The sequence below is a fragment of the Mytilus edulis genome, chromosome 2 (genome assembly GCF_963676685.1).
Source record: "Mytilus edulis chromosome 2, xbMytEdul2.2, whole genome shotgun sequence".
NCBI classification, from domain to species: Eukaryota; Metazoa; Mollusca; class Bivalvia; order Mytilida; family Mytilidae; genus Mytilus; species Mytilus edulis.
This window is the reverse complement of record NC_092345.1, coordinates 92,540,668-92,653,506: the sequence shown is the minus strand read 5'-3', so window position 1 is coordinate 92,653,506 and position 112,839 is coordinate 92,540,668. Positions and strand designations below refer to the sequence as shown.

Sequence of the window (112,839 nt, the reverse complement as noted above, 5' to 3'; positions counted from 1 at the left end):
CCTTGGTCTATGTGCATATTAAACAAAGGACACAAATGGATTCATGACAAAATCGTATTTTGGTGATGGTGATGTGTTTGAAGTTCTTACTTTACTGAACGATTTTGCTTCTTACAATATTATCTATAATGAACTTTGCCCATTAGTAACAGAGAACTATATTTGGTAAAAATTTACATAAATTTACCAAATTAATGAAAATTGTTAAAAATTGACTATAAAGGGCAATAACTCCTTAAGGGGTCAATTGACCATTTAGGTCATGTTGACTTATTTCTAGATCTTACTTTGCTGAACATTATTGCTGTTTACAGTTTATCGCTATCTATAATAGTATTCAAGATAACCAAAAATGGCAAAATTTCTTTAAAAATTACCATTTGGAGGGCAGCAACCCAACAACCAGTTGTCCAATTCATCTGAAAACTTCAGGGCAGGTAGATATTGACTTGATTAACAATTTAACTTCTTGTCAGATTTGCTCTAAATGCTTTGGTTTCATAGTTATAAGCCAAAAACTGCATTTTACCCCTATGTTCTATTTTTAGCCGTGGCGGCCATCTTAGTTGGTTGACCAAGTCATGCTACACATTTTTTAAACTAGATACCCCAAAGATGATTGTGGCCAAGTTTGGATTAGTTTGGCCCAGTAGTTTCAGAGGAGAAGATTTTTGTAAAAGATTACTTTAATTTACGAAAAATGGTTAAAAATTGACTATAAAGGGCAATAACTCCTAAACGGGTCAACTGACCATTTTGGTCATGTTGACTTATTGTAGATCTTACTTTGCTGAACATTATTGCTGTTTACAGTTTATCTCTATCTATAATAATATTCAAGATAATAACCAAAAACAGCAAAATTTCCTCAAAATTACCAATTCAGGGGCAGCAACCCAACAACGGGTTGACTGATTCAACTGAAAATTTCAGGGCAGATAGATCTTGACCTGATAAACATTTTTACCCATGTCATATTTCCTCAAAATGCTTTGGTTTTTGAGTTATAAGCCAAAAACTGCATTTTACCCCTATGTTCTATTTTTAGCCGTGGCGGCCATCTTAGTTGGTTGACCAGGTCACGCCACACATTTTTTAAACTAAATACCCCAAAGATGATTGTGGCCAAGTTTGGATTAATTATGCCCAGTAGTTTCAGAGGAGAAGATTTTTGTAAAAGATTACTTTAATTTACAAAAAATGGTTAAAAATTGACTATAAAGGGCAATAACTCCTACACGGGTCAACTGACCATTTTGGTCATGTTGACTTATTTGTAGATCTTACTGTGATGAACATTATTGCTGTCACAGTTTATCTCTATCTATAATAATATTCAAGATAATAACCAAAAACAGCAAAATTTCCTCAAAATTACCAATTCAGGGGCAGCAACCAAACAACCGATTGACTGATTCATCTGAAAATTTCAGGGCAGATAGATTTTGACCTAATAAACATTTTTATCCCGTCAGATTTCCTCAAAATGCTTTGGTTTTTGAGTTATAAGCCAAAAACTGCATTTTACCCCCATGTTCTATTTTTAGCCGTGGCGGCCATCTTGGTTGGTTGACCAGGTCATCCCACACATTTTTTAAACTAGATACCCCAAAGATGATTGTGGCCAAGTTTGGATTATTTTGGCCCAGTAGTTTCAGAGGAGAAGATTTTTGTAAAAGATTACTTTAATTTACGAAAAATGGTTAAAAATTGACTATAAAGGGCAATAACTCCTAAACGGGTCAACTGACCATTTTGGTCATGTTGACTTATTTGTAGATCTTACTTTGCTGAACATTATTGCTGTTTACAGTTTATCTCTATCTATAATAATATTCAAGATAATAACCAAAAACAGCAAAATTTCCTCAAAATTACCAATTCAGGGGCAGCAACCAAACAACCGATTGACTGATTCATCTGAAAATTTCAGGGCAGATAGATCTTGACCTAACAAACATTTTTACCCCATGTCAGATTTCCTCAAAATGCTTTGGTTTTTGAGTTATAAGCCAAAAAATGCATTTTACCCCTATGTTCTATTTTTAGCCGTGGTGGCCATCTTGGTTGGTTGACCAGGTCACGCCACACATTTTTTAAACTAGATACCCCAAAGAAGATTGTGGCCAAGTTTGGATTAATTTGGCCCAGTAGTTTCAGAGGAGAAGATTTTTGTAAAAGATTACTTTAATCTACGAAAAATGGTTAAAAATTGACTATAAAGGGCAATAACTCCTAAACGGGTCAAATGACCATTTTGGTCATGTTGACTTATTTGTAGATCTTACTTTGCTGAACATTATTGCTGTTTACAGTTTATCTCTATCTATAATAATATTCAAGATAATAACCAAAAACAGCAAAATTTCCTCAAAATTACCAATTCAGGGGCAGCAACCCAACAACCAATTGACCGATTCATCTGAAAATTTCAGGGCAGATAGATCTTGACCTGATTAACATTTTTACCCCATGTCAGATTTCCTCAAAATGCTTTGGTTTTTGAGTTATAAGCCAAAAACTGCATTTTACCCCTATGTTCTATTTTTAGCCGTGGCGGCCATCTTGGTTGGTTGACCAGGTCACGCCACACATTTTTTAAACTAGATACCCCAAAGGTGATTGTGGCCAAGTTTGGATTGATTTGGCCCAGTAGTTTCAGAGGGGAAGATTTTTGTAAAAGATTACTTTAATTTACGAAAAATGGTTAAAAATTGACTATAAAGGGCAATAACTCCTAAACGGGTCAACTGACCATTTTGGTCATGTTGACTTATTTGTAGATCTTACTTTGCTGAACATTATTGCTGTTTACAGTTTATCTCTATCTATAATAATATTCAAGATAATAACCAAAAACAGCAAAATTTCCTCAAAATTACCAATTCAGGGGCAGCAACCCAACAACCGATTGACCGATTCATCTGAAAATTTCAGGGCAGATAGGGCCATCTTGGTTGATTGACCGGGTCACGCCACACATTTTTTAAACTAGATACCCCAATGATGATTGTGGCCAAGTTTGGTTTGATTTGGCCCAGTTGTTTCAGAGGAGAAGATTTTTGTAAAAGCTAACGCTGGACGACGACGGACGACGGACGACGGACGACGGACGACGGACGCCGGACGTAAAGTGATGAGAAAAGCTCACTTGGCCCTTTGGGCCAGGTGAGCTAAAAATAGAACATAGGAATAAAATGTAGATTTTGGCTTATAACTCTGAAACCAAAGCATTTAGAGCAAATCTGACAGGGGTAAAATTGTCTATTAGGATAAGATCTATCTGCCCTGAAATTTTCAGACAAATTGTTCAACCCTTTGTTGGGTTGCTGCCCCCAAATTAGTAATTTTAAGGAAATTTTTCAGTTTTTGGTTATTATCTTGAATATTATTATAGATAGAGATAAACTGTAAACAACAATAATGTTCAGCAAAGTTATTGCTCTTTATAGTCAATTTTTAACCATTTTTCTAAAATTTTAGTATTCTTTTAAAAAATCTTCTCCTCTGAAACTACCAGGCCAAATTTAACCAAACTTGGCCACAATCATCATTGGGGTATCTAGTTTAAAAAATTTGTGGCGTGACCCTGCCAACCAACCAAGATGGAAGCCATGGCTAAAAATAGAACATAGGGGTCAAATGTAGATTTTGGCTTATAACTCTAAAACCAAAGCATTTAGAGAAAATCTGACGGGGTTAAATTGTTTATCAGGTCAAGATCTATCTGCCCTGAAATTTTCAGACAAAACAGACAACCCGATGTTGGGTTGCTGGCCCTAAATTGGTAATTTTAAGGAAATTTTGCAGTTTTTGGTTATTATCTTGAATATTATTATAGATAGAGATAAACTGTAAACAGCAATCATGTTTAGCAAAGTAAGATCTACAAATAAGTCGAAATGACCAAAATTGTCAGTTTACCCCTTAAGGAGTTATTGCCCTTTATAGTAAATTTTTAACCATTTTTCTAAAATTTTAGTAATCTTTTAAAAAAATCTTATCCTCTGAAACTACTGGGCCAAATTTAACCAAACTTGGCCTCAATCATCATTGGGGTATCTAGTTTAAAAAATGTGTCTGATGACCCGGTCTACCAACCAAGATGGCCGCCATGGCTAAAAATAGTACATAGGGGTAAAATGTAGATTTCGGCTTATATCTCTAAAACTAAAGTATTTAGAGCAAATCTTACAAAGGGGTAAAATTGTTTATCGGGTCAAGATCTATCTGCCCTGAAATTTTCAGACAAATCTGACAACCTGTTGTTGGGTTGTTGCCCCGAATTAATAATTTTAAGGAAATTTTGCAGATTTGGTTATTATCTTGAATATTATTATAGATAGAGATAAACTGTAAACAGCAATAATGTTCAGCAAAATAAGATCTACAAACAAGTCAACATGACAAAAATTGTCAATAGACCCCTTAAGGAGTTATTGCCCTTCATAGTCATTTTTTAACAATTTTCATAAATTTTTGTAAATTTTTGTAATTTTTTAGAAAGTATTTTCCACTGTAATTACTGGGCCAAGTTCATTATAGATAGAGATAATTGTAGCAACAAGAATGTTCAGTAAAGTAAAATCTATAAACACATCACGATCACCAAAACACAATTTTGTCATGAATTAAATATCTGTGTCCATTGTTTAATATGCACATAGACCAAGGTGAGCGACACAGGCTCTTGAGAGCCCCTAGTTTTTCTTGTAATGGTCAGTTTATAAAGGGTGTCCAAGATTTTAATTCATGAACTACCATAACCTTTGCTAAAATTGTACAAAGGTAAATCTGCAGTTTTTGGCTTATATCCGAAATATAAGCAGAATCTGAAATGTTGTGGCATACTTTACTGGTCATTATTGAATTTCATTTTGAATGTTTTTCATATTTAAGTTTTATAACTGCAGGCATGATATATACTTTACAATGATGAGTTTATTTATTTACTTTATTAATGATCTAAAAACATAAGGACTAAATCAGATGAACCCTACGCTATGACCATGTAAACCAGAAGTCAATCTATACACTAAATATTATTAACCTGTTGCTTATAGTGTTTGAAAAACTGCTCTAATATCGAAACTTCCAATTTGTTTTTAACCTTTTTCTGCATTTTAGGCAATATTCTTGAATGAAATGACCACCAATACAAGATACACCAGTCAACTCCTTTTTTGACTTCTTGCTCTTTCATAGTGACTGATTTTCATATTTTGTGTTTTGGCTATTGGTTCATCATTATTTGTAATCAATTTTTATAGATTTCATGGGTAGTTAAAGCACGAAATTAAATGTTCAACAATAACAAATGATCTTAAGGCTTGCATGCAGATTGCAGCAAAACCATGAAATAAAATATCCCAGAAAATGTAAGTTTTTCCCCATCCACGAAAATTTGAACCCACATAAATAAAACAATCCACGGTATTTGGAAGACAGAAATATTAAAATGAAACTCTGTTTCTAAGATAACATCAGGAACAGATCAGCTGTATTTGGTGTAGGTTATGATTGCAAGGTATCTAAGTCTGTCTGGCAGGTTTCATGTGACCTTGACCCCAATTTCATGGTTTATTGGATTTGGTAAATTTTGCAGATACCATAAGCATTAGTGATACTATATTTGGTGTATGAAATGATTGAAAGGTGTGCATGTGTGTCTTGCATTGTTCATCTGACCTTGAACTTGTGTTTATGGTTCATTGATGTTCAGTTTTCATAATTACTATCCATTTCTCAGATGCTACAAGAAATAGGCTTAGGCTAACTAAATTTGGTGTATGCTATAATTGAAAGGTGTACACGTCAATCTGATGGGATTTCTTTACATTTACATGGATCAAGTTTATTGGGTACTTATAGTAAAAACTTTGTGCTACAGACTTTCAACATAATTTCAATAATGATAATGATAAGTAAAGCAGGTGAGACATTTCTGTGTATACATTCTTATGTACTATGTTTAATACTGATATAAAAATTGATTATGAAGCCGATCCATAATTCAATATATTAACAACCATAATATATATGACCTTAGCTCAATTCGTCTTGTTGGCACCTTTAATATCTTGCTATGCAGTATGAATTTTGCTCATTGTTGAAGGCTGTATGGTTGCCTATGATCATGATGGTTGCAAACATCTACATATGTTGGTCTCTTGTGGATAGCGGTCTCATTGAAAATCATACTACTACTCCTTAAATATATGAAAATACATATTGGCTGTTTTGCATTTTTGTTTCTAGGTTACCTTAACCAAATGATTTATAGTTATAGTAATCAACATTACTGCTAGAGGATAATGATAGAATCCATCAAAGAGGTCCAACTACAAGTATCACAATTAGAAAATTATGATGCAATTAATCAGGGGTATTCCATTTAAACAAAGCATATATGTTTACCCATGAACAACATAAAAATAGAGACTGCTAATGGAAGTGACATTAGTTTTTTTTTATAGAAATTGTGTTTCAATGTTGGCATTTAAATATCAATAGGTAGACCATGTATTTTTTTCCACCATGTCTGTCAATGTGTCCTCTTTGTACATGTATAATTCATCGGGTGTCAAAGTTCATCCATTGTTTATACATGTATCATGTTGATTCATACATGTTATATAAATGGATCATCAATGTAGGAATTTCTTGTATGTGCACTTGACACCACTGAGTGTTGAAATAAAATGCCAAGTTAATCCATGAAATGGTTTTTTCGTATTCTGGAAATAGGGGTATTATGTACTGGACAAGTTTAAAACAAAGAAGATTTTTGTACATATGCCCAGGGGATGGCTAAATTTTTTACCATGACTTTCAATATATAGTTTCCTCCTTGTACATGCAAATGCTTCTAGGTTAGTGGCGAATTATCATGCCAATTTTTTTTAAATAAGAGAGCAAAAACAAATTGTGACAAGACAGATGAGCTGATTGCTACAAATCTCCACAAATTAATCAAGAGGCTTATAAATCTAATATCTGTATTGATGGTTTTTTTCTGCAATCCTAGAGCCAACTCAACCAAAGCTTTTTAAATTGATCCTTTTTGTAAGCCATTTTGCAATTGGGCATGAGCAAACTTCTGACAATTAAGGTGGTGTAAACATGTTACTTTGGATAAAAGAGCAAGATCATTACGAAACAGTTTCGGCATTTATGTTACTATAATGGGTCTATTTTAAAATCTACCTAAAAATCTGTGACTTAAAACATAATTTAACCAATAGGTCAAACTAAACAAACCTGGCAGGAATAACATAAAGAAGATCTTTTTTCAGGACTTAGGTTAATGCCATGTTTTTGTGGTTTTGTCAGGTTATCAAATACTTAAAGCAGTCTGACCACTATATATTTTGTGTATGGCATGATTGTAATGTGTGAGTCTTGAATGATTTAACTCATTTTCATGAATCATTGATAATGTTAAGTTTATGTGATACTTGTAGTAAAACCTTCATATTAAACATTCAACATAATTTTAATCATAAGTAAAGCAGGTGAGACATTTCAGTGTGTGCACTTTTTTTTTTACTTAGTGCACATTTTCCAGTTGATTTAATACATGTATATTTGACTGCCATCTCTATTAAATGCCAATCTAAGTGAACTTATATTACACCACCAAATAGCCAAAAAGTAGCGCTTTAAAGTGGTGTTAAAACACAAAAGATCAATCAATCAATCATAGGCACAACATTTTTTTCCTATTGCTTTCTTTCTAGAAATGTAATTAAAAAAAACAACAACAACATAAATGCTTTCAACAATTTCATATTCTGCAAGTACATAATTATAATTAGATCTGACATCATCATACAATTTCAATATCAATAACATGATCTCCTTAAAATGCAGAGATATTTAGTTTCATAATTTAATTTTTTAATAATATTTTTTTTAAATTTCCATTCTTTTGTATTTTCACCAGAAGCACTATGTAAGACATTCATAGTAATTCGCTTCAAGCATGGCATGTGAACCTGACATTGTATTATCTCATAAAATATTATAACACTTTAAAGAAGAATTTGTTTGAGATGGCATAATATGTAAATTTTCAAAACATAAAAGCTTAAATCAGACAATTTAAAGCCATTTCAACTTCTTGATTTAAATATATCTAAATAACTTGCAATTGGAACATATCCTTATCAAATAAAAAATAAATAAAAAAAGAATGACACAGAATTAAAAGAAGAAAGAGCAAGGACCATACTTCTCAAAAGAAGAACAAATGCAGTATTACACAACATACAAAAAAATAGCTCAACATTTTAAGATACAGTAAAAAGACATCAAGGAATCATTCCACAAGTAGTAAAATTCCATGATTTTTGTAAGTCTAAGGGCCATAGTTTCATCACAAGTTTCACCAGAACAAATTACTATTTTAGTTTTCAACCTCATGTAAAAAGACTGAAAAAAGAAGGTACCATTTCTGACCTTATTTGACCTTAAATCATTTGTCTTCTTAAATTGTATCAGTAGTATAATAAAATAATTCTATTTCTGTTTATTATATTTCCCTATTATTAACATACATGCTAACAATAATTATTACATTGGTTGCAATGAATTACATTGATTTCCCAGTTAGATAAAAACCGATAATTTCACATGTGAAATAAACGGGGTTATTTCACTCTCTGACGTCATACAACAATAGGCGTTGTCAAGACGTCGATAACGTCGGATCAAAACAAATTGTCAATGCGTAGGAAAAAGATATAGTTCCTTACATTTTCCACATTAATTTCATAAAAAAAAAGCCATTTGCCAATGTAATAAAAAGAATAACTAATCGCCGTATTTGAATATCAAAAATAAGACAACTTGTGACTGAACGCCGCTATGGATTAAACTCGTGCTGCGCACTCGTTTAATCCATGCGTCGTTCGGTCACGCGTTGTCTTATTTTTGATATTCAAATACGGCGATTAGTTATACTATAAATAATTAGCAATCCATGTAATTTAAGCCATAACAAAAATTATTTTTTCAGTTAAAATTAAGCAAATATAGTCAAACAGTCTTAAAAAAAAGCATTTAAAACAAAGACAAACAGCCAGAGAATGGTTTCCTACAAATATTTCATAAAGTAAAATTACAGTACCAAAGAATTCCTTAAAAGTGCCTTTTTTTTGTTAATGTATTCCTATAGCATAACAGTAAAGAAACAAAAAAAAACTGAGTAAATTAGCATGACTGTTCAAATAAGAGTAAATTCTCTCAATCTTCTGTAAGTTATAACGTAATAAATGTTGGTTTAAATCTAAAGATTACTGCGGATTCAGTATTCTTTGTTGGATACCAATGTTTTTAGGGTGCAGAGTAGCCACGAATTTAAATATTCAACGAATTGCAAATTTGCTATGAGATTAAATGCAGACTTTTGGAAAACCACGAAATCAAATATCCACAAAAAATAAAGTTTTCATCAATCCACGGAAATTGGTACCCACAGATATTAATGAATTCATAGTACTACTGCTTTATAGCAATCATAATTGTTCCTATCAGTCACATACATTTTATACAAAAAACAATAAAATTGAACAAATTAAGTGATTTTTCACCTACAACAGTGTATGTCTTCCTTTTTTTCAATAACGTACATTTAACATTATGTATAGGACAAGGGGAAACAACCCAATAGTCAATATTGCACTAACTTTTGTGTATAAATAAATAGTTCACAACCCTTCTGGTTCATAACAAGAAAAAATAGAAATATATAACATGCCAGTTACACAAAATAAGCACCTTTAATAAACATAACATGTATCAAAAGTAAAAACATTAATACCTTTCCTTGAAGTGTCAAATGTTAAAATATGAAGTAAATGCACAGCATATGAACATTAAATATATCAACATGATCAATGCATGATATCTTTTTGTTCTGTTACAAGTCTATGAAAATGATAGATGTTCATAAATAGCTATTCCTAAGGCAGTATGATAAATAGGAATGCCCTTGCATATTTTCATCTTCAAAACAGCTAATGGTACTAAATTTTCTATTTTGGCTGTCCAAAAAAACATCGAACAATAATTAATAATAACAAAGATTTAGGAATTTGGACATTAGCTCAGAATACTGCTATTGCTGACTGACCTTTAACTTCATCCATTGTCCAAATCCATGCAAAATGTAGATACAGATTTTATTTGCCAGGAAATTAAAACTTAAACAACAACTACTGTATATCCAAGTCATTATTTTGATAAAATAGATAACTTTTTTTATCTGTTCAGTATTGACCTACTTAATCAAAGATGTTGACAGACAGACAGACAATGTAAGAGATACCATACTAAAACAACCATTAAATCTGAAAGTTAATTCTTCACTAATATCTACACACATTTTTCAGCAAACTTAAAATTAAAATAGCAACGACAAATAATTGATAAATTAAAGCTACTCTATTTTAAGCTTTTGAATGTGTTCTATATTTGAATCAATTTAGTCACATTTAAAATAAGGGGAAAATCTGGATTCTGAACCACTTTTAAGAAAAAGCTTATGTGAAAGCAATACATGGCAAATTATACAGAAAATTCTGCAAGAGTATTAAAAGAAAATAATATGACAATATATGCCGACACTCTGTTTTAAGCCTTTGTATATGAACAAATATTTTCAACAAAGCCCTGAATTTAACGTAATACTAATTACAATCATTAACTTTTATTAACATCATCAGTTTTACCACTGTTTGATTTTTCTTCAAAACTATCAGCTAGACTAGATTTCCTAACGGGTGGTGGGGGTTTAGGTTTCCTGGTTGAGGGTCCCCCATTTGGTGTTGTGGCTGTAGATCTGTCTTTTTCTACAACACTTTGTTGTGATTCACTACTACTACTAGAACTAGCACTGCTATCTATGCTGCCTTCACGATCTTCATGTCCTAACTCATCTGAATCTTTTTTCACATCAACAGATGATTTAGGTTTAATGGCTGCACCATTTAAATTTGTATTTTTTTCTACTGTCTGTTTAGACTGATCAGATAAGATTCGATCGCGAGTAATTCTAGAAGGTTTTTGAGGAATAGCAGGTTTTGGTGTAGAAGTACAAGTAGTTGCAGATTTCACGGTTCCATCATTATTTCCCGCTACGATGATTGAATCATGAATGTCAGATTTACTTTCATCCTGACCCACAGGAGACATTAGTCCAGGGCCACTCCTAACAAGTTTACTACTCCGTCTAGGAGGAGGTGGAGGAGGGATTTTCTTTGGTCGAACATCAGGTTTATTTGATGGACTTGATACTGTTTCTGACTGAGATCTTGGCACTGTTTGTACATTTGAGGGAGAAATTTCCTTAGATTTTTCTTGATCACTGATTTTAAGAATTGATTCACTTGACCTTGAATTTTCTCCTTGTTTATCTTCAAAAGAAATGTTTTTATCACTTCCTGTCAATGTCACCTCCTTTGATTTGTTTTGGTCACTTCTTGAACCAGAACTTTTCAAAATAGAAGGTTTTTGCACAGTTGCCTCTTTTTGATATGTAAATTTTTCTCGAGATTCAGTTTCTGGCCTAGCAGAAAACCTAGGAATATTTGAAGCTCTAGCACTTACTAAAATAGGAGAGTTTGGTGAAGGACTAGAATCACTCGATGATGATGATGACGATGGTGATGAAAATGACACTTTTGCTGTAGGACGTGTTGCTGATGAACTACTTTTGATGTTAGTACTATCCTTCACAATATACTTAGTTGCTCCTGACACAGTTGAACGACATGGCGAAATACGAACAGTGTAGTCCATTGTCGTTCGAGTTGGTGAATCTCTTGAATCAGGAGATACCCCCTTTTTTTCCTCTGATGGGGAAGTAGGGGGTGTTGTAAGAGAACTAAAGAAGGCTGCTCGTGCTGCATTTTTCTGAATGGACAATTTAGCAGCTGACCTTTTAATATTTTCTTCTTCTGTAGAAGACAGTGAAGAAGGTGGTACCTTTGTATCACTTGTAGTTCTTACTATTTTTTCATCAATTTGTTTTCGCTGAGTAGCTCCATCACTTCCTTTAGTTGAACTAGACAGAACAATTTTTTCTGTTGTAGAACTAGTCAGTGGAACAGAGAATTTCGTTGTTAATGGAGTTTCTGAGGTAGATTGAGGTTTGATGACACATGATGGGTCTGGCTTAGAGTCCTGACCTTCACAATGTCCTTTACTAGCACAACCTGTATCAACTTTAGATTTTGGCTTAGTAGCATATTCTTTCTCAGCAGCAGATTTTAATGCCTTTGTAGCTTTCTCTAATGATTTTCCAAATTTCAATGCTTCCTGTTGGGTAATAATCTTCTTTTTTCTTTCTCTTGAAGCATCTGCAGCCTGAAATTGATCAAATATCAAGTATCAGTTTTTAAATTGATAGAAATCGAAAGATTGCTAAAATAATTCATTATATACAAACTACAATTATTAGTTTGGTGAGGATATTGCTATGCAACTTTATCCCTTAACAAGCTCCTTCATGAGCAAAATTATAAGTTATCTTGTTAAATGTTTGGTTTTTATGTGAGTATCATGTATCAGTGTTAATCCAAAATTTGCATGAATATCCAAGTGAGACAGACTATATTTCAAATTAGTTTTTGTTTGACACACATTCTCCTACCAAATACATTGTATGAAGACACTATTAATTGGTTGTACTTTGTGGTATTCAACCCTCTAATAACAAGATTTACCCTAAAATATATCAAGTCTAAGTAAGGAGCCTCGAAAGTGGTTCTCTTTTTATAATTCTTAGAGAGCTTTTTCAACTTTAAAATATTTGGCATTGATTCCACACTTTTGGTACAGGTAGTCTTTATAATATTCAACCCTTGTTTAGACTGTTACAGTTAGTTGACCTCTGTTACATAAATATAATGTCTCTTCTTGGCTTTTTTTTATGTTATTGGGTTGCTGTTTGCAAGAGTAAATAAATGTCATTGTCATTTCAAACATTTGGAAGTGAGAAAAGTGCCAATTCTAATATCCTTCAACCGTGGGTTACTATTCTAATGTAAGGAAAAGATTGCAATATACATTCCATCATTTTGTTAATTCAATATTGGAGCATACATTTATCATAAACAAATCTAGACAGGCATGGAAAGTATCTTAAAGAATTTTCACTTCACTTTGTTGTGTGCTAACATGCTGAAAAAATCAGGATTGGTAGGTAAGGAAATAATTTTATTTTTCGATAATTTTTTACAGGTTTGAATCAGAAAAGCAGTTCGACTTTAATGTTGTTTATTCAAAAATGATCAAAAAAAAATAACAATAGGGTTGGTCAGCTAAGCAAAAACACATGGATCCTTTTCTTTTAGTCAGAAATACAGTTCATCTTCGACAAATTTCAATAAGCAAATCACAAAAAACTGTCACTTAATTTATTTAACTCATTAAGACCAAGCTTAACATAAATAAATTTGCATTTATCTAATTCTTCAAAGCTGTGATGGCTACTTAAATTTAAAACATCTTTTAAATTCTATTTTTTTCATCTCCTGAAGTTGTGAACTATCTTCCATTAGTAATTTTGTTCCACTGATATTTTGTCCTATACTTTCATGCCAAGCTAATAATCTCCAGAGTACAGAGCTATTGTTAGTATTGGATAAACAAGCAAATTTAGTGTTCATTTTGCATCAACCCCTGAGAAGTTCATAAGCTTAATAATATATAGATAGCGACAGGATTTCATGTAGGATACTCACAGCTTGATTCTGAAAAATCATCAAACATTCATCAATGGAAAGCAATATTTTTTATTCTGTTATCTCAGAACAGAACGAAATGAGCTATTTTCAGTTACCCATTGCATCAAACCAACAAGAGTAGAAGACAAACAGAACTGACAATAATGCCTACAATCACTAACGGCTGATGGACCTCAAACCTCTAGAGTAGTTACTTTGAATAATGTACAGAGAATATATTCTAAACAAAAACATATATATCTCTAAAATCAAGCATGCTGGGAAACTGATTGACAGTTTTCAAGTCTGATTCATATCAATGGCTATGAATCCCTATGATACTATTTTTTTTTTTTTACTTTTTTTTTTAATTGTTGGGTATCCAAATTATATATTCTCAAATCTGATGGATCAATATCCCGAAAGGAAAAATATTAGAAAATTTTGTACAAAATCTAGAACATTTTATTTCCAGGATTGATATGAAAATTGAATACAATTATTAATAAGAAAATGTTTGCACTACAGAACTTTTTAATCCATTTTTTTTAATTACATACAATCTCCCTGTGTGGGGAAGTAAAATATTTCCTGTTACCTTTATACTTTGAAGTCTTGATTGATGATCAGGAACAACAGCCTGTATATTGTCTAACAATTCCTTTCTATCTACATGTGTAGCTATCCTTCCTCCTACCCTGTCACCACTTGGCACATGTAAAGGACGTTGTTCCTGAGCTGATGCCAACCTGAAATGGATGTTGTGAAACATTTTATGTTTGCCTTCAGTAAAAAAAAAAAAAATGCTAAAAGAAAATAAAGAAAAACGCTTTTACTTTGAAACAAGGGTTTTACTTTTTATCTGAGGAGTATAAAGAAAAGTCAGATATTATCTATGGCAAACTTTAAGCAATACAATTTTTTGTTTGTAAACTGTATAGTCTGAAGACAGCGTGTTACTAAGTTCCTCATTAATTTACAGCCTGTCTGAAATTAAAACTGATCTACTGATAATATTTAGAATAAAGAACTGTCACAACAGGAATTTCTCTTCCTCTTATGGCAAAATAACAAACTTACTTGCAATACTGCTGTTTGAATAAGTCAGAGGTATAACTTCATTAAAGATATAAGTTTTCTGCATACATACATACTTTTCCACTTTTTGATTTCAAATTTTCAGGTATATTGAAATCTTTTGGGATAAAATGAAGGTGTCCCATTATGGTTCAATTCTTGGCAATAAGGGTGTTTAAACAGAGGTATCTGAATAAAACATTTCAATCTACACACTATCAAAAACTCTTGAAATTATTTTCAGATAAACCATTATTACAACCAACTCTTCTCATGTCAGATCCAAATAAAGATGTTACCTTTTCAATGTAAAAAGTGTGCCAGTTAACCTTTTACATCTCTTTAAAGCTTCTTCAATTCTATCAGGTTCATCTTTCAAAAATCTAAAACATACCAATAGAATATCATTTTCAAAACATACTAAAATTGGAGAGGATATTTTCAGAGTCCAAAGCCCATAATTTCGGCAAAAATAGCAGTCAACAAAATTCAGCTCAATCTGCAAAGGCGTTTAGAAAAAGTCTTCGTAACTGTTTGTTGTGGAATGACAGAATGACAGATTGATGAACAATGGTAACTAAGTTAGTGGGCCACAAAAATTCTATAAGTTGCTATATACTAGTATTTGTGCAAACATGTCAACCACTGAAAGTGAAAATACAGGTTATGACCTATATTGAGAAAATCATATCAGGTTTTAACTAGTACAATTTTTTTCAAGCAAAATTTCAGCATTTATGGTTAGAGTTATCTCCCTTAATATCAACATAGTTATACGTCATGATTTATTGCCCTTTTAAAGCGAATAAACAAAAACATTTAAGGTCAAACCAAGGCTTCCAAAACGGTCACATATTCCGGTAAAAGTCCAGCTGGGCAAAGCATGAAACGGTCATCTACTTTTTAGTGTTCAAGGCTTTCTTAAGAGATGGTCATTTTAACATAATTCACGATCTTTTTGACCCAACTTTTGCCTTTAACAACCACATTTCCGGTCATAAAAGTGAAAGGATTATTAATTACTTTCAAAACAACCCCTTCTTCAATACTTTCTAATTTTAATCAAAGCTTATTAGTTGATGGGACAGCTGAAATCTACCTGTTCAGGTGATAGGTAAACTGTTTTCAGTAGACAGTACCGGACATCGTATAAATTGATAGGTCTTTTCACACTGAGTTATTTTCTTACATTTCAGCAGTTTGTATCTAATTGATTAAGTCTAAAAGATTAAAATTATAAGAAATACGTTTATAAACATGATTTAATGAAAAAATTAAAAAGGTTTCAAATGAAAAGTTGTCAGAACTACGTTGAATGAACTAGAACACGTGTACCCATGTGCGCAGGTGGGAAATTTAATTATGCATCCTACATTTCTTCTAAAATGCAAAAATAATTGTTGATACCTGTATCTAACGTTCATTTCACGTATTTTGTTGAAGAAATAAAGTGGAAAGAGCTTCTTCACTAGGTCGTTCTTTGTAAATGTACACAGATTTTACGTATCTGTTTCTGGTCCATGTTTTACCATTGTCAAGTCAACATCCGGTTTTAGGAATATGTGATTTTAAAAACTAAAGTTAGGCTTCTGACAATGTTATTTTGCACAATTAAAGAGTCTAAGGCAGATATAAGCACGCTGATGTGCACACTTTGAATGATGCACTGCCAATTTAACAACTTACGTCAGAACATCAAATTCATATCAAAGTAAAGCTTAAGGGGGTTCGCGGGTCTAAATCATTTATATAGGATTTCTCTATATTTTTCTATAAATGAACTTTATCTTATAGTTAATAGAAAAATAAAAATAAAAAAGTGGGGTCACTGTTCATTTGCGCTCACAATCTGCCTTCGAAAGAAGCATACATTTTTATAAAGGTGTTTTTTTTCTGTTGAAGTAATAGGAGAAATAAAGGTAATATCGAAAAGAAAAAAGAAAGAAATTTATTACAGAAATCGCTCAAATTTTACAATAATTAGTTTAAGTACAGCTTATGTGGAAATTATATTAAAAAATATAGGTCACCGATGAGTTAAAAAAGATATTTCAATTTTAAAGCCAAAAAATGGCATTTTCCCACCAAAGGGAGATATTTTTGAACTTTTTCAATGATGTATACATTTTAAAAGTCATCTGGGGCCAACAAGAATTGTTTGTTTTGAATGATTTTTGTACCATATAATAAGTAACAACTACAAAAGGTAACAAATTAAATTTGAAATGAAAAACAAATGTTTATTTTTTTTCTGAAATTTTTATACGCTCGAGCCTTAATATGTTTTTTTTTTTTTATCTTATGTCAATCATTGGGATGGCCATCTGATTACCATAATTGCCTTTTGTGACTTTTAAGGGATTAAAATTGGGATCAGATATAAAAAATGTCCGGCTGGCTAAAATATTTTTTGGAAGCCCTGGGTCAAACACAATTTTTTTGCAAACAACTGTAGAACAAGCTTATCCAATTTCCTTAGCAATTCAACACTCTTTAATCTTTAATCAAAAAGATAATTATTTTGGTAAATTCCCCCTTTAAACTTGAAATATCAAGTCAGTTTGTTAACAGGTAAGGCTTTTCTGTTTACCCTATCTTAATAATGGAGATTTTGGATTTGAGATTATCTTGGATTTTAAAACATCAATTTCTTATTCTTAGCAACATTTTGATCATCATCTTTTTACTACACAGAAAGAGTTATGAGGGCTTTTTTTTTTTTTTATCTATTTCTTAGCCTAATACAGACCTGTAAACATTGTAATATAAGATGTTCAATTTATAACCTACTTTTCTTCTTTGATGACTACTTCCATTTCACCACTCATTACTTTCTTCATATGATCCTGTAATCCGGGGAAACGACCTGAAAATAATTTCAATAATTAGTATTAAAACTGAGCTACTATGGAGAATAATCTATTGGTAAATAAGTTATAAGAAAATGCTGTTGTGTAAATTCTTGTAGAATTCTATAGTTTATGAGAAGGTACTTTGCATTTTGAAAGCATTCATTTCAAGAGTTCCGGTAGTTAGTTAGAGTTTCTTTTAAAATACAGAGCACACCTAGCAAAAAAAGCCTAAATTTTGTGATACACAAACATATTTATTTAAGTAGAATAAAAATGTTTATATGCTTTATGTTTGTAACTAAGAACATACATCTAAGTTCTCCAAGATGTTTGGTCACATGACTAAGAACAAGAGCCATTCCTTCGACATCGGCCAGATTTACTCGACATTGCCTAGATATCACATCCTCTCTCATTTCTTCTACTGACGATTCTAAATCTCTGCAAAAAAAATCTATTAATTTATCTAATTAATTTACATCTTGTTTCACGTAACTTCCATCTTAGATGTTGTCTTAATATCCATTACTTAATCAAAATCAACCAGCACAGAGTCTGACACCAAAGACAAGCCAGTGTTCTAAGTTTCCCTACACCATGTACACACAGCACACAGAAAAATCTGTCAAGGAAAAGTTTTAATTTATGAGATAATTTTCAAATGAAAATTTGAAATTAAGATAACATATCTCTTAATTAATCTCAAAAAATAAGATGTTATTGTATTTTCTCATTTACAGTATGCATTAAGTAGAACACTGTAGATAGACATGGATAATATACTTGGTTTTGTATTGGTTATTATCTTAATTTTGTCTGCCCCATTTATCTCATAACACGTTGTTGTTTATAACTTTAAATTTTTTTGTAGCTCTTCAATAAATGTTAGAGATCAACTGTTCTATTACTGCACACAAACAGTGTTAGTTTAGTTGTTAACAAATCCAACTAGTTATTTAATATGGAAATGCACAGTATATTACATTTGATTTCCTTATCTTTGTTTAAATAGGCTGCAAGCTGTCCCAAGAAATTACTAAAAACTAACTTTTATCATAAAGGTTGGGTAGTAACTGTAGTATTTATGATGTGGGGTATAATTACTAGCATATCATCTCAGTAGTAGGAATTTACTTTAGTTAGTGTATCATATTTTTTTTTCTTTAACTCGTGATCAATTCATACATGTGATTCTTCCGGCAGGGGTTAAAATCTTCCACATTTTGACTCCCACCGGACCCGTTTTTCAGACCCTCTTCTGTCCCCCCCGTTAAAATTTGAAATCTGCTTTTGAAAATGTCAACCTCAAAAAAATTTCAGTAGACAAATTTGTTTACAAAATCGATATGGACAAAGAAAGTCAGAGAAACTCAAAATTGATATGGGAACAATCAGAGAAAAACGGAAGTTTCCTGTCATTGATTTTGTGTCAAATGGTAAAATAGGTAAAATTTGCGTGATGTGTTTAGGATTAGACTGCATACATGGCATATACAACAATAAATTAGAGATAATAGGCAATTACCTGGTGCTCAACTAGCTAGTTTAAGACACAAGCCTGGTTGATTTAAAGTGAAATACTGACAAAGGATTAAATTGTACAAGTTGTATAAAAAACAATTTAATATGATGCTAAAAACATGGAATATTTACTGAACCTCAAAGATAAATTGAAATCAACTCAAATATTAAATTTATGGCTTGTCTAGCAATACCTATATAAGTATAGTTGTCTTGGACAATTCTAAAATTTTAGAACTTAACAAAATGCAAACTGTATTTTACCACCAAATAGCCCAGCAGCAAATAAAAGAAGTCCAAGTATCTAGCCAAATTCAACTCTTGCCTGGATATCTGATTTCAAATGGTGCAGATCCTGTACCAAGGGTCAGGACCATGCTTACCACATTCATGCAAAGCTGACTTTAGTGGCACTAATGACTTGACCAAACTTATGGAGACAGCTACCCACCAGCAAGCCTACAACTCTATCAATTTAACACCTTCTGTTACAATCATGTGCAGTAGTGGTACCAAAGTTGACAATGTAGCTTAATCACAGGTACTTTTTGCCAACTATGTATGATGGCTGATCACTTTATCTTGAATTATACATAACAAATAAATATCTGAAAACCCCTTATCTTCTATTTTTATCAAGTAAAATGGCCTTATTGTTCTTTTAACAAACTAGAGGCTCTAAAGAGCCTGTGTCGCTCACCTGTATTTACTGATGCTTTGGAAATCATGTAAAATAAGGTTAAAATCATAATTTATAGTACAAGATATTATTAGATACTATAATAATATCTAAGATAATAGCAAAAAACTGCAAAATTTCCATAAAATTACTAACTTAGGGGCAGCAACCCAACAACTGGTTGTCGGATTTGTCTGAAAATTTCAGGGGAGATATATCTAAATCTGATGAACATTTTTTCCACCGGTCAGATTTGCTCTTAATGCTTCAGAGATATAAACCAAAAACTGCATTTTACCCTATGTACTATTTTTAGCCATGTAAGCCATTTTGGTTCGTGGGCAGGGTCATCAGACATATTTTTTAAACTAGATACTCTTATGATGATTGTGGACAAATTTGGTTACATTTTGTCTTAGTTGTTTCAGAGGAGAAGATTTTTGTAAAAGATTACAAAAATTTACAAAAACTGTTAAAAATTGACTATAAAGGGCAATAACTCCTTAAGGGGTCAATGGACCATTTTCATCATGACCTGATTAACAATTTTTCCCCATGTTAGATTTGCTCTAAATGCTTTGGTTTCAGAGATATAAGCCAAAATCTACATTTTACCCTTATGTTCTATTTTTAGCCATGGCTGCCATCCTGATTGGTTGGCTGGGTCACTGGACACATTTTTTTAAACAAGATACCCCAATGATGATTGTGGCCAAGTTTGGTTTAATTTGGCCCAGTAGTTTCAGAGGAAAAGATTTCTGTAAAAGTTAACAATGCCGACGCCCAACGCAAAGTGATGAGAAAAGATCACTTGGCCCTTCGGGCCAGTTGAGCTAAAAAGGAAGATATGCAGTTTAAACACACAACAAAATCATTGCGTATGTTGATAAAAAATCTCCAGTTATGAGGCCAAAAACTCCAGCTGAAAATTTACAAATCTCCAGTTGTGGCTTGACAACTCTGTCACATGTCTGTCAAATCAAATAGATGACCCTAATCAACACCTTACAACTACCATACTAACATACCCCAATTCTCTTAGCACTTTACTGCTATCATCTTTGTAATGTTTACATTGTGTGTCTATATCTGATCATACTAACATACCCTAATTCTCTTAACACTTTACTGCCATCATCTTTGTAATGTTTACATTGTGTGTCTATATCTGATCATACTAACATACCCTAATTCTCTTAGCACTTTACTGCCATCATCTTTGTAATGTTTACATTGTGTGTCTATATCTGATCATACTAACATACCCTAATTCTCTTAACACTTTACTGCCATCATCTTTGTAATGTTTACATTGTGTGTCTATATCTGATCATACTAACATACCCTAATTCTCTTAGCACTTTACTGCCATCATCTTTGTAATGTTTACATTGTGTGTCTATATCTGATCGTTGTTGACGAAGAACCTGGTGTTCAGCTCCAGGAACTGTTGTTAGCACCTTCTACAAATAATAAACACACTCTTGTTTAGTATAACGTAGTATAACAAGAGCATTCATAAAAACATTGAAGTATTCATACTACAATAGCTTTTTCAAAAATTCATTAGCATTAATTTTATTTTCACATTGAAAACTATCTCTAAATGAAGATACATATATCAAGATTCAATAAAATGCTTTATGGAGTGCAACCTGATACAACCACAGAGGTCAAACCCTGGACAGATGGGGCAAGTTTGGACACAGTATTTCAATATTACTCACCGAAATCTTTTTGATAGTTTCTTGTATAGAATCAGTCATTGATTCATTATTAAGCTGCTGAATTCTCCGCAAATGTTTTAAATCTACTTTTAAATCTGATGTTTGTCTAGCAACATTAAGGATGCCATCTTTAATACTCTGTGTAACAATAGTATGATGAGATGACTGGGAGGATATGTCTGATATACCTGAAATGGAAGTACACAATTTTTGGTTAGATTATGGCTTTTTATACACATTTGTATTATTTTGTTTGGTCTTACCTCTTGTAGATATGGTTCAAGAAACATATTTAATCAACTTTACATTATCATTATGGTTTCACTTATTTCTTATTCAAAAATAAAATAGTTTTTATTTTCAAATATCGAAAAGTCAACCAAATTTAAGAGGATTCAAAACTTTAAAATATTTTAGTTCATACTGACAATACCAGTAGTTAATAAAACATGCCGTGCTCATAGTGGCATGTAGTTGTTAACTTTTACATCATTTGGTCTCTGGTGGTGAGTTGTCTCATAGCGTTCATACCACATCTTCTTATTTTTATATATATGTGCTAACCATGTTTGTTGGCTATTCATTACAAGAATTGTAGAACAGATTATCAAGCCTTTAACCTATAAAATATGTTTCAAGCCATAAATGATAGTTTTAGTATGTTTTTTACTGTCAAAAGTTTGTCACTTTTTGTTGGTTTTTTATTCGAGATATACATAGTCAACGAAGTAATAAAAATTATCTGTTCTATAAATCTGCATATATGTGCGTTACACAATAAGCTTCTGCTTAGCAATGAATACATAGATACTGCCCAATCATATAAAACTCAACTTATTGTTAAAATCAGTTTTCTATGATATTTAAGTTGTACATCTACTTTCAATTTCACTACTTTAAACATATTTTATTTCAAAAAATCATGTACATGGCATACACATATAAATACAGTGATAACATATTACAAAAGGATTCGGAAACAAGGTTTCCCTTATATTAATCCGTCTCCCTTTTCACTACTTTATGAAGTTTACAATCAGCTGTGTATATCTTATAAGTTCTTATGTTGAAAATGTATACATTTAGCTGTGTATGTTATTTACATTGTACATCTACTTTGTCTATTTAGCTGAATGATGTACAATCAGTTATGTTACTTATTTTTGTACATCTATTTTCTCAACTTTGGCTAAATGTTGTACAATCAACTATCATTATCAGAGGCAGATTTAGAGGGTTTTCCAGGGGGCCAAAGCCCAACTCTTCTTTGGAAAAAATTTGGTTAATTATTTGGGGATCACTGAAGCATGACTGGAGTGGCCCCCCTCTTATGAACATTTCTGGACCAACCACTGATTATCTAAGTTGTAAATCTACTTTCTCATCTTTTTATGAATAGTGTACAATCAGCTGTGTAATGTTGCTTCGAATACAGAAATTATTGAGAGGTTTTTATCACATGTAATGCTAATAATGCAACTACTTGATTATAAGAACCTTGCATTCTGATATCTAATACATGAATCTGTATTTAGCTTTTTTCTAAAATCACAAATATCAAACTCACATGTTTGTTCATTTTTTTTAAAAACGCATCAATAAATGCACACAATAGTTTGTTAATTTACAATATTTAAGTGGTATCTATCTACTTTACAACTTTTGCTAAATCGTGTACAATTTATATATAATAGCTGTGCTTGTTATTTTAGTTGTACATTTAACTTTTGAAAGTTGCAAAAAGAAATTTTAAAGCAATATTGACAACATGCATGCATAACTTTCAAACCATCATACGAAGATATTATTTTAAAATAACAGAGTACTAGTTAGAGAGGGCCCTCATGGGGTTTTTGATTATGTGATTACTTGGCCGTTTTTTTAATGATTATTTGATTATTAAGCCAAATATTTCATGATTATTTGATTACCTAGGACTGTATTTTTAGTTTATGATTATTTGATTACTAAAGATAAGCAATTATTTAATGATTATTGTGATTATATTGGCAAAAAAATGGTGATTATGTGATTACTAGGACCCCCCCATGAGGGGCCTCGTTAGAGCCATGTTTATAATTAAACTGAAACAATGAAACAGATAATTTGATAATGAACAAACTCAATTAAATTTCTTTTCATAAATTGAAGACCAATGTGTGGTGGCAATACTGTTTTATTACAGAGAGAATGTATGAATAAATGTGGAAACAAATGAATATCAAAATTTTATATATGAAACAAACATTAATATTTCTATCCATAAAGAAAAAAAAAAATTATCACTCCAAATCATATTAAATCATCTAAATATATAAATATAATGTTGCCAATTAATCTTTTTTCTGTTAACCCATTTCCTTAGGAATGCAAATAGGTTAGTGTTCGACTGAGGAGCTATGTTTTATATTATCTTTAGCGAAAAATTATCAACTTTAATTTTCCAATGGAAGAAAATTCAATCTGCAATAATCAAGCATTAACAGTTGATTTTATCTACTGATTTAGTTTAAATGAAAGTTTCCTGTCTGACATGCATAGCTGTGGAGTTCATTTAATTAAAACATCCATCAAAATGTATTAATTAAGTTTAAAAATGCATCTGTTACAAAGAGGCTATTCATGAAATACAATAAAACAGTTACCAAACGGTTACCCGAACAGTTTTAAAACAAAGAGATTTGTATATTATGTTCCTGAAACAGTTCAGTTCTAAATACATCAAAATCAAAGATAAGTACTTGGAAGTATAGTCTGTTGGAACATTCTCTCTGATCAAAACTGAAATTTTTACCAATAATAGATTTGAGAAATAATCTGATATTTTTTTATCTCCTTTTCTCCAGACCCTATGTGCAGCATGAGACACAAGCAGTGATTATAAACATGCAGAATATGTCAAACACCAAAAACAAGCAATGCAGGTCATAAATATACCTTTATCACCATTGACGTTGTCTGTGTCATCTTCTGCAAGAAAGGTGCATTCTGGGTAAAAGCTATCTCAAATAATGCAACCATGCTGTTAGTAATTTTATTTGAAAATATTGATATCATATTCATTGGAAAATTATTTTCAAACAGACATATGTAATGGAAAAAGACCCAATGCAACTGGCATAAAAAAGACTGAAAACCCCTAAGCTAAAACTGGATGCCAAATAACTTAGACCTAAGGCAATAATGCAAAATAAAAACAATCTATACTTACAGAACCTAACCTTTGCCTCTATCATACATATAACAATAATAATGTATAATTGTTTATAAAATTTAAGAATATCATTGAACTAGGCACATGATATAAGTAGTACACCACAAGAAAAGAGCTATACTGTCTGTAAGAATCTTTTCCAAAAATGGACCTATGTATATATTAAGATGGGTTACATTATTTCAAGTAAAACAATATTCTAATAAATGTGAGGGTAAGTTTTTAGTTTTCTCATGTAATAATGTTAGAAACTCATGAATCATATATTATTTACTAATCATATAGACGGAAATGATTTTTGTGTAAACTGTTCCAACACACAATTTTATGGGACAGCTGTTCAGTGACTGAAAAAGTATTATGTACTGCAGGATAGGACAACACACACAGTTGTATTTTAAGAAATAATATTTCAAATACAGATTTGCCTGTCTTTAACCTTCTCAACATAAACTTGATTTGACTGTTTGTTAGTAATAAGGTGCTACAGCCCAAAACTATATAAAGCTTTCTATTACTTAAAATCAACTCATTAAAGATATCAGTAATCAGTAATCTTATATCTAGTATAAACCATTCCTAATATAAAACCCAATACCGTCATTCATAACTTACTTCCTACAACACTTGGTGGCTTAGAGTCTCCTAAATCTGATGGTGTTGTACTAGCCCCACTTCTTATACTACTTTCCCTACTTGATCCTGTTACAACTGCCGTCTGCACCCAGGCTGTTAAATTGGCAAGTTGCACTTCCATTTTCTCCATGCGTACTCTGAAATATAAAAAAGAAACAAAAGATGAGTTCATTCTTCTTTCACTAACTTTATATATTCTGCTTTAAAATTATCTCATTGATTTGGTACAAGATTGTCATTATTTTTATAATTTTCACATACATGTAACAGACTGGATGTAAAAAAAACGGTAGTATGCTTTAGATTTGGTTAAGTCCATAATAGCCCTTTGTAATTATTCATTTTAACCTCAAGATAATTCTAATCAGGTAAATTGACTTAATAAAGTCTGCTTTGCATGTTTTTTACATTTATCAGAAGCTCTCTACAAAAGTTTTAGTATAGAACTTTTCGTATCCTACAATGAAACACGAAGTTTTGTTTATGGCTGTTGGTATCCTTTAATGATAACAGAGTTATGTTGTACCTGGTTTCTGGATCAGTTGTAGGTGAGGGTGTAATACTGCGAGGTGGAGGAGGGACCATAGGTACTTGTTCTCTCTCTGGAGTTATCCTATAGCTCTGAGATCTCTGGACGGGTTGATCAGCTGATCTTGGTGACATTGGTGTGAATGCCAAAGAGTGACGATTTGGCTGATGTCCTGAAATAAAAGAATTCTGAATTAAAACTACATGAAAATATTGACTTTAACTTCTTTATGATGAACAAAAATTGTTTTTAATATATTGTACGAAATTTCTATATGTCTGCATTATTAAGATCTTTAAATAAAATGGAACTTACTTGTATCAGGAGGTGGACCTGAAGCTCTTAAAGGGGAGACCATTGTATTAGCCCTGACGCCTTTGGCAATGTAAGTCTGGGGTGGAGCACCAGGGGCACCTGCCCCACCAGGTCCATGGAGGTAGTCATAGATCTGCATACCAGATCCTGGTGTAGGAGACATGGTTCTCCTCAAAGGATCACCAGGAGGTAGCTGGCTTCTTTGTACTGGTGGAGACACTGACCTATAATGCTGTTCTGGACCTCTTTGTGGACCCTGCTGTCGATATGTTGGTCTGCCTCGACCATCATGGTCTTGGTAAGTTTGAGGTACTGGTACATAACCATTCTGCATCTGTATATTTTCAGGGATTGGTCCAAGGTTGTGTCTATCAGGGGTGCTTCGGTCACCTCGGATACGGTCTGGTGAATCATACAATGCGTTGTGTGCATAATTGACAGGTGGATGATGTGATGGGGCACTTCTGGTCAAGTCTGGAGTAGGAGATCTATAGATATCATAATCACTGGCATATATAGGATCCCTGTACACAGGGTAGGAATGTGACATGGAGGCAGGCAAGGTCTGGGCTTTTCTTACCTAAAAATAAATCAACACATGTATGTTACATTGATATCAGCATTTTCCCCAAAAAGATTATTACCGTACATAAAGAAAACTTTTTTTTTACAAATAATTACATTTCAACTGTAAACAAAAAATCGTAGGTTGGGCATAAAATAAAATTTTCAATACATACAATATTTTCCATTGGATTATCATTTCAAAGGAGTAGGTCCAGTAAGACCCCTTTTTGGCCCCAAAATATAGCAGTTTTACCAAATTGTTAAAATGTAAACTTTTAGTTGTTTATTGGAAAGTAGAATGCTTCTGCTACATAAATATGGGCTGGTTTTGACAATACAATGCACATATATCAGGTACTAGCATCATTAATTCATGCTAAATTACTGAAATCTTCACAATTTTAGCATTTTAGTTAAAATTTAGACGGATTCTGTCTGAAACATGTGAAATGAAAGTGGCCGCATTCATGTTCATTCTTAATATTCAAATGTAAGTTGTATTTGATGATAATACATAACATATATAAAGGTTGAGGATAAACACAGATGCGGCCAATTTCATTTTTGACAAAAACCATTTGAAAAGTGACATTTTTGGGCATATTTGATAGATTTTTCATATTTAAGCTTGAATAAGATTGTTTTTAGTAACTAAATCAGTTAAAATCTTTCACATTAACTAATTGAATCAACTGAAATATGTTTTTAAAAAGTGTCCAATATCTTTCGTTAGATGAACCTGAAATTTGAGGTCAAAATCGGCCTTTACTGGACCTACTCTTTTTTCCGAATTAAATCTTTGAGGCCAATATTCTTTACACATGATTCATAAAAACATTTGTCCTTCAACTAATTAAAGTCTGAAGGTCTCACTGTGACTTTGTGATGAAGAACAGCAATAAAAGAGCTGTTCTTTTGTTTGTTGTGGGTTTTTTTTTGTTACTGTGCTTGTACTGATTTGTGTCATGTATGGATATCCCTTATCCTTTGCTTTTCTATTCTGTTACACTATCAATGCAATGGGAAACAAGATAACAGATAACAGCAGAGAGAGTGCAGGATATATCACTTCCTTAGCCAGGATCTGGGCTCTCAGTCATAAAACTTTACTCAGAACTCTCTGAGTACAAAACTTGTGCACAAACACAACATCAAATCGAGAATTTTGATTATTTTTTTTCTTTATGTTCACAAGGCCTAATGCCTCTCCTCCACTGATAATTGTCTGAACAACAGAATACTGATACTCAGAAAATACCTTCCACTTACTTATTGAGAATTCCATTCCTAATTTGTTTTTAATTTCATCTTTAACTTATTGATTACTTGTCTTTTTATCATTATGACATAAAAATGTGTCAAAGTATAGTTATGTGTCAAATCAAAGTTACATGACAGTTTTCCCTATATATTTATACCCCCACACAATAAGTATACTGTGATGACCTTGTCTGTCTATCAGACCATTCAAATGTCTGTCATATTACTCAGCTACTGAGTACTGTATATAGGATTGATTTGATAATTGTACTGTAACTTTAAATTTTGAGAACATTCAAATTGGACCATATGTATAAATCTCACAGAAAAAAATATGCATGTGTCATATATTATAACTTCTCAAAATCTGAATAAAACAATCCATGGCAAGTATAGAAAGTTGTTCTTTTTATAAAAAGTTCAATCTGATTAAAATAGTTCCTATGGTCTGGTCTCATTTTGCTAACAAGGATCTGAAAACTTTTCTGTCCTTATTTTGATCTGAAAAAGCTACATATTTTCTGTTACATCAGCCAATGAAAATTAATATAAAACTTTTTGATGGGGTATGTTATTACCATAAAACTTGAGGAACCAGAAAGGAGTTTTAAACAGAACAAGAATGTGTCCATAGTACACAGATGCCCCACTCGCACTATCATTTTCTATGTTTAGTGGACCCTGAAATAGGGGTAAAAACTATAATTTGACATTTAAATTAGAAAGATCATATCATAGGAACCATGCATGTATACTAAGTTTCAAGTTGATTGGACTTCAACTTCATCAAAAACTACCTTGACCAAAAACTTTAATCTGAAATTTGGACAATCATTTTTCTATGTTCAGTGAACAGTGAAATTGGGGTTAAAACTCTAATTTGGCATTAAAATTAGAAAGATCATATCATAGGGAACATGTATACTAAGTTTCAAGTTGATTGGATTTCATCTTCATCAAAAACTACCTTGACCAAAAACTTTAACCTGAAGGAATGATGAACGGACGGAAGGACGGAAGGACGGACGGATGGACGCACAGACCAGAAAACATAATGCCCCTCTACTATCGTAGGTGGGGCATAAAATAGAATGGACTTTTGCCATAGCTTTAACCAACACATAATCTGAATATTTTGCATGTAATTTAAATTAATCCTAAGCTTACTTGATCTGTAATGGCTGTTGCTGGTGTTTCATATATCCCCTGATCAGATCTTTTTCCTCGTTTCTCTGGAGGTACTTCTCTGACTTTCTGAGGATTGTCACTATCACTCTCCAATAACTTTAACACTGTTCTGTCCTTAATATCTCTGAAATAATAAAACACATTTCCAAAATAAGTTCATGAAACAAAACTTATTTACTTTTAAAATATCATTCCTATACATTATTACTGAATATATATCATTTAACATGATTCTATTTTTTTTTACTATTTTGAACAATGGCACAGATTAATCCTAAAACTGGTACTATATAGTTGTGTAACTGTTAGTCAGAAGACTATTCAGTGCTTGTCTTTATGTTTTTCTTGTTGTTGACTACTTTAAAACATATTCAGGGTTAATTCTTCAACATTATGTTAAATGTTGGGATGCTATGAGAGGTCCTTCTCATTACTTAAAAAAATAAGGTGATTTCTAGATGTAGAATATGGTTTACTATATATGTCAGTCAGTTTTGGTTATTATATGCCAATGAGGGGGCTGTTATACTGATATTTACCCCACATTATCAATCTTTGTTATTAATAGCATGTTGATTTTATATGCATTTTCACTAGTTTTTTCCCACTTTTTGATTGGTATAGTTGTCATAAATCACACTTTGAGAAAAATTTACTAAAATCAAGTTCGTCTTCACTAGAAAATCAAACTTGTGATAGACCTACCTCAAATCTTCCAGTTGATAGTAAATACTGGTCCTTGGGTCTAAGATATATATTTTTCTCCTTGGAGATGACAAGTACTCCATATTGAGTTTCTCTTGGAAGGATCTTACAAACAAGGCTCTGACAGTATCTAAGTGTGTGATTTCATTAGGAAGATCAGATTTCTTTGTTTCATCTTGATATACCAAGAAAACCATACCTATAACAGAGATGAAATATGGTTTGGTTATTCATTGTTATGACAATACCATCTTTTTAAATTTTTTGAAGCAACAGTATATAACAGTAAATATAATTGACAATAGTAAAAGACATGACCTACTATTTTATAATTCACAATAGTAAAAGACATGACCTACTATTTTATATTGACCTACTATTTTATATTTTATATAAGTTGACTGCAAATGAAGTTTTAGCAACAATCTGTTGCATTTATCTTATCTTACTTTTAACAATAGTATTTATAATACATCTTTGTCATTTGATCTCAATCTGAAAACTAGGGAAATAAATGTATGGTTTGCCAACATCAATCAAGAATTTGATGATTTTAAATTAAGTTTATTGATAACATGTTTGCAAAACTGATAAATACTTATACTTATAATTGCAATTATCCAATCAAAGACTGATGCTTTGAAATACCCAAATATGTTATATACATTGTTGTAATCAAAAGTCTCTATTAAAGTAATAAAGAAACCTTTTTTCTTCATTACAAGAGTGCACACACTGAAATGTCTTGCCTTCTATACTAATCAATGATATTATGTTGATAGTCCTAAGTATAAAGTTAAGCTTTAATACAACTGTCACATAAACTTAACATTAACCAAGATAACTAAACAAAGACCAATGAACCTTGAAAATGAGGTCAAGGTCATATGAACCATGCCAGGCAGACATGTACAGCTAACAATGCTTCTATACAACATATATAGTTGACCTATTACTTATAGTTTAAGAAAACTAGACCAAAACACAAAAACTTAACACTGTGCAATGAACCGTGAAAATGAGGTCATCGTCAAATAAAACCTGCGCGACTGACATAAAGATCATAAAATATTTCCATACACCAAATATAGTTGACCTATGGCATACAGTATTAGATAAAAAGACCAAAACTCAAAAACCTAACTTTGACCACTGAACCATGAAAATGAGGTCGAGGTCAAGTGAAAACTATCTGACAGACATGAGGACCTTGCAAGGTACGCACATACCAAATATAGTTATCCTATTACTTAAAATAAGAGAGAATTCAACATTACAAAAAATTTGAACTTTTTTTTCAAGTGGTCACTGAACCATGAAAATGAGGTCAAGGACATTGGACATGTGACTGACGGAAACTTCATATCATGAAGCATCTATATACAAAGTATGAAGCATCCAGGTCTTCCACCTTCTGAAATATAAAGCTTTTAAGAAGTGAGCTAACACCGACGCCGCCGTAGCCGCCGCCGGATCACTATCCCTATGTCGAGCTTTCTGCAACAAAAGTTGCAGGCTCGACAATAAAATGAAACCATGAAATTTTCATTTTCAATTGGATAAGTCAATAGTTGTAACTAGAGTATCTTCAACAATGGCTTCTTCTTTCGTAAAAATCTTCACGAAAGGGCAATAACTCTATGAAGAGTTAGCTGAGAGTTTAAGTCATGTTGATTGTTATGCAGATCTATTCCTGTTAATCATTTTTGTTTTTTAAAGATTTAATCTGTTATAATTTTCAAGATAATAGGTAAAAACTTAAAAAAAATGGTAAAAATCATCATAAAAGATCAAAAAACCCATTAAAGAGTCCTCTGACCATTTCAGCAGTTGCCTTTCTTGTAGATATTGTCTTTGCTATTCATATTTGTGATTAAAATTTCTCTCTTTCCATTTTAGATTTCAAAATAAAAGGCAAAATGAAAAATAAATTAGTGAAAGTTGACAAAAATTTAGGGCAATAACTCCTATCAGAAAAAAAATCTTGTTAGTTTTGACTTTCAAATTGGACAGGAGGTAGATCCCAACATTCTAAACATTTCTGCCCCCATACACATTTTTTAAACTAATTGCCCAAATAATGATTAATACCATGCTTGACAAAAAAAAGCCCAGTAGTTACAGAGGATAAGATTTTTTGTAAACTTTAATGGACTACAGATACCAAGTGATGAAAAAAACCTCATTTAGCCAGGTGAACTAAAAACACAATTCAAGGGATTATATCATCTCCTTGATTTATAGATGGTCAGCTTAACCTACCCATAGCTCTATCATAAGTATTGGGTGGAGAACGGACAATAGATAAAAAAACTAAACTATTCCTTTAATTACAGACAATCAGCTTCACCTACCCATAGCTCTATCATAAGTGTTGGGCGGAGAACGGACAATAGGTAAACTATTCCTTTAACTACAGACAATCAGCTTCACCTACCCATAGCTCTATCATAAGTATTGGGTGGAGAACGGACAATAGGTAAACTATTCCTTTAATTACAGACAATCAGCTTCACCTACCCATAGCTCTATCATAAGTGTTGGGTGGAGAACGGACAATAGGTAAACTATTCCTTTAATTACAGACAATCAGCTTCACCTACCCATAACTCTATCATAAGTGTTGGGTGGAGAACGGACAATAGGTAAACTATTCCTTTAATTACAGACAATCAGCTTCACCTACCCATAGCTGTATCATAAGTGTTGGGTGGAGAACGGACAATAGGTAAACTATTCCTTTAACTACAGACAATCAGCTTCACCTACCCATAGCTCTATCATAAGTGTTGGGTGGAGAACGGACAATAGGTAAACTATTCCTCATGAAACTTCCTCTCTGAAAGCTGACAGGTCCTTCCACGTTAGACATAGTCTCGAAATCTTCATAATCTCTCACATTGGCTGGGTTGTAGGTCACTACCGTAGCCCTTCTATGGGGATCTCTGGGTCTACGAGCCTGTAAATATAGCAGCATTTTATTAATAAAAGTAATATCTTTTTATTCACAAGAATTGTGCTCTGAAAAAAGAGGAAAAAATCATTTCTTTTTTCTTTCTTTTGGATATGTCCACGGAGAAATTAGAGCAGCTGCTGTTATCACGTTTAGCTTACACCATAACTATGTTATGATCAACTAGAGTCACAAGGAGAATGTAGTAACTCATTTATTGTACTCAAGGAAAATATTCAAACTTAGCAAAAACTGTGTTCCTGTGATTAAAAATTTATAAAAGTAAACCATTATAGGTCATTGTACGGCCTTCAACACGGAGCCTTGTCTCACACCAAACAACAAGCTATAAAGGGCCCCAAAATTACTAGTGTAAATCCATTCAAACGGGAAAACCAACGGTCTAATCTATATAAAAAATGAGAAACGAAAAACATGTATAAATTATATAAACAAACAACAACTACTGTACATCAGATTCCTGGCATGGGTACAACACTGCAATGACTGCCATTGAAAACTATTTTGGGAACCTTCAGGAAATAAACTAAACTATTATAATATCTATTTACACTTTTTCTTTTTAAAATTTTCAGTCCATAAAAAAAATATTTATTTTTGAATCCTTATATTTTTTCATTTTTTAGTGTGTTCAAGTGAAATCCAGACCCAATATTATTTTTTTTCTACAGTTCATTGGATTACATTATTAATTAAGATAAACATCATGATAAAATAATACATCGTAAAAAAATCTTGTCGTCTTTTAAAATTCTTAACTTAAAATTTTTCAAAAATACATGAACAGTGGAACTAGAAAACAAAATGGAAATCAATTAACTTACTTCTTTACTTGTGCAAACGACTGGATTAAAACTTAGAGGAAATTGCATTTTCTTCATTAATTATGGAGGAATTTGTATTGAAAATTATCTGATTACAATAAAATTTATCAGTGTACATAAATTGTGACATATTACACATGTTTTAATTCATGATTTATTACCCTTTCAATCAATCCAAAATGAATTTCAATCAAAACAAAAACAAAAGTTTTTTATCCTGATCAAACTTAGTTGAACGACAACTTAATCTGTGGACAAGAATATCATCAATATGAATATGAATTTCCAATATACCTCTAAAAATTGTTAGTTCCATGTTGTATAACTTATATACACCATGGTATTATGGTTAATGCAAAATTATAGCTTTCAAGAACATGACCTTTTTCATTGACAAAGAAGTTAATCCAATTGCATTGAATGATGTTGTGGGAGGCGAAAAGCTCTATAAGCTTTCAGGCACTATGTCTGAACCCCGAGGCACAACTACATGTCTCAAAAGTCATAGATCTAATTACCTCCATCAGTCTGTCAGGAATTTTGTAAACTCTATGCATGTCACATGTTCTGTAAAATTTCAGACACCTGATTTGGCATTTAGATTTTTAAAATTTAAAATTATTGTTCTCATGCTAAATATAAAGTTTTGATATTTTTAGAAATTTTCAAATAATTGTTTTCATGCTAAATACAAAGTTTTGATATTTTTAGATAATTAAGCAAAGAAATTATAACATAAATAAAAGAATCAATAAGTTGTCTTTGAAATTTTGCATTACACCTGATCAAAGAGTTTACAATATTCATGATAGATACACAGACATATCAATTTATGGCTTTTGTGACATGTATGTCATGTACCTAAGTTTTAGTGCCCTTCGCTCCAATATTATGGACCTTCATATATGGTTAATGCATATACCATATACATGTCCCCACTCAAAAAGTTGACTAATTTAGAGGCATCTTCTTTCTAAATCTCATCAGAACTGTAAAACACTTTCTTTGTGATTTCATATACAAAAATAAGAACAGAAACTAGTACTTTAATATGGACTTTATAAGCTTTTTTCTGACTTGTAGTATGGGACAAAAATTAGGCCATTATCATCTAGTCCATTCTATCTATTTCTATACAAATACTGAGTGTGTTAGATTAACTCTGATAGAGTTGTGTACATTAAATCAATAACCTTATAGATCCTATTAACCCATAAAGTTTCCTAATACTATTGAATATTTCTACAAACTGAATTAGTAACACAGTAATTTATCTTCTCTCAGGAGACCATTTGGTAGAAAGAAGAATATACCATATGTATAATTCCAATAGTCTACCCAGCAAAGGTTTCAATCCCAATAGGAAGACTGTGTCATTCAAAGATTTCAGTATTCATTTGAGTGAAAAAAATTAGAAAGGAGATGTTACGAAGTAAGATTCTGTGAAAAATCTAAAAATTTTGTCAACCAGTTCAGGAGAAGTTTCAGAAATGCATGACTATAAAAGACAGAGAAATAATCAATGAGAATTAAATTTGGCAAAAATTTGTAATGAATCGCTGCCTTTGAGCACAACTCTTTATTTATTCATGATAGAAATTCACCTTACAACTTTGGATAAAGTTTTTATGCATCTTGACATTAAGACCTTTCAAATTTGCCCTGGTCAGTTCCCCCTTATTATTACCATCCTTAATATGTAGTTTGCAATTCTATTGAAGTACATGTATGTATGTCCAACATTTTAATTATAAACACTATTAATCATTTTGTTTTACAACTTTAGAATGCATGTATTCACAAAGCCATTACTAATTGTGTAAAGAAGTTTTTAAATTTATTTAACACTTAATATCAGACAAGCATGTACCTCGAATTTAATTGATTTCCACAGATATGACTCATATCCATATATCTAATGTGTACTTTGTTATCTACAGGTATTGTTATGTAACAAGTCTATAAAGGGTTAAAAAACATGTTTGCATTTCTCCAGAACACATATTTTCAAATATTACTAAATAAAGTTGGTAAAACTAACTTTGATGAGGTTACTGTTTTTGGTTTTAAAGAATTCCTTTCAGTTTCCTAAAAAGCTAAAATATTAGAATGATTTTGTGTCTTTTCATGGGCAATCTGACTTGCATTCTTTCTATCTCTTATTTAAGAACAAAAGTGAACAATCAAATGCATGCTTTACTAATTGAGCATTAATCTTATCTTAATATTAGTAAAGTATTCCATGGAACCCTGTGTCTGGCCCTCTTGCTGCTTTCAGTGTAAAAGTGTAACGTGAATCCATAATTCAATAAAATAATGAAAAACAGAGAGGGAAAAAAAAGGGGGGAATGTCTCTGTGGGACACAGATGATGACCCTGCTTACCGTACACATAACAATTTAAAAGGGACATAACTTAAGGATTAAAGTGTAGCTACCTAAATTCATACGTGATCTGGGTTATGTGGAAATAAGCATTGGGAACAAGTTTCATAAAATTTTTGTAAGGCAAAAATGAATTAGAGAAAAAATCATCAATTTTTCCATTTGCAAAGGGACATAACTCTAGAAAAGTAGGAAAGACACCATCAAAATTCTCACTTGATCTGTGTTCTGTGATAATAAGCATTGTGTATAAGTTTGATAAAATTTGGTAGAGGCACTCTAAAGTAAGAGAACAAACACTAATTTTGGGACACAGGATCAGACAGCTAAAAAAACTATTCAAATTTCATAAAGTTCCATAAAGGTTTGACATATTTATTGATGTCTAAATAAACTTGATACAGGTGATGTACTTCTCATATATTTTATAATAGTATGCTATTAAAGCTGTAACAAAAGAGATTGTGCTTGATTTTCATATGATGAACACATAATGTTCCAATAAGTTGTGGTCAGGAGCTGTCATGAAGTCTCACAAAACATGTTTAACCCCTATGCATTTAGTTTCAAGTCAGGAGACTCTGTTAGTCTTGTATGTTTTTCTAATTTTGGTTCATTTATATGTTTCTGAGTTTATTGCAACATTTATTTTCTCTGAACTAGTACCGTACACATATTTTTTTGGTGGCCAGCTGAAGCCAGCCTCTGGGTGCAGGAATTTCTTGCTATGTTGAAGGCCTATTGGTGGCCTTAGGCTATGTTTTGCTCTTTGGTCGGGTTGTTGTCTCTTCATCACATTTCCTGTTTTCATTCTCAATTTTATTTATTGACAGAGTTAACCTTAATACAGAACCTGTCACAATCTAGGGTAGCTATGTCTTGTTTTTGTGACATAAATGTTGCAGGCTAAACAAAAAGGGTAAGCAAAGGTATTTAAAAAAATTTAAATTATCAAAAATCCATGAAAAAGAAGTCAAGGTCAAATGAATCCTTTCAGACTGACATGTACACCTAACAATCATTTTAAAATCATATTTTGTTGAACAATACATACTCTTACAAAAATTATTAACAATTAATACAATGGATAGGATCAGCAGGGTGGAACAACAATGATTGTAAGGTACAGAATTTTCGGCTTGTAACAATGGACTCCTTAAAGAGTCGTTGCAAGGGTTCTTTAAAGTGCAGACATGGTGGTGCTCTCTCTTCACAAGGTATCTGACCAGAATATGTCTGCAAACTTATAAATCAAGCACAGCCAAATGGACTACCCACTTTAGCAAGAGTTTCACTGCTTGGCATTGATTAGTGTTTATGGCCACTTTCAGCATTTCTTAGCTTTTTTTGTGGTTGAGAGTTTTTATTTCGTGAAAGAAGAAAGTGTGCCTCAGGGCATAAGGACAAAATTTCTATACCCTACCCTACATGTAGTTACCCTTGGGGGTAACTATAATTGACCAATGAACCATGAAAATGCGGTCAAAATCAGAACAACTCTCTGTTGAAGGATAATGGGCATCTTATAATGATTTTATAGTTAAATAGAGATAACCTATTACTTAAAATAACTGTCTTGACTGAGAACCTGATCTGATCATAAAGATGAGGAGAAAATCATTACATTTGTAGATAGAATCATTCATTTCTAAATGGACCAGTATTCCAGCATTAAAGTAGAAAGTTAATAAAGGTTAAAATCCATCAAAGTTCTATACCTTGTTATTATGATGTCTCCAAATCACTTGTTCTGTTGGGTTCATTCTTCTTTCTTTTTAAAACTTATAACTTAATCCATGCACAATTAGACAGAAAACTCTCCAGTCTCATTTAAATTCTTAATCCAAAAGCATACATTTTAATTTAAAACTCCAGTTTTTACACCTTGAAAACTGCACTTTAAATCTAACAAATTAAACAAACTGCACCTTTCAATTTATCAAACATCCTGGTGACTATGATTAACTTAATCAATTTGTCTTCTGCTGATAACAAAATCTGTTTACATTGTCTTATGTAGTAATATTTGAACAAAAACTGTAAGAAATTTGTCAAACTTTAAAAGCCATTCAAGCAGAAAGCATAAATACAATGAAGACTGTTTTCATCCAATTTTCAGTAAGTTATAAAGTAAAAGAAACTTTCCAGTTCAACAGCTTCATCCTTATAACAGTGGTCAAGTTAGCTGTTTCCGAATTTAATTATTTCCTACATTTTATATGAAAATCAACGAACTGTTGCACTGAACAAACACAATGAAAGCTTCAATATTTTATATTCACCAATAGAGGCATTCAATAGACATTTGCCATTTATAATTTCCTGCTACATTTCCTTTGTATGTTGTCTCCCAATAGTTATAATAAGTTACTAATGGGTTTATATAATTCCAAAGCAATTAAACAGAATACAGATGCATATCAGATCATATGAAATTATCCTTTTTTTTGAAGTGGTAAAAACACATGGCCCCTGTGCATTGTTTATAAAAAAGATGCAGATTACAGAATGATTATCAATCCAAGAAAAAAAACCACAGAGATACAAAGTTTCACTATTTCCTATATCAAACTGAATGGTACCCAAGTACATATGACAGTTTAGGTTGACTTTTTATTTCATTCATTACAAACAATAACCTAACAACAGCCTACAATCCAGCCATGTAAATCCATTTAAATGTTTGAAACACTGCTTTTAAACCTTTTAAATTTCATTTCATATCCTGATTTCACAATAGAATTTATCTTTTGAATTAAAGAAACAAATATGCTGAAAAAGGCATAGTAAATAACACAGGTTATATTGATCAAAATCAATATTTTTTCTTGTAAATTGATCGATCACATTTTAAATTCAGTAGCTAATGTTATCAGTATTTCCCAGTAGCCAAAATCTTTCTATTGTCACAATCAAACCTGCCACAAGGAACAATTAAATATACAAGGTGATATAATCACTGACAGGTGTTTTAGAAATCTATTTGGATATACAGGTATGTTAATTGACTTGTAAGGTGTTCATGCACACCTGACTTGGAAATCAAGTGTAGGGATTTAAACATCATACAATAGTGAAAGGCCATGTCTACATGGGTCCATGACAGTCTGAATTATGTCAAAGATAATTAAATACATCTGTGACAAGAGATAGATCAGTCCATTGTGGCAAAGGTCCAGTCATGCTGTATCAAAGGCCTCATGGATCAGCCTTACTGTATTTTAAAAGGCTATGCATGGGTCCCTATTGAGCATGTATAGCCGACCGTGCAAGGTCTGCATAGCGAGTCAAGGTTGATAAAAACTTCCATCACCATGAGCATGTATAGTCCTTTAGATTCTCTACTTTACCATTTGAAAATAAAAAATAATGATAATAATAGTTCTTGATATAAAAAGGATAAGACAGTCAGCTGTACAACTAATCCACAGGGCCTCTTGCAATACAATGGAAATAATAACAAACACATCAATATGGAATAATGGTGATCAAGCAACCTCAAAATGGAATGAAATCGTAATCAGACAGTTAAAAGATGCTTCATAAACCTGATAAAATATTATAAGAAAACGATTGTGAGGTAGAAAACTTTTATGTTACTGATCTTAGCTTTTGATTTAATTAATCACAGGTATGACAGGGATGCTGTAACTGTTTTGTCAGTATGGCTTTTGCCCATTGTTGAAGTCCATACTGTGACCTAGCTATCCAATGCCAGCTTTAATCCACATCATTAGATGATAGAAGTTTTCATGTCAAAGTTAAACATTTTAAATCATTGACTCATTATAGAAATGAAATTCAACCACCTGGAGCTGGATGGCAAGTATTATTTTTTTTACTGCACTGCACTCACTTCATACTAACAAGCTTTCACTGAAGCAAATAGTTATAATACTTTACCAGTTGATCAGTTTGCAGAAGAAGAATTCAAACTCAATTTGTCCATTTGCAAATGTGTTGCCATTGCTATAGTGATATCCCAGTCCCCACCGATAGCACATAAAGACTATTATTATATACATACATGTGGTCTGATTGGGTATCCATCTTCACTTGAAGTTCCAGTGATAGCACAGAAAGACTATTATTATATACATACATGTGGTCTGATGGGGTATCCATCTTCACTTGAAGTTCCAGTGATAGCACAGAAAGACTATTATTATATACATACATGTGGTCTGATTGGGTATCCATCTTCACTTGAAGTTCCAGTGATAGCACAGAAAGACTATTATTATATACATACATGTGGTCTGATGGGGTATCCATCTTCACTTGAAGTTCCAGTGATAGCACAGAAAGACTATTATTATATACATACATGTGGTCTGATTGGGTATCCATCTTCACTTGAAGTTCCAGTGATAGCACAGAAAGACTATTATTATATACATACATGTGGTCTGATTGGGTATCCATCTTCACTTGAAGTTCCAGTGATAGCACATAGAGACTATTATTATATACATACATGTGGTCTGATTGGGTATCCATCTTCACTTGAAGTTCCAGTGATAGCACAGAAAGACTATTATATATATATATACATACATACATGTGGTCTGATTGGGTATCCATCTTCACTTGAAGTTCCAGTGATAGCACATAGACTATTATTATATACATACATGTGGTCTGATTGGGTATCCATCTTCACTTGAAGTTCCAGTGATAGCACATAAAGACTATTATTATATACATACATGTAGTCTGATTGGGTATTCATCTTCACTTGAAGTTCCAGTGATAGCACATAAAGACTATTATTATATACATACATGTGGTCTGATGGGGTATCCATCTTCACTTGAAGTTCCACTGATAGCACATAAAGACTATTATTATATACATACATGTGGTCTGATGGGGTATCCATCTTCACTTGAAGTTCCACTGATAGCACATAAAGACTATTATTATATACATACATGTGGTCTGATGGGGTATCCATCTTCACTTGAAGTTCCAGTGATAGCACATAGAGACTATTATTATATACATACATGTGGTCTGATTGGGTATCCATCTTCACTTGAAGTTCCAGTGATAGCTCATAAAGACTATTATTATATACATACATGTGGTCTGATGGGGTATCCATCTTCACTTGAAGTTCCAGTGATAGCACATAAAGACTATTATTATATACATACATGTGGTCTGATGGGGTATCCATCTTCACTTGAAGTTCCAGTGATAGCACATAAAGACTATTATTATATACATACATGTGGTCTGATGGGGTATCCATCTTCACTTGAAGTTCCAGTGATAGCACATAGAGACTATTATTATATACATACATGTGGTCTGATTGGGTATCCATCTTCACTTGAAGTTCCAGTGATAGCACATAAAGACTATATATATATACATACATGTGGTCTGATTGGGTATCCATCTTCACTTGAAGTTCCAGTGATAGCACATAAAGACTATTATTATATACATACATGTGGTCTGATGGGGTATCCATCTTCACTTGAAGTTCCAGTGATAGCACATAAAGACTATTATTATATACATACATGTGGTCTGATGGGGTATCCATCTTCACTTGAAGTTCCAGTGATAGCACATAAAGACTATTATTATATACATACATGTGGTCTGATGGGGTATCCATCTTCACTTGAAGTTCCCGTGATAGCACATAAAGACTATTATTATATACATACATGTGGTCTGATTGGGTATCCATCTTCACTTGAAGTTCCAGTGATAGCACATAGAGACTATTATTATATACATACATGTGGTCTGATTGGGTATCCATCTTCACTTGAAGTTCCAGTGATAGCACATAAAGACTATTATTATATACATACATGTGGTCTGATTGGGTATCCATCTTCACTTGAAGTTCCAGTGATAGCACATAAAGACTATATATATATACATACATGTGGTCTGATTGGGTATCCATCTTCACTTGAAGTTCCAGTGATAGCACATAAAGACTATTATTATATACATACATGTGGTCTGATTGGGTATCCATCTTCACTTGAAGTTCCAGTGATAGCACATAAAGACTATTATTATATACATACATGTGGTCTGATGGGGTATCCATCTTCACTTGAAGTTCCAGTGATAGCACATAAAGACTATTATTATATACATACATGTGGTCTGATGTGGTATCCATCTTCACTTGAAGTTCCAGTGATAGCACATAAAGACTATTATTATATACATACATGTGGTCTGATTGGGTATCCATCTTCACTTGAAGTTCCAGTGATAGCACATAAAGACTATTATTATATACATACATGTGGTCTGATTGGGTATCCATCTTCACTTGAAGTTCCAGTGATAGCACATAGAGACTATTATTATATACATACATGTGGTCTGATGGGGTATCCATCTTCACTTGAAGTTCCACTGATAGCACATAAAGACTATTATTATATACATACATGTGGTCTGATGGGGTATCCATCTTCACTTGAAGTTCCACTGATAGCACATAAAGACTATTATTATATACGTACATGTGGTCTGATGTGGTATCCATCTTCACTTGAAGTTCCAGTGATAGCACATAAAGACTATTATTATATACATACATGTGGTCTGATGGGGTATCCATCTTCACTTGAAGTTCCACTGATAGTACATAAAGACTATTATTATATACATACATGTGGTCTGATGGGGTATCCATCTTCACTTGAAGTTCCACTGATAGCACATAAAGACTATTATTATATACATACATGTGGTCTGATTGGGTATCCATCTTCACTTGAAGTTCCAGTGATAGCACATAAAGACTATTATTATATACATACATGTGGTCTGATGGGGTATCCATCTTCACTTGAAGTTCCAGTGATAGCACATAAAGACTATTATTATATACATACATGTGGTCTGATGGGGTATCCATCTTCACTTGAAGTTCCAGTGATAGCACATAAAGACTATTATTATATGCATACATGTGGTCTGATGGGGTATCCATCTTCACTTGAAGTTCCACTGATAGCACATAAAGACTATTATAATATACATACATGTGGTCTGATTGGGTATCCATCTTCACTTGAAGTTCCAGTGATAGCACATAAAGACTATTATTATATACATACATGTGGTCTGATTGGGTATCCATCTTCACTTGAAGTTCCAGTGATAGCACATAAAGACTATTATTATATACATACATGTGGTCTGATGGGGTATCCATCTTCACTTGAAGTTCCAGTGATAGCACATAAAGACTATTATTATATACATACATGTGGTCTGATTGGGTATCCATCTTCACTTGAAGTTCCACTAATTTTTTCAGCATACTTAGGATATCTTTTAGCCAACATGTCCATAAATTGCTCTCTCTTCCTAGAGTCATCCTAAAAAAATCCCAATTTGTCAAATTAGGCCTAAGATGTCAGTACTTTATAAATAAATGTCTATCAAGGGGAATAACAATACTCTGAAATCAACTTTCCTACGAGTATAAATTTATGTACACATATGAATAACTGTGCAGATAAACCAGCTTTTTTTTCAGCAGGAATACTTGACTAAATAAGGATGGGGGTGACATAGTTTCAAATATCCCCTTCTTCTCTTCAAAGAAAGCCAACCCTTTAATCCTAAATCACATTATTAGGCTGAATCTCTTCTCTTTTTGTTTATTTTTTCCTCAATCTGTAAATATTTGCAATACTTTCTTTACACAGTATCAACATGATCAAGACTACACAAAGCAAAAAATACAATACGAGTTACTAACATACATATTACAACAGAACTTTACATACCATTAGTATACAACAATCCTAAAAGTATATTTCAACAAATACTCTCTGAAACCTCTCACAGACTTTTCATAGACAAACTGTATTGATATTTTTTTCAAGAAAACCCCACAATATTATGTTAAATAGAGTGGAGTTTCCAGAAATGGAATAGGATATATTGTGATCCATCATCTGTATCTATATATCACAGGATTGTTACACAGTCAGTGTGATACAGAATAGGATGGAAATCAGGCCATTTGGAAACTTCACCTTATATGCTCAATGGGGTGAGTTTTTTTAACAAAAAAACCCCAAGTTAAAACTAAATTAATACTTCTTACTCAAAAAGTTTTTTTTTTGTTGTTGCAATATTTGATATCTTTTAATCACGACAAAAGTCTATATCATGAAGAGAACACCTACAAGTATTTTCATATTGTTTTCCAGAAAATGAGATGTTATATAAAGAAAACTGATGATCCTCAAAGTTAGATTTATCTTTGAAAATTGATTCTCTGAAACTCCTGCAGATTGTTTATTGTGTTTTGAATCTTTTATCAATAATGGATTAACTCTCCTGGGTTTTACAATGTAATATGGAATGGTAAAGTTCATGTTCAAATGGTTTATGTGTAATTACATTAAATAATGAATTTCTGAACAATAAATTAAAGCTGATTTTAGGAACTTCTAATAAACTGAAATGTTTAGTCCACTAAACAGTATGTCATGACATGAAGTTGTTCAAATTCTTGTCCTTTAGTTTTTGATGGTAAGTTGTCTTCTTGTCTTGTCTCCGTATGAGCCTCCTTTAATTAGGAGCACCACCATGAGTTATGGCGTATAAAGGAGGACATTTGGAGCCTGTATTTTGATATCTCTGAAACTTTTCATAGACAAACTGAATTGATATTTTTTTCAAGAAAACCCCATAATATCATGTTAAATAGAGTGGAGTTTCCAGAAGTGGAATATGACATATTGTGATCCATCATCTGTATCTATATATCACAGGATTGTTACAGTCAGTGTGATACATGTCTTATTGTCACAAGAGTGCACACACTAAAATGTCTCGCCTTCTTTACTAATCATTGATATTATGTTGATAGTCCTAAGTATAAAGCTTTATTACAACTGTCACATAAACTTAACATTAACCAAGATAGCTTAACAAAGACCAATGAACCATGAAAATGAGGTCAAGGTCAGATAAACCATGCCAGGCAGACATGTACAGCTAACAAAGCTTCCATACAACAAATATAGTTGACCTACTACTTATAGTTTAAGAAAAATAGACCAAAACACAAAAACTTAACACTGTGCAATGAACCGTGCAATTGAGGTCATGGTCAAATAAAACCTGCGGGACTGACATATAAATCATAATATATTCCCATACACCAAATATAGTTGACCTTTGGCATATAATATTAGATAAAAAGACCAAAACTTAAAAACTTAACTTTCATCACTGAACCATGAAAATGAGGTCAAGGTCAGATGACATCTGCCCGCTAGACATGTACACCTTACAATCATTCCATACAACAAATATAGTAAACCTATTGCATAAAGTATGAGAAAAACAGACCAAAACACAAAAACTTAACTATAACCACTGAACCATGAAAATGAGGTCAAGGTCAGATGACACCTGCCAGTTGGACATGTACACCTTCCAGTCCTTCCATACACCAAATATACTAGCCCTATTGCTTATAGTATCTGAGATATGGACTTGACCACCAAAACTTAACCTTGTTCACTGATCCATGAAATGAGGTCGAGGTCAAGTGAAAACTGTCTGACGGGCATGAGGACCTTGCAAGGTACGCACATACCAAATATATTTATCCTATTACTTATAATAAGAGAGAATTCAACATTACAAAAATTCTGAACTTTTTTTTCAAGTGGTCACTGAACCATGAAAATGAGGTCAAGGACATTGGACATGTGACTGACGAAAACTTCGTCACATGAGGCATCTATATACAAAGTATGAAGCATACAGGTCTTTCACCTTCTTAAATATAAACCTTTTAAGAAGTTAGCTAACGCCGCCGCCGTAGCCGTCGCCGCCGCCGGATCACTATCCCTATGTCGAGCATTCTGCAACAAAAGTTGCAGGCTCGACAATAAAAATCACCAATGGCAAAATAATAGTCTTACAATACAAAAGAAATATCCTATAAAACAAAATCTCAGGCATACAAAACAGTAGCAAAATATAACACAGTGTAGACATGATAAAAATAAAATATAAATGTTTCATTTGGCAATTATTCAATATCTCTTTATTCTTTTTACAGAAAACTAAGAGACTAAACAAGATAAAACCAACTAAACATTGCTAAAAAGTAGTTAACTTGAGCCGTCATAGCTTAAAGAAACAGCAATGCATCTAGAAACAAAAAAATAGTTGGCAATGTATTTATTCACTTTATTGATCAAGGATGGACGAACTTACTGTCCATTACTGCTATACAACTTAATGGTAGTTTAGTGTCTTACAGTCATAAAAATCACCAATGGCAAAATAATTGTCTTACAATACAAAAGAAATATCCTATAAAACAAAATCTCAGGCATTCAAAACAGTAGCAAAATATAACACAGTAAAGACATGATAAAAATAAAATATAAAGATATACAATAGCCCTTTCCTCCATTGATTTTTTTTTTGGCATACTTGATTCGCATAGGATTTTTCAATAAAATGCTGAAAATATACTTTAAAGTACTAATGCATTGTGAAAAACAACTAAATGTATTTCATCAAATAAATTTAAGTTGGTTATTCCTTTGATATTCCTTTTGATATTGGATACAAATTTTATTAAGTCTACTGTAGACACTTAGCAGTCAAAGCATTTCCACTCAGGTACTACACAGGCGTCAAAAGGCGTCATTATGCAGTAAAGGGGGTGGCGTCAAAAGGGTCATTATGCAGTAAAGGGGGTGGCGTCAAAAGGCGTCACTAAGGAGGAAAGGGTTAACAAAAAATAAAGAAATACTCTGATATCAAAATACAAACACATACACATACAATAGCAAAATATAAAGAATTACTTCACAACAAGATAAATCTAAGTATTACATTCAATGAAGTATTTGTATTTCAAGACAAACTGAATTAAAATAACAAAATATTCTCAGAAAACTCTGTTTGGCAATTGATACATATTAGAGATATCCATATAGCCAATAATTTGGTAGTTTTTATCCTCATTCTAAGTCTAATGCTGCTCAAACAGTTAACTATAAGGGATGTATAGCACAGATATAAGGTTAAAAGCATTTTAATAATTTTTTTATGTGCCTTGAGTTTAGTCTTCAGGACAAAATATCTGGCCATTTTTTAACATGCAAAAGGATTTTTTTATAAACTATATAATATGGAGATGTACTAACACTCCCTCAAGTCTGAATCTTACTTATAAGTTGAAAAATAAAAAAATAGAAAATAAAGAAGTTTTTTTCAAAGATTTTATTCTGACGTCACATGCATAAAGTGAAACCTCAAATAAATCATTTTTTATTAGATGGCGATAAATTACATACAAGTCTAACAAGTTTTTTGAAAAAAATATCCTTTTCTCTATCAAACATTCTAAATATATCTTTCAAAGGTGACTTCAAAGATTGATTCCTCCTTTTGTATGACTCTTAAAGTTCATTAAAATTGATGTATTATTTTGAACATTTCACCTATCAATTTATAAAAGCCTTTATTACCACTAACAAGCCATCCATTATGTTTCATTGGTAATTACTATAATGAACACCAACCTTACAAGACATCTGGGTCTAACAATCATACAACAAAACAATTAACACTTGTTTGCTTCATAATCTCTAGGAAGGGATGATGATGATGCACTTTACATAGAAATTATATAAAATATTGAATAAAACCCAGCTCATTTCATACATGTTTAATGGGAATACTACTTGACCATTGTAATTATTAGACTGACCACACACAGACTTGAAACCTTGTTGCACCTCTTTTTATTTTGTGATTGATTGATTGTTTCTATTAATAAATCAAATTCATTTATTACTTGTAAAAGAAACTAGAAAAATTTATTTCTGTATTCAATTTATTATTTAATTACTATTTTCAGAAATCTAAATGAAAACGGCTTGTATTTCATTAAAGTTAATAAACTAATATGGAGGGATAATAAATCATACCACATTTTTTCCCATAAAGATAGACAAGAGTGCACACACTGAAATGTCTTGCCTTCTTTACTAATCATTGATATTATGTTGAAAGTCCTAAATATAAAGCTTTATTACAACTGTCACATAAACTTAATATTAACCAAGAAAACTAAACATTGATCAAAGAACCATGAAAATGAGGTCAAGGTCAGATGAACCATGCCAGACAGACATGTACAGCTAACAATTCTTCAATACAACAAATATAGTTGACCTATTGCTTATAAATTAAGAAAAACAAACCAAAACACAAATACTTAACACTCCGCAATGAACTGTGAAAATGAGGTCAAGGTAAAATAAAACCTGCACGACTGACATATAGATCATAAAATATTTCCATACACCAAATATAGTTGACCTATTGCATATAGTATTAGAAAAATAAACCAAAACTCAAAAAAACTAACTTCGACCACTGAACCATGAAAATGAGGTCAAGGTCAGATGACACCTGTCAGCTAGACATGAACACCTTACAATCATTCCATACACCAAATATAATAGACCTATGGCATATAGTATAAGATAAGAGTGCACACGCTGAAATGTCTCGCCTTCTATACTAATCATTGATATTATGTTGATAGTCCTAAGTAAAAAGCTAAGCTTTATAACAACTGTACCATAAACTTAACATTAACCAAGATAACTAAACAAAGACCAATGAACCTTGAAAATGAGGTCAAGGTCAGATGAACCATGCCAGGCAGACATGTACAGCTAACAATGCTTCTATACAACATATATAGTTGACCTATTACTTATAGTTTAAGAAAAATAGACCAAAACACAAAAACTTAACACTGTGCAATGAACCGTGAAAATGAGGTCACGGTCAAATAAAACCTGCGCGACTGACATAAAGATCATTAAATATTTCCATACACCAAATATAGTTGACCTATGGCATATAGTATTAGATAAAAAGACCAAAACTCAAAAACTTAACTTTGACCACTGAACCATGAAAATGAGGTCAAGGTCACATGACATCTGCCCGCTAGACATGTACACCTTACAATCATTCCATACAACAAATATAGTAGACCTATTGCATATAGTATGAGAACAACAGACCAAAATACAAAAATTTAACTATAACCACTGAACCATGAAAATGAGGTCAAGGTCAGATGACACCTGCCAGTTGGACATGTACACCTTCCAGTCCTTCCATACACCGAATATACTAGCCCTATTGCTTATAGTATCTGAGATATGGACTTGACCACCAAAACTTAACCTTGTTCACTGATCCATGAAATGAGGTCGAGGTCAAGTGAAAACTGTCTGACAGACATGAGGACCTTGCAAGGTACGCACATATCAAATATAGTTATCCTATTACTTATAATAAGAGAGAATTCAACATTACAAAAAATTTGAACTTTTTTTTCAAGTGGTCACTGAACAATGAAAATGAGGTCAAGGACATTGGACATGTGACTGAAGGAAACTTCGTAACATGAGGCATCTATATACAAAGTATGAAGCATCCAGGTCTTCCACCTTCTAAAATATAAAGCTTTCAAGAAGTTAGCTAACGCCGCCGCTGTAGCCGCCGCCGGATCACTATCCCTATGTCGAGCTTTCTGCAACAAAAGTTGCAGGCTCGACAAAAAACAGACCAAAACACAAAAAAATTAACTATAACCACTGAACCATGAAAATGAGGTCAAGGTCAAATGACACCTGCCAGTTGGACATATACACCTTCCCGTCCTTTCATACACCAAATATACTAGACCTATCACTTATAGTATCTGAGATATGGACTTGACCACCAAAACTTAGCCTTGTTCACTGCTCCATGAAATGAGGTCCAGATCAAGTGAAAACTGTCTGACAGGCATGAGGACCTTGTAAGGTAGGCACATACCAAATATAGTTATTCTATTACTTATAATAAGAGAGAATTTAACATTACAAAATTTTTTTCAAGTAGTCACTGAACCATGAAAATAAGGTCAAGGACATTGGACATGTGACTGACGGAAAGTTCGTAACATGAGGCATCTTTAGACAAAGTATTTAGCATCCAGGTCTTCCACCTTCTAAAATATAAAGCTTTTAAGAAGTTTTACTAACGCTGCCGCAGGATCACTATCCATATGTCGAGCTTTCTGCAACAAAAGTTGCAGGCTCGACAAAATGATGTGTCCAGCAGGCCAAAGGAGCAAACTTAAAATACTTGAACTATCTACCCCACATAGTTATCTTTTGGTAAAATTCTTCTGCAATGTGGTTGCTTTATCATTACCTATAACACGTCTGCATTTTCATGATTATTTCCTGCTGTATCAGCAAATGTGGGAAATGCAGGAGCTAGTATTGAGGTTGCTTTAGCCCTATCTACACTGCTTAAAATCTGCTGCACATTGTCATTTGGTTCTGAATGAGTTAAAACTAAAGTCTTAAACAAGCTAGTCAGAAATCTAAGCCTTTTGTAATAAAGTCACCTGGGATTAAAGTAAAGATCTGGAAAGAGTCCTTAGGGTTTCAATTACATGATTTAGCAGAATGTGGTTATATTACATCTAAACAAAATCATAACTTTGTGCAAACCTTAGAGAATTATCAGACATCTACAACTAGAGGCTTATTTAAGAATTCTAGAGAAACTTTATCCCACATAATAATAATATGCCAGTCACAGATGGCACATATTTTATTTCTTTCTTTAACAGTATATACAATCTTAAATATACTTGTATGGAACTACATTGTTGTATCAATAACCATGGTCTAGGCTTCGAGATAAAAACAAAATATTTTTACAAATTTTCACATCTGAAAACAATTTTAGCTAGATTTTAAAGACTAACTGTCCTATTTTCTTGACCATTAATGCAAAGTAATATATAGACAGAGATTGGTGTTAAGATGTATTGATTTTTCTGTGGGGCTTCCAAGGAATTGCACAGTGACATATATAATTATATGATTTTTTCCAAAAAACTGTGCTACCCATATACTTACTAATTTAAACCTTTAATTGCAACAAGAGAAAATTGTCCACATTTAACTGGTACAAACTTACTTTTGCAGTAGAGAACTAATTAACTTTTGATTCCCAGGCAATTTTCTCAGAAATTTACAGACTATTTGATTGACATTCTGACACTATTATAGTTATAGCAGTGAAAGATGAGTGGTCAATTATCATTACTAAGGAAAACAAATACTACAATGTTGAACCTTAGGGGATGTAGCAGATATAAATAAACAATGAACTTACAGTCCACCTGTGCAGAGTACAGGAGAATAGTTTGATACCAATTCATAAAACATCAGTGTTATTCTAAAACTCACTGCCAGGAATTCAAAGTCCAATTTTATTATTTAAAAATATTCAATACCTTTAACCTTAGAAATGCCCAATCTGAAACACGGCCTAGTTACTCTCGACTAAATCCCTGACTTCTCCCTTACCCTAGAGTACATACACTTCAGTTGTAAGATGCTGTCTGAAATTATATCAAATACCTTCTGTATCTTTTCTTCCTTAGAATTCTTTGGAGGGGGATCATGAAGTTGTTCATCAGTTTCTTTATTTCTTATAATCTACACAAAAAACTAACAACATAAATACACAACAACAAAGGAAGGTACAAAATTTACCTCAAAATAATCCTCTTCAGTCAAATAATGTCCTCTTTGAGGTTTTTTCAATATACTCCTTACTGGTCTGGGTAAAGCATATTGACAAGGGAAAGTACATAGTGTAGTAGGTCTATGTGGTGACCTTTCACGGTCATAGGGTGATAATCCTCTTGGTGTCCTTCTCTGTCCAGGGGATCTTTGTCTGGACCCCTTTTTAGGTGGTGATGAATGAGGTACATAATGTGTTGATACAGTATTATTCCCTCGATTATATTGGGCTCGCATGTAGCCTACAGATTGTTTTTGACTTTGAACATGTTGTGCGAAGGGCTTTTTCTCAAGCGTGTCTTGGTTTGAATCTGGTGTGCCATTTGGATTAGGTCGACCCCACATACAACCGAAAATTGCATCTTTCATAGTACAAAACATGAGTCATTAAGACATAATGTCACAATATATCATACATGTCTTATGTAACTTGTCATTACACCATTTCTTACATAATTTAATTATCTATCTTTCCTACAGGTACAACTATAAGCTTCCAAATTTAGTATTCCAAAAAAACACAAGACATGCACTCTCTTGAATGTTTTAAAATCCAATTTTACAGGTGACTTCAATTTAAGTTTCAAATGAGGTAAATATATTCCTCATCAAGTATAAGTCAAACTAGTCTGAATGTTTGAGCTATGAATAGAAGATAATGTGTTAATTTTGTGTTGATCTTGCCTCATTACAACACAACAACAATACAGATTGTCTCCTCTTAAATGATCAATCTCACATTAGGCAGATGTGAAGAGACATAAATTAACTGATAAAGTTAATGTCCACCAGTTGGTCAATCATGGACCACTCAAATTAGAACCTATGTTAATTACATTTTGATTGTTGCATTGGATATATCCCATAAACAACTCAACAGTACAATACAATAGATATCTGTACAAATTGCAAATGTTCCTTCATTTTTCTCTCTAGCTGCAGCATGATAATACATTGATTGTCATAATTTTTGCAAGGATTTGAGATTGTCCAAAGCATTAATGTCTTTTCACAGTGGGTGTAGCAATTAATTCACAGTCACTGTTAATTAAATTCCCAGTTGTGAAAAGACAGTGAAAATGTCAAATACTTGAAAATAAAAACATCCAAAATGTCACACTAGTAAAACAAGAAAGTCACTGAAAATTCATCCCTGTATGCTTCATAACAAAACTTATTTCTATACCAATTAAAACATCTACAATTTGTAGCACATAGATTTTACCGTAGGTGGCCGTCATTATTCCAAAGCTTTATTTCCAGCTAAGTCAGCAAATTCTTTATTAAGACATACGATCAATACTAAATGTTGTGTCCAGCGCTACTAACATCAGAATAATTATCAGCTTCAAGACAAATCTTCCGTTGTTTCATAGTCTTTAATGTATATCTGTCCTCCTCTACAACTGTCTCATAGAAAAATTCTCAATCACACACATTACAAGGCGAAATTCTATCATAAAATGGTTTACAAAAAAATTATCTGTATCAGCATATAGATGAATGTTTTCTGTAAACTAATTCTCTCTAAACAGAATAATGTCATTTCTAGCAAATGTTTGTTACCAAATAAAATATCTTATTTCTTTAATCTTAATTCTTTTTCTCAAACTAAACATCACAATCCTTGGAAATAATTGAGTACAAAATCCTTCTAAACTGTCAATACAAGATGGAATTAGATTTCAAGGGAATGTCATCCACCGCTTTCCACGAATCTTCACAAAAACTTAAGTTGTCCAAACAATATCCAATCACCAGACAAAATGAAATCTCTCAAACTGTCACCACGGTAGTAAAATTCCTATAATTCAATACAGATCAAAATGTTCATTTACAACAATATGAGAAAACCTTTTGATCAGTATGATAATGATTTCTAAATTAAGTCAGAAACTGACTGTCCACTTTAAGTTCACTGGTTTCAATCATACATCTCTTTTGTTAAAGCACACCAATAATGTTAATGTTCAAAAAAGGCCAACATCATTTTCCTAAAATAAAACATGAACCCTGATTAATTCAAAGCCTTGAAATTCCAGTAAAAGTTGAACAAAAACAACATTTACTTGCAAATAAAAAACTATAACTTGACTTGGTTAATTTTTCAAATGACCATTATGATTACATATGAATCAATATTTACATTCTTTAATCCATATAATGGATCAATAGATATGTCCATTCATTGGTCAGTTTTGACCTAGCCAGCTGTACCATTTATTGCCCACATTGTAAATAAACAATTAAAAGATGTACATTATATCTGTTTATCATGTTTATACACAGTTCAGTCCACAGGCTTTAAATCTGCACCTGAATTTCTACAGGAAGGTTAAAGAGAGAGAGGGTATTTGAAACAACAAAAAAGTTATTCAGCAATCTAGAGACCAATTACTTCTGCTCAGAGTCTTCTTTGGAGGTTATTTAATACAAAAAGTCAGTGTAAACACAATGACATCTGATTTGGATAGTGCCATGGCCATGGATCCTAAATGTACTTTTCCTACTTTTTATCGAGGATATACAAATCAAGTAGAATCTCAAATATAACACAAGTATTTGAAAAATCAAAAAACAGAATTATCTACCTTAAAAGTAATTCAAATATTTTGTAAAAAAAATTAAAACTCCTAATAAAAAATCTAATCTGTCAAGATTTTTTAAATTTTGAAAATCAATGCATTAATTCTAGCCTCACATGGCATCCATTTGTTGCAAACTGATTAAGGATGGGGGATGAACAGTGTTAAGGATGGGAAATGAATGGCTCATTTAATTATTCATTATAAAGCTGACTTGTTATGTAACATAGTTAATTGTTCTACTCGAAAATTGCCATCTGAATTATTTAACCATATCACCTTTTAAATGAAAAACTGATAACAAAAAATCAGGAATGGAAATCTAATAGACAGTGACTTTTACTATTGAGTGTGCAAAAACTTCACCAGGGATGCACTCTGAAATACAATTTTAAATTTCTGGCCTAATTAACTTTTGAATTTTTGCTCTTATTATAATAACCATGTAAAGATTCTCAACATTGCAAGCATTTATAACCAATTACTATGTTTAACTAGGAACCAAATTTTCATGTTTGAACAATTCATTCTAAATAGCCATGTATGCGACCTGCACTTTTGGCAAAATAAATGTACTTTTAAACAAAAAAGATATTCAGACCATTACAAATGAGATATTAAAGATAATTTACCTTTCTAATCATACATCTTTGGTCTGTTGACAATAAAAAAAGGTTTGCTACCTAATTCCCAGTAAACTAGCTATATTTAGCATCAGATATTGATTTTCTTCAGTGGGTTCCATCAAACAAGATCAATGTTTTTTGTAATGTGGAGGAATTTCATTAAGGAAACTGATCAAGTTTCTTTTCAAATTTAGTTAATGTCTTTTTGATGCCAGGGGACAAATATGTGATTGAAGCAAATGTCATCTGAAATATTTATCCCATGGTGTATTTTTTTTCTTTCAATATACACATAGTACTCGATCAAGTCAAAATATCTTAACACAGAGAAAAAGACATTTATAGAATAGATTTTGTTTTATCAAATGTCCCTTTCCTGAGCCTCAAATTCATGCAAGAATAAATGAAAACTGTGTCATAATAATGGGATTTTTTTGCTCAGAATGACTCAGCAACAAATGTGTTTCCTCTTCTATGTTTTGTGGACAAATTCAGATGGAATTGATACTAAAAATTGAATTTGAAGGACAATTCCAAAGTCCTCATTTCAAGTATATTATCCTATTGGAAACTTAAATTATGCTTTGTTATACAACTGTTAAATTAAATACTTATTTAATTGCATGCTTTGTGAACATTTCCTTAATTTTGAGTCTCAAATATGCAATCTTTGCTGCAAAATAAACCTATTGAAAATCTGTGTAATGGCCCGAGAACACAGTTATTTCATAGTGCATTTCTTTTAGACAATAAATTCAAATTTAAAAAATCGCACCTGCTCTTTCTCAAAAAGATTTTTACACTGTAGTGTATGTACTACCACGGAGACAAATAATATCAAAATTATAGAAACTTCTACCAGCTCTAACTCAAAATATTGACAATTCTGTATTAAGGGGGTGTAAAATTCAGTTTGACAGCTTCAGACGTGATAAAATTTGACCTTTTTGAACTGGACCAAATCATTACTTCACATAAAGATTCAGTACACAAATTTTTTTAACATGTAATAACATCCCCCTACTTAATATTTCATTCATTTAATATCAAGAAATAAATTGGGAAAGTGTATCAATTAAACATGCAAGTTATACACTGTTTACACTAAGGACTATATTCGTAGACAATGAAAACCAAAGGATGATAACTGTGTCCTTGGACCTATTTCAGTTATTTCGTAGTGAATTTCTTTTAGACAATAAATTCAAATTTAAAAAATCGCACCTGCTCTTTCTCAAAAAGATTTTTACAGTGTAGTGTACTACCACAGAGACAAATAATATCAAAATTATAGAAACTTCTACCAGCTCTAACTCAAAATATTGATAATTCTGTGTTAAGGGGGTGTAAAATTCAGTTTGACAGCTTCAGACGTGATAAAATTTGACCTTTTTGAACTGGACCAAATCACTACTTAGCATAAAGATTCAGCACCCAAATTTTTTAAAGATTTTATTACATCCTCCTACTTAATATTTCATGCATTTAATATCAAGAAATAAATTGGGAAAGTGTATCAAATAAAACATGCAAGTTATACACTGTTTACACTAGGGACTAATATTCGTAGACAACGAAAACCAAAGGACGATAACTGTGTCCTTGGACCTAATAGTGCATTTATCATGCCTTTGGATTATCATAACAGAGTTCTATGTACTGTCTGCACAGCACTCAAAAGCTAGGTATATAATACTGGTCCTGGTCTCGGGGTAATACTGAAACATGTATTCAAGAAACAGGGAAAAAGCATAAAATTTGTAAAAATATCTTACAGTAAAACTTACATAAATTGAAGCACTGGCGAAATGCAGCCATTCATAAGAGAACATTATAACATTCTAATTCCTACTAAAACAATTAACAACAAGGGAAACTGCGAGCTACTGCTCACTGATGATACCCCCGCCGCAAGTGGATAATATTAATAGTGTAAAAATATGCAAGTGTTCGGTAAACAGGAAGTTGTCGAGTGATGAATCTGAAAACGCATCACACGGTATAGCTGACTTATAAAAATCCTGAAACCAAATTTCAGAAATCCTTGTATTGTAGTTCCTGAGAAAAATGTGACGAAAATTTTTAACTTGGTTATCATGTGTAAAATCATACAAGTGTTCGGTAAACAGGAAGTTGTCGAGTGATGAATCTGAAAACGCATCGCACAGTATAGCTGACTTATATAAATCCTGAAACCAAATTTCAGAAATCCTTGTATTGTAGTTCCTGAGAAAAATGTGACGAAAATTTTCAACTTGGCTATCATGTGTAAAATCATACAAGTGTTCGGTAAACAGGAAGTTGTCGAGTGATGAATCTGAAAACGCATCACACGGTATAGCTGACTTATATAAATCCTGAAACCAAATTTCAGAAATCCTTGTATTGTAGTTCCTGAGAAAAATGTGACGAAAATTTTCAACTTGGCTATCATGTGTAAAATCAGACAAGTGTTCAGTAAACAGGAAGTTGTCAAGTGATGAATCTGAAAACGCATCACACGGTATGGCTGACATATATAAATGTTGATACCAAATTACAGAAAGGGTGGATGTGTAGTTCCTGAGAAAAATGTGACGAAAGTTTCATGGGACGGACGGACTGACTGACGGACGGACTGATGGACGGACTGACGGACGGACTGACAGACAGAGGTAAAACAGTATACCCCCCCCCCCCCTTTTTTAAAGCGGGGGTATAATTAAAGCGGGGGTATAAAAAGACGTTCCTTAATACTGGTCCTGAAATAAGCCCAAAATATCTTGTTTTAGATATCTGCTAAATATATGAATTATTTGATGCGACAATGAACTCTTACATTGAGGACACTGTCAACTGGAATCTGAGAACTTAATCTGAACAAGATCAGCAGAAACTGGAGATTTACCTAATCCAACACTTTAACCTTACACCAGGGTAGTGACATTGATGTCAAGGTGCATATAAAATGTCTGGCTAGACCATTGGGCTAGACACATTCTTTTTAAAACAAATCAACAAGGAAAAATAGCTGTACTTTTGAAGTTACTTGTACAGACTTAACCAGTGTCCACTGAAACCTGAAAATTAGGTCAAAAGTCCAAGACCATATGACACACAAATCAGTCAAATCAAAGCCCAATCAAATACAATTATAAAATACTTTTTCCTGTGTTAGTATTCAGTGATTCTAATGTTCTAACTCTTGAAGTCAAAGATAAAATGTCCACATTATGACAGTCAATGTCTGTTGAAATATTTAGATACATGCTGCAATTTGTCTATAATTTTATGTCTTCCAGCTTGAAATTTTTCAAAACCTATTCATCTTAAATCATTGCAAAAACATTAAATATTCATGTTTATAAAATATAACAAATGGGAGTCAAAGTATCTTAGAAAATAGTGTGTATGTTTATGATGTAAACTTCTAAGACTATAATTCAAACAAAAAATCAATAACTACACAGGTAAGCTTAAAATAAATCACCTCTTTTTTCTGTACAAATAAATATCAATTAATATGCATATCAACAATTGTAAAGAAAACTGCCAATATTGTTGAACCATAAATCTGCATGTAAACTCAGCAAATCACAACTTTGAAGATAAGCCATCAGCCATAGTCATAATGAATCTTTTCCCATTCACAGAAATCCAATATTTAATCAGAATTAGAATTATATAACACACAACACTTTCATTTTAAGGTCAATAAACATGAAGATTGCAGAAAGATATCCTCATAAGATCCCGACTGTCATTGGTCAATATCAATATTGCACACAAATAAAAACAAAATATTCTTATTCCAGGCACAACTACCAGCTAACCTTGAAAAATACAGTTTTCCACTTAATTAGGATTGGTGTTTTGTATACTGATAATGGAATAGTGGTCAGATGTCATTTTCTGCTGGAAAGGATGGAGAAATAAACCTGACAGGTGATGATGGTCTGTTCCAGATCATCAGGTTTGCAGATCAATAAGTCACACTGTTTTAGATATATCTTGGATTAACATTGTGAAATCATTTTGTATAGGTAGAAGGACCTACATACATTGATGATTTTTTTAATAAACACTAATACTTTCATAGTACATAATTATCTGGACATTATTTAAAGCTGGGGTGCTTGTCACAATGCAAATGTTGGGTTATTTCTCACTTGTTTTTAATCTTGATAGTATACAATCTCCATGGAAATAAGATGTGATAATGCTAAAATTATTTATACATATGCAGTACAAATCATAGGTGCTTGAGGACAGGATCCTGCTATGAGCCCCCATAGTCCGTCCCCCTTATTATCATAAATCTCAGACTTTTTTAATATATATCACTTATTTGTACCATATATATACTAATATTATTAATTCGTATATTTTAACAAATTTGATTCGTTTAGAGATAGTCACATGTTAAACTATATTTTTGAAGGTAGAGAGAAAATGGCGGATAGCAAAAAGCATATTGACCGGCAAAAAGCATATTGCACGGTTATTTTTAGAATATTTAAAAACCGACTTACTTTGTGACGTCATGTAATGAATTTCAGGATATTAAACATTTTGAAACAAATGATATCTGTGATCGATTATTTGACGAAAAAAATCTTCAAATACATAAGATGTCAAACAAACAAAAAAATAAAAATAAATAACAACTAATATGTTGTTATTGTCAAGGAGACAATATGATATCTTTCAAACAAAATCAAATGACGATTTTGATTCAAATATGTATAATGGTCTGAAATTAATAATATAACAAATATAGCCTTTGTATGAGGTCAATACAGGATATATCGACCTAAAGAAGTATATCGACCTCGGACTTCGTCCTCAGTCAATATACTTCTTTCAGGTCAATATATCCTTGTATCGACCGCATAAAAAGGCTATATTTGTATAATATACCAATATTTTACTCTAAATATGCATTACTGTTACGATACTGTTGTCAGGTCATTAAAGATTGCATATTTTGGCTTTAACATTGATTCACTGATAGGGTCTTTGCATCGGAACTAAACACATTTATTTCTAAAAAAACAGTTGTTGGCATGACACGGGTTATGTTCTTCTCATATATTTTATGATAGTATGATACTAAACCCCTAACGGGAGGGATTGTACCTGATATTCATATGATGAAGACATAATCTTTCAATCAGTTTAATTGAGGTCTGGAGCTGGCATGTCAGTTAACTGCTAGTAGTCTGTTGTTATTTATGTATTATTGTCATTTTATTTATTTTCTTTTGTTACATCTTTTGACATCAGACTCGGACTTCTCTTGAACTGAATTTTAATGTGCGTATTGTTATTGTTTTACTTTTCTACATTGGCTAGAGGTATAGGGGGAGGGTTGAGATCTCATAAACATGTTTAACCCCCCCGCAATTTTGCGCCTGTCCCAAGTCAGGAGCCTCTGGCCTTTGTTAGTCTTGTATGATTTTAAATTTTAGTTTCTTGTGTATAATTCGGAGTTTAGTATGACGTCCATTATCACTGTACTATTATGCATATTTTAGGGGCCAGCTGAAGGACACCTACGGGTGCGGGAATGCTCGCTACATTGAAGACCCATTGGTTGCCTTCGGCTGTTGTTTGCTCTATGGTCGGGTGGTTGTCGCTTTGACATATTCACCATTTCCTTTCTCAATTTTATGTTTATTGTCAACGTGAATCTCGACTATAGAGCGATAGTCGAGATTCACGTTGATAGTAAACATGCATATTTAGAGTAAAAATATGGTATATTAGTATATAATTATATGGTACAAATAAGTGATATATATTTTAAAATCTGAGATTTATGATAATAAGGGGGACGGACTATGGGAGCTCATAGCAGGATCCTGTCCTCAAGCACCTATGGTACAAATGTCATAGACTCACCAAAAAATGTTGAAAAAAAACTCCAAAAAAGTTATATATGTCTACTGTAAGTTTCAACTCACATGTTTATAAATCCTTGAGCATTTGAAAAATTGCTAATTTTTGTCTTTTAAAGCTGATCATTTTGCTGTAAAATATAGTTTCTGTCCATCTATACCATCTATGAGGGGGGGACAGGGGGGTACCCTTCTCCCTTCTCCCTTCTCCCACCCCTCTTCTCCTTTCTCCTACCCCAGTTCTCCTTTCTCCCATTGGAATAAAACATCTCCTTTTGGGATATTTTTTCTTGAAATATTAGAAATTTTTTAAAAGGAGAGATATTTTATTTTTTCTCCTTTCTCCCAGCCTTCCTCTCCTTTCTCATACCCCCTTTCTCCTTTCTCCTTTCGCCTACCCCCTTTCTCCCTGTCTCCCTTACCCCTGTCCTCTCCCTCATCTATAATAGTTTCAAAATTCTAGGCAAATATTGTCAAATACATTTTTAGTATGAAGATCTTGTATTGCTGGTCACTATTTTCTGTCTATAATTTTATAATTTAAGTCTTTCTATTATAGACTTCTAGATAATTGAAGTAAATAAGAAAAGAAATCATTTGATGGAAATAACTGATATATTATAGTAGTGAAATGATTGGCCAGTTCACATTAGGGTTAGACATATTTATAAATCTGTTAGTACTAATCACATTTGAAAAATGTTGGTTGACAGATTTCAGGATATGTGTAAATTGGGGCCATTGTTTCTATATTATATGAACACTTAAAGTGTTCATGATATCATACATAAATAAAACTATAATAGATAGAGAGATGCATATATGTTTCAATTTCTTCAAACTCTAGATTTATCTTCCATATTCCAATGGTGTAAATTTTAAAATGTATTAACAAAGTCTTTATTATTATTATTACATTAATTGATCTAACACTTACTTAAAACCTTGAAAAAGGTATCTTAATTCATTGTACAAACTTCTTATAAAAAATACAATCTGATTTGTCATATTTTATTAAATATTCGGTCTAAAGAAATTCAGGGGAGATAACCAACCTGACCATTCATGACAAAGACATACCATTTGGTTATAAACATTTAACAGGCATTTATTTCATCACAAGACAATTAACCATCATATCTAGGGGATTGGGTAAATTGAGCTATGTGTGCAATTACACTGTCCCCTATCTGGGATCTTACCATAGGTACTTTGGAACAGGAAGATTGTTTTAACCCTCCCCCTTTTTCCAAAATTCTTTTACTTGCAATTATTTTTTAATTTGTCTGTGTGTTACATTCAAAAAATTAACATGTATTTACTATTTACTATCAATTCCTAGTTGACTGTCCACAACAATCACTCAGATTATATACTCTATATATGAAAAGTAAGATGAGCTATTCACAAGAGACCAAATGACAAAGACATTTACAGCCATAAGTCACTGTACAGCCTTCAACAATGAACAAAGCCCATACTGCATAGTCAGCCATAAAAGGCCAAGATATGACAAATGTAAAACAATTCAAACAAGAAAACTAATGGCCTAATTAATGTACAAAAAAATGAATTAAAAACATATATGACTAACTCAGCAACAAATAACAACCATTGAATTACAGGCTCCTGACTATTGGAACAGACAAAACCTATAATCTATATACACATATATATAAATATCATCACTCAAACTTTTGTTTGTAAAGCTAGCATCAAAAACACTTTCATGGTGAAGAATGGAAACAGATACATTTTTTTTTTGGTGTTTCCTCACTTATTGATGGAAGGACTAATCATATTTTGATTCAAGATAGCACGAAACACAATGAGCCACATTTGATCAAAAACATTTATATATGTTTTATAGTACAAATGTATACATAATAAGACTGAAAACAACTTATTATTTGATACTTCCTGTGATTTCATTTTCTATATAAGAATGTAACTTTTCAATTTGTAATAGGTACTTTTTTATACTATTGATGAAGAACTTTATATTCTATTATTTCCCTTTAGGTGGTACTTGTTACAAGAGAAGAAGGGAACACAAAGTGACATGCTAACTTCTACATCAGTTAAATATGTTTTCTTTAGTAGCCTATATTATCTTAGATGTATTCATAATATTATTCATGCTATTACAAACAATTACAAAATGATGTAACACTATTACTTGCTACTATTTTACATCAGTGAGATCAACTACCCAAAGATAATTACAATACTACCTGTTTTAATTAAATATACTGGTACATAACATTTATAACTGACACCATTAGACAATGATGCAACAGTAATGTATATCATACCAATACAGTTCCAATTAAAAAGTAATTACAGCCCCAACTTCTGTTATCAAAACCTATTTAACTAGAAACTGAGTAGGAACATATCACCTTTATACTCTACAGACTGTTTAATTCTATCATGTCTATAACTTATAGATACTAACTTGATAAATCTTGGCTGGAAGTATGCACCAAAATAATTACAAAACTTTGAAATGGGGCAAGTGTATACAAAAACAAGGATTCCACAACATATACTAGTCTAATATCAATTGATATTCTAGGTAGTCAAAATAGATTATATATACTTGTTTCTCATTCCAAGTAAAAGATCCATTGACCCCCCCCCCCCCCCCCCCCCCAAAACACACACACACACACCTTTTTCCTAGCTAAGGGTGTGAGATCCAAACACCCATGTTCAAAATTTTATGCTTATGGTTTATCACCACAATGAACATGGTAAGGAAATAATTTTTGTCAACATGCAAATTTTGCAAAGCATGTCAAAACGTTTTTTTCTTCTTCAATGACACCATTGTACATACAATAAAATTGAAAATATATTCTTCTGCTATATTATTTGTTATTGAACATTATATTAGCAGACAATTAATTGCAGTTAATAGTATTTCCCAAAACTTAAGAAAATATAAGATGCAAATTGGACAACTTACTGCTTTTAGATTATAATCAATTTGAACATCATAAATCCATGAGACAATATGCTATCTTGTCAAAATGTCAGACAACACACAATATATTCATTAGCAAAATAAATTGTAAAGAAGCCCTTCACAAAACATGTTCAAAGTCAACATGCGGTCACGTAACATTTTTATGTTTACATATATATACATGTATAGTAGAGATAAATGTCTTATTCATGTGTTTGTGTATGATTCTGAAGATCAATAAATTACAAAAGAATGGAGGAGTAATCACTGATGTAAGTGGAGTAAACTGGATAAAGACATGTACGCTGAACAATAAATCAAATCTGTATGCTCAAGAATAAATCAAATAATCTTTCATAAGCGTGGTAAGATACAGACTCATTAAACAGTCATATCTATCTTATATACATACTGTTATTTTACATTACTTCCTCTTCCATATAAAAAGTTTTTACGACTTTTTTGTAAAATGCATCTCCTTCAATCCCTTTGACAAAGTAAAAATTGATAAAAATTTAAATCAGTCCTAGGCATATATTAATTTAAACAATGTTAGACAATTATTGTGCAATAGTATATATATAAAACAGGATATAGGGTAGAGGATATATTAGTATGCTGTTACAGTAAGGATACCCACAGTTATAGTCTATGTAGCTGTACTTAAGTAATCACGAATTGGGGAGTTAACTCACAAATGGTAATGCTAAATAGTCATACTAAATATCATTTTTATAAGTTTGGAAATAGCCCGACAGATTTCAATTGATGGCACTAAGCGAAAACCAGCTAAAATGATATCAAATTCAGTAGAAAGCAAAGTACCAAAGCATGAACAAATTATCTTAAGTTAATAAAGATGACTGTGTCAGACATCATTGAAATATGTGTCAGTCATATATCATATTAGGAGTCATAAAAAATAGAGGTTACAATCTACACTCCATAGTAGGATGTCATTGTAGTTGTAGAATTGTAAACTAATAGTTGTTCTTCTGGAACATATATTCCTTCAATGAGGGATATGCAATATCAGTCTATAATTTTCAATGAAAATTACTCAAAAATGACCTGTACTTGAAAAATTCTACTTCCATTTAATTCTGGCTATGACTGTAGTCCACTGACATCTTACTTTATTTCACTGATCAATGTTGTATCTGTTGTTCAATGTAGAATTAGGTCTAAGCTTCGAAGTAAAAGTCTTAGTAATTAATCAATGTATATATCACTAGGAGATCAATAAAACACACATCTTCATCACAATCAATAAATGATTTCTGTTTGGACACAATATAAATATGTTTAAAGGACACCTGATTGTTACAATACAATGTTACAATAGAAAACATTCAATACATCAACAGCAGGGGAGGAGGGTCAAAATAAATATCACAACTACATAATAATATGCCAACCATTTTAACAGTGTTCTAAAATATTACTATGCTCTTCCATTCCCCTTGGATATTTAATTGTTAACTGGTTTATCTGCACACAACAAATGGAAAATTAAGTTGCTTTAAAACTTTTGATATAAACATACCATTACGACTTTGTTCAATATTGGCATGTATGAAACCTGAAAAATTCAATGGTAAACAATAGTGCAGTACCTGCCACTATGGCACATCTGAGTATACTCACTTCATTACCATTAACATTGACTGGAACATCCTCTGGAGGTCGGAAGGCTGATCCTCCAAGAGTATGTCTCCTAGGCACTTGTTTCTCTGGCTGCTGAACTTTCCTCTGCAGAGAATTAGATCCCGGTGCAGACCTTGGTTGTGACTTACTGCGGACATGAATACCAGTCATAGAAACATCCCAGAAACTATCCAGATCTTCATAATTGTTCCCCTTTACATTCTCAGCACTACCATATATCTTTCTAGCAGTGTAATCTGAAAAATAATTGCGGAATATTGTTGTTGAATATACATTTATTGATACTCAAATCCTTATATCCTTTTTTTATCCCCATCATACTGGCTGACAGCCACCTACATACAGACAGTCAGTAAGGGCTGGTAAACACATGAACTATTGAGATAAAGGCTGACAGCCACCTACATTCAGACAGTCATTAAGGGCTGGTAAACACATGCATTATTGAGATGAAGACAGTAATATAAATAAACATGTGTACTCAGTTTCTAGTTGACTTCATGGTAGAAATGTAACAACATTTTTACCCTCAGAATGTTCTAATCTCTATGGCATTTCCACGTTCAGTGACCGACCTGTGGAATAAATTCATCTTAAATTTCAAGTTAATGTGACAAAAAATGCATTGTAAACTACTCAATCAAAATATTAGGGGTTGACAAATGGCCTGTGAGATCAGACTTTCTGAGGCAAAAACCAGAAAACATAATGCATCCCTTCTACGGTAGATGGGGCATACAAATTATGAATACCACACTTATCTATGACAACTTTAATAAATGTCTTTATGAGTAGTGTTTCAGGTCCAAAGGTTGGTTTGTAAATGTATTTTGAGTAATTCCTTAACCAAGTAACAGCTTGCCCCACTGCCAACTTATCTCCCACCTACCAAACCAAACTTTCAACCATCTCCCAATTGAAGAAAACAATGAGTTCAATTCTGCTGAAACAAGTCCTACAAATATTGCCTCAATAAACAATGGAAAAGTAATTGTATACACTATGTACCCACTAAATTAAACAGTAAAAATTTGACCCACTATTAGCTCATCTCCGTGACCTATCCACATTCAATCAACTCTCCCCATTAAAGAAAACAATGAGTTTAATCCTGCTCATACAAATGAAAATAATTTGTACCTATTATTAAAACAACTTCAAGATTGCCTCACCTATAAAATGAGAAATACATTTTATCACGTCACAAATTTTTACATTGATAAAAACATTGCAATAATTTCTGAATATATAATATTTCAATATTGACCTTTCATATTTTCTTAGTCTTAGATTTGCATTGTACAACATCTACACCAATTCAAAGACTTAATAGTGTAAATTTCAGTTCTGAGACCCCATCCTTTTTATTTTATTGAAGACTTTGTCAACATGCACCAATCCTAATTTTGTTAAATTTAACCACATTCATTTCCTATTGAACAGGATTCAAACAAGTGTTTTAAAACATTAATGCACGTTTCCATTTCTAGAGAACAAAAAGGAGATTTCAATCTTTTGCTTATTTAATCAACCAGAATTCATAAAAAAAGATGAGAAATCCTCAGACAATTTTTATGGCCAATCATTGTTGTCACTAGTTGTCAGCTCTAGTAAGAAGCAAGAAATAAACTGACAGTGAAATTACTGTGTGATAGAAATTTGACATATTTATGAATCAAGACTTGTAATAAATTGTATAATAATGTAACAAACAGACAAAAAGATTGAGTGAAAATACTTCCTAATTTGGGATATTCCTTTTAAAATCAATTAGAATGGCTAGAAAATCTAATTATGCTCCTACTTATATTTACTAAAATATGTGCCGAAAGGGAGTTAACTCATTATCTATATATTTACTTCAAGCAAATATTTAAATATAGTTTAATTAAAATTGAAGAATTAATTACATTGATAAAGATAGGGTGGCATGTTACAGGGGTGGTAAAATTTGTCCAATTTTCTTTTCAATAAAGAGTAAATAGTAGATCAATTACAAAATTATTATAACTATTTAAAAGGTAAACTGTTCCTCTTTCAGGTTAAAAGTATCTGTTTCTTATATTTCATGAATTGTAAGAAGACTATAATATTAACGTAATAGTACTCTAAGTTGATTACATAAGAGTAAATACTATATGAGAATGTTTACCTGTCATCCTAGTTGTGTTTCAAGGTTAACATCTCTTTCCTTGAATGTGAATAACACCTCCAAACTTATATCCACAGAATGGCATACTGATTTTCATAAATAGATTATATTGAAGTATCAAACAGGGGTCATATTATAGGGATATATGTTCTAATCTGGTGACAGACAAAAAGTATCAACACAACTATCAATCCATCAACACCACCAATAACATACTAATTTTGACCGAAATTGACCTTTTCTGCATTTTTGTCAAAGGTCAAAGATAATCCACTAATCCTACTAAAGGTATCACACCTGTAATCACAAGTACACATCATAAACTTTACAATTAAGATTATCTTGCTGATCCTTACACCTGAGGGAAACAACAAACTGTCAATCATCTTACGTCTTGATGACAAATGGGCAGGACAAACTTTTATTTATCTATTTATATATTGATACCAGGAGATTCCCAATGTATAATTATAAAGAACATTAATATTATGATACATAAGTCTGCACCAAGTTTATAAGTGTGATGTGCATACATATTCATGACAAAGGCTTTAGGTAACCTTGCTATACCTGTAAATACAGATGTGCTTGTAAAAAAAATATTAATAATAAGGTAAACTGGAGAGTCTTCAATGGATCATTAAAAACAACTCCATGGAGATGTTAATATCTTAAACAGAGCTACTAAAAAAAATGCACAAATAAGAAACAAATAATTTGAAATCCTATTCTTAAGATTTGACTTTCTCAAGATAATCATTGACATACTTTTACAGAAAACTAAATTGAGATAAAAGTATTTAAAAAGTGAAGCAATATTACCTTTATTATTGTGTAGAGAAGACATAATATATCCATGTGTCTATTACTTACGTTAGGTAATACACAATCTTTTGATGTTTTTCATTGATAGTTCTTACTGAACCATGGACAGATAAATTTGTTTTTTATGAGCCATTTCATAAATGAGGATAACAACAGGGTAAGCCAAATCAACCAAACAAACCTCTTTCATTACAATATTTAATAAACCAAGGGGAATGAATTGTAATTACAAAGATACCTTCTGGTTATATCTACACTCACTAAGGTCAATGAACAATTGATAACTGTATTATTTTTTATCAGTACTTTTCTCGTTTATTTCATTTTTAGAGTGCACTTGCTTTTCATTTTTCTATTTACATCACTTGCTGCCTGCTCATATTCTTTAACAAAAGGTTCATTATAAATTCTTCAGTAAATTTATTGTTTTTATCTCGATTACATAACACTACAGTATTATTATGACAATAATAGGTCAGGTGGAGATAAGCAAGTAAGAATTATATAATCCTCCTCCCAAACTTTATTACCAAACATACCAGAACAGCTGAGTAATGTTTTTCACAAATTTACAACCTTCATCTGTCTTCTAAAACAAAACTACCATTTTACACAAATAATAAGCTATTGTAACCAATCTGAAAGATGCCAAGTTTTAGAGAAAGTTCCTTGAATGGCAAATAAGAAAACCAAAATATATTCATACCAACCGGGCCCAACTCCAACTATTGTGTTAAACATCCAAAAGTTTAGTACAAACAAGAATAGTTTCCATAGGAGATCATGCTCCCGCTATCACATTTTCATGTTCAGTGAACCATGAATGCTTAGTCAAAATTTCAACCAAAACTTTCACTCAAACAGTATTGAAAGAATGACTAACTGAAGGACAGACCGAAAATTATAATTCCCCCTCTACTTTTGTAAATTCTGCTTATTATGAACAAATTTCCATAACACAGATTCTATCGATTGATCGCAATCAATACCATGTAAAATAAGTAATCTGAAATGAAACTAAAAATGAAATTTGTTTCCCATCAATACACATAAAAAATAATAAAAATTTCTGATGGATTATTATATAATAAGACTGCATAAGGGAAGGACATGGTAACCACTAAATGCCTTGTGGCTGGTGCACTCAATGTCTGGGGTGGATCATCAAATTTAACAGATTTCTTGACAACTTGAGTGATCAGATAAATCCTATGAAAATATATTTTTTTTAAAGTAAAGGTATAATTTTGAGGGACAAAAGTGAAATTATAAAAACTAAAGGGGAAGTTTCAGTTAAAAGGGTTAATATTCAAATAACAAGAATGTGTCCCTAGTACATGAATCCCCAATCGCACTATCATTTTCTATGTTCACTGGACCGCAAAAATGGTGTAAAAACTATAATTTGGCATTAAAATTAGAAAGATCATATCATAGTGAACATGTGTACTAATATAAGTTTCAAGTTGATTAGACTTCAACTTCATCAAAAACTACCTCGACCAAAAACTTGAACCCGAAGCGGACAAACGGACGCAAAGACCAGAAAACATAATGCCCATAAATGGGGCATAAAAATGTCGGAATTTCGTTTTTTGAGATTCTGCAACAGCAAATTTTAGTTACTATATAAAATGTGAAGCAGATAAACAATAAGATCTGCGTTTCATCCATGTTACTGCAAACTGGATGTCTTGTTTGTCCTGATCACCAAAAATCAGGTAGGTACATGTAGACTAAAATGTAAGTTTGAGATGTACTTTTGGTTGTTTTTTATATACTCTCTGGTATTTAAGTATAGCTCCTAATTAATTACACTGTATATCAATATTTGATATTGCGCCATATAATAAGTTCACAATTTGATATCTCATAAACCTGTAGAAATAATAGGTAGCAAATATTTTAATGCAAAAACAGGACCCCCAAACTTTTACTCAGACCACCAGATTTGTATTCTTGGTGGTCCTAATATGACCACTAGGCTAAAAAAAAAGATTTCAAGAAATCAATTACATTGTTGCTAAAAAATAAGTTCTTTATGCAGATCACCAATCAAAGTTTCCTGAGGTAATTAAATTATTTATAATGAAGTCAATTAATCTGACTGAGGAATAAGAAATTGATCCTAAAGAACTAAATCTGTGTTTGATTAGCAGGGGAGATAAATATGCATTTTGCAAAAAAATCAGACTTCAATCCATCTTCTTGTGAACAATTATCTGCCTACAGCATGTAAGTGCAGCACATCTGGAAGACAGAAATCTTTCACAAGTCTACCAGGTGTTGTATGAATCACACATTTTTATCTTTACATACTACAGAATCATACAGATAATAATTCCTATCAAAATACCACAGCTATAGACAAATGACAAGAGAACATCCATAAAGACATCAAAGCAGTGTAACGAGAGTGTAACAAGGAGTTAGAAGAAATTATCTATCCCTTTACAGTTATATCCATTAATACAACACATGGACACCTTTTAATGTCCATTGTTAATATTCTGGGACACCTAATTATTATGAAGAAATACAACATTAATATCTGTGAATGAAATACTAAGAATGAATAAAATAGGCTCCTTGGAGCCTAAATGGCCCATTTTATAGAAATATGCCTTATAATTGTATACATCTTAGGAGCTTGACTGTCCCATCTGGGAGTAATATGCCATTATTAAGCTACATAATAAAATATGAAGAGAAAAAATAAATATCTACGAAATTCACTTTGGTCTTCTTCTGACAGACAGTAAAACTCTTGTCTAAGTGGGGGATCAGTTTGGCTGTGTGGATGTATAAATGCATGAAATATTTGCCGCTGGACATAACACAATCAATCAAACAGTTTCTAAACATCTGTAAAATATGTTATAAATAAGTTAGTAGACCAAACATGATGAACTGGTCAAAAATTCCATTATAAACTTAAGTAACTCCCCCTAATTTTGTGCAAAAGGGAAAATACTTCGTAGATCTGTACATTTGCAATCTAGAATGTTTTTTTCTATTACGGTTTTCAAGAAATTACAACCTTCAAGATAACATTAGACAATTTCTAGTACAAACAAGAATGTGTCCAAAGTACACAGATGCCCCACTCGCACTATCATTTTCCATGTTCAATGTTGGGTAAAAAATATAATTAGGCATTAAAATTAGAAAGATAATATCATAGGGAACATGTGTACTAAGTTTCAAGTTGATTGGACTTCAACTTCATCAAAAACTACCTTGACCAAAAACTTTAACCTGAAACTCGCACTTTAATTTTCTATGTTCAGTAGACTGTGAAATTGGGGTCAAAAGTTTAAACCTTGACCAAAAACTTTAACCTGAAGCGGGACAGATGGACGGACGGAAGGACGGACGGACGGACGGACGGACAAACGAATGAATAGATGGACGAACGCACAGACCAGAAAACATAATGCCCCTCTACTATCGTAGGTGGGGCATAAAAATAAATGCTACCTGTTGTCAAAACCTGCCTAATTTTATGATTTGTTTTGTTATCATGTGCAAAAACAATTACAAATAATTTATTATCTATAAATCAGTTTTATTTCTACCAAGTCCTTAATTTCTTATGTAAATGCACAGCAAAATGCCAGTAAACATAATGAAGTAGTGCTTTCCTGGGTAAAAAAATACTTTTCCACCAGTTATAATTTATTTACACAAAGATGTCATTCGATGCTTTATCACTAGGAACGATTCAGTTGCTGAAACATTAAGAACTCCCCCTTCCCCCCCCCCCCCTCCCCCCTACAATTTTAAAAGACAAAATGCCTTATTTTGGTAAACTCGTGTTATTAGGTTGCCCTCTGAGGCTGAAGTTTATGTTTAATAAAAAGTCATTATCAAATGGCTAGATATGAAGAAAAAAAAAATCAAAACACTTGCTTCCAAATCATGGCAGTTATTGAATTAGACTTTATTAGGTCATGGAAAAAAATAAGAACCACAATACATAAATAATCTCCTTGTTATAAGTGTCAAATAAAAAATACCACTTAAAACTCACTTCACAGTCATCTTGACATGGTCATGATAAAAAAAATCTTCTATCTAAATTGGTTTCCATGGAAACATATAACTCTATAATTCTTATGGATTTCCTCCATGTCAGAATGGATTTGGGTGATCTTTACTTTAATCAATGGACATGGTTCTTACAAGCTAATGAGTGCCTTCGCTGGAAAACTGTCATTTTCTGGAGTATGGATTTTTCCCATGTGCATTAATGAAACTGCTCAAAGCATAGATCTACGCTGATGTAAACAAAATAGAACTAAAGAGCAAAATCGTTTTAATAATAGATGTCCTTATAAAGGGAAGAAACTCCTTATAATCACAAGGTCAATAAAGCTAACACAGAACATTAACCAATAAATGTTCTAGTGGAAAAGTCTACATGGCCTAAATTTAAGTTATTTGTTCACACAAAATTGCAGTACCAGTAAGTCAAAATTTGGAGGTACTTATCTTTGAAGTGTTTATGGATCACAGAACAGGAAAAACACAATCACCAGTGGCGGATCCAGAACTTCTTGTAAGGGGGGCCCACTGACTGCCCTAAGGGGGGGCCCGCTCCAGTCACGCTTCAGTGATTCCCTATATAAGCAACCAAATTTTTCCCATGAAAGGGGGGGCCCCCTGGATCCGCCTATGATCACCTCTACTGCTAGTAAGTCCAGATAAAAAAAAATGAGTAACACATAAAATAACAGACAATAGAAAGAAACATTCAATGTGACAAATCATTTAAAACATTTCATATGAACAAAACACATATGATATGATAACCAAAAAGAGTACCAGTATGTTACTTGCTCTACATTTTAGGTCATACTACATTTTATATTGTATGATTACTTGGAAATAAAATAGATTTAATAAGAAGAAAACTATACCTGAACTGAAAACCATTAATTTTGCTACTTTTAATAATTCAGGAACATTGATTCTCTAATAGTAAAAGATCCAATGCTGAAATCTATCTTTGAAGTTTGCAGCTTTTGTCTAAAACGCCACAAGCAAACTGAGCATATCAATTAGAAAGATTTAAAACAGCCACATCTTGATGGTCAGCACACATCAAAGTAAAATCATTAATTGACCAATTTCTTTTTACAGTAAACAAGTTTATTACAAAGTAGACTAATTGCTGTTTCCTTTATGTTCAGGGGCAAATATTTCATGCATATTCAGGGTGTATATATATATACATATTATTGAGAAAGTAACATATGTAAGAAAATACAAACAGGAACAAGTAGAACTGTCAGCTATTGCTTACAAATGGAATGTGATGAAAGTAGAATCTGAAAATGCATCACATGTTATAAATAAAATAGAAAATGGAAACATGAAATGGTCTTAGAGACATCAACCCAACCACTGAGCAGAAAACAGACACTATCCACTAATTGGGACTCTTCACAGTGAGAAAATACTGCATCCACAGGTGGGCTTCAGCTAGCCCTAAATGAAAATGTGTTCCAGCAAAAATAGACATCACACTAAACTCCAAAGTAAATAAATGAACTGAAATAAAAAAACAAACATTCAAAACTAACAAAGGCCAGAGGTTCCTGACTTGGGACAGGTGCAAAAATGCAGAGATCTCAACCATCCCCTATACCTCTAGCCAATGTTGAATAAACAAACAGCAATACACACAGTAAACATAAAGTAAGAAAGAGCATTTACTGACCTGTCAGCTCCTGACCTCAATTAAACAGATTGAAAGATTTGAAAAAAAGCACAATCCCTCCCATAAGGGGTTTAGTAAAGCTTGACATGAAGTATGATTCCCAATTTTAGGATGCTTTGATCTGTTGCTCCTAAGAAAAATGTGTCAAATATTTTATGAGACAAAACGACATACAGAACTTAATCTGTTAATCGCGCTCCCTCCTAATGAGCGTTTAATGAAAAAACATGTAAACAAATATGGATCATATATGCTATCCCAAAATTTGAGGGGATTTAAGGGTCGTGAGAATTAAGCGAACTTTTCTTCTGGTACCTCTTATATATTAATTTATATGTTAGACACAGTTTACATAGAGGTTATAAAATCAATATATACAAGGCAAACTATTTTTGTAGCATTTAAATTCCACTTAATCCCTCTTTTAAGAGAAACCAGGAAACCAAATAAATCTAAATAGTTTGATAATTACAGTACTTACCTGTACAAATTAAATAAATTACAGCATTTATTTACTAATATTGACAAACAGGACTTGATAAACAAACTCATCATTTTCTAGTTGATATCATAGCTGGCATAATTCAAGAAATTATAGAAAAAGGTACCTTTTATTAAACCTGTAGCATCCTGATGTTCAGTGGACCCTGAAATGGGGTCAACACTCTAATTTGGCATTCAAATTAAAAAGATCATAGAATAAGGAATATGTGTACTAAGTGTCAAGTTGATAGGACTTCAACTTCATCAAAAACTACCTTGACCAAAAACTTAAACCTGAAGAGGGACAGACAAACGGATGGTCTTACAAACGAATGGTCTTACAAAAGAATGGACAGATGGACAAATGAACAAACGAGCGCACAAAGTAGAAAACATAATGCCCATAAATTTGGCATAAAAAAGTACAAATAATAAACTGTGTTGACAAAGAGATATGTCTAGCCAAATGTTAAATAAATTGCAACAAATCTGCAAGGTGACACATTGGTTAGCAAATGTGTATCAATAAAAGTATAGTAGTTACAAATAAAATCTTAATTATCTTCAAATAGAAAATCACATGATGAATAATTTGAGCTAAGTTTAAAGATACCGTAAACAAGAGAAAAAACCCAATATCAAGTTGACACAGAGAAATGTCTTGTCTGTAGGCATAAAATTCAGAAAAAGACAATCTGATGGACAGCAACATTGCTAATTAATTCAAAGTTGCTGGACCAACTTGTTGGTACAGCCTCGTACTAGTTAACAAACTGTGATGTACTGAAATCAATGCAACTTAAATGAAATCATTGTCCATTGAAAGCATGGTAAGTAGTTCCTTTCGTACAAACATTAGCAGAAAACATAACAATTGTTGACGCCAGAGCCATCACAGACAAGCCAAAAATGATATGAGGATACACTGACTAGCACAAAATCATTTATACCTAATATTGTATACAATTAGTATTTTATTCATAAATAAAACATTGTATGTTCATTTGATGGAATGACAAATTATTGAAATTTTTACCTTCCAGCTTTAAAATTTGTGTACAAAATACTGCTCAAACAGCAATTTAACAAATAGTTATATTCATAACACTACTATAATATCTCAATAATGTCACTCCAAGTCTTTATTTACATAACAAATTTAGTCTGATCCATTAAATCATTTTGTTTATTATCTTTATCAATATCAAATATTGACACATAAATATCAGTTCAAATACAGGTATAATCCTCAACCAAAGGTGAAATATAATAATTTTCTGTAAGCAATTATGTTACCTTTCCAATGATTTATTTATATCATTTCATAAAAGGTGTTACAATGTGTGTACCTCAAAGGTCAATTAGATAGGCTAACATTATTCTTATAAAAACTCTGTGCAACAATAAAAATTATGAAGGAAGATATTCAAGTGGAAGCCGACAAAACAATGAAACAAAACCAATAATGTTAAACAGTTCAAAACAGAAAACAAACAGCATGCTAAAAAGAAATTAGATATCAATAAATCTAGAAGTGGCTAATAAAATTGAGAATGGAAATGGGGAATGTGTCAAAGAGACAACAACCCAACCAAATAAACCAGATGCTCCGCAGGGCGTAGCTTTATACGACCGCAGAGGTTGAACCCTGAACAGTTGGGGCAAGTATGGACACAACATTCAAGCTGGATTCAGCTCTAAATTTGGATTGTGATTAAATAGTTGACACAGCATAGGTTTCTGACACAGAATGAATGTGTTCTAATGAACTTAAAATTTTTGTTTTCTCTTAGAGCAATTCACTATGCTGTTGAATATTAATCCTCTCAAAATGCTCAAAAAAATGTTTGAAGAAATTTTCTTTTTTATTTATGAAATTTCAAATGAGAAAAATTGAACCCAATTTTTTTAATCACATCCCCCTTTCCCTTATTCCAAAACTAATCTCAATTAAAATTTCTAATGGAGTTTGCAACAATAACTACTCATTTAAATACATCATAACAGGACCAAAAATGAAGAATCTACATACACAGTTAGATTTGGTATATCAAAGAACCCCATTTATTCAATTTTTGGTGAAATCAAACAAAGTTTAATTTTGGACCCCGATTTGGACCAACTTGAAAACTGGGCCAATAATCAAGAATCTAAGTACATTTTTAGATTCAGCATATCAAAGAACCTAACTGATTCATTTTTTGTCAAAATCAAACTAAGTTTAATTTTGGACCCTTTGGACCTTAATGTAGACCAATTAAAAAACGGGACCAAAAGTTAAGAATCTACATACACAGTCATGACAGTTAGATTCGGCATATCAAAGAACCCCAATTATTCAATTTTGATGAAATCAAACAAAGTTTAATTTTGGACCCTTTGGGCCCCTTATTCTGTTGGGACCAAAACTCCCAAAATCAATACCAACCTTCCTTTTATGGTCATAAACCTTGTGTTTAAATTTCATAGATTTCTATTTACTTATACTAACGTTATGGTGCGAAAACCAAGAAAAATGCTTATTTGGGTCCCTTTTTGGCCCCTAATTCCTAAACTGTTGGGACCTAAACTCCCAAAATCAATACCAACCTTCCTTTTGTAGTCATTAACATTGTGTTTAAATTTCATTGATTTCTATTTACTTAAACTAAAGTTATTGTGCGAAAACCAAGAATAATGCTTATTTGGGCCCTTTTTTGGCCCCTAATTCCTAAACTGTTTAAACCAAAACTCCCAAAATCAATCCCAACCGTTCTTTTGTGGTCATAAACCTTGTGTCAAAATTTCATAGATTTCTATAAACTTAAACTAAAGTTATAGTGCGAAAACCAAGAAAATGCTTATTTGGGCCCTTTTTGGCCCCTAATTCCTAAAATGTTGGGACTAAAACTCCCAAAATCAATACCAACCTTCCTTTTGTGGTCATAAACCTTGTGTTAAAATTTCATAGATTTCCATTCACTTTTACTAAAGTTAGAGTGCGAAAACTAAAAGTATTCGGACGACGACGACGCAGACGACGACGCCAACGTGAAAGCAATATACGACGAAAAAATTTTCAAATTTTGCAGTCGTATAAAAACAACAGCAGAGGGTCACCAACAGGTCTTCAATGTAGCGAGAAATTCCCGCACCCGGAGGCGTCCTTCAGCTGGCCCCTAAACAAATATATACTAGTCCAGTGATAATGAACGCCATACTAATTTCCAAATTGTACACAAGAAACTAAAATTAAAATAATACAAGACTAACAAAGGCCAGAGGCTCCTGACTTGGGACAGGCGCAAAAATGCGGCGGGGTTAAACATGTTTGTGAGATCTCAACCCTCCCCCTATACCTCTAACCAATGTAGTAAAGTAAACGCATAACAATATGCACATTAAAATTCAGTTCAAGAGAAATCCGAGTCCGATTGTCAGAAGATGTAACCAAATAAAATAAACAAAATGACAATAATACATAAATAACAACAGACTACTAGCAGTTAACTGACATGCCAGCTCCAGACTTCAATTAAACTGACTGAAAGATTATGATTTCATCATATGAACATCAGGCAAGTATTTCATAATTTCTAACCAGGTGCTCCGCAGGGCGCAGCTTTATACGACCGCAGAGGTCGAACCCTGAACAGTTGGGGCAAGTATGGACAAAACATTCAAGCATGATACAGCTCTGAATTTGGATTGTGATCAAATTTTTGACATTACATGGTTTTTTTTTACACAAAACAAATGCCAAGATTTTACAAATCAATTAAAGATTTCTTCTTCAAACTTTTTAAATCTAAAATTAAATAGTTGACACAGCATAGGTTTCTGACACAGAATGAATGTGATCTAATGAACTTAAAAGGTTTTTTTTGCCTTTGAGCAATTCACTATGCTGTTGAATATTAATCCTCTCAAAAAAATGTTTGAAGAAATTTTCTTTTTATTTATGAAATCTGAAATGAGAAAAATTTAACCCCCCCCCCCTTTTTTTTCACATCCCTGTTTCCCTTTTTCAAAACTGATATCAATTCAAATTTCTAATGGAGTTTGCAACAATAACTACTCATTTAAATACATCATAAAATATTAAGATGTAAAAAAACTGCTTGTTATCACTGAATGGTAAAGATTATTTAAATTTATCAGTTGGTAGTAAAAAGTGTATATACATTGTATATTGTATATAACAAAGATTTAAGTTGATTCTGGACAAAGAAAGATAACTCCAATTAAAAAAAATTCTTGCTATTGCACAATATTGTGCAATAGGATATTTCTTGCTTACTATTCTGGACAAAGAAAGATAACTCTAATTAAAAAAAAATTTGCTATTTCACAATATTGTGCAATTAGATATTTCTTGCCATTGCACAATACTGTGCAATTGAAAAGACTTGCTATTGCACAATACTTAATATAATAATTTTAGATCCTGATTTGGACCAACTTGAAAACTGGGCCCATAATCAAAAATCTAAGTACATGTTCAGATTCAGCATATCAAAGAGGCCCAAGAATTCAATTTTTGTTAAAATCAAACTTAGTTTAATTTTGGACCCTTTGGACTTTAATGTAGAATTTGAAATTTGAAAACAGGACCAAAAATGAAGAATCTACATACACAGTTAGATTTGGCATATCAAAGAACCCCAAGGATTCAATTTTTGATGAAATCAAACAAAGTTTAATTTTGGACCCTTTGGACCTTAATGTAGACCAATTTGAAAACTGGACCAAAAAACTTCAATAATCAAGAATCTAAGTACATTTTTAGATTCAACATATCAAAGAACCCAACCGATTCATTTTTTGTCAAAATCAAACTAAGTTTAATTTTGGACCCTTTGGACCTTAATGTAGACCAATTTGAAAACGGGACCAAAAGTTGAGAATCTACATATACAGTTAGATTCGGCATATCAAATAACCCCAATTATTCAATTTTGATGAAATCAACAAAGTTTAATTTTGGACCCTTTGGGCCCCTTTTTCCTAAACTGTTGGGACCAAAACTCCCAAAATCAATACCAACCTTCCTTTTATGGTCATAAGCCTTGTGTTTAAATTTCATAGATTTGTATTTACTTATACTAACGTTATGGTGCGAAAACCAAGAAAAATGCTTATTTGGGTCCCTTTTTGGCCCCTAATTCCTAAACTGTTGGGTCCTAAACTCCCAAAATCAATACCAACCTTCCTTTTGTGGTCATAAACATTGTGTTTAAATTTCATAGATTTCTATTTACTTAACCTAAGGTTATTGTGCAAAAACCAAGAAAAATGCTTATTTGGGCCCTTTATTGGCCCCTTATTCCTAAACTATTGAAACCAAAACTCCCAAAATCAATCCCAATCTTTCTTTTGTGGTCATAAACCTTGTGTCAAAATTTCATAGATTTCTATTAACTTAAACTAAAGTTATGGTGCGAAAACCAAGAACATGCTTATTTGGGCCCTTTTTGGCCCCTAATTCCTAAAATGTTGTGACCAAAACTCCCAAAATCAATACCAACCTTCCTTTTATGGTCATAAACCTTGTGTTAAAATTTCATAGATTTCTATTCACTTTTACTACAGTTAGAGTGCGAAAACTAAAAGTATTCGGACGCCGGACGACGACGACGACGACGACGACGCCGACGCCAACGTGATAGCAATATACGACGAAAATTTTTTCAAAATTTGCGGTCGTATAAAAATCAGGAAATTTGTGATATTCTATAAAGTTATGACTTGCTTTCCACCCATAGAAGCGATTTGACATAGAAAATCAGACTGTCTTATCTATTCAAAAAGTTATACAATGGGTGGATAATCTGTCAAACAACTTTATTGGAAAAAAATCACTTCTAAAGTATCCTACCAGCAAACTTAATTGCATAAAAGTATAAAAATATATTCAATATTGATTATAAAAAGTTTGCTGTTAACTAGAAATTCATCATGCAAAACTTTCATGGGTATTTTTATGTTGAGACACAGATAGATAGGCAGATGAGAAATTAGCTTTTGAGGCACCATAAGGACGGTATTGGAAGGGGATATCATGGCAGCAAAGCTTTTTCAATCAAAATAATAAACTTGTGAAACACAGATTTGATTTGCCTGTATGTGATTTTGATAGGAAAATGCTCTATATATATATGCAATATATTCAAAGTCAATGAACTGTAATTGAAGGTACAAGGCCAAAACATCTCAAAAGAAATTAGACATGAAAATGCCAATTACGGTGACAACTGCATACCAAATATTGTTAATATATTATAAGTGATTCTCCTTAAAATTTGACATGTAAATTAGACAGATATAAATTTCCAATCAATGCATGAACTGATTTTATTAGTCAGATCCAAACAGTTGCTTATCCACCTTCTGCCACACAGGTATAAATATTAATCGAGAGACAAGTGTCAGTTTTTAATAAGCTTATTGTTACTGATGTTTTTACTATACTGTGAATTTCCTTGACATTTGACCTCACAAGACAAGCACGACTTACTTATTGAAGCCTATAAACTTTTCTCAATCAATGTTTTAGTTTTTGCTATTGAAAATTCATAGTTACAACTTAATATCCTCATTTAACCAAAATGACTGAGCTTCCAAGTAAAAAAACATTACACAAGCCTCTCAATGCAAATCCTTACAAAGTCAAATTCAATCTGTCTATCACATTTCAGACTTCAGAAATTCAAATTACTTTCATTGCTACATTTACCACAATAGCTGGTAACCCATGTCATAATGGGCCAGCCTACAATCAATATCAATGATTTCTACACTTGAATGCAATAAAACGTAATTTACTTACCTCTTGTGAAATCCATGATTTGACAGACAACTCATCCTACATTCTCAACATCATATGTTATAGATCTATCATAGAAGATAAGCCATTATGTCTATCACTAAATGTAATTCAGAACTCTACTTAGTATTTTCAATTGTCACCTGGGAGCTATAACTGTTTTATTCAATAAGTCGTTTTTATAGTCCGATCAATAAGAAATAAATAAAGACACATTTTCTACAGTTGATTTACTATTATACATTTTTTAGCATGTAACTAACTTTTTTTAGAAATCATGCATCAAATTCTTCTTTTTTGTAAATGTTATGTAACAATTTCAACACTTGAGTAATTCAACTTATCACTAAATGTTTTCTTGATAGTTAGTATTAATCCAAGAATCTAAACTTTGTAAAACTCCCAAATTATGGATAATTATAACACAATAATTGTACCAGTTGAACTTGCACATCAATCATCAATAGTCTATCAACAATGTCAACAGAATATGTTAACATGAATCATCTCAATGACCATATAAAGAATTGGTCAGCTAATCCAATTATTGACTATTCTAATATCGGCCACTAGTTGATAGCTAATATCTTACAGGGGGAAGATAGATTCAAACATCTGTCACTAAGCCTTTCAATTTCTCAATACAATCACTACATCCAATTCAATTACTCATATAAATCACATATAGAAATTAAATTATGAATTCATATAGTCCTAATACAATGGCCCAAAATATTAAGTGACAATGCAACAGACTTTTTTATAATAGTACATCTCCACACATATTCACACCTTTACCAGTGAATGCATGAGGCTATACAATTTATAACTTTAAAATCATACACCAATTGAAGCATAATAAATTGACAAATAAACATCTGCTTTACTATAGTATTTCACCTGATCAGGGTCAATCTGGGTTCAAGGCCATGCTGAACTGTCACATTTCATTAGTTACAAAGTATCTCAGAATTGGGTTAAAGGGTATGGTTTGGTTTTGGTGCATTTTGCACTTAAATAAATTAAGTCAAAATAGGACACTGTGACATTTCATTTACTGTATCTATATTCTAAAAAGGAAAACATGTTTGCCATGTTTTTCACTCAGGTTTTTCATGACACTGCACTTCACTAAGTCATCATATTGTACTAACATTGTCAGATCAGCAAAAAATATCAACCATGTAAATTATGTGCAGTGTATTTTTCTTCATAAATTTAGTGGTAAAATTTGGTAAGTATAATATATTGAAGCCACTACAAGCCATCAATACATATGTTGGAAATAAATATTGGGTACAATTTTGTTGATAATATTTTAAAGTTTATCTTTACTGGTTATATTTCTCTGAAGTAAGTGCTGTAAGGAAAGGACTTTAACCATCAGCGAAGTTTCTTTGATAAGCACATAAGCCTACATGTACAGTCACCAATGGAATAAATTTTAAGAAAATCAACGAAAAACTGACAAAAAAAAGACTCATTTTTGCGGATTTATCTCCCCTTCCAATGTTAAATTTCCATAGAAAATTAAAAATGCTGATTTTGAGTTTTCTCAAGTTAGATTTTATGGGACTTATGTCTGTGTATATTTAGGGCTTAATGTTATAGATAAAAACTAAAACATTTTCTGTTGCAATTAGTTTGAGGTTAAAACTTAGTTTGACTGGACTAATAGTTGAGTCGTTGGCAACTATACAAGGAGAGGAACCGGAAGATACCAAAGGTAAATTCAAACTCATGAGTCAAATGAACTGATAACTACGATAGTGTATTCTAACTGCAGAAAGTTTGCATCACTACAGTAATTTTCCAAAATATGAACATTAAAATTCCAATTCCTGTAAATTCATATCATAATATAAATTAACAGACTGATAGCTTTTTGGAAGGATTTACTTGTATTTTTGCCTCCTTTTTATGCCCCATTTATGGGCATTATGTTTTCTGGTCTGTGCGTCCGTCCGTCTGTTAGATGGTCTTTTTACTATTGTTGTTCTTTAATACTGGTATTGGAAACATGAAACTTAAATGTTACACAAACACAGAATATTTTTTTGATAAATTAAAATTACTAAGATAAACCATAAATACTATAACATATGGGTTTTGCTCATTGTTGAAGGTTTATCGGTGACCTGCTATCGTTTTCTCATTGGCAATCATACCACATTTCCATATTCCATAGGATGGATTTGCCTCATCTAGCGAAAAAATAAACCAGATTACCAACAACTTTGATAAAATAAAAAGAAATGAAAGAACAAAAATTATTGAAGTTAGGTAACCAATGGATAACTGTACCTACTGGTTTGGGACATTAACATAAACTACGTGTCTTGGTTGAAAATTTTTGCGAGAGCTAAATCCTCCGTTTAACAGGACAAAGGACAATGATGTAACCACACAACCCAATTGGAAAGACATTGAGTCAATAGATCATACCGAGCACAACATCATCAAATAAAAAGACCTGAAGGGACACAAAAGTAGCTATCTCAGAAGAGAAGCAGTACTGAAAGCTTTGTTCAAAGTATCAATCAGTATACCTCCAAAATATTTAGTGTAAAGACATCATACATCAATTACAAAGTTAGAAGTTGATCTGCTGATTGAGAAATCATGCTTTTCTGAAAGTGAAAGATCTCATCCTAAGTTTGTACTATTTACCTACTTCATGGGCATAGTGGAAAACTTGGTTAATGCATTAGGATTATAAATTTGCATGTAGAATTTCAATATAGAAAATAAATTATTACATTTCACTTGTCAGTGTAACAAACTTCAGAACCACTAGATAGCATGTATAATGACATTAACTTTCAATTGCTAAATAATGGAACATCAATTATCAACTTCTATCAGAAAATCTAAATCCAATATAGAATGGAAACTTAATTTACTGAAGAAACTAGGACATGATGGCATGAAGAAAACCTATTTACAATTACAGAAAGTCTGCGTAAATTGGAAAAGTAAGATGCTGTTGAAAATCAGTAAACTCTGAAAGGAAAAACTAGAGGCTCTAAAGAGCCTGTGTCGCTCACCTTGGTCTATGTGCATATTAAACAAAGGACACAAATGGATTCATGGACAAAATTGTATTTTGGTGATGGTGATGTGTTTGAAGTTCTTACTTTACTGAACATTCTTGCTTCTTACAATTATATCTATAATGAACTTTGCCCATTAGTAACAGAGAAAACTATTTGGTAAAAATTTACATAAATTTACCAAATTAATGAAAACTGTTAAAAATTGACTATAAAGGGCAATAACTCCTTAAGGGGTCAATTGACCATTTAGGTCATATGGACTTATTTGTAGATCTTACTTTGATGAACATTATCGCTGTTTACAGTTTATCGCTATCTATAATAGTATTCAAGATAATAATCAAAAACAGCAAAATTTCTTTAAAAATTACCAATTGGAGGGCAGCAACCCAACAACCGGTTGTCCAATTCATTTGAATATTTCAGGGCAGATATATATTGACTTGATTAACAATTTAACTCCTTGTCAGATTTCCTCTAAATGATTTGGTTTCAGAGTTATAAGCAAAAAACTACATTTTACCCCTGTTCTATTTTTAGCCGTGGTGGCCATCTTGGTTGGATGGCCAGGTCATCGGACACATTTTTCAAACAAGGTACCTCAAAGATGATTGTGGCCAAGTTTGAATTAATTTGGCCCAGTAGTTTCAGAGGAGAAGATTTTTGTAAAAGATAACTAAGATTTACGAAAAATGGTTAAAAATTGACTATAAAGGGCAATAACTCCTAAAGGGGTCAACTGACCATTTCGGTTATGTTGACTTATTTGTAAATCTTACTTTGATGAACATTATTGCTGTTTACAGTTTATCTCTATCTATAATAATATTCAAGATAATAACCAAAAACAGCAAAATTTCCTCAAAATTACCAATTCAGGGGCAGCAACCCAACAACAGGTTGACCTATTCATCTGAAAATTTCAGGGCAGATAGATCTTGACCTGATAAACATTTTTACTCCATGTCAGATTTCCTCTAAATGTTTTGGTTTTTGAGTTGTAAGCCAAAAACTGCATTTTACCCCTATGTTCTATTTTTAGCCGTGGCGGCCATCTTGGTTGGTTGACCGGGTCACGCCACACATTTTTTAAACTACATACCCCAAAGATGATTGTGGCCAACTTTGGATTAGTTTGGCCCATTAGTTTCAGAGGAGAAGATTTTTGTAAAAGATTACTTAGATTTATGAAAAATGGTTAAAAATTGACTATAAAGGGCAATAACTCCTTAAGGGGTCAACTGACCATTTCGGTCATGTTGACTTATTTGTAAATCTAACTTTGCTGAACATTATTGCTGTTTACAGTTTATCTCTATCTATAATAATATTCAAGATAATCCCCAAAAACGGCAAAATTTCCTCAAAATTACCAATTCAGGGGCAGCAACCCAACAACAGGTTGACCGATTCATCTGAAAATTTCAGGGCAGATAGATCTTGACTTGATAAACATTTTTACCCCACATCAGATTTCCTCTAAATGCTTTGGTTTTTGAGTTATAAGCCAAAAACTGCATTTTACCCCTATGTTCTATTTTTAGCCGTGGCGGCCATCTTGGTTGGTTGACCGGGTCACGCCACACATTTTTTAAACTAGATACCCCAAAGATGATTGTGGCCAAGTTTGGATTAATTTGGCCCAGTAGTTTCAGAGGAGAAGATTTTTGTAAAAGATTACTTAGATTTATGAAAAATGGTTAAAAATTGACTATAAAGGGCAATAACTCCTAAAGGGGTCAACTGATCATTTCGGTCATGTTGACTTATTTGTAAATCTAACTTTGCCGAACATTATTGCTGTTTACAGTTTATCTCTATCTATAATAATATTCAAGATAATAACCAAAAACAGCAAAATTTCCTCAAAATGACCAATTCAGGGGCAGCAACCCAACAACGGGTTGACCGATTCATCTGTAAATTTCAAGGCAGATAGATCTTGACCTGATAAACATATTTACCCCATGTCAGATTTCCTCTAAATGCTTTGGTTTTTGAGTTATAAGCCAAAAACTGCATTTTACCCCTATGTTCTATTTTTAGCCGTGGCGGCCATCTTGGTTGGTTGACCGGGTCACGCCACACATTTTTTAAACTAGATACCCCAATGCTGATTGTGGCCAAGTTTGGTTCAATTTGGCTCAGTAGTTTCAGAGGAGAAGATTTTTGTAAAAGTTAACGACGACGGACGACGGACGACAGACGACGGACGACGACGGACGCCGGACGCAAAGTGATGGGAAAAGCTCACTTGGCCCTTCGGGCCAGGTGAGCTAAAAAGTGTTATTGTGTAAAGTAAACTCATGACCCAATACTTAACAAATCCAAAAGCAAAGGAAAAATGCCTTTAATGATGTTCTGCCCATATTGATAGTTTTTTCATAATTTCTTGCATTTACAATATTTTTTTGCAAACTACTAAGTATTGTACTAACAAACTTTCTTTTCAAAATCTAGTGAAGAACACAAGTTTAAAATCAGGCAAAATACACTAAACTGAACTCTCAACACACTTCAAAGAAAGCTCTGGCAAATTACAGCAATTATTTATAATAACTCTTTTCTATAGCTTTATTCCTTAATAAAATCTATATAGAACTCAAAACACTAATTTCATTCTACTTGTAAATTTATACAGAACTTTGAAGTAGCTCTTCAGTACTGACCTACAGTAATTATAATGGTTTCTGTCATAGTAACTGGATAATGGTTGGTTTTATGCAAGATTTTGGAAAGAGTTTTTAATAGAGGAAAATGCTTTTCCTATACTGTTGTTTACTGTACTTCCTTTGGCAATTCCACTAATCACTATCACAAAAGTAAAGGGTTAAAATCTATTAAAATATCAAGTTGATTGCTTGATTGTTGGTGTTTAGTGCCACCACTGTCAGAACTATTGGCTATTATAACCCTGTCAGTCCAGATTTGGATATTCTCTAAACAGTCACTACTTGGTATTTGATCTTTCTATATGTTTTGACCATAAGATGACTGATAAATCTAAACTAATTACTAGCCGCCATGACTTATGTTTTATAAAATGAGTGCACCCATCCCCACCACAACCCCCCTTTTAATTATTTTCAGTATCAACCTGAATTATCTGTAAGTTTAGTATTAACTTTACTCTTTGTTATCTAAAACAATGATTTTATGTAATGTTTAATATGTTATCAAATCGGAAAGAATTTCAAGATGACCTAAGTTACAGTATATGTATTTTTTCAATGGAAAAACAGAAGAATGTTGGAATCTTACATGTTCAATCAAGCCTTAAGGAGGCTCGCGGGTATAAGATTTTCAGAAAAAAAATTTACATTTATTTTTCATTACAAATTTTATTAATTACCTTTAGTAGTTGTTACTTTATCATATGGTACAAAAATCTTTCCAAAAAATCAATATGTGTTGGCCCCAGGTGACTTAAAATGTAGATATCATTGAAAAAGCTCCAAATTATACCCCTTTGGTGCAAAAATGCCATTTTTTAGCATTAAAATTGAAATATCTATTTAAACTCATCGGTGACCTATATTTGTTATTGTTGTTTTCGAATAAGCTGTACATAAACTAAATAATTGTAAAATTTAAGTGATTTCTGTAATTTAGTTCTTTCTTTTATTTCGATATTACCGCTATTTCTCCTATTTGTTCAACAGAAAAAAAAGGACATTAACAAAAATGTATGCTTCTTTCGAAGGCAGATTGTGAGCGTAAATGAACGGTGACCCCATTTTTTTATTTCATTTTTCTATTAAGTATAAGATAAAGTTTATTCATAGAAAAATATAGCGAAATCCTATATTAAATTAAAAAAATGATTTAGACCCGTGAGCCCCCTTAAAAGTAACTTTTTTAATCGGATGTTGGATGTCATTAAATGTAATTGGATAGTCTGACATTTATCATGCTTATGTCCTAAAGTAAGGTCAAACTCCTGTTAGGACCTTTTCTAAATCATTTTGCGTTAATCATAATATCATAGTGTAAATTAGATATACCCCCATAGTACTGGCCCTCCAGGGTATATCTTCTACAAAATGACAAAGGTGACACACTATCAGAGAATGAGTCTGCATGGAAATTCCTTTATAAATCAATATTTTGTAATCAAAATCAAGACAGATAGACCATAGTCATCACAGGCATTTATCTTATCTGTTCTGTTTCACCTATTGGGATCAAAGATACATCTATTGATTGCTGTCATTAATGCATGTGCTGCAGGTAAAATTACCAAGAATTACTAAGGACTGTGCCATTACCTGTAAATAACACCAATCTCTTAGGAATGTCTGAATGTTCTTCAAGGGAGGAGGCATCAATACAGACATTCAAATCCAATCTTTGGAAATGCATCAAACTTAAGTTCTGATTGGTTTATGATAAAATGTTTGAAACCAAAATTTCTATACATAACAACAAGAGGCTCCGATGGCAACCATTATACTTAAGTTGAGTTTTGTGTCATACAATTAATTTGAGAAATTAGTTCAACTAAAATGACACACCAAAGAGTAAAATTTCCAGTACAGTGACAAGCTTTAAATTTTCAATGGCTACACAATATAATCTTGTTTTAATTTCTGTAGGATATGTAGGATATACATTAAGAGCCTGAACTTTAAAAATATGCTCATATTGCTAAATTGAAATGATTATTTTTGTTTAAAAAAAAATAATTTCCCAACCTTTAATATTTACTACGAGAAACCCTTTTTTCAAACCAAAAATACAATAGAAAGCTGAAAAGTATATACCTCCACAATATTTGTATGGCGACACTGGTCCTGACGACGGTATACCATGACGCAGCCTGGGAGACAAACTAGCACTTCTGGAATGTGCAGCATCCTTTGAAGAACGCTTTGGAGATGATTTTTTCTGCTTTGATGTTTTGGACTTTTTGAATAGAGTTGGAATTTTACTTTTCTCAGGAGATTTTTTATGTCGGTCATATTCCTCCATAGTTTAGAGATTGTTCTTCGTAACTCAGGTGAATGATCGTTTCCAGGTGTACACAGACGATAACTTCCACATGATCACTTATTCTATGTGCAACATTCTTCACTTTATAAAATACCTCACTTTATTCAATTATTAATAACCAGAATAAACACGCATTAAGGTTATTGATTTTGAAAATCAATCAGACTGCTTTTAACACAAAAACAGTTATATTTCCATCCGAATCATTTACAAAAATCATCAAGTTTTTTATTACTATGAATACATGTTAAAAATTCCAATTAAGTATTTACTCCAATAATTCCATCATCACATATCCTTATAATTTAATTCCACCACAACAAATCCTTATAATTTTTCTATTCCATAAGTCAAGAAAAATGTTTCAAGACAGAAATCATCAGTCAATAATTTTAACAATAAATGTTTTATGAATTTCCAGTTTTAATCATCACTTGACTGCAGCATAGTTACTATGATAATGTATTGCCCAGACGAAAGTTACAAAATGTCTATAGAATTCATTTCTTTCAAGACACACATTATGTTTACCTGATCATGAATGTTTAAACATCGTACAAATGATGGAAATCAATTTGAAAAAAAATCTGTAAATATACCAAAAACACAAAATTCAATTAAATAATATGAGTGCAAGCACTTTTCCTTTTTTTGGCATACAGGCCAGCTAGGCTGTTATTAACATATCTATGTTTGAAGGATAATGTAATCCTTTGTATGTTATAAGAGATGTCGATTATCCACCTTATATCAGAATGCATTAAAAAAACTCCCCATCAATAAAAGTCAATGCTTCACTGGCAATACTAGGTGTTTTCCAATTATATCTAAAAATAGCACAGCTTAACTTCTCAGCTTTCAATTTAAAAAAATTAAAACGCATCATTTATCGACACACACATAAGCAAAAATCTATAACTGAATAATTACATATTTATCTTCAACAAGTTAATGGAAATGCATGTGTAATATGTCATAAAGCATACTAAAGTGCTCTTATAGACTAACTAGGGAGTCATATTTACTGAGGCTGGGATTTGGTATAGAAGGCAAAATTTACCCAAGCAGAAATATTGTATATGGTTTTGAGGTAGTAAGTATATGGTTTTGAGCTAGTTACTAAGAATGTACAAGTACAACTACACAATTCCTCAGTGTAAAGACTAGTGATATAAACTACAAACTATAAGATCTGATTTGACTAAAACCTTTACTTTTACAAGCTAAAAATACATACAATTAAAGGATCTAAAACGAATAACAAATTTAACAAACTCCATGGTAAATTCAAAATGGGAAAGTCCATAAAAAGCTGACAAAATCAAACATTTTCATATCAAATAAAGAATGGGAATTTGAATTTGAATATTTGACTTGGTACAGACATTGAAAATGATGGGTTAAGCCTAGTATTATAGCTAGCTATACATATTACTTGAATGAGTTGTTCCCCATACAGCAGTTACCCTAGCAGAAAACTGTAACATCTATCTTTATTTTTATAAGAAAGACGCAGCTTAGCTGGATCAACAAGATGAACTGTTATATCAATCAACGACCATAACTCCTGAATAATGAGAGAGATTCTTTTTTTTTACCTCAATTTTATCATTAGTAACAACATCTAAAAGTCTAAAAAAAAAATGGTTGAAAGGTCAAAAGTTACTGCACAGAACCAGTTGCTGAGGCCACTTGCCTTGACCTTGCACAGTCCTTCCAATCTTGCTCATACCATTTCCTCATGCAATGGCTACAATAATACTAACTACTATATTTTTGCCTTCAAGAAAATCTTAGGCAGACAGAATTTGCAATCTCACAAGACAGTCAGATGGACAGGACGACTAAAAGAAAGACAGATGAATAAATAAATTTTGAAAACCACCTTTGTACTTTCATCATGGAGGTATCATGTATGATAATGTAAATTTTATTGCTCTAGCAACATTTCCCCCATGTAACACAACTTGACAGGAGTGCTTTTCAACATAACCTTAGTAGACAAATTCACTTATCTGATTTACAGTGTTTGCGCAAAACTAATATGTATATATATATATATTACACAAAAAGAGCAAAAATAATTAACCCAATTACAAATATTTAATCAAGCATTTTAGTGCCAATATCTAACCATATCCAAATCACCTGTACATCATCAAGAAAAGTTTAGTATTAATAAAACAGGATATAACACAAATATGTTTCAAAGCTGATTAGAACAGCATGCCATCTTTTTAATGCAGAACTTTTTAAAATGTCTATGATAGTTTCAATAAAATTGTTTGAAAATTATAAATGAGATTTGTATTGTATATATAGTTAACGATTCTAAATCCTCATCTTTGAAACCCAGCTAATACTTTGTTATACCAGACAAGCTTGTCTCCTACATAAGGCTTATCAGTAGAAGGAGCTGGTTACACAAAATATGTACCTTCATTCATAATTTTTTATGAAAGAAGACAAAGTTCCTAAGTCTGGAAAAATGGGGAAAAAATCCTCAATCAATACCAATAATTAACAGGAGCACATGTCCAACAATCTTTCTGAGAAGTATCGGTAATCTTGGTTGAAAACCTTAGCAGGAGTCAATGACACAAATAAGGTTCCCACTTTTCACTCAACCATCAATCCCTCCACCGTTCCAACATCAACAAAGTTAAAGGGAGTTTTAGACTTCATCCAACTATGCCAAAAATAACATGTTACAATTCAACATCTACAACAATTAACGGTAATTTTAACTCATCATGTTTGAAGGGTTTTCTCTATTAACCATCTGGATATAAACTAAAGCTTAGTACATCAAAAAGAAAATATAATCATTTTGAAATGATGTAATTAAATCAACAAGATTGAAGAAATCCTCATAACAGCCAATAAAACTTAAATCTTTTTGGGTCAGTGTTTCTCCATCTCTTATACAGAAGAAACTAAATGGCGTTGTAACATAAAATAAACTAAAACTCAACCTGTAGTTACCCCACTTGTTACTCAAAAGCATCAGAAACAAGGTGTTCCAGGAACCTGTATTGTTTATTTGGCACTTTTGTCCAAAATAAATTGATGCATAAAACAGTAAGACATGTGTTTAATTAAACTATGAAGACCACCTAAATCTGTCGTGCTGATAATTTATGGCTCGGCCAAGTTTCTATATAAACAGAAATTGAAAATAAAATGGGTCAACATTTTTTGCCATTTAGATTCTCTATCATCTTTTTTGCAAATATACAAATATAGATAAAAAAAATTGTCTTGCAACATGAATTACTCCTATGAGGGGTCAGTCCATTATTTTTATATAGAGAAATGTTCAGTTTAATAAGGTCTACAAATGGTCAAAATCATAAATAGACCCCTTAAAACAGTTCTTGTACTTTAAGAGTGATTTTCTCTGGGTTTTATTTTCTAAATATAGTACATAGAGAGAATTCTCCAATTGATTGAAGAAATTATCATCAAAATAAGATCTCCAGAGTTTTCTTTACATATAATAGTTTTCAAGATAAGCCACAAATGTGAAAAAGTCTTGTTTCTGCAAACAAACAAAAAGATGCGTTCCCAAGGACAATAACTCCTATTGTATAATATCAACAGACAATTTAGTCCACAATGCCTTTACCTGTAGATTTTATTGTGTTTACAATTTTTAGCTGAAAACTGCAGTTAACCCCTATGTTCAATTTTATCAACAACATCCATGTTTTTTGATGGAACAATTCTTAGATTTCAAGGTGATGGCAAAAGATGGATATGGTGATTAAATAATAAAAAAAGTCTTCTATAATAATAAAAAGGATTGTGCAAATAACTTCAACATTAGTTATGAACTTCTTACATTCAGTTATAACTTTACAAATTGAAAGTACTTATAAGAGCTGGGATATATGAGCCAAGAGGAGTACAATGTCGTATTTAATTAGAATTTGCTAAAAACAGCTCATACTAGTCTTCTCAAGCAACAAAAGTTGGTATGAAATCAATTCTTTGTAAATTAGTCATTGAATAGCAATATCCCATTAGTCTTTGTCAAAGATCAATTTCCCATTAGTCTATCACTTTATGCAGTACATATAGATAATGAAACTGTCTCATAAATAGAATGCAGACTAAGAGTAGGTTACATACTGTCATTATTAACATACTGGTAATAACTGCACACAGATTTTCTCCATTACAGAAGATTTCTGAATGATCTGTTTTAGATTACTGTTAAGCTACATTTGCTGAGAAGAATAAAAGAACAGCATTCCCATGTCCCTTATCTCATGTCCAAGGGCAATAACTCTAATATTATATTTTGGAGTTCTTTTATATTTTAAAAGAATATCCTACAAGAAATGAAGGCAAGAGTTATGACTGCCATGACCAACTAACCATTAAAGACAAAAAAGTTTTAATAAGACTATTTGCCAATTCAGAGAGTGACACTGTAATTATAGAACCATATTTTATGAGTTGTTTCCCTTAGAAGGGACATAACTTTTTTCAACAAGTCCTAGTTGAAATATCATGTTTACTCTAACGTTTGCCTTTTTACTACTGTTGCCTGTATTTAAAGGGAAACTTCGCAAAAAAATCAAAAATTGATATTATGTTCATTCTGTATAAAAATGCTCAAATTCATAGATATTAAAGTTTTATTCCGCTAGATAAGCGATCACCATCGATTTTAAATTTAGAGTATCAATTCTTTACGATCCGCCATTTTGTCTTCTTTCCCGATGAATAAAAACGATATGTCTATAAACCACAAAGAAACAAAACTACAGTAACCGATGTAGTCGTAATTGCGTGTCGATTTCTTGTCAATCGTACGGTTGTTTTATCCGACTAACTAACTTGATACGGAAAATATTCTTACTTTTTTTAAATTACCATGGTCTGTTGTTTTTAAACTGTTGATATTGGAATTTGGTGAAAAGTCAAAGTTGAAATCATAAATAAGTGTTCCGTGAAAATTGTTTTCGAAAATCTAATTTGTTCATAATTCTTTAAAGTAATAAACTTTTTTCAAATATATTTTGATCTTCCCTCATCTGATCACCAGCATGGCTAAAGGTATTACTTCCAAAGGTATTGTGAGGGGTGTGAGGTGACACGTCCAGGTATTCAAGCGATTTCCTGTCGGGCATGCAAGTTCATGCATCGTTTCACTTCTGCAGGTATTGATCAGTGTACACGGCTGATAACTTATAACTTATAACTTTCTATTTTGAACTATCAGATGTATAATATACAACTCTGTCTTACTTGTCATTACTAAACTCATACGCTTGTTTATAAATAACATTTCTGGTGTAAAGAATATAATTCATAAAAATATAAATAATACCCTAAAAATAAGATTTGATGAAATTAAAATCTATTTAAATATTTTTTCCAAGGGTGAATTTGGGAAAATGTAATATATAGTCATTGTCAATAGTGAAGGACAGTTTGGAACAGACCAGAAATATTGATATAAAAAAATGTACGCACTTGCCAACGATTCGTTTATACGACTGGATAGAAAGTTACGGAACTATAGCGCAATTTAAAATATATACATATATACATGTATACATTGAACATAAGAAAAAAAAAATATTTTGAATAAATAGGGGTAAAAGTGTTGTAAATAGACTAGTCCACGTATGCCAACAGTATGTAATCATCGAATGTCGATAGACTATTGTATACCAGAAGAAGAAGAGAACCAATTTGAATTAAATACAGGTCGATGTATAACTTTTGCTTTGGTTCATTGAAGCTGTGGACCTAGTAAAATCACAGATTTATATTTCAATAAGATTGTTCTTGAACAAAGGAAGGAATTCGTCATCACAATTGTTATATATGCCACTGGACGAACACTCATTATCCTCAGGGGATGTGAATATTTTGCTGGGAAACTCTGAGTATCAAAGTTTCAAATTAATTTCGGGATTTATTTTCTTTCTTGGTATTCAATAACAGAAAAAAGAATAAATTACTTGTTCGCTAAATAGGGGTATTCTTGTCAGATAAAAGACTTTTACCGTAGTTATATTTAAAAAAATAGGGAAATATGACATTAAATTGGTTCTGTCTTTTTTTTTAAACATCGTTAAAGAGATGTGTGTCTAAGGTGAACGCCACAGGAACCCTGTAATACTAGTACGAGAGTATAGCTTGTAAACATTCCTTCTCAATAATATGGTTGTATTGGAAATCTTTTCATACAGATTGACAACTCATTGTCCGATATGCATGTAATATTTGCCACATGACGCCCATAGTTCTTTCTACCATCATCATCTTATTCTTTGATATTGCTGTAAACATCGATGGTTCACGCCCAAACAAAATGGCAGCAATGGACCTTCAGAGCTTCTCCGTGTTAAACACTTGTGAAATATATAGACGAAATTTCTGTATTGAAATGAATCTACATCTCACAAACAGGATTTTCAAATAACGATTTTGAGTAATCACATTACAAACTAATATAAACGTATGGAAAAATATAACCATGAAGGAATTTAGTTTTTATCAGACGCAAGAACTCATCACTATATCATAAACGTATACGTATATATATGCATACAGGTTCAAATATCAAGAACAAGCGGTCGATGTCGATAGTCTGTTTTCTAACTGTTCAGAGTTAGACATGTCACTTGTTCATTCTTGGAAGCCTTCATATTCCCCGTCTAACGATGGGAACTCTTTCTGATTGTGTTGACTATAAATGCTTGTATGGTAATTCTGTCGGTTATCTGTACAAGCGGTTGCATTTCCTCTCCTTTCCCAACAAACAAACGAACGAAACGCCACTAGTCTGATTTCTCTGGAGCTCATCCTCAATGGCTCTTATACGTCAGGAAACTTACATGTATACTAATAATGATTGTTTCAAGAACAACGATGTATGGACGAACTATTATAAATTCGTCAATATCAGTTATGCATGACTAAAATATAACTTTTATTACAACTACTGTATTACTTATTTGGATTAATGACGGCTATCATGTTCAACATTGCACAAATATTATCATAGAATTTTTTAAAAAAATCCTCAAAAATCCTAAAAAGAAATAATGCCTTAGCTTAGATAATTGGTATTCTTTTCACAAAAAGTTCGTGTAAATGATTGTCAAATGAATTTATTTATGTAAGAATAAAATGTTAAAAAGAAACTAAAAAAAATCATGCATGTTGTATGTTGTAATTTTTTTGTCAATTAAAAACTTTAAAATTGCAATAGTTTTATTAGCATTTAAACACAGCCAGATTTGAATACAAGTTAAGAAATTCCGTTAAACTCAATGATATCAAACAGATGTACAATGGTATATCAAATTGGGTAATATTGCATTTAGTTTTTATTAAAGATTAAAACTACTATTTTTTGCTTCATATTTGAATCTTTACGCCAATTGCCGCTAAGAAAGTAATCAAAAATTGTTTCCTTTTATTTTTATACACTTTCGGAATTACGAATCAGAATTTTATTTTCAATTAATTTACACAATTTAATTATTGTATCTTTATTCTCATCGTGTATTAAATATTAGTGTATTAACATCGTGACAGCATACTCTTTCTAATACTTTCTGTTTATCCTTTCCAAATAACAACATTTATACCTGTGTACGCTTGAACTCACACCTGCGGCTAAATAGCTACAAGGTAAACGAATTGACCTCAAGCAGAAATATACAGTGACCTTTACAAAATAATATACACACTCTGCTCACACATTAGTTGCATTGAAATGATAATCAAAACAATAACGGTAAATAGTACTCAAATATTTTCAGTTCTATATCAGTAAAAATGTTCAATAAATATTTTATGAAAAAATTCTTAACAATAATTAATTAAATTTATTCAAAAACATTTACTAGAGATAATTTTATAGGAGTTTAATTCAATCAATACAAAACGGTATATGCATATTCATTTTCGTTCATTCTTATATTGTGGTTAATAACTACGACCATTCGTCAGCTGTGCGCTTTTAATTACGTATATTGTCGATAAGCTATAAGAGTTAAACAGATTTTATTTTTTCCCAGAATTCAATAAATCGGGCTAATACGTCACGACCCACTCGAGAATTCAACCAAAAAAGTTACAAATACTTGATTTTCTCCGTTATTAGAAGGAATATAAATTTAAAACTTTGCAAATGTGTTTTTTATGTTAAGATGAACATAATTAGATGATAAGTAAAAAATCGCGGAATTTCCCTTTAACATACATTTTGTAGAGTGCTTAATTTGTGTAATCATTAAGTTTTTCAAATGTTTCAATTACATCTAATCTAGTGTTTAGCTAAAAACTTTATATATCAAGTCATTTTGCAATAAAAATTGGTTAAAATGGATACAGGAAGATGTGGTATGAGTGCAAATGAGACAACTCCCCACCCAAGTCACAATTTATAAAAGTAAACCATTATAGGTCAAGGTACAATATTCAACACCGAGCCTTGGCTAAATGCCTATATTGTACATCAGATTTCAATTTATCATTTAAGTATGCTTTGAATGTGAATTTGTCAAGTTTAGAACCAGTCTACAATTTGGTAAAAAAAAACAATAAAGCTTAGGTTATTCACCTAATACTTTTGATATACTCTACAAAAAATAATATATAACTTATGTCTCCAAGATAAATGGTAAAGGATTAATAATGAAAGAAGGAAAAATTGAAAGGACAGGTGCAATCCTAAAGCTTAAAATTAGAAAGTATGTACCCTTTCCACAGGAGAAAACCTGATGAAATGGATGATACAGCGGATGTGATTGATGAAATGGCTTAACGGAGCCCAAAGACAGGATCTGACTGAAGACCAAATACATGACAGGGAAAATTGAGAACGTGAATTATTTACACACACAGTGAGAGGGAAAGTACTCTGGTTCGTTGTACAAATACTAAAAAATTTACCCCGTAAAATATCATGATGATAAAGTACCTTCCACCATCTATATATCTTGCCAAAATGTGTAGTAAAAAAAACTGACTCCAAGTTTGAAAACGAAACTGTTATCTGACACAAAGTTAGGCCAGTGTGTTCTATAGCAGCAATTGAAACCAAAACAATTTAAAAGGTATAATTGTTATTTAACATCTGTAGCATATAGTCTTGATAGTGTTTGCGAAAAGGGGTAGCATTTTTCTGACTGAATTTATTTAAGAAATTCAGAAAAAAAATATTTTAATGAAGTTAGATCTGATGATGGCTTTGAAATGGTAAGTATTTTCGTTATTCTCTTAATTTAATTTACAATTAAAATTGGACCTTCAGAAAATAAAGAGGACTGTTAACATATATACTTGTTCCCCCTAACAGAAGTTCCACTGGAAACTTTGTTATAAACAATGTCATAATATCTGTTCCTGTTGGAACAAATATTCTATACCATTTATTCCGTTAGGATATTAATTCCAGTGGAAATAATATTCCAGAATATTGTTTCCACTTGGAACTTATATTATGAAGGAACTTCTATTCAATATAAGTATTTTCAGCCAAAGAATTGCCTTCAGTAAATTTGAACCCCCTAGTCAAATTAAATATTAACTGGAACCCAATATATAATGTGAACTTTGGGTTTCTTAATAAACAATTTTCCATATGGCAACAGATAAATTACAATCCAAAAATCCAAAGACTAAAAAGCATGAACAGTAATGCTTTATTAATCAACAGAATGGGTTTATTACAAGAATGTTATGGTCTATCTTTTACCCATCAACAATTCAAACTGTGTTAAATTCTTAGTTAATGATCTGTGTTCATGTAAACTTTATCAAAATGAGAGGTTTTGAAGGTCAAAGGCGGATAACTCTAATGAAAAAAACACTTTTTCAAATGTTTGTACTTCATTTACTTAAATTTGATAGTTCTATAATTTGTTATAGATTTAACTCAATTTTACAAATTGGTTACAATTTATTTGTTGTTTTATCCTTCTTCTCAAGTTCTCACATGTCATGCAAATAGACCCCTCCCAAAATTAACCGGTTTACAGCATAATTCTACTTTTAACTGAATGAAATTCAGAGAACAAGTTTTAACCATTTACAAACAAACTTTTGCACCTGGAAAATAGAAACTAGACAAATAAAATTTAAATTTCTGAATTATGAAATGCATTCATATTTCATAAAATTAAAAGAAAAATTCCTGATTTCAAGATCTTTCAAGATTCTTTTTTTTAGTCCCAAAATATCCATGTTTGGAAAAATGTATGCATCAAATCTATTTTATAACAGAAGAAAATAAAAGCAAAACTCTCTTTAAAGGCAGTGGTCAATAAAGCTTTAATTGTCTGAAAATTTCTTTAAAACTGATGCATTTATCATTTCTAAAGTTTAAAATTGCTTTAAATATGTAAATAAATACAGTATAGATCAACACATATTTTTCAAGAATTTCCTGTCATTTTTAAGCAAAAAATTTTCTTGACAAAACTGCATGTTCCACATTCACAAAATAAAGATTTTCCTGTCTGCCTACCAAATAAAATTTTCTTGTAAGGGTAACCTAGTCCAAAGTTACATAGGGACGTGTCACGTCATAAAATCAAAAATGAGTTTCAAGACTTCGTAATTTGTTGGGACTAGGAGAAACCATTCAATGTCCTGCCTTCTATGATCTTCTATTACTTTATTCTTCTTTAAAGTGGCACTAGCTAGATGTACATATAAAAAAATTAAAATATGACATAATGTTGGGGTTTTTTCAATCATTATTGAAAGTTAAATAGTCAAATAATAATTTGCTTTTAGCAACCAGTATGGTCCAATTTTGTCAAAATAAGCTAAATGATGATTTTTTTCACTTGCTAGTGAATAATTCGACCTCATTGGATCTGTATTCATGCGACCTTCAATTTAAACCCTTACAAATGTAGCTAGAGAAGAGTGGGGGAGGGGGACAGGACCTTTTTAAAGTTTTTATGTGTAAGTGTCTTATTCGACTTTCGGCAGTCTTTGGATGTCAACTCGATAGTTAATTAGATGGTGTCTAGACAAAAAACATCATGATACATATTATCTAGCCTGTGCCTTTTATTTTTTTTTACTTTTCTAATTTTGATATAAATTTTAATACTGTATGTTATCAGAGACATATAATACAATCTAGATGTTATAAATAAAATATAAGAATTTGAGTCAAATCAGTGAACATGAATTTGACTGCCAATGCCCCTTTAAGGGTCCCTAAACTTTAGGGTTAATGTTTATTTATCAATTAAGGTTATGGTTAAATTCAAGGATGAAATTGTTCTAGGTTAAGATGCTATAATGGTAAAGGCTAGCACTAGGTATATGTTTGGGTAAGGTTTTGGATGTATACAGGATAGTATTGGCACTATTGCTCTGTAATTCGTTGGATCAGAGACATATAATGCATTATTATTTATTATATGTCTCTGGTTGGGCCTTAATAACTAAAAGGTACTTCAATTATTCCTGTTTATCAAAGCCCTTACTTTCGTTTTCATCATATTCAGATGTAGAAATAAATGAAGCTGTAGAAATTGGTGATGACAACCCAAATCCACGAATAAAATCAGCATGCGGGACATCTTTTCCTCGTGAGCGAAGTCTTCTGTATTTGTCTCTTCTACTCTCTCGATCCTTTAAGGAATAGTTTGGAACTGGAAGTGGTGACAAGTGTTCGTTCATACCATCTGAACGTTGCTACCCAAACAGGAACTGGATGTACCACCATGCACGTGCTTTCCCGCCAATTTATTAATGATGTCCCAAAGACCGATTTGATTTTTAAAAGTACATATCAGGAGAATGAACCTTTCGAAATAATGTAAACTTACACCACAGATACTTGCAGTCGGGATTCTACTTCGTCAAAACTATCTAGCTAATGAACACCATTTAATAGTTTATGCATTTGATCTACTAAAAACTATTGTCTTAACGGTTTGTCAGGAAGAATTTTTGAAAGTTCAAAAATATCATATAAAAAATATCTAATTGAATAATTTGATCGTGGAAAGGCAGACGACTAAAAAGATAACTTTACCCTAGATAAAACACACAAAAATAGAAGGTTTTTCTAAGTTATGCATTTTTAAGATCCACCAGCAAAATTTGTCGTCATACTGTTCAGGTGAAGATAAGCTAATTTGTCAGTTGGTGCCGAACAAAATATAGAAAGAAGTACTATGATGATAAGAGGCAAGATTTTTTCTTGAACCGTTTGATGAATTTAACACAACACATACTAATGTGCAAGTCGTAAATTTATAAGGAGCAATCATCTTATACATGTAGTTGCTTTTTCGTGTCACGTTTATTTGAGCGACATTAATAAGGCGCTCTATTTCCTTGATTTATTTTCTCACCTTTTTTTTAGTCGCCGTATATCATAGATACGGTCCAGTCAATCTAGCATAAATTTGACTCTAACCTTAAAGTAATTGTAGATTTTTAAAGTTTTAACCTTTAGCATTTACTGATTCCCCAAATATACACAGAAAAAGTTCCACTATCTTACTCGAAGAAGACTAAAAAATCACGATTTAACCCTTATACTGCCAGCGGGCCGATCTGGGCCGATTGACGTTACCTTTAACTGCCAATGGGCCGATCGGGCCGATTGACGTTGTCTTTTTACTGCCAAAGGGCCGATCGGGCCGATTTAGTTGTTCTTTAACTGCCAATGGGCCGATATGGCCGATGGTTAAGGTTAATAAAATAAATATTGATTTTAGCAATAAAAGCATAATTTAATGATTTCTGTCAATGCCATTTCATTTTCGTTTCATTTTTTTCATTTTTCATGACGTCATTTAGCCATTTTTATGACGTTACAATGATGTCATGTATATTTAGCTATCATATCTGAATTTTGCTGTTCGTTAATCAATCCGTTGGGTTTTTTTTTTTTTGGTTTTTTTTTGTTGTTGTTTTAAATGTTTCACACTTTGTCAATTCGGATCCTTACTATACGAATGTCGATATTGGTTTTGCTCGTCATTGTTGAAGGTCTTGAAGGCCGTACGGTGGTTTACGATTTCATTCATCACGTCAAATGGTCTCAAAGAAGATGTTTGATAATTGCTACATTGGTAATCATACCATATAGATCTTCTTATGTTTATATTGTTGATAATTTCAATAAGACATATTAAGTTGACCGAAGATAGGTTGGCCTTTTTTATCATTTGGTCCATAAGAATTCGTAACTTGTGATCTTTCACTTTATATATTATATATAACTACGTTTTTTCAAAAAATGTTTTGGGGTAATTTCAAGTTGAATAATAAGCAATTTGGTGCCAAGTTTTCACAGGTTTATTTCTTCAATTGGTTATATTTTTGTTGTGGAGCTTTTTTATTTTCTATTGGGATTTTTTTGTGTCCAAAAAAGACCTAATTTTTTGAGAAAAAAAGTTGTTTTTACATGAAATAAATATATGGCCAAAAAAATAGAGGTGACGAATACTTTTGATCATGTACTGTCTTCACATGTTAAGCTTCTTAAACATTCTTTGCTTTTAAATATTTAATTTTAAGCATTTGTGCATGATGAAAGTAAAACCAGAAAGGGGCTACGGAAGCATGAAATGTATCAAGTGTTTTACTTAAAACAGACATATTTATAATTTATGATATAAAGGACCCATTTTTCTTGTTAATTTTTTCCCGCTTTTAACATATATTCTGAAAGTATTTCTTTATCTTTTTTTGTAAACTTATGCAACAGTAAGGTGCGGCCATAGCCATTACGAAGTCATGAATACCGTTGACGGTCAACGAAATCCAGTCTTTAGGGGATGACCATTTGAAATTCTGAGGATGGGAGAATGGGGGTGGTAGGAATGTGAAAATGAATATTATGGCATTATGAATAACGAGGCCCAAGTCGTTGTGAAAATGAATACTTTGTTCAACAAAATGCATTACAATAAAGGGAATAAGTATGAATGAAAACAATTTGTACTAGCAAAAAATGAAAAAAAAATATCAATCCGGAAAACTGTCTCCCCTCCTCCTCAGAAGATCAAATAATCGCCTCTATACATATTTAACAAAATCCGCTTGGTAATGTACTTAGCCGTGACCAATAAGGATGAGCACCAAGTCTTGGTAAAGGGTCATGTCCTGAAGTAGTTTTGATCTGTTCATGTTTCTGACTATTTAAGAAACATCCCGAGACATGCAGGAACGGACATTATGTAAAATATATTAAACGAAAAACAGAACAATCTTGTGATGCATTGATAAAAAGTTTTGCTAATTTGTTTGCTTTTGATAAAGATGTAGCTCGTGCAAGAATACAAGAATAGTAATATCATGCCAATAAGACAACAGTTACTGTATTTGAAATTATATGATGCTTACCGGTATTTCAATCCGTCCGGAGTCCGCTCATTGGACTTAAAGGCACACGAAATTGCCGGACTTGAACTATATATACAAGCCAAGATTTTGGTCACCTCACACAAATTCAAGAACCACTCAAATATAATATTTTACCAGTTTACAAGTAACTTTGCATACAATATTCTAAATAAAACATGATTAGATCAAACATGATTAGATCAAAGTATTCTCCATCAAATGGTTATACCAATGTCAAGAAGATACCCTAGAATGGCTGTCTAAAATTTCTTATTCATTTCTGACATCAATTTAAGTCTTTTATCGCTCACTCCCACAGACTAAACGTTTTTCTTTTTTTCAAATCTGCATGCAGTGTTAATTGTTTACCCGAAGAAATTGACAAAAAGTTAAGTTCCCGAAAAAAAGTATAACTTAAAAGTATTTTTTAAAAATGTCCTCTGTTGCATTAGTTATAACAGTATACATATAAATATGTATAGTTGCCGTCAGGTAAAATTGATGCCCTGGTTTTGGTCGAAATTTTTTAAACTACCAACCGCATTCATTCGAAATTACGTATTTCAATTAGCATCATTATTATTCCTTTCGAACGTGTCCCAATTTATAAAAGTTTCATAAATAAATTTGACCTGATAATGTATACTTTTTTTAAGGCAAAGAATTGGACAATATTTTCTTGATTTATTTTTGAAATTAAACGCAACATTCAACACTCTTGTCTTTTTTTGTGATGCACAGTTTTTATAAGAACATGAAGCAACAGTTCCATGATAAAGAAACACAGACTCGGCAAAAAAAAGAAAAACCTGACTATCCAAGTAAATTAAGTTCGGAGTCGAACTCACTTTCAAGCAAGATATTTCAGATTTTGTTGAAAATTAGTACGCATTTATATAATTCGTTGGAATCGTCAGAATGTTAAAAAAAAATTACATAAATAAGAAGTTTTTATACTTCCAAGTTTATGTCGATTACGTGCAAAGGATTACTGAAGAAAACGCGTCAGAGAATATGCTTTTCCCACTTTAAATTGAAATTTTCCGAAAATCTGTCCACAGAAGTCTATTCAAAAATAATATTCTGTTGCTGTAAACATTTTCATTTTAACGATAGGAATATATTAGGGGGTCACCGGATTAATATTTGCTGTCTTCATCATTTATGTATGAGTGATAGAATTTTACGACGTTAACATTTTTTTTTACCTTTTCCACGCTACTACATACGAAAGTGAGACTGATTATTTTCAACTGATAAAAAAAGGAATCCGGAGACCCCCTTATATTTTCACATAATTTTAACGGGAATGTTTAATAGCAACAACCCATAGGTTTTAATCAAAATTCTGTAGACGGATTCTCAGAAGGCATCAAGGGTAAATGCAAATCTCTTTCACTATAAATATTCGTAATCGTTACATTTCACACATATTCAGGATATTGTAGCCTATAATTATAAAAATCTTATTTACTTTTGAATATTAAGAATTAAGTAGTTTGTACATAAGTATATGCCAAACAAATTTGCATCAATTCAGTATATTTTGAACTTGATTTATTGAAGATGACAGATGTGTGCAGCGTAACGTTTACATTGCATTTGTACAAGGTTTTCAATGGTTCACCAATATGAAGTAGAACCGACATGTCCGCTCTGTAAGCAAGGTCCTGAAGACAGAACTCACTTTTTAGTTCAATGCCAGCATCTTACTTCGATTAGACAACCCTTTATAGATGCCCTAAGCAAAGCTATCGAGGAAATGTCACCGGGATTATACCAACAAATAACATCAGATCCAACTCGGCTTACACAGATCATACTGGATTGTTCGTCTAGTCACCTAGTGCTACCTCAATTTTACAATAGACTGGAATGTATTAGTAGAGGATTATGTTATGCACTCCATATTGCACGTAGTACCGCCTTGGACATTCACTACAAGTAATGTGCTTGAATTACTTGCCTGCATACCATTGACATTTATCATACCTTTAAAATTATTGAGTGATTGAAACACAGTAGAAACCATCCCGCTCTTAGTGTATATAGACTTCTTCTTTTTAGTTTTGAGTAATTGTGGGACAGTGCATATATATATGTAGTGCTGAGTACTCAACACTACAGTTCTCCAAACAGTGGAGGAAAGATACACACAACAACAACAACAACAACAACAATGGCATTCGTCGACGTTGTAGTAAAATTTAGCAACGTCATAGGTGTAACGTAAGGTGTAACGTTATTTTGGATTTTGAAAAATTTTGGCAGCGAAAAGAGATTTGCATTGATACAAAATTATAACTTTAACGCTTCAATTCAACAGAATGCATTTATTCTTGAAATTTTAGCCGTCTTTGGAGTATAACAAACAACTCTAAAGGTGTTTTCATATCTTTTATCAACATACAATCTAGATTTCGTATTTTATTAGTCGACCAGTTATTGAATATTTCAACATGTCAAGGTAAAGAATCTCAAATTCATTTAAAATAATTAAGCATAATTATAATCTTCTTTTTGTGGTTTAACGTTTCTATAAACAAGGTAGATGCTGAACAAATATAATATACAGATATAAACAATATCAAATTTTATTTTTGCAAAATGGTCACAAAGCAACAATTTCTTTAAATGCACACAAAAAAAACAAGAAAAAAACCCAATGTTCGGTTTTGAACATTTCATGCGCAGAAGATTATTTAATATAGTCAAGTATCATACTTTACATAAATTTTAAGAAAATCAACGAAAAACTGACAAAAAAAGACTCATTTTTGCGGATTTTTCTCCCCTTCCAATGTTAAATTTCCATAGAAAATTAAAAATGCTGATTTTGAGTTTTCTCAAGTTAGATTTTATGGGACTTATGTCTGTGTATATTTAGGGCTTAATTCTATAGATAAAAACTAAAACATTTTCTGTTGCAATTAGTTTGAGGTTAAAACTTAGTTTGACTGGACTTATAGTTGACTCGTTGGCAACTATACAAGGAGAGAAACCGGAAGATACCAAAAGTAAATTCAAACTCATGAGTCAAATGAACTGATAACTACGATAGTGTATTCTAACTGCAGAAAGTTTGCATAACTACAGTAATTTTCCAAAATATGAACATTAAAATTCCAATTCCTGTAAATTCATATCATAATATAAATTAACAGACTGATAGCTTTTTGGAAGGATTTACCTGTATTTTCGCCTCCTTTTTATGCCCCATTTATGGGCATTATGTTTTCTGGTCTGTGCGTCCGTCCGTCTGTTCGTTCGTTCGTCTGTTTGTCCGTCCGTCTGTCCCGCTTCAGGTTAAAGTTTTTGGTCGAGGTAATTTTTGATGAAGTTGAAGTCCAATCAACTTGAAACTTCTTAAATATGTTCTCTATGATAGGATCTTTCTAATTTAATGCCAAATTAGAGATTTTACACAATTTTCACGGTCCAATGAGCATAGAAAATGAAAGTGCAGATGGGGCATCCGTGTACTTGGGACGCATTCTTGTTAACCTTTGATATGGGTTATTTTTATAAAAGATATCTAAACTATAAAATAAAAATGTTTTATCTACTAGTATATTCATATTATAAAACAATATACGACGAGCACATGTGGTTACGGGTGTTTATCTTGCACTGGCCTGATTATCAGTTATGATATGATATAATATGACCGCCACTGATATAGAGGTGATATTGTCCAGGTCAAATTGCAAATTAACTTGCACATGAGCAGGTGAAGAAATAGGTAACGAATAGGGAATAGGGCATAAGTAACCAAATTGACGTCCATCAGGTGAAGTCAACACGAACACTTTGAGTAAGTATCATAAAAGTAACTGTTAAAAAACAAATACACACCTATAATCCTTTCGTGAAAATAAAAGCATCTTACTACGATGTGACTTTAAAGTTAAAACTTTTCAGGTGAAGATCGAGGTGAAGATATTAAGTTCATTTGTTAGTTGAAGCTGAGTAAAGCGTATAGAAAGGAGTATCTTCACTAACCCATAATTTTGGTCCTAAAAATCAGAATTTGTCCCAATGCGAAAATTGATACAAACGTATGTTATAATGTCCAACTGATTCAGTAAGAGAAGATTTTCACCAAATGCGTAATTTTTGACGTATGTTTTGTGGCGTCATGAAGGCGACTTTCACTAAAAGCTGATTTTTAGCATAATTTGACAAAACTTATGAAAGTTTGTTTTTTGAATAACAGCGCGCCATGTACCCTCGCCAAACAACAGTATTGCTAAATATTTTTCATATACCGCACTCTTTGCTGTTCAACCAAAATTGCAATAGTCGAGGGTAGTGGAGATAAAGGTGACAAACTTCAGGTGTCACACCACTGTCTCAGAAAAGGGGGAGGGTTGGGATTCCGCTAACATGTTTAAGGAAGTTCGCTTCTCAGTTTCAAAATAAATAGCTTTCCATAACACTAGTATATATTGATAGGGAATTAAATGAGGAATAAAAAAATAAAAATAAAAATATAGGGGTCAATGTGCTTGTTTTCGAGATATTAGCTATTGGAATTTTGGCGGGAAAATGTTCTCTCTTGATTTTGCATAGCTTTATAATTGACCAGTTAAAATTCTCAAAAACTATTAAAAAAAAAAAGGATTTTATAAGACTTTTACAAATGGCTTATAATTATACATGTAAAAGATTTATAAAAAGAAACTGGGGGTTCATGGGCCAAAATTTTTAAGGCATTCAAATGGATAAAACCAGAGGATTTCGAAAATCTGACAAAAATTCCAAAACATGACTAGCAATCATCCTTAAGACGGCCATATTCTATATAAATGTGTCTGTCCCAAGTCAGGAGCCTGTAATTCTGTGGTTGTCGTTTGTTATGTTACATATTCGTTTTTCGATCATTTTTATGACCCACCTACGATAGCAGAGGGGCATTATGTTTTCTGGTCTATGCGTCCGTTCGTTCGCTCGTCCGTCCGTCCGTCTGTCCCGCTTCATGTTAAGTTTTTGGTCAAGGTAGTTTTTTGATGAAGTTGAAGTCAAATCAACTTGAAACTTAGTACACATGTCACCTATGATATGATTTTTCTAATTTTAATACAAAATTAGAGTTTTGACCCCAATTTCACGGTCCACTGAACATAGAAAATGATAGTGCAAGTAGGGCATCCGTGTACTGGGAACACATTCTTGTTTGTACATAAATTAGGCCGTTAGTTTTTTATTTTGAATTGTTTAACATTGTCATTTCGGGGCCTTTTATAGCTGACTATGTGGTATTGGCTTTGCTCCTTGTTGAATGTCGTACGTTGACGTATAGTTGTTAATTTCTGTGTTATTTGGTCTCTTGTGGAGAACTGTTACCACAACTTCTTTTTTTTATTCAGAAAAAAATATCTCAATTGAAATCTTTTGACATTTCAGGCTTATATATTATAAAATATTAAGCAGACATACTTTTTTATTTAGTATACTTTCCAAAATAATACATAGAGTAAAAGATACACATCAGATATAATCAAACAACTAAAGTTTAAAATCCACCCTTACCGGGCCTTTGAATCTTTTCCTTTTTGATTGGATGTTCAATTAAATTCGTAAATTCGTGTGTGGTCCTTACTTTACTGCTTCTCTGTCATAATCTTCATTTTACTTACAAACACTCCAATTTGTAATGCTCAGATTGCAACATTTTCCACTGTGGCTTCCAACGTAACTGTTAAGTTTATGAAGTTACCAAATGAATTAGTTTAGTGCGGTTATTAAGAACAGCAAGAAAATACATTACAATGAAATATATTACAATAGATTCAACATGTAATGCTTGAAATTAAACTTATGGGCAAAAATCAAACCATAATAGCCTTAGGTGAGAAAAAAAAGTTACGTACATCTTTTTAAGAAATGTATAATTGATATTTGAACAGGAAAATGGATTATTTAAAGAGGAAGTGGACCTTGTGGTACAAATCTCTCGATGTCAACCATGATGGTAGTGTCTCTTTTGATGATGCACAAGAGTGCCAACGTAAATTTCTTGAGATGAACCAACTAACATCAGAGAAAACGGAACAAGTTAGAGCTGATGTAGAACAATGGTGGACGACTTTCATTTTGCCATCAAAGGATGCCACGGTAACGCTGGAAATATTTCTTGAGAGATTAGAAGACGAATACAAAAGCGACAGAGAAGCCTTTGTCCAGAAGATGAATACATGTTTCAGCACAATATTTAACGTCTTCGACACGAATGCTGACAGAGAAATATCAGTAGATGAACAAATCATGTATTTTAAAGCATTTGGGCAAGACAACGAGAAACCTTTTAGACAAGCTTTTGTTTTAATGGAGCCTAAAAATGATACGATTCCTTTGCAACAGGTTGTAAATGCTTGGGTACAGTTTACAACATGTGATGACGAGACGCAGAAAGACGTTATAAAAGAATCTTTCGAGTAAAAAAGTGGTAAAGTGTGTAGATTTTAATTGATTTGACTATTGTAGATGAGATTATATAAAGTGTGTAGATTGTAATTGATTTGACTATTGTAGATGAGATTATATAAAGTGTGTAGATTGTAATTGATTTGACTATTGTAGATTGTAATTGATTTGACTATTGTAGATTTTAATTGATTTGACTATTGTAGATGAGATTATATAATGTTGGGAATATACTAAAACCATTAAAAATATTAGTGCCAGTTAGTAAATATTTTCTTTTTCCATTTCAAATAAGCTAAAAGCTAATAACAGTTAATTTAAGTGTCAAAATGTTACATGCTTCCGTATGACATTCACAGCATGATATTCATAGTTGATTTCGACCACATAGTGCATCTTGTCCCTTGTCATAGGCTTTTTTTTATTCCCATGAACACATGAGCGCGTGATCACGAGATGTCCTGTTTTATAATAATTGGTTACTGTCTCACTGACATATATAATATATAAAATACTGTACAATCTTTCTTGGTACATGCATATTCGTCAAACATGTATCTTTATTCAAAGCTAATTATTTCGATTCTAATTCAAAAATGTGGAACTTTTGACTTCGAAGCAGACATTAAGAAGTTGATGTATTAAGTAAAATCACAAAAATACTGAACTCTGAGGAAAATTCAAAACAGAGAGTCCCTAATCAAATGGAAAAATCAAAAGCTCAAACACATCAAACGAATAGATAACAACTGTCATATTTCTGACTTGATACAGGCATTTTCTTATAGAATAAATTCAAAACAGTGTAGCTGTGGCTATTGATTGACACATTAAATTCATCCATTGACTGGGACAATTTACGTGAACGCTCGTCTGTAACGACCACTGTTCACGACGTACCTACGATAGACATTTAAACTGTGGGGTCACCAAAGGTTTCTTAACGCCTTTAATTATAAAATAATTTCGAAAAATTAATCAGGAATAACCTTTGTTTTGATTTATATAATATATATAAATCAAAACCTCGTGTTATTTCTGATTAATTTTTCGAATTACTTTATTTATGTGTTGAGAACCTTTGGTGACCCCATAGTTTAAATGTCTTTAAAAGTACATAGTGAGCAGTGGTCGTTACATACAAACGTTCACCTAAATTGTCCCAGTCAATGGATGAATTTAATGTGTCAATCAATGGCCACAGCTACACTGTTTTGAATTTCATTCTACAGAAAATGGTGAGTGTAACCTGGTTTTTATAGCAAGCTAAACCTCTCAATTATATGACAGTCGCATAAAATTCCGTTTTATTGACAACAATATGTGAACAAAACAAAGACATATTATAGGTACAAATGTCAAAAATAGGGGTACAGCAGTCAACATTGTGTTATTATCTTAATCACTATAAAAAAAAACCCAAATAAATATGTAACAAAGAGGCACAAAAAGGTATATAGATAAAGCACATTAGCAAACATGAAAGACAAGGATACAAACATAACCATAGAACAATAACACATTGATGGGATGTCAGGGCCGTAATAAGCCTCTTGTAATAGGGAGTCAAAATATATTCGCCGAGCGTAGCGAGGCGAAAAGTTTTTGTCGAGGTGTCTGGGGGCCGCTCAAGGCCCCCAGAAGCTCTGAGAAAATTAACGCAAAATCATGCATTCTGAGCGTTTCCCGGACTCTTTCTTACATTGAAACGCAATTAATTTTTAGCTATTTTTTTCGAAAATATTCTGGTCTCAAAGCAAAAACATAGATTTATAGTACTTTTAGTCTTTTAGGTTTTACGGGGCCGGATAACATTAAAAGTAAACAAGTTTTCAAGTTTTCAAGTTTTTTATTTCTCCAAGACCCCAACAGGGGTATGTGAACAATAACAAATACTACATAAGTATTCATAATATAACAAAATAACAAAGTATCAAAGTAATGCAGTGGACATTATAAACATTCATTAACATACATACATTTGAAAAAAGTAATGCATTTAAAGGAAGACAGTAAACTTCAAATGTACATATTAATGGTTGAAACAATATTAGTTTAATTAACAACAGCTAGTACAATTTTACAAAATTTTGCAATTTTAAGAACAGCATTGTAAGAGTCAGAATTAAATAACTCATAAAATATGTCAGTATTATGGTTGGTAATAAGATTGCACTGTCAAGGTATTTCATTATTGAAAAAAGTACAATTAAATAAATAATGATATTCATCCCCTAGTTGGTTTTTGTTACATATGTCACAAATTCTGTCGTCACGTTCTATACCCCAAAAGCGACAAAACCGATATGTAGGATAAAACAAAAATCGTAATTCTCATATAATCATTAAAAGGAGATCTGTCTGTCGGTTCTTGTCTTGTATTGTGCTTAGACTTTGGTGATTTTTTTATGACTAGATTTAAATACAGTGACAGTACTGCT

The 112,839-nt window shown here is 32.1% G+C and overlaps 2 protein-coding genes and 1 long non-coding RNA gene across 16 annotated transcripts; 2 read left to right on the top strand and 1 right to left on the bottom strand.

Moving 5' to 3' along the window:
• Nucleotides 1–8,968: 8,968 nt before the first annotated feature.
• Nucleotides 8,969–101,345, bottom strand: LOC139513418 (coiled-coil domain-containing protein CG32809-like). Of its 14 annotated transcripts, none has more exons than XM_071301866.1 (17): nt 101,095–101,345; nt 65,553–65,809; nt 43,442–43,555; nt 32,770–32,959; nt 30,001–30,199; nt 29,275–29,419; nt 26,281–26,860; nt 25,963–26,137; nt 25,416–25,573; nt 24,524–24,556; nt 21,587–21,774; nt 21,204–21,322; nt 17,970–18,100; nt 17,598–17,673; nt 15,107–15,190; nt 14,329–14,479; nt 8,969–12,369 (listed from the first exon to the last, which is right to left on the bottom strand). In XM_071301866.1, the coding sequence occupies exons 1-17, from the start codon at nt 101,288–101,290 to the stop codon at nt 10,705–10,707; spliced, it is 4,461 nt and encodes a 1,486-aa protein (XP_071157967.1). In that variant the 5' UTR covers nt 101,291–101,345; the 3' UTR covers nt 8,969–10,704. The 14 variants fall into 14 exon arrangements, with proteins under 14 accessions (XP_071157967.1, XP_071157968.1, XP_071157966.1 ...); XM_071301867.1 differs by lacking the exons at nt 24,524–24,556; nt 101,095–101,345 and adding exons at nt 24,798–24,815; nt 89,383–89,733; XM_071301865.1 differs by lacking the exon at nt 101,095–101,345 and adding an exon at nt 89,383–89,733.
• On the top strand, nt 58,845–63,099 carry LOC139513420 (uncharacterized). The gene is made up of 2 exons (XR_011662443.1): nt 58,845–59,007; nt 62,957–63,099. It is a non-coding gene; the product is annotated as an uncharacterized lncRNA (long non-coding RNA).
• Nucleotides 101,346–109,885: 8,540 nt separating the features above from the next.
• LOC139511082 (sarcoplasmic calcium-binding protein-like) lies at nt 109,886–110,413 on the top strand. The gene has a single exon (XM_071297654.1). It carries the CDS (start codon nt 109,886–109,888, stop codon nt 110,411–110,413), a length of 528 nt encoding a protein of 175 aa, XP_071153755.1.
• The last annotated feature ends 2,426 nt before the right edge of the window (nt 110,414–112,839 follow it).

What these genes read in the sequence shown, in the direction of transcription:
- LOC139513418 (XM_071301865.1), bottom strand. Translation starts at nt 89,590, where the DNA reads ATGGAGGAATATGACCGACATAAAAAATCTCCTGAGAAAAGTAAAATT. An exon ending in TCAATGTTAATGGTAATGAA is followed by an intron (nt 43,556 to 65,552) that starts GTGAGTATACTC and finishes GGATTTTTTTAG; the next exon opens with GATGACTCTAGGAAGAGAGA. An exon ending in ACAACTGATCCAGAAACCAG is followed by an intron (nt 25,574 to 25,962) that starts GTACAACATAAC and finishes TTTATATTTCAG; the next exon opens with AGTACGCATGGAGAAAATGG.
- LOC139511082 (XM_071297654.1), top strand. Translation starts at nt 109,886, where the DNA reads ATGGATTATTTAAAGAGGAAGTGGACCTTGTGGTACAAATCTCTCGAT.